General features: G+C 37.7%; 11 protein-coding genes and 1 long non-coding RNA gene across 16 annotated transcripts; 7 read left to right on the forward strand and 5 right to left on the reverse strand.

The window, feature by feature from the left end:
• The first annotated feature begins 26,191 nt into the window (after nucleotides 1-26,191).
• Nucleotides 26,192-27,235, forward strand: Pfdn2 (prefoldin 2). Its single transcript, XM_090155752.1, has 4 exons — nucleotides 26,192-26,343; nucleotides 26,491-26,541; nucleotides 26,669-26,792; nucleotides 26,857-27,235. Exons 1-4 carry the CDS (start codon nucleotides 26,240-26,242, stop codon nucleotides 27,043-27,045), a joined length of 468 nt encoding a protein of 155 aa, XP_090011878.1. The 5' UTR covers nucleotides 26,192-26,239; the 3' UTR covers nucleotides 27,046-27,235.
• A 3,224-nt stretch (nucleotides 27,236-30,459) lies between these two features.
• Nucleotides 30,460-35,874, forward strand: LOC149932452 (uncharacterized). Its single transcript, XM_090156005.1, has 3 exons — nucleotides 30,460-31,091; nucleotides 34,394-34,884; nucleotides 34,968-35,874. Exons 1-3 carry the CDS (start codon nucleotides 30,719-30,721, stop codon nucleotides 35,175-35,177), a joined length of 1,074 nt encoding a protein of 357 aa, XP_090012131.1. The 5' UTR covers nucleotides 30,460-30,718; the 3' UTR covers nucleotides 35,178-35,874.
• A 4,608-nt stretch (nucleotides 35,875-40,482) lies between these two features.
• Nucleotides 40,483-51,302, reverse strand: MFS16 (major facilitator superfamily transporter 16). 3 transcript variants are annotated; one of them, XM_090156047.1, is made up of 15 exons: nucleotides 51,126-51,302; nucleotides 50,959-51,040; nucleotides 50,365-50,461; nucleotides 49,712-49,790; nucleotides 44,272-44,484; nucleotides 44,035-44,201; nucleotides 43,918-43,964; nucleotides 43,532-43,741; nucleotides 43,305-43,409; nucleotides 43,149-43,239; nucleotides 42,426-42,577; nucleotides 42,314-42,362; nucleotides 42,103-42,255; nucleotides 41,291-41,388; nucleotides 40,483-41,206 (listed from the first exon to the last, which is right to left on the reverse strand). In XM_090156047.1, the coding sequence occupies exons 1-15, from the start codon at nucleotides 51,227-51,229 to the stop codon at nucleotides 41,135-41,137; spliced, it is 1,719 nt and encodes a 572-aa protein (XP_090012173.1). In that variant the 5' UTR covers nucleotides 51,230-51,302; the 3' UTR covers nucleotides 40,483-41,134. The 3 variants fall into 3 exon arrangements, with proteins under 3 accessions (XP_090012173.1, XP_090012174.1, XP_090012175.1); XM_090156048.1 differs by lacking the exon at nucleotides 43,532-43,741; XM_090156049.1 differs by lacking the exons at nucleotides 49,712-49,790; nucleotides 51,126-51,302 and having other exon boundaries at nucleotides 50,959-51,036.
• Nucleotides 51,303-72,268: 20,966 nt separating this feature from the next.
• IFT57 (intraflagellar transport 57) lies at nucleotides 72,269-74,679 on the forward strand. The gene is made up of 11 exons (XM_090155449.1): nucleotides 72,269-72,350; nucleotides 72,511-72,683; nucleotides 72,740-72,848; nucleotides 73,208-73,261; nucleotides 73,323-73,441; nucleotides 73,496-73,589; nucleotides 73,660-73,731; nucleotides 73,797-73,922; nucleotides 73,988-74,254; nucleotides 74,331-74,397; nucleotides 74,467-74,679. Exons 2-11 carry the CDS (start codon nucleotides 72,511-72,513, stop codon nucleotides 74,643-74,645), a joined length of 1,260 nt encoding a protein of 419 aa, XP_090011575.1. The 5' UTR covers nucleotides 72,269-72,350; the 3' UTR covers nucleotides 74,646-74,679.
• A 1,269-nt stretch (nucleotides 74,680-75,948) lies between these two features.
• On the reverse strand, nucleotides 75,949-78,965 carry dgt1 (KAT8 regulatory NSL complex subunit dim gamma-tubulin 1). The gene is made up of 9 exons (XM_090156685.1): nucleotides 78,698-78,965; nucleotides 78,322-78,587; nucleotides 78,068-78,261; nucleotides 77,891-78,005; nucleotides 77,422-77,582; nucleotides 77,104-77,343; nucleotides 76,466-76,602; nucleotides 76,080-76,211; nucleotides 75,949-76,009 (listed from the first exon to the last, which is right to left on the reverse strand). The coding sequence occupies exons 2-9, from the start codon at nucleotides 78,564-78,566 to the stop codon at nucleotides 75,968-75,970; spliced, it is 1,266 nt and encodes a 421-aa protein (XP_090012811.1). The 5' UTR covers nucleotides 78,567-78,587; nucleotides 78,698-78,965; the 3' UTR covers nucleotides 75,949-75,967.
• Nucleotides 78,966-79,902: 937 nt separating this feature from the next.
• Nucleotides 79,903-81,320, forward strand: LOC149932456 (uncharacterized). 2 transcript variants are annotated; one of them, XR_016472950.1, is made up of 4 exons: nucleotides 79,903-79,964; nucleotides 80,033-80,166; nucleotides 80,250-80,661; nucleotides 80,743-81,320. It is a non-coding gene; the product is annotated as an uncharacterized LOC149932456 (long non-coding RNA). The 2 variants fall into 2 exon arrangements; XR_016472949.1 differs by having other exon boundaries at nucleotides 79,911-79,972.
• A 28,094-nt stretch (nucleotides 81,321-109,414) lies between these two features.
• On the forward strand, nucleotides 109,415-112,236 carry LOC149932457 (uncharacterized). The gene is made up of 4 exons (XM_090155800.1): nucleotides 109,415-109,553; nucleotides 111,175-111,304; nucleotides 111,381-111,656; nucleotides 111,725-112,236. The coding sequence occupies exons 1-4, from the start codon at nucleotides 109,514-109,516 to the stop codon at nucleotides 111,966-111,968; spliced, it is 690 nt and encodes a 229-aa protein (XP_090011926.1). The 5' UTR covers nucleotides 109,415-109,513; the 3' UTR covers nucleotides 111,969-112,236.
• A 964-nt stretch (nucleotides 112,237-113,200) lies between these two features.
• On the reverse strand, nucleotides 113,201-114,787 carry LOC149932458 (rhomboid-related protein 4-like). The gene has a single exon (XM_090155610.1). It carries the CDS (start codon nucleotides 114,563-114,565, stop codon nucleotides 113,399-113,401), a length of 1,167 nt encoding a protein of 388 aa, XP_090011736.1. The 5' UTR covers nucleotides 114,566-114,787; the 3' UTR covers nucleotides 113,201-113,398.
• A 2,500-nt stretch (nucleotides 114,788-117,287) lies between these two features.
• Nucleotides 117,288-118,313, forward strand: Trs23 (trafficking protein particle complex subunit 4-like protein Trs23). The gene is made up of 5 exons (XM_090155500.1): nucleotides 117,288-117,495; nucleotides 117,560-117,734; nucleotides 117,803-117,906; nucleotides 117,973-118,099; nucleotides 118,155-118,313. The coding sequence occupies exons 1-5, from the start codon at nucleotides 117,312-117,314 to the stop codon at nucleotides 118,225-118,227; spliced, it is 663 nt and encodes a 220-aa protein (XP_090011626.1). The 5' UTR covers nucleotides 117,288-117,311; the 3' UTR covers nucleotides 118,228-118,313.
• Nucleotides 118,089-119,472, reverse strand: LOC149932460 (uncharacterized). Its single transcript, XM_090155501.1, has 6 exons — nucleotides 119,255-119,472; nucleotides 119,052-119,165; nucleotides 118,864-118,996; nucleotides 118,704-118,807; nucleotides 118,443-118,634; nucleotides 118,089-118,385 (listed from the first exon to the last, which is right to left on the reverse strand). Exons 1-6 carry the CDS (start codon nucleotides 119,294-119,296, stop codon nucleotides 118,335-118,337), a joined length of 636 nt encoding a protein of 211 aa, XP_090011627.1. The 5' UTR covers nucleotides 119,297-119,472; the 3' UTR covers nucleotides 118,089-118,334.
• Nucleotides 119,473-125,443: 5,971 nt separating this feature from the next.
• Nucleotides 125,444-128,124, reverse strand: LOC149932461 (solute carrier family 22 member 15-like). 2 transcript variants are annotated; one of them, XM_090155352.1, is made up of 7 exons: nucleotides 127,679-128,124; nucleotides 127,169-127,596; nucleotides 126,881-127,105; nucleotides 126,599-126,813; nucleotides 126,023-126,137; nucleotides 125,886-125,958; nucleotides 125,444-125,809 (listed from the first exon to the last, which is right to left on the reverse strand). In XM_090155352.1, exons 1-7 carry the CDS (start codon nucleotides 127,964-127,966, stop codon nucleotides 125,588-125,590), a joined length of 1,566 nt encoding a protein of 521 aa, XP_090011478.1. In that variant the 5' UTR covers nucleotides 127,967-128,124; the 3' UTR covers nucleotides 125,444-125,587. The 2 variants fall into 2 exon arrangements, with proteins under 2 accessions (XP_090011478.1, XP_090011477.1); XM_090155351.1 differs by having other exon boundaries at nucleotides 125,446-125,809; nucleotides 126,023-126,140; nucleotides 127,679-128,123.
• Nucleotides 128,125-131,278: 3,154 nt separating this feature from the next.
• LOC149932462 (uncharacterized) lies at nucleotides 131,279-137,802 on the forward strand. Its single transcript, XM_090156418.1, has 3 exons — nucleotides 131,279-131,920; nucleotides 134,166-135,304; nucleotides 136,305-137,802. Exons 2-3 carry the CDS (start codon nucleotides 134,284-134,286, stop codon nucleotides 136,853-136,855), a joined length of 1,572 nt encoding a protein of 523 aa, XP_090012544.1. The 5' UTR covers nucleotides 131,279-131,920; nucleotides 134,166-134,283; the 3' UTR covers nucleotides 136,856-137,802.
• The last annotated feature ends 1,223 nt before the right edge of the window (nucleotides 137,803-139,025 follow it).

Here is a 139,025-nt window from a genome sequence, read left to right on the forward strand (position 1 = left end):
TCGACATGGTAATGTCTATACCAAACACATCCCAGGGCATCTTATAAAGGAGTTCCCGCCCCATCTCCGCTGTACGTACTGTGGAAGAAGAGGGTCGAAGAGAAGCCGTCGACGGGAGGAGTGCTTAGCGTTCGATTTCATGGGATGCTGTCATTACCCTAAGCCTCCCAGAGACCGAACTGTAGTTCGTTTTATAAATAGATAAATAAATAAATAAAATTGCGAATAATTTACAAATAAATGTCTATTGACTTTTCTTCATCCTATAATATAAGTTTATTCCTAAATTTTTAAGCTTATTACAATAAGATTTCTTTAAGAGAGAGAGAGAGAAAAGAATTGCTTAAATTAGGAAGTAATAATGAATCTATTGAATCCAATGTAAAGAAAATGCATCAAGATATTAACTTGGAAAATCCAAAAGATGATTCACCAGTAAGCAGTATTCAGTTAATTAAAAATCATAAACAAAAACCGACTGATTACGGTGCATCAAGATATAATATTTGTATATCTTCGAAAAAAGGTGAATCATTAAACATCAACAATGCGGTAATTTACTTATAATATATTTTATATGAAAATAATTAAAGGTTTTATAAATGATAAATTATATTATAGATTATAGGTGGATCTAATAGCAAAATAGTATACGTCCAGGTAAAGTATTGTTTTATTTAGAAGTTTAAATATTAAGTTAATGGTTTATTTTAGAATAACTATATGTTAAATGATTTATTTTAGAATAGCGTTGATACATATGGTGGTAGGACAACATTAGAAAGTAGGTATATTGATTTAAAAAAACTATCGATTAATTAAACATTTTAATAATATTTTTACATAGCTTCGATAGTATCCAGAGATTGTACGATTGTTATTACAAAATGAAACTAATTTATTTTATAATAAATATAGGTAGTAAAATGCTGCAAAAACCTCTGACTCTACGTTCAATACGTTAAAATAGATTACAATACGTAAATATAGGTGAAAAAATACTAGAAAAACACGCATACTATTATTTTTTTTAATTTTTGGAAATACACAACATCCACCAGTTACTTCGCAATGACGAACTGGCTGCTCTCTTTGTCCCAGGAGACATGACCAATGAGTTGGCAAAGTACGGAAAAGACTCGTACATCCAAGAATTGGCAACAGGTGGCGCAAAAAATTACGCCTTGATTTATACGGAACACGTAATTTTTTGCGCCACCTGTTGCCAATTCTTGGATGTACGAGTCTTTTCCGTACTTTGCCAACTCATTGGTCATGTCTCCTGGGACAAAGAGAGCAGCCAGTTCGTCATTGCGAAGTAACTGGTGGATGTTGTGTATTTCCAAAAATTAAAAAAATAATAGTATGCGTGTTTTTCTAGTATTTTTTCACCTATATTTACGTATTGTAATCTATTTTAACGTATTGAACGTAGAGTCAGAGGTTTTTGCAGCATTTTACTACCTATATTTATTATAAAATAAATTAGTTTCATTTCGTAATAACAATCGTACAATCTCTGGATACTATCGAAGCTATGTAAAAATATTATTAAAATGTTTAATTAATCGATAGTTTTTTTAAATCAATATACCTACTTTCTAATGTTGTCCTACCACCATATGTATCAACGCTATTCTAAAATAAATCATTTAACATATAGTTATTCTAAAATAAACCATTAACTTAATATTTAAACTTCTAAATAAAACAATACTTTACCTGGACGTATACTATTTTGCTTTTAGATCCACCTATAATCTATAATATAATTTATCATTTATAAAACCTTTAATTATTTTCATATAAAATATATTATAAGTAAATTACCGCATTGTTGATGTTTAATGATTCACCTTTTTTCGAAGATATACAAATATTATATCTTGATGCACCGTAATCAGTCGGTTTTTGTTTATGATTTTTAATTAACTGAATACTGCTTACTGGTGAATCATCTTTTGGATTTTCCAAGTTAATATCTTGATGCATTTTCTTTACATTGGATTCAATAGATTCATTATTACTTCCTAATTTAAGCAATTCTTTTCTCTCTCTCTCTCTTAAAGAAATCTTATTGTAATAAGCTTAAAAATTTAGGAATAAACTTATATTATAGGATGAAGAAAAGTCAATAGACATTTATTTGTAAATTATTCGCAATTTTATTTATTTATTTATCTATTTATAAAACGAACTACAGTTCGGTCTCTGGGAGGCTTAGGGTAATGACAGCATCCCATGAAATCGAACGCTGAGCACTCCTCCCGTCGACGGCTTCTCTTCGACCCTCTTCTTCCACAGTACGTACAGCGGAGATGGGGCGGGAACTCCTTTATAAGATGCCCTGGGATGTGTTTGGTATAGACATTACCATGTCGAAAAATTACTCCCATTTGATAATGTGCGCACTCTCGACCCCAGCAAAAGAAGAGTCCTCCGCCTCTTACTGCCAATTCTTCCGTACATTCGCCGCAGTGAAAGCAAATCATAGATTCGGTTGTCGTACCGACGTACTCATTTCCCGAGGCCAAAGTTATGGAAATAGGATCCATTACTATAAAATTAGTAAGAATGAATGAATGAATATAATATATATACAAAGTTTAGAATTTACAATTGACGTATATCTACGTACTTAGTCCCTCGAGCCGATTCCGAAACAATTCGAATTGGCTGTTTTCTTAATACTATCTCTCAATTTTTCTGTTTACCCTTTTTATACTCGAAAAAAACAATTTACAACTGACATCATAATTATAAACTGGGGGCTGGGGGTAGAAGAGAAAACTTTTCGAAAACCAATCAAATTTAGTTATATCAAAATCAAAACAGTAGTCCTCCAAATTGGTAGTCAAACCAAAAAATAAGTAATTAAAAATTTAAACTATATTCAAATTTTCCTAATGAATCATTATCGAACATAGGGCTCTAGAAATCGTTATCATACTCGTATCTTATTAAACGGTACAGATGTTTGTGAAACAATTTTGGTCAGGGACACTTTACGTGTTTCACTTTATCGATTTAAAATCATAGTTTTAAGCAAAATCGTAAAACTAAGTACTTACTTTCTTAATTACAAGTACGCTAGGACGTCGCTCGTAAATTGCTTAGCTTAATCAACTTTTTTCCTGTAGCGGATTTCAGGAATGGAATGGTTTTATAGTACAAAAATGACCCTCTTTTATACGAGATGAGAAGTATGTGGGCACTTAAAAAATTAGATACCACTAATGATTATTTCGCTGTATACTTAAGTTATTTCTAAAAAAAATATTAAAATCAACTTAAGTACCCCTGTACTACCTTCTTTGTTTTCGAATTTCAGATAGCAAAACAACACTTAAGTTGAATTCCTTTTATTAAAATTGATACTTTAATATGGTTAGAAGTATATAAATTAAACAAGAAGTGTACCCACTTAGCTTAATTTGAGCCCTTCCAATGCATCCATAAAGTTTACGAAGCAGACGATGGTAAAAATAGAGGCCACCATTGAGAATAGAGGATTGAAAAAGTAGAGTGCTAAGCTCAGTAAACATGTATTTGGGTTTTGTCCTATATGAATTTTCACGTTTTCAGAGGGATTAAACATTTTATACTAATTTTAAAAGTCGCGTTACTTCATTTTCTTCGCGATTTATATTTTAAAGGTTATTTTTTATTGTCATGGTCTTTTATTTTGAATTGAATTTAACCCTGTATTTAGCGTTATTTCTATTCTAACACTCAAAACCTATAATCAAACTAACTTGCAAACCCTCAATTGGCAATATTTTATAAATTAGATTTATCTGTAAAAGTTTTATTTTAACATTTCTAATATCAAATGGTTGACAATATTTTATTAATTAGCTTTATCGGTTCGCTGTAGTCGCGTTACCATGTTATCTGCGTCCGTGCGAAACGGAAATCAAACGAAATTACCTGGCGAGCGAAAATAATAATTAGTGCACTTCTTGTATTATTTATATACTTTTGCTATGGTACATTTGATTATAAAAATTTATAAATTACCAAACCCCTCCTCCCACCTCTCACCGTTTTTTAAGTACCAAATGAAGTTATTATTTCAAGTGATTTCTGATTTGGCATAAATATAGGAGCGAGCATTCTACATTTTTACATTCTTCGTAATTACGAGCAAGTTTAAGGGCTAAATATTAGCTATGGAAAATAACGTGGATATGCGTGTAACTAAAGCAGTTCTTAGGTTTTCTTTTAAGCCTGATATGCCAAACGAAAAACAATTTTCGTTTAGAACGTTAGAAATAATGTTAAGAAAATATAAAAACTGGTATTTACGTGAATTGAACCTGCAAGAGGACGAAGGTTACATCGACGTCCATCTAGCTACCCATGTCGTCATTGAGAAGATTTTTCAAAGATTGGGCCCTCACTCAAGGGAATACATTAACGTAAGCTTGAAATTTGTTTTGATCTAATTATTATTATTATTATTATTATTCGATTCAAAACTTTGATTATACAACATAAAAACTTGCGGAGACTAAAGCGTTAGTAAGTTAGTGTATGAATGTATGTATGTACGATAGTGGATATATGAGACAGTGATAAATTGAACTAGTGAATAGAAGGTATGGATTATCTTTTAGCTTATTATTTTGATTTCTTTACTTTATAGATCGAGAGACGTATTGTAGGGGTCTCGGACGAGGACGAGGAAAAAGTTAATGCAATGCTAGATGTTTTTTACACGGCGATTTACCCAACGCTGAATAAAACGAAGCATCTTCATCTTCGGTGAAACGGGTACCGACTCCCAAAATTGAAATTAAGGCAAAAAAAATGAAAAAAAATCTGTATAAAAATAAAATAAATAAATTTATTTTGATCCGAATGTGGTTTTTGTTATGGAACCAATGACAATAAGCTTTAAACTTGGCTTACTTTGATAAAAAACGTCTCTTATTCCCCAAGAACATGTATATTTATCGAGAATGTACTAGCTCTATTAGATATTTTGGAGGAAGGGCGAACTAAAATTTATGCTTGTTTACGAAATTAATTAGCATATTTTTAAAAAAAAAACAAATGCATTCATGTTAGGATATGATTTACGGAAAATGTACTTTCATGGGCTAGGCTTAGAAATTTAGTCTTAACTATTTACACTTTACAGGTTTTTAGGTCTAGCTTTAATTTTTTACGTATTGGAAAATGTATTTCAGCATATTATTATAAGTAAACTTTTAGTGTTATCAATGTCCACCAGTTAGGAAATGGTTTATGGATAGGAAAATATTTATAAATACTAAAGACAGAGGCAGAAACTAGGAGATCAGAGGAAAAAGATTTTTGAGATGCCCCTGATGTGATAGCCTACATTGAAGATGTTGAAATTGTTTGGTGAGAAATCACAAAACCTTTAAAATAAAATAATTGATTTTCCGTATTTAATTTTTTTCTTAAAATCCTACTACTATGCCAAGAATGTATTTATTTATTTATTTATTTATTTATACTTAGGGAGAATGAATATGTCGATAATATTTTTAGCGTTTCTCCAATTCCACCCGTTGAGATCTTTTAATATCACTGCTTTGAGAACCATGGCGCCATCTAAACTTTGAAATAATCCTTAATTAAATATATTGATAAAAGAACTCTAGTGATGACACTTCCACTATTTTCAGTGACGTACCGATTCTCACGTGACTTTCATTTTCTGTGCGCGCGCACCCGATTAATAAGATAACTGAACTTTGAGCAATTGATTTTTTTTTCCACTGGTACTTAAGATATGCCGTCAGGGTAGTCATGGGAATCAATTCTTAGTTATCTCAATAAAGAGTCTTAGCATTGGGAATAGTCATTGAAGGTCACGCTGAAAAGTAAGTTATAATAATAATAATCAGCTAGGCTATTTTATTATATTTAAAATGAAATTTTTAGGCATTCTTTTATATATATATATTGGAAATGTATTAGACAGAAATTAGGTCTAGTAGGGGTAAGATTAGCGTAGAAATTAAGTTACTATCACGTGACTCGTTCATTTTTCTGTGCACGCGCACGTTTAATAAGATAACTGAACTTTGAGCACTGGATTTTTCCACCGGTACTTAAGATATGCCGTCAGTGTAGTCATAGGATTTTTCACTCTTAATAAATACTTTAAAATGTAAAAAATAAGACTCATTATTGAAAAAAACTTAACACATAGCCATTTTTTAGCAATCTTCTACGTAACTCAATTTTCCAAGAGGATTGTTTTCCGTAAACATTTTCAAGTGAGAGCTCGATTTTGATATCGTCAACGTGGTATTTCCAAAACTCTCCTTGAGTAGCAAAGGGTTTTTTCCAAATACTCAAGTGGGTTAATATGTGCCGTCAATCATTAGAGGTAGTTTAAACTGTCAGAGAGAGACAGCCAATAGAATTTGAGGGTTATTTGAAGTTTAGATCACGTGATGAATTATTCTCAACAAGATAGGAATAAATTAATCTTCCGTGCGTCATTTCTCTACGGCACATTGACGAGTAAAGACCTGCTGACGGTTCGCTCAGTCTTTTCTACAGCTTGACAAAGGATTTCTACCCATAAAGTAAGTAACTATTTTTTCTTGGTAATAGACTATATTTTTAGACATATTTAAAACAATTTGCATATTGAAAAAAGCATTTATATTGATAATTTTAGCGTAGAAATTTAACCATATTGATAAAATTAGGTTTAGTAGACTTAGGGGTAAATGTAGGCTTAGAGAATGTATCATTTGAAACTATAGAACGTATTTGGTCTAGATCAGCTATGGACATTGAAGTGTATCGACTAAGGAGCGAAGGCTGGATTCTACTATATTCAGCGGGGCGATGAAGTACGATGTTACAAATGCCATGGCGTATTAGAAGGATGGAAATCAGGAGACGTACCAGAACTTGAACATGCTAGATTCTTTCCAAACTGTCCGGCTAGGGATAATTCACCATCGGAAAAAAAGTACCTTTCGCTAGAATGGGACATTCCCCCGACGCCAAAAGCAACTACGGTCTCTGACAAAAGCTTCTCACCTGTACCAGAAGAAGACGTTTGTAACTGTCCCTCGGATGTCAGACGATACTGTTGCTAAACACTACAAATACGTGAGTTAGAACTTTTAATTAAATTAAGTTGCAGGAGATCGTTTCACCCCATTTAAATGCCTGTAAACTTAACTACTTTAATTTGTTTTAATTGTGTAATGTACAAGATAACCATCTAATGGAATATCTGATAGTACCTACTAACATGTAAAACAAAGTTCTAAAATAAAAAATTAAATGTAAATAACTTGTTTTTATTGCCTAGAGATTAGAAATTAAGGGGTTCGAAAGCGATAAGCAAACGGGTAAAAATCTAATCTCCAGATATCTGCGCGAGGAAAACTAATTTTGGAGAATGGGGATGGGGGAAAGCAGGGATGTACCCAAAAATGGACCAAAATGGACCAAATGTACCCCAAAAACGACCAAAGTCACCATTTTCGGCCCTATGTACCCCATTTCGGACCAAATGTACCCCAAACTGGACCTTTTAGCTTTATTGTAATGTTAAACTCCCATAGAGATTCCCCTAAAAAGAATAATAAACTGGCGGTCCAATTTTGGGTACATTAATTATTTCGGAGAGATAAAACTAATTCTGGCAAACTGCTGCGATTTATAGCGAATGGGGAAAAAGCCAATTTCTAGCGATTGGGATCGATAGTATGAGAGATAACAATTATGGTTGTTTTTATTGCCTAGAGATGGGGGAAAGCAACTGGTGATTAGAAGGGGTGAAAGCAATGGGGGAAAGGAGCTGGTGAACGAGAGATAAAGTATCCAGTGAATGGGGGTTGGGGGAAAGCAACTGGTGATTAGAAGGGGTGAAAGCAATGGGGGGAAAGGAGCTGGTGAACGAGAGATAAAGTATCCAGTGAATGGGGGTTGGGGGAAAGCAACCCGTGAACGGGAGAATCTGGTGAATAGAAATTCTGGTGATTAGAAATTCTGGTGATTGAGATGGGGGCGCGGGTGGGGGAGGAACGGGATAGGCGCGGGTGAACGGCTGGAGCCAAGCTCTTTGTGTCTATCCGGTGATTGAGAATGAAATTCTCAATCACCGGATAGACATCCCCCTCTCTGACGAAATCGCGAAATCTTTGATGAAATCGCGAAATCTTAGACGAAATTGCAAAATCTCTGACAAAGTCGCGAAATCTCTAATAAAATCGCGAAATCTCTAATAAAATCGCGAAATCTCTAATAAAATCGCGAAATCTCTGACGAAATCGCGAAATCTCTGACGAAGTCGCGAAATCTTATGAAATCGCGAAATCTCTGACGAAGTCGCGAAATCTTATGAAATCGCGAAATCTCTAATAAAATCGCGAAATCTCTGACGAAATCGCGAAATCTTTGATGGAATCGCGAAATCTTAGACGAAATTGCAAAATCTCTGACAAAGTCGCAAAATCTCTAATAAAATCGCGAAATCTCTGACGAAATCGCGAAATCTTTGATGAAATCGCGAAATCTTAGACGAAATTGCAAAATCTCTGACAAAGTCGCGAAATCTTATGAAATCGCAAAATCTCCGACGAAATCGCGAAATCGCGAAATCACAGAGATTTCGAAATCCCGTACGTTTTTTTGGGAATGTCCGACCCCTCGCCTTTATTAGCCTCCTGAAATTGCTTTAGCTTCGTCCTCGACCTTTTCGCGAGTTCCAGGCTTAGGCTTATTCAGTCTATTGGCTAATCCGCCTGTGACGTCCATCAGAAGTATATTATATATTTCTTACGAGTGAAGTATTCGGTAAACGGATATAAAACCCAAAAACAAAAAATCTAAGGATAAAAATACATCTTACCATACCTATTACATCGGGAAAATGAGGTTAAATATATTGTGCAGTGTATTTATTACATTTTATGTCTTAAGTAATAAACGTGGTATTAACGCTCATTGGAAATTGTCTCGAACACGCGAAGGTATACTTTTTCGTTAAAGATATATCATGAACTTCTGATACCATTGTTTATATCTTCGTCGTGTTTTCACGTTATTAAGGTGTCCATACTTAATAGCGTACTTTGAAGATTTCGCTTATTAATCATCACTTTGATAAGACGAAGACGATCTTCTTCGTTACGGTATAATTAGAAACAAATTTAGAACGTAAAATATTGAAATAAGGCCCTTACGGGCCTTTCGAGAAATAAGAGAACTTGACGACATTCCGACGTACGTGAGGCTTAAAACTTGTTCAAATGAATAATTATCGGAGTCGGGGCGTAATGTCGAACGTCCAAATATAAGTCGCTGTAGCGCGTTTTAATATTAAAATTAACGAGCTGAACTCGGAAAATTTCGATGAGTCGTCAATAATTCGACGCGAAGCCTTTAAAATCAGTTTGAATTAACCAACACGTCTCTCCTTATAATTTCATTAGCTTGAGAAGTTCTCTCATCGGAGCGGCAAAGACGAGAGATTATCTGATTGGCAACGACTGAAGGGAGTGGTGCCTTTCAAAAGGAGAATCGCTTCCTAAAGGTGCCGCGGGATGAAAGGGTTACCAGGGGGGCAAAGAGGGGGGCGCGAAGGAGGTCGCGTCGACGTTTGACTCCCGGAAGCCGACTCGCATTTGGCTCGATTAGTTTTCCCGCGAGAACGGGCCTAAAGAGAAGTCAACGATACCTGTTGGGCTAATAACCGTCCCGATGTCATGGCACGATGCCCCCGAGGGCCGTGTTTACAGCTACTTAAGCGTAGCGGGGAAAGTCGCAGTTGGCCCGGAAGGGAGAGTGTGGATACGTAGCGGCAGTTGAAATGGCAATGGGAATTCATTCGGCCGGAATCCGAAATTTAATAGGGAAGCCCGAATTCCGTCCGCCCTGTCCCTCTCGTTGGTCGCCGCGACCCCGTTTTGCCGTGTACGTACGTGGACAACACGCCCCGAATTACGAAGACAAAGTATTTAATTAACAAACTCGACAGGAAAGTGACGTGGCGAAAGGGCTTATTGCGAATAGACATTCCTTACTTACGAAGATGTTTGCTCCAAAATGATCTAGAATCCAAAAAAAAATTACTTTTAACAATAGAATCGATTTTGACGATAATCTATCTAAATATCGACGTTCGTAAGGATTTTCTGATCGATCGGGTTTGTTAGTTTCCCCACTCGCTTTAATTTCGACAGTGGCGCTCGAGGTTTTAATGAAACTATACAAACTGGCGAAATTGTCATCTCCCGTTCGTAAATACGCGAGAGGCTTAGATCTCGAGCTGCGTTTTGTTGATAGGCGGACCGGGCCGTACTCGGATAATGAGAAATTGAGTATCCTTCCCGCCTATAGTTTTGCCCCGGAGTATAAGCTTCCCCGTTATACCGTAATGTCGGAGTGAAAGCTTCGGATTGCTAGAGCGGTAGCGGCTCACCTCGATTGAATTCGGAAGGGGAGAACTAAAAGAGAAGACTCTTCTTTTTGTCATTAAAAGTGGGATCAAAGTTTCTCTGGGGAGCGTGAGTTTTCTATGTCGCCTTAATGAAAGAACCTTTTCACCCTGGAATCTAGGGCCAAGACGATCTTACTCTCACGAAATTAGAAGGGTATATACCACTCTCACTCTCTCTTAGTTATTTTTCTTATTTTTTATCCGTGTCGGCGCTAGTGTTGCTTTGAAAAGGCTCGTATCCAAAGATCTTCTTCGCTAGAAACTCATTAATTTGAAGCTTACCCTCTCAACGTATTTGCTTTTGATGGATAAATTTCGGGAATTACAAAATCTCAGTCATTGGACTATTGGTGGAGTCGAAAATTAATTATAATTTGGAAACTTAGTCCCGTCTATGTACTTTATACAGGGTGGCTTAGGTATTTGTGGCCAATAACTTCTATGGGAGAGTATTATTCTACTGAAAATATTTTTTTCCCTACTATCTATCTGGTTAAAGTATTAAAATGAAATGTTAAATGAAGAAAGATAAAAATTACTGGTTTGTGGGAGATATAAGGAGTTTAGCTTTCACCTTTGTAGACTTCTTCGAAAATGGACCAACAGAAAGGTCAATTCAAGGAGATTTTTTTAATTTTATTTGTCATGACTTATTTATCCTGCAAAACAGTAATTGTTATCTTTCTTAAAGGTACATTTTTTGTAAAGTCGAGTAGATGAATTTTTTACGGGCAATAGCTATGATTGTGCCTTGAAATAACAGATTATTTTACGATGAATATGTTCTATGGCATTTTTTTTTCATTTAGGCCACCGTTTCGAAGTTACAAAACAATTGATGTATGGACGACCCCTTCATTTAACATTTCATTTCAATACCTTAACCAGATAGTAGGGAAAAAACTATTTTCTGTGGAATAATACTATCCCATAGAAGTTATTGGCCACAAATATCTAAGCCACCCTGTATATTGGTCTTAGTGTAATTATACGATTGATACGCTTCGGTTTTAAGCCGAGATATCCAATCTGGGTGCTCGTAAAACGGGGCTGATTTTAACAATTAAATTTCGCGACAACCGGGTCGTTTCTGCACAAAGGGCTGCTTAACACCTATGGCCGCTTTTATCGGCTTGATATTTTAAATTGTAGAAATCCGGTTTATTATTATACTACGCTGCGTGAAATAGTAGGATCAGTTAGTACGGGGGTCCTAAGATCGTTTGGCGGTGAGCGTAACGGGCTGAGCGAAGAGCCCAAAAGTTCGACCAAGTGCCGTAAAATCTTAATATTGGCTGTTAAACCCCAGTCGGAAACGGGGCAAAATGGCTTTAAAGAACGAATTGGGAGCTTCCGTCGTTAAAACGTTTATCACGCAAACAAGGAAAGGTACCCACCTTGTATCCTTGGCTACCTTAGAAGCGATGTAATCTTGCGTATACACTTTTAATGTAATTTCGATTCGTATATTTTTGGCCGTCGCCTGACTTTGCTAATTGTTTTCGGGGCCTCTGGGAAATCAAGGAGCGCCCATTAATCTCGCTAATTTGACTCGAATAAAAATGGGAGACGAACTTTTATTAGCACTATGCTTTCCTAGAGGGATGCCCGACTCACCTTACAACGCCTTCTAACTTAGTCACCGTAAGAGTGGCCGCTAGTTTGTAGTGTCGGGTGGTAATTCATCCGTGGAAACAAATAAAAAGCGAAGATGACGGTTTTCAAAACAAGCCCCGAAACAATTTTCTACAAACATTTCACTGTTTTTTTGGTTAAAAGTGAGTTTCCAATTAAAAATATTTTTTTAATGTTGGTGAGCAACTCAAATGATTTTAGCAGTTATTGGCATTTATGTTAAGAAGCCCTTTTAGAGTGGCGAAATTGGCACTCCTCTCATTTTCCCTCTTTTTTATTGGTAAAATTGGCGCTAATCTCATTTTCACTCTTAACTGAGTATCGAAATTGGCACTCCTCTCATTTTCACTCTTTTTGATTGGTAAAATTGGCGCTAATCTCATTTTCACTCTTAACTGAGTATCGAAATTGCCACTCCTCTCATTTTCCCTCTTTTTTATTGGTAAAATTGGCGCTAATCTCATTTTCACTCTTAACTGAGTATCGAAATTGGCACTCCTCTCATTTTCACTCTTTTTGATTGGTAAAATTGGCGCTAATCTCATTTTCACTCTTAACTGAGTATCGAAATTGCCACTCCTCTCATTTTCGCTCTTTTTGATTGGTAAAATTGGCGCTAATCTCATTTTCACTCTTAACTGAGTATCGAAATTGGCACTCCTCTCATTTTCACTCTTTTTGATTGGTAAAATTGGCGCTAATCTCATTTTCACTCTTAACTGAGTATCGAAATTGCCACTCCTCTCATTTTCGCTCTTTTTGATTGGTAAAATTGGCGCTAATCTCATTTTCACTCTTAACTGAGTATCGAAATTGGCACTCCTCTCATTTTCACTCTTTTTGATTGGTAAAATTGGCGCTAATCTCATTTTCACTCTTAACTGAGTATCGAAATTGGCACTCCTCTCATTTTCGCTCTTTTTGATTGGTAAAATTGGCGCTAATCTCATTTTCACTCTTAACTGAGTATCGAAATTGGCACTCCTCTCATTTTTACTCTTAACTGAGTATCGAAATTGGCACTCCTCTCATTTTCACTCTTTTTGATTGGTAAAATTGGCGCTAATCTCATGTTCACTCTTTTTGATTGGTAAAATTGGCACTCCTCTCATTTTCACTCTTTTTGATTGGTAAAATTGGCGCTAATCTCATTTTCACTCTTAACTGAGTATCGAAATTGCCACTCCTCTCATTTTGACTCTTAACTGAGTATCGAAATTGGCACTCCTCTCATTTTCGCTCGTTTTGATTGGTAAAATTGGCGCTAATCTCATTTTCACTCTTAACTGAGTATCGAAATTGCCACTCCTCTCATTTTCGCTCTTTTTGATTGGTAAAATTGGCGCTAATCTCATTTTCATTCTTAACTGAGTATCGAAATTGGCACTCCTCTCATTTTTGCTCTTTTTGATTGGTAAAATTGGCTCTAATCTCATTTTCACTCTTAACTGAGTATCGAAATTGGCACTCCTCTCATTTTCACTCTTTTTGAATGGTAAAATTGGCGCTAATCTCATTTTCACTCTTAACTGAGTATCGAAATTGCCACTCCTCTCATTTTCACTCTTAACTGAGTATCGAAATTGGCACTCCTCTCGTTTTCGCTCTTTTTGATTGGTAAAATCGGCGCTAATCTCATTTTCGCTCTGTTTTGAGCGTCGAAATTGGCACTCCTCTCACTTTCGCTCTTTTTTAATGGCAAAATTGGCGCTAATCTCATTTTCACTCTTTTTTTCAGCGTCGAAATTGGCGCTCCTCTCATTTTTTGCTCTTTTTTGAGCGTCGAAATTGGTGCTCCTCTCATTTTTGCTCTTTTTTTAATGGAAAAATTGGCGCTAATCTCTTTTTCACTCTTTTTTTAATGGCAAAATTGGCGCTAATCTCATTTTCACTCTTTTTTCAGCTTCGAAATTGGCGCTCCTCTCATTTTCTCTCTTTTTTAATGGCAAAATTGGCGCTAATCTCATTTTCACTCTTTTTTCAGCGTCGAAATTGGCGCTCCTCTCATTTTCACTCTTTTTTTAATGGCAAAATTGGCGCTAATCTCATTTTCACTCTTTTTTCAGCGTCGAAATTGGCGCTCCTCTCATTTTTGCTCTTTTTTTTGGAGCGTCGAAATTGGCGCTCCTCTCATTTTTGCTCTTTTTTTGGATTGTCGAAATTGGTGCTCCTCTCATTTTTGCTCTTTTTTTGGATTGTCGAAATTGGTGCTCCTCTCATTTTTGCTCTTTTTGAGTGACAAAATTTCCACTTCTATCTTTTCACTGTTGTTTGAACGCCAAAATTTCCGTTCCTCTCATATTCTTTTCACTGTTGTTTGAACGCCAAAACTTCCGTTCCTCTCATATTCATTTCGCGTTATTTAAAACGATATTATACCGCCCAATTTCACTCAACACTAGTCTTCAGCGTCCCATTTCCCACCAGGTTTTTTAGAAGTTGTACATCTTGGTGTTAGCGATTCATTTTATTTCTTATGACGAGTGAACAAATTAATAACGCTTTTCTACAGGAAACATGCCAAATGTCATTGTTAAATCTAAAGTCTAGACTCATTTTTAACCACGTTAAAAGAAAATAATGTTTTGGGGATATTTTTGACGTTTAACTTATAACAGATAAAACAAATACATACTTGATATCTGAAAGCTTTGGTTTCGAAAAATACGGATTTTTCAATTTTACACTTAGACTTGGTTATGTACAAACTTCTTTTTAAATAATTATAGTTCCAGTATTTATCTTTCTATCTCTAACTTAACCCGCAAAGCAATCTATACTGAAGACCCCTTCATTTTTTTAAATTAGCTTGTACAGTGGCGCCAAAGATTTCTAAATCCAAAGGCAAGAGCGGCCATAGCCGCGAACGTTGGTGTTCCACACAAAATACCTGAGATTATATTCCCTTTAACACTGATTGTAGGTGATAGTAAAAATAAAAAAATAAAATAGAAATGGTTTGTTGGGAAGTGGATGAGATGAAAGATGAAATTGGAAAACTAATGTTTTTCGAGAAAGAACTCGAATTGGGAAATTTCAATTTAGCTAATTACTTTCTACGGTTTGGCCTCTTAAGACCTTAAGACTAGCGACGCTATTGGCCTTTAGGATAGACATTTGCCAGAAAAACACTGTTCCGTGATTGTTTTCTCGCTTTTACCACTCCCGCCTACGTCTAAACTCTTATTCTTGTTCTCAGCACTACGAACTCGAGACGGAATAGCGTTAGGGAATGGCGGCGAACGCGAAAGGTTTCCGTCTCCCGCGTTGATTCCGAGAGCCGTAAAATATTTTCTTTTTCCTAATCTCTTTGTCTTTTCTTTTCTGAAAACTATTGAGCGTCGGCCGGAGGGAGACGCCGCTTTCCGGCAGCTCCCAGAGGGACGCCGCCCACCCAGCCACCCTGCGAGACCTTCTTTCCATCGGGAAACAAGGAGGCCACGCTGTGTGACAAATAATAGCTATACACGAGCTTACCCGAAGTGTATAGTCTCATTTGACAATCGTTTATATCACAAACAGGCGTAGAAAAAAATTATTGCATTTTAAGTTTTTGCGCTGTTTTGTTGATTTAATCTTCCTAACGTTTGGGAACTTCTTCAAGATCCGAAGAGAACAATTTACAAATTTCCACCTTCACAAAACGTAGTGGGTTCTAGGGCTGTGCGAGTAGTGGTTTTAGGCAATCGAGTCGGGTACCGAGTATCTGCATTTTTTGGTCGAGTATCGAGTTGGGTAGTATTTTGTCTAGTCGGGTAATCGAGTACTCGATTAAGCCAAAAGAATTCTTTATTCGAATAGTCGAGTAGTTAAGAAAAACGGTATATTTGATAACTGTATTGAACTTAATACAAGATAATTCATAATGAATTAACGATTTAAAACTTAATACTTCATAGATAAATTGACTGATTAACTGTATTACACATTTAAACTACTAAATTTATACCTAAGTAAATTAAGCCTAACGGCGCCGTAACCGCCAAGCCACCAAAGTGTCAAAGTGACGCTCAAAACCAAAACTAAAACTTAACACTAGTCGAACCAGGAATTTCAAATCCGCACAACTGCTGAAATTCTTGTGGCGGAAACACAAAAATAGTAAAATACTCGTCGAATAGTTAAGTACCCGAACCAGATGGGGAAAATTATAACCCGACGAATTCAGCAAGGCAGCTTATTCGAGTATTCGAGTACTCGAGTATGTAAATTTTTATACTTGAGTATTGTATTTTTCTCAATCCAGTTACGAGTTCGGGTACCTGACCTAAAAAAATGTCGGGTACTCGATGATGATCGAGTACTCGCACAGCCTTAGTGGGTTGGGTTCCTCTTCAATATTTATCTGTACCCGCATTCTCTCACTCTCTCTTTATCTGAGTTCTGAAGCATGCCGTGATAGGTTTCTCAACTCCCGCTTTGGAACGGAACAAGCATCTACTCTTCTTCAAGTTCTGCCCAATGTCTCTGGCGGTAGGAGGTTTCCGACCATCGCACGGCGTTACTGGGATCTTAGCTACTGTCTCTGCGAACGGCGGCGACGGTGGCGGGACGTCAGCGACGCGACTTCAGGAGTCTTACACTAGCCTATGCTAGGCTGGCGTAAAACTAAAAAGGAGCGAAAAACGAAAAGAAAAGACGACGCAAAAAAGGAACTTCTAAAGGAATGGGAGGTTTACGTCTTGTTTCGACGCGAACGCGCGAGCCACCCCGGGTGGTAGCCAAGCCGCATGGCGGATCTCGCCAAAAAGAAAAGAGCGAAAAAAATATCTATCTTAAAGCCGAAACTAATCGTTTAGGACCCTTGGGCCCCCAATGGAAACCTTTCGTAATTGTGGGAGGGTCGAGAGAAAAAAGATTCATTGAAAAGTTTGTTGCAATTTGTCTTCGCAGTGAAAAGAAACGGTTCTTACTCCTTTAAAAATATCTGTGTGTGGAAAAAGAAATGACTGGACTCTTTTGAAATGACAATAAATTGAGACCCAAGCCAGTGGCGTATGAACTGGGAGGGGCAGCTAACGTAACTGCCCACTACAAATTTTTGGACGGTTTGAAACTTAAATTTGACTTATTAAAGGTATAAAAGGCTTAATGAAGCAAAAAATTAACCTCAGACTAGAACTAAACGTAAAGGTATTGAAGGCTTAATGAAGCCAAAATGGACCTCAGACTAGAACTAAACGCAAAGATATTGAAGGCTTATTGAATAAAAATTAACCTCAGACTAGAACTAAATGTTAAATGTATTGAAGGCTTAATGAATCCAAAATTATCATCAGACTATAACTAAATGTTAAAGATATTGAAGGCTTATTGAATGAAAAATTAACCTCAGACTAGAACTAAATGTAAAATGTATTGAAGGTTTAATGAAGCCAAAATTATCCTCAGACTAGAACTAAACGCAAAGATATTGAAGGCTTATTGAATAAAAATTAACCTCAGACTAGAACTAAATGTTAAATGTATTGAAGGCTTAATGAATCCAAAATTATCATCAGACTAGAACTAAATGTTAAAGATATTGAAGGCTTATTGAATAAAAAATTGACCTCAGACTAGAACTAAATGTTAAATGTATTGAAGGCTTAATGAAGCCAAAATTATCATCAGACTAGAACTAAATGTTAAAGATATTGAAGGCTTATTGAATGAAAAATTAACCTCAGACTAGAACTAAATGTAGAATGTATTGAAGGTTTAATGAAGCCAAAATTATCCTCAGACTAGAACTAAACGCAAAGATATTGAAGGCTTATTGAATAAAAAATTATCCTCAGACTAGAACTAAATGTTAAATGTATTGAAGGCTTAATGAAGCCAAAATTATCATCAGACTAGAACTAAACGCAAAGATATTCAAGGCTTATTGAATAAAAAATTACCCTCAGACTAGAACTAAATGTTAAATGTATTGAAGGCTTAATGAAGCAAAAATTAACCTCAGACTAGAACTAAATGTTAAAGATACTGAAGGCTTAAGAAGCAAAAATTAACCTTAGACTAGAACTAAATGTTAAAGGTATTGAACGTTTAATGAATTAAGATTAACCTCAAATTAGAGCTAAATGTTAAAGATATTGAAGGTTTAATGAAGCAAAATTTAACACCCCAAGATATATGTCCTTGACCTAAATTAAACTCTGAGACCCTAGATTCACATCTGTACGTATTTCAATTTTTATATTTACAAAAATGTTCCAACTCAAGTGTTTAACATTTCTGTGAGTAGCAGGACATGACGAAACTTACAAAATTATCCGCCGCATCTTAATTTTATAGTTGTTTGAAGTTTTGGGGTACCAAAACTATGATTGCGATTTACAAATATTAAGGTTACAATGTTGGATCTTATTCTGAAATGTACTTTTCGCTTCGGACCAATAGTTTGGAGCGTCAAGAATGTATTTATTAGGGAATAGGGATAATGACAATGAACGTATTCACTCTCCCGAACTAGAAATAAATTAATTCTTGGAACAGTTAGTTCTCCTAAATCTTAAGTGTTCTTTTAAATCCTTGGACCGTAACATTCTAACACTGGTACTCGCTCTAAAAGAGCAAATTCCAACCTACTGCCAAATTAATCGTATTTGCGCTTTGCGTAAATGTATTTACCTTCGTTAATAGGCCTTAAAACAATAGTTACAATTCCGAACGACTTTAGTAAACACTCATTACCAAAGTTATAACGGAAATTAGGCGTATTTGAGAGAAGGTCGCTGTCCACGACAAGAATGTCTCCAACGCCAACTTTTCATTGTTCTAATCGCATTGTTAAAAGTCTGAGTAGCTTATCAGCCTAAATTAGGATCTGAGAGCGACGCGCCGCCATAAATAAAGAGCTCATTTCGTAATCTTGGAAAGTAGGCCAGACGATGTCTCCCTCGTTGGTAGGCTAAGTCGCGTTCTCCGCCTGGTTCGAGTCCCGTCTGGAACAGAATGCAATATGACTCGTTTAATGACTTCGAACATTAGGCTATGGCGACGAGACTCAATCACCCGAAGGTATAAAGCCAGGACGATTTTGTAAGGAATAGTTCCACCGCAGTCCGCCTCATCGCCGAAACCTTATTTAGAAAAAAAAGAGAAACGTACGCGGTACGCCTCGATGTTTTCTGATCGAAGTTAATAAGTTTCCGGGTCTCCCCTCTTCTCTTATCAGTTTATTTTCCGGGCAGTCACGGAGCAAACCGAAGAAAGTTTGCGCGCTTTCTGGAACGGTATGGATGCCGTACAGCGAAGACGTCGATCGACACAATGGGTTCCGGAACTTTCTTGGCTTTTCTGTACGGGAAAAAAAACCCCCGAGAGAAAAACAACTTTCCACCACGGACAGAATGTGTGTACGGTGTTAAGGCACACGCGAAGAACTCGTTACCCAACAATCTTTTTAGCCTCCCGCTGTCGATGTGGCAGGAAACCAAAGGGTACACTTTGCCACGGTTTGTTTACGGTATTTACTCTTCCGATGGTAATTACGAAAATATTTTATTTCCATCGTTTCCTATCCGTTCATCATTGACTTTTGCCATGTCGTAGGCTATAAGTGACCGAAATGAGACTAGGTGGCGTAACGGCGCTAGCTTCTCCGAGGTAGCTCCTATGATAGCGTCTGCTACAGACAAATTAAAAAGTCGTAATAACGTTTTTTTTTTTCATAAATAAACTTATAAAAATATAAATGATGCCAAAATTATATTGAAATGCAAGTATCATTATTTATAAACTCAAATTTACGTATAACGATGAGAAAAAACTAATAGCGTCTGCTTGAGCCGCTATCTAGGTTTCAATGGCAAACCAAAGGGGGCGTAGCGATGGTTTTCGGTCTCGAATAAAAATAAATCAGAAGATATCTTCCACTAGATCTTACTATTAAATTAACCTACAGAAATAGTAAGGACGATCACTGATTGGCTAAAAGCAATTACAAAATTGATAAAGCGTAAAATCATAAGTAACATAATACACTGAACGATTTTAAGTTCTGATTCGATAATTCAACATTATTTACGGAAGTAGACGTTATTTTTACTTTTGAAAGCGTTTCAATTTTCGTTAGGCCTTGGTTTTTCCGTGAAGAAAGTTAGTTGGTAAAGATTTTCCGGGAATCATTACGTTGTCTTTGGCCATGCTTTGGCGAAACAGACTATCATTTCAAAAAATTGCGTTTGAATAATAGTACGTGTTATACTTATGGGTCATTAAGTTACTTAATGGTATTATTATTATAAATATACAAGCTATTGACCAACTAAACAGGTTTTTTGGAGTTGTTCAACTGTTGAGCTTGACCGCTAGGGTGTTTCTTATTTCGTTTATTTCCTAAGGAAATTACTAACGGTAATAGTTAGTGTAGGCAGCTGTTGGCTCGCGTGGCATGTAGGGCTTGCCACCACCCTTCTACACATTGTAACCCGGCCACCTGACTTAATGGCTTCAAACGTATGACTTAGGCCTAAGGTGGTGCCTTGGGTATTAGCCTAGCTGATTATTATTATTAGTATTAGTATTATTATTATTATTACTTTCGCGCTATTTCAAGCTGAACTCTTTTAATTTTGTATTTTAACTTAAATTAATATTTAAGTGTAGAACAGCCTCTTGTTTAGTGCTTAAAATAATTTTGACAATTTTAAATTTAAAAGTAATTAAGTTATTACGTTTTAATGTGGGCCCCCGGAGCGCCCAAACTACCCTTTAGTTAGGACCTTATATCTCGTTAATTATTAGAATTATCAAAATTATTTTAAGCACTAGAGGAAGGTTCAGCCTAATAAGAAAAATATAATTAAATTGTGTAATTGTTAAAACAGAAACGTTCAGCTTGAACGAAAAAGAGGCTTTTACTGTATTCTTCCCCCTTAACTGTTGCAGTTTTACCCTCTAAATTTGTTCCAATGTATGAAACAAAATTCATACAAAATTTGGGATAAATTGAGCAAAATTTAGAGGTAGCTCAATAACCTTGAAAATTCCCTATATCTTAGCATTAGAATAAACGGTGATTTTTTAATTTTTATCCATATTTTTTTAGTTTTTTACGAATTATGCTTACTCTATCTAAAAATCAACCACTCCGTGTTGTTTAATATGCCTTTATTTATCTGATTTCCAAATGCCTAACGTTATATTACCGAAAGTGGCAAGTTATTACCATACGTAAAGAAACCAGTTTGGAAATTCCCTTTATTTAGCAATCGAACAAACTTTAATTTTTAATATTTCGCGAGTTAGTTACGGGTTACGGCTACTTTATCTAAAACTGAAATATTCCAAGTAGTGTAAAATATAACAAATTTATCTGGTTTCAAACAACTTTGTTTACGCGTGGCAATGCATCCAATAGACTTGATATTTTCAGTAATAGTACACAAACTAGAAAAATATGGATAAAAATGAGAAATCATCATTTTTTCTATAACTTTTGTTCAATTTACCCCAAATTTCTTATGAATTATGTTTTCAAACATTGGAACAAATTTAGAGGGTAAGACTGCAACATTTAAAGGGGAACGGCCAAGCTTTTCCAATTATGGCCTTATTTCCGTATCAAAAGATTAACAAGACGTTCAATATACTTACACGTACCTTTTTTGTCTTGAAAAAATAGCTTTTGGCCAAAAAAGTTGAAACGAAAAGTAACGCCAGGTGTGTGGGTTTGAATTTTCGCCGCCATCTTAGGGGCTGCCGCCAGCGCCCCTAACCCCGTATGAGCGATTTGCGAACTACCCTAACTTTTAAAATCGTGCAATTTAGGCTTAGGTCTCTTATAACTGGAAATCTGGAATGCGCCGCGCGTGCAAAACAAATTTTTCGCGTCTTCAGCAGCGCGCGCTTTTACGTTGTTTTTCAGTCTCACCGACTTCTCACCAGGTGTCGCGGCGGACGCGCGCTTTTCGATTTCCCGAAATTTCTTTATTTTATTAAAAATTAACCACTCAATATTTTTTGATGCGGTTTTCGCCATAAATTTTAGTTTTTAATGGGCTATAGGGTTATCTAACTGGTTAAAGCTTGACCGTTCCCCTTTAAGAAATAAACGAAATAAGGACCACCCGACTGAGCGCGTTAAAAATAGTTACATTATTAAGTTTATCAACTGCGATTACGTCCATAAAGTATCGGTTGGGTATAGGAGAGCGTATTTTGAAAGAGATACTAGAACCGTGATCAATGGGAACTTCGCTCCAACCTATCCTCGAAGCTATAGCATCTTTATTTGAGAAAAAATGTCCTCGTCAAGTTCTTTATTTTAGCGGGAGCCAATAATGGCAGATAATGCGAGGTATCGATTCCTCATTCCTCCCTATTGCGCTCCTTCCAAATATTTTGTAGGGAGTATACTTAATCACCGTCTCTCAATTTTTGGGAGAGGGTCTCTTTCGCTTAAGAGGGGGGGCAGGGGGTACAAAGAAAGATGAGAATGGGTGGGCGTTGGCCCCCCTCTTTTACTCTAGCGCCTGTATTTGAAAGTCATTAATCACTTTTTTCCCCGACAAGAAACTTTGATCCTCGAAGGGGAGAGAAACAGCGTTAATTACTAACCAACAACACTGTTTTACAGCTTCTCTCCGACTTACACGTTTTTAGAAGCCCCCATTTTTCTCCCTGTAAAGAGCTTTTCACTACCTCTCTCCATTCTCTCAACACAACGCGTATATGAAGGCAAAAGATCCTCGTTAAATTTCCGATTTTAATCTGAACCTCTCCCCACTCTTACTCTTATAGTAAAGTGGATTAATCTTTAATATAACTCGCTTATTACATTCAGCTATTTTCAGCATCTATTCCCCTAGTCAATATTCGATAAAACTAGCGATATTCCGACATGTTGTCAGAATTTATAGCCCGGTGTACCGGTAAAGAGAACCACACCACCGGAGGCCTATCATCAGAATGCCCTACGCCAGCGTCCACAAGCCCGGACAGGTGACAAAACCAGCATGGGTAGCAGAACCCCACTACTGATGGTCGCACCCTCGACGCAAGCCGCTCAACCCAGCAGAAGGTGCAACAATGGGACGACCAGCCCGCCACTTCGCACACAGCAGTGGGATAGAGAACGGATGCTCTAGCAACTCCGGCCGACACCCCACCTACAAAGGCAGGGAGCCAAGCCCTTTGGAGAGAGCTCCTAAAGGGGAACGGCGGGCACACAGCAGCCCGCATAACCCGGCACAGCTGGCACCGGAGATCCCGGTGGGAGCCCAAAAGGCCGGGAGATGGGTCCGCCGTGCCCTCATACGGAGGCCCGCAGCCCCACAGCAGGCTACTCAATCCGCCGAGGCGGCCAGTTCGCCCGGCCCCTCTCCATTAGCCTGGGCCGAAGCCCAGTATCCAGCCCACACCTGACCGAAGTCGGAGGTCGGAGATAGGACCCTTTGGACGGAGCTAACATCTCCCAGTGCGCCACCGCCCTTACGGGTTACAAGAGCCGGACCCCGACGCCCCGGTAAAGCCACCAGTTATTGCACACTCCGACCCCTTGAGGGCCGCGATATTCCGACAAAGAAGCGCTCTCAATCGCATTTTTAGATACATTCAATCTTCCCGGTTTTATTAGTCGGTTTTGGCGTTTGCCATACACCCTAGCGCCATCTAGTTTAATTTGACGCATTTATCTGGCGTTTTTTAGAAATGACAGTGCCTTTTTTTGGAAGTAGTGAAATATGAAAACTATAGGTACATTCAATAACTCTCATCAAAAACATCGGTGAGTAATCGATGCGTTCATTTTCTTACTGTACGACTTATTGAGTTTCCGGTTGGGACGTTATGATACCCATCAGAAAAACCAGCTAGAAGATTATGAGTCCGTTCAGTTACTCTAAAATAAGGGATCGGAAAAAAAAAAGTTACTGTACATGTTTTGATATTTCCGGTTTTGTCGTCACGATGCCCATCGACGGGGCATCGGTGTTTTTGTTGTTTTTTCCAAGCACGCGGTCGCTTCAACAATGGAAATGAATAATGTTATTTTTTTTTCGGTGACTTTAACTCGCGAAAATTGAAGCTACATCTTTAAATCACCTGTAGAAGATTACCAGAAATTGATTAATTTAAAAAATTAATACTGACCTACTATTCGTAATGCCCATCGATGAGGGGAAAAAAGGGTACATTAATGTAAAATCTTTAGTACTGTCTGTCGCCCTTAGATGTCGCTACCTTTCATAAAATCCATCGATGGCATCGTTTAAGATAAATAGGGTACGTTCAACAACTCTCATCGGACTCACCGATTAGTAATCGGTGACATCGGTTTCCTACTGTACGCTTTTTCGCGTTTCCGGTTTTGACGTCACGATAGTCATCGGTTACTCACCGAAGTCATCGGCTGGAAGAGTCGGTTTTTCCGATGACTGACGTCATTACTGACGTAAAACTACTATAAATGCTACGCCATTTTGAAAAACACCGATGACTTAATAAAAGCGTTCAGTAACTTACGACGTCATTATGACGAAAAAGTTCATCGGTGGAAAATAATAAATCCATCGGTCAGCCATGACATTAAGACGCCCATGGCGGTCACGTGATTATTTCGTAGCATCGAGTGGCGTTTTGCCTTGTGATCTGTGACGTGAAATTAATGTGTCATGGCGGTCGTTTCAACGTGGGGCCTAGTTATGACGTATGCCTACGACGCTACAAGCAAGCACCCACAACAACCTGTGACACCACGACCTCATCAAACAAAAATCAAGCCAGCGCCGATTTCCAACTGATTTTCGTCACTAAACGTACCAGTACTGGTTAATTACTGATGAAACAATGTAAATTATATTAACTGTATGCAAATTTATTAATCAAATATAAAAGGTACATTTTCCATATTAAACATTTTTAATACATCTCCCTTTCTACAAGAACCTTTTTATTCTCGGAAGTTTATTAGCCCGAAACGTATATTTATAATGAAATTTCGGCTTGTCGAAAATCCCTCTTTAATAATGGCTTAACTGCCCCGAATATGGATGCGGTTTCTTCGCTAACGGGCAAAGGACCACCCTCTAGGATTCGAGGCCGAAATCTCTGGGGGAAAGATAAACCTCTCCTTTCTTGTTTCTTTCTCACTCTCTCTCTCTCCTCAGAGGAGCGCTTCTCGGTGGAGCCCTCGTGTTTTATTATTGAAGAAAGAATCAATCAATGTCAAAGAAAATTACGGACAGACTGCTGATTAAGAAAAATGCTTCGTAGAAAGAAAATTAATCCTTTGAACGCCCTTCCTGTTCCGATCACTAGCAATTATCTGTCATCAGCCAAGTTCCATTTAAGCCAAAATGTATTTTAGAAACAAAAGCAATTATGATTTGAATTATGCATTTGATCTGTATTAGTACGGCCAACTTTGATCTCTCGCGCTACAGCGACCATCTCATTCGTTGACGTTTCTGTGTTAACCTATGAGCAAAAGATGTGTATGACGTGAGCGCCCCTAGCGGATTATTATTTTTAGAATAGCTTTTACATTGAAGCCAATATAAAAACCGAGCGTGGCGCTGAACTCCTACACGTTATAGTACAGTTTATAGGGGGGAAATCCTTGCTCGCGGAATTTCGACGAATGTGTTGGCCGCTGTAGCGCGAACAGCGCGTGATCAAAGTTGGCCGTGGTATTAGCAAAGGTTAATAAGACTTCACACTTGAACTCCTGCGAACTGTTGAAACAGAACTGAAATGTCCTTACAATCGAAAAAAAAATAGTTTGGAGTTTGCTTGAATCTTTCGAATTTTTTTACCAGGTTAACAAAATTAATTGAGATTAAGGTTTTTAGTGTTAAAAATATTATGATTTTTATAAAGTATAATAAATTTCAAAACTATTTTTTAACATTATCTATAGAAATAGATAGTCAATAGAATATCGATTGAACGAGTCCCTTTTTGCCAAACGAAACGATCAATGAATGTTTTTTATATTTCTATAAAGCTTTACGTTAAATGTCCAAAAATAAATTTTGCAATTTTAAATTAAGCGCTGAAGTTTCAAACAACAATTATTTAGTAGCATGCATTTGCATACATTTTTTATAACGTTCAGGATAGATGGCGTTCTGATACATAATGGTGTGCCTAGTAGAACATAGATGTCGCCAATGCATCGTTGTTGGAAAAATAATCTTTTGATTGATACTTTTTCCTAATATGGCGTCTACCACGAATAAGCAAGATAAAGCAGAAAAAATGAAGTCTAAATTATCTAATGAACAAATTATCGTAGGTTTTAATCAATTAAGACAAGATCAAAGGTAATTACGAATAATGATTTATAATAGTGAATACAAATTGTTATAATAATCTTAACGAACCCTAGGCGTTAGACTAGCTTTCGCTAGTCTTCATAGGCTTAAATATTCGATAATACCACATGGACTTAATTATGTAATTATTATTAGGAATTTATTAACGAAGCTTTCCGAACTCGAAGATGAATTAGCGGAGCACAAGTAAATTTTATTTATTTCTGTTCTGATTTCAATTGTGTCTTGTTCACACGCTTGGGGCGTGCCTTAGTGGCCCTCACATGACTCGTGATGATTGATGTTTCAATTAATTTCATATGGTTATTTTTAGTTTGGTATCCGAAGCCCTAAAAGACGTAGATGGTGAGCGCAAATGCTACAGGATGGTAGGAGGTGTATTAGTAGAACGAACTGTGAAAGAAGTACTCCCAGCAGTTAATTCAAATAAAGAACAGGTAAAAACCGTTAAATCATTCCTTCTACAAACGTCTTTAAAACAATAATAATTATCTTTTGCAGTTGACGAAGGTGATAGATACTCTAAATAAACAAGTAGTTGCAAAAGGCAAGGAATTAAATGAATATCGAGAGAAACACAATATTCAAATTAGAGGAGAACAAGGACCTGGTAACGCTTCAAAGGATAACGAAGGTGATAGTACAACACCCTCTTCGGGTGGTATATTAGTTGAAGGCAACAAGAGTTAGTCCCCTTAATTGGACATGAAAGAATTCTTGTAAATATTAATTCTTGCAGCTTTTTGCTTTTGTAACAACCTTCTATATCTTTTAAGAGCGAGAGTTATAACTTTGACGCAGTTGTTTGCGTGCTGGTCTGATTGTATAATTTTCCATTTTTAATTTGCCAAAGTAAAGTTTCGCCCCTTTTTTACATGACTGATTTCGACAATCATTTATCAATATATACACATAGCACTTATGTTTTTTTTATTGACTTTTGGGTTTTTTATCATTATTATTTCTTATAAAAAATTGTTTTAGAAGGAACTTTATTATTTTCCAATAGAAACAGGGGCAATGAGGCTACAATAAATTTGCTAATGGACTACAAGACGTGTATAGTTATGATAGCATTATATACCCATTTCCACATCAAAGATATATATATTTTTTGGCGTTTAGATTCCAACAAAGGGATTAAACTCATGCGTTTTAATTTGTCTGTCTTTTCACATAGAAATATAAAACAAACATTCAAAAACATGGTTTCTAAGTGCAGTGGCGTCAGTACAAAGGCGGGGACCAGAAGCAGTCCAGACAATAAAATCAGAGGGAAAGATTTTCATAGGGACAAACGTTTTTCAAAGTACTCAACCACTATCATTTCTAAAGTCCCTTTAAAATATTTAAAACACAAGTAGGATCCAAAATACTTCTGACCACATAGGTAAAATGGAAACTACTTTCCTGTCCCGTTGCATTTTTAATTGGTTATGCCAATTTCAATCATTACTTTTGTTGAACAGTCCAAAGAATATAAAGCCCCAGGAATGGAAGGTGTAGCTCCGTCTAGTGGAGCTTTTGCGCCTCTGGTTTTTAAAGAAAGACCAAGTTGGGATCACCGTTTCCGGTTAGTCTGATTTGCTCTGCCGGAAGTTTCTAAAGCAACCAAAACACGCGGCCTTTAACATCAATCCTTCCATTCCTGGGGCTTTATATTCTTTGAACAGTCTACGGAAGAAGTTGGTAGTCTTTGGCCGTTTCAAACTTGCAAATAACATCCACCTAATCATAGATGGCTCCACCGCTGATTATGACGTAATTTAAGCGGGAATTTTGAATCGCTTTAAGAGTGCTAGCTGTTTTATATTCTATAACAACCTGGAAACATTTTGTTAAACTTGTTTTATATTGTATTTTTAGGCTTGAAAAAGGAGGTTGTAAATTAATAATCTACTCTTAAAAATATAATTTTAAAATTCAATTGTTTTAATATAAAAGGGGGCCTTTGGGTTTGAATCTTTTTATTTGGAACGACTTGTTTCGTAACAAGGTTTTCTCAATGGTTTAATGGCTAAGGAAGCTAATAAACCGAACAATTTGCTAATTCTCCGCTGACATCATTAAAGGCAATGGGATATTTTTTTGCCCTTTTCCGCCCTCCCTCCAATTCTTAGGCGCGCAGAGTGATTTTGGGGCCGCGTGTAGAAAAATAAGGGCCCAGTCATTATTGAAAAACCATATCGTTAAAGCACGGAGGTAAAGAAAGCCTTCCGAGAAACGATATTCTCCATAATACCGCAAAGCGACTTCCAATAAAAACGAATTTTGCGCCGAGCTACGATCCCATCGTACCCCCCTTTTTAATACACTGCGGCCCCTTTCCCTTTTTGGGGCGACGTTTTTATCTCCGCGCCCCCCTCCCCTTATTCTCTACATGTATGGTACGTAACCTCTCCAATTCCTTCTCGTAACGGGAGTTTTTGAACCATTTTTATAGATTTATAATTCCTTTCAGAAACGGGCTAAGGTACGCTTATATATAGAGCGCTTGTAAAGAGGGTGGTGGAGACTCTCGAATGGGTGGTTTGAATTTACGCGCCTCATTGTATTCCGGAAAGAAGAGTCGAGTTATCGCTCGTCTTTGTCCCTCTCCAAAAAGGATTCTTGATGAGGTCGACCAGGTCATTACTGTCTTCTTAGATGGCTTTCTCTCGCTCCCTCTCCAAGAAAGTCAAAACTTACCCTCCTTTTAAACGTCGCTAGAGAAGACGAAGAGGTGAACGGGACCGCCCCCCTCAATCGACCAAAAAAATGAACATCACGCGGTTAGGGATGACACCGAGGAAAGGGAGAAGCGGGTAGGACAGGGAAAAAAATCTACATTTTTTCTAACGCGGTTTCGCGGTTTGGTGCGATGGGTGGTGACTTTTCAATCGTGCTCAGCTTAGGACCGATAATGTAAATTATTGAACGAATAATTTGCTAAAGCGTTTACACCCCTCCATTCTCGTCTATCGCTTCCCCACCGTTCAGAAATGTAAATTTGGTAAAAGACTCCCTTCTATTCATCGTCGATCTTTCTGATGCCTGCCTTTTTTATTCGGTTTTTTTCCCCAACATAAAAAAGAGGGGGAGGGGATGCGTAAAGAGATATCCCCCCCAGCCGAGGGTAGTGAAAAAAATTCGATCCTTAATACAATTGTTACATCAAGTAGCTTTAAAAAGGAACCTTTTTTAAAAAAAAATAGATAGGAAAGAGTCGCCCCTCCCCCCCCCCGGGTGGTTTTTGGGTAAGGGTGGCGGAATAGGAACCCGGCAGAGGCACCCATTGATGAAGAATTGATAGTTAATCAATAGAGCCGATAAGTGCTCTAACGTGGCGTGCGGAAAAGATCTCGTAGGCTGCTTCCGTTCTCACTCTCTCTCCGGCTCCGCCAAAACGCAGTGTTTTTTAGGCGAGCAAAAGGGAAATCACGGTCTTAATCATTATTAAGGGTGGATGGTTGCCCAAGACTTATGACTATTGATCTATAAGGGCCCCTTTAAAAAACTTTTTCTCGCTTTTCGCGCGCGCCGCGGAGGGGGAGGGAGATGCTCCCGGTACTGGTGAGTCTCGTCCCATCCGAGAGCCCACATTTTGGGATGGGGAACCGATGCCTGGTGGAGGAGAGTGGGTGTTCCTCTTTCGGGTTTTTTAAAGGACACGGATTGAGAGAGAGAGAGAGAGAGATGCGGCGAGTCTGGCGGGGAAAACGCGCCTGATTACGCCTGCTCCCATTAAAGCGATAGCGGTTTTTTTTAATAGAGACTCGTCGGTTGTAGAAAGTTTACAATGGAGGAATCGGGGAGGGATAAAATCCACTGTAAAAAATAACAAGTCAAAGATGAGTCCGTGAAGGACCGCCTACTTTGGAATCGTTTTTTGCTCGCCCCTCCCCTTTTCATCCCCGTTTTCCCCAGGGGTTCCCAGTACCCACAGACAAGCGGCTACACTAATATTCACACCTTTCAGACTCGATATTACTATATCGTTTCCGGCCCCCCTGACCTAAGCCCCCGCGGGTCGTACTAGCCTTTTTTTATACCAGCGAGCGTTTTTTTTTTAGTTCGAGGAGGGTTTGCTGGAGTGAGGCAATTTAGGCGCTAAGCGAAGGAATGGGGATCCCCGGGGGTCATTGTCAGTTAAACGTTCAGACACGCTTGCCTTTTTAATCGGGCTCCTCCGGAAACCCGGACACAGCTTTGTCCCGTCTCCGTCCGCCCCTCTCCGTATACGCTACATCCGCAAAATGACCAGTGGTCATTCCGAATTAAGTTTCCAGCCCCGTCGTTATGTCGAACGTTACTCGTAGTGTCCAAGTCGTTGTAATTGTTTTTGTGAATCGTGACGCGCCGATTTCCGGCCCGGATCAGCGCGATGTTTCCGGGCGAAGCCGTTCGAACGAGCGACCGGAAGTCGAGTTTCCTAATCAGAGATATCCTTCCGGACAGCGAAAACGATAGAGGAGGAGACGTCGAAGAGTGCGCCTCGGCCGGGTTGAATAGTTCCGGTCGCCTGCTGGTGGCTTCCCCCCACCCCCCGCCGCGAGCCACTAGCTTGGAACTTCTGCACGCCGCCGCCGTCAGACCAACGGCCTGGGACGCTCGCTTCTTGACCGCTCTTAATGGAGCTGACCACTTAATGAGTCCCGGAAGACCTCTCGGTCAAATCGGAAGAGTCGTTTCTTCGTGCGGGTCTGTCTGCTGCGTCGTCTGCTCCACTGGCTGGCCCACTACCTCCCTCAATTCAGGTATTCTTATTAAGGTTGCTACTAGTTACATTTCAATTTACTAACTTGATAGGCTAAATTTAATAACGTAGTTGATATTTCTAAACCCAAATTTATAATAAAGTAATAACGTAAAGTTTGTAAACCCAGTATCGATGTTTCGAACACTTCTAAAGGCGCTTCGTAGAGAAAGCGTTAGTAGACCAAACCTCGGAAATGATCATCCGACCTATTTTTCCGAACCACGTGTAAAATACGTCGCTGATGTTTTTAAATAAATTGCGAAATAACCAAATGAAACGAGAGATAGCGTGCCAAAAATTAGTTCGTTGCAAACGTCCAGCAGCGATAACGGTTAAAAGGGGTATCGTTATAGCCTTTTTCGATAATTGACCATTTAGGGGAAGTACAAATGCATTTTCGGCACTCGCATTTCCATTTCTAAAAAACGTTGTCGTTTTAAACCTTAATAATATTGGAGTGCGATGGAGAGCTTTACCCGCGCGATGGTTATAAATTTTGAAGTCAAAAGGCCGTATCGAATTGCCATTAGAGGAAATTTCTCTTTTTCTCTTTGGGGTCGGGGCCGAACCCGATCAATATTCAAATGTCCCTGCATCTAATCTCGAGCTTCTCGGTAATTAATTACCATTTAATTACGGTTGGGGGGGTCACTCGCGTATCGGTTGGCTCGGCGCAACTTAATTCGCATATTCTGATTTCTGACCAGCCCCACCCGATTCTATCTTTTCGAAATTAATCGACTGTGCTTTGCCGCCTTTAATTACCGACATGATTTCCACTAATTAACATATTAAATGGTTTTAGTACTCGTTTTTTTATCTTTTTCAATTAAGTACAATCATGAATGTATTCATTTCAACCATGAATATCGAACTGCATTAGGTAGTCTAGCCTCAGTCGCTAGGATGGGAAAGGCAGGGCCGGATTAAGACTTTCTGGGGCCCTAGGCCCAAGTTAATTTTGGTGCCCCCTTTCAATAGCGAGCGAAGTGAGCTAGGCGCTTCCTCAATTAATAATTGAGAAATCTAGGAGGATAGCAGTATTATATTCCTAGGAGAAATGGAAGGAAAATTCATTTTGCTGCCAGATTTAGTATGTCGTCAGGGGGTAGACGGCAGTCCGTCAAAGAATGTGACAATCAAACGTTTTTGGTTCATAGGGGTGGACGCATTTACTAAAATTACTCCGAAAATATTTTGTGAAAATCAAATGATTAAAGTTTGTACTTTTATTTTTTTCAAACCCTCTTGGTGCCTATTGTAGGCTTGGTGCCCTAGGCCCAGGCCTATTCGACCTATTGGTTAATCCGGCCCTGGGGAAGGGCTTTGTTATTACGACGTTGGTCACGCGCCCCCACTCAAAAATTGTTTTGAAAGGCAACGTTTTGAAACTTGACTAGCTTTCAGAGACAAGGCTTAGCGTGGAATTTAAAAATATCTAAAATTTTAATTCACATCTTTTTGATTGAACGAAAATAGGTAAGAATATGATTAATACATTATTTTATTTATGGTTATCAAGTATTACCAGATACTTTTTAAAGTATAGGTATTTTTCTAAGAATCAAGAGTCATTTTCTTCGCCGGTTAAATCGCGCAATCCCGGGCTACGTTCAGCAGCGGTCAACGGAAAAAAACCCGATGGATTTGATATTTTCCACCGATGAGCTTTTTCGTCATAATGACGTCGTAAGTTGCTGAACGCTTTTATTCAGTCATCGGCGTTTTTTAAAATGTCGTAGCTTTTATAGTAGTTTTAAGTCAGAAATGACGTCAGTCATCGGAAAAACCGACTCCTCCAGCCGATGACTTCGGTGAGTAACCGATGACTATCGTGACGTCAAAACCGGAAACGCGACAAAGCGTACAGTCCGATGAGCTCTGCTGAACGTACCCCCGGAAACGTTTTGTGGAGGGAGTCACAATAAACGTTTGTCTCCTGATTGGCTCAAGTGATTACGTAAAGCAACACAAAGGCACCGCCCATCTTAGCCCCAGATGGTAGAAAGGGTAATGATATAGTTAGATATTCATGGTTGAAATGAATAAATTCGTGGTACATCCTATTTTTAGTCATATTTAGAAAATGCGTTAAAACCAGCAATTTTCTTTTCGTACATTAAGTTCTTAACATAAATTAGCGTCTTTTAAAATAAACTACAAGGCGGCGCCGTAATCTTTAAGCAATTTATTTAAAAGGAAAAGAAGGGGAACTGCGCGATTGCTGTAAATGGCATTTCCATTGTTGTTCTACTTGGGATGACTAGAATGTCACCAAAAAATGAAAACGCGAATATATTTTCGTACAACCATCTTCGAAAGGGAAATTACGAGCATTTAAAATGTAAAAAGAAGGGTTCCTTTGTGTTAACATTTCTCCCAGCCAGTCTCAGGCGTTTTTTTATCCGCGATTCCGGAGCATTTTTTCGCTCGGAGAGCCGGAACAAAGGATATATCTCGGCCTCCGTTCAGAAGCGCTCACCTCCGAGGGAGAGTGAAGGACGCAAAAAATGGAGCCGAAAAAGCCGCAAATGAATCAATTACCCGCGAAAATTCACTCATCCGCTTTATCGCTTCTCGAAAATTAGGCTCTTGGCGGCGAGTCTTTCGCGGTGCTGACGTTATCTAAGCTTCGTTGATGGGATTTTAATGGATACCTAATATAAGCAGGTTTAAAAACGGGCGGTAACCCGACCAACCCCTTCTCATTTCGCTCCGCAGATTGTCTTTCTTCGCGGGCTTATACTACCCCCCTCATGGTTATACCTTTGTTTTTTCCTAATAATTCCGTTGAACGGGACGCGAAAAAAAAAGCGAGGACGGGAGAAATCTTTTATATTGGTGGCGCGCCCTCGTTTATTTCGCTGGTCCTAAACGAGCGTGGCAGGTTCTGGGGCGGCCCGCGCCGTGAGTGGCCACCAATGAAAAGGCCCGAGTTAATGGCCGAGAAGAAAAGAGCAGATTATAGCGTCCTACTGAGTGTAACAAAGAGTTCTCCTCCCTAATCACCTTCCCGACACTCTTTTCTGGCAACAAAGCGCCCTTTTCTCTCGTACCGTTTTGCATAATTAAGGTAACGTCCACAAACTTTTTATTCATTCCTCGACGACCTTTCGAAAACTTATCTTCATTGCCCCCGGATGAGCCTTTTAATTGAATCTTTTTTTTGCTAACAAACTTTATTTCAACAGGGTTATTTCGTAGTACGATAGTTAATATAGGCGCGAATTAGTGGCGGGAATGTTGATGGTAATTTAAACCGGTATAACGGATGGCCAATTCTGTGATTTTTGCTTGTAGATATTCTAAGTCACTCCTGCGTCCTCAACGCTAACCGTGGAACGCCGCCCACTTTGGTAACTCCGGTCTCCATATCCTGGAACTGTCTCGGCTCCAATTCCATCCCCATCTTCAGCAACAGCGACCGCGGCCGAGAAGAACTTAGCGAATCGCCGTTGTCTTCCCAACTTTCTTTGAGTTCCGAAGGAAACGACAAAACCGTCGGTAACTCCGGTCATTCCAAAGCCCAGAGTCCCAGTACCGCCTCGTCATCGTTACCGAGTCACGTCCCGTCGTCGGCTAGCTCCGCGTCAGCGGGAGCCGTTACCAGGAAGGTTCGACGTAACCGAACCGTCTTCACGGAGCTTCAACTGATGGGACTCGAGAGAAGGTTCGATAGTCAAAAGTACTTATCAACACCCGACCGCGCCGAGTTAGCCAGAGCTCTGGGTCTAACGCAACTTCAAGTCAAAACCTGGTACCAGAACAGACGTATGAAATGGAAGAAACAGGTCCTAAATCGCATACGCATGATGCATGAGTTCCGATCCGATCCCGCGAGACGGTCGTTGACTCGCGTTTGTTTTATTTTCAGGTGATGCAAGGCGGCTGCACGGTTCCTCCGACGAAACCCAAAGGAAGACCCAAGAAGAACTCCATTCCCTCCATGTCCGAGTGCGACTTGAATAACCTCAACAAATCTTCGCCGTTCCTCCACGCGCTCGGAAACGGAGACAAGCCGGTTGATTTCTTACCAACGTCGGTTCCTCGTCCCTTTCCGGCCAATTTATCGGAGATTGTATAATGTAATTAAGCGTCTCAAGGGTGAAACGCGAAAGACAAACTGTACAAAATGTCATCAATTACGTACGCTACTATGTATCATCTTGACAGTTCCTAAAACCTGATTCCTCTGGTTAATTCGAAGTTCCTCCCAATATATTATATTGGTCATTCGGGGAGCTGATAACTTTCCCAACGAAAAGTTCCTGTACAAGATAAAATATAGGCCGAATCATATTTTTTAAATCGAGCCACGTGCAATATAGATCATTCAGTACTTTGGTTGAAGCCGGTCCAAATGAATTTCGATATTTGGAGTTTTCAAATTAGAAAATATCAATTTCAAATAAGTCTTAATCTAGTCAATTGTTTTTTTATGTGTCGGTATTTTAGTTCGACAAATTCAATCAATGGGCTTCGCAATAACGCGCCAAATATAGAGTTCCTCGAAGATGAAAATGAAACATGTTCCTATGAAATGGTTTTAGTTCACTATATTTAAACATATCCATTTGCCGAGGAAATATAATGGAAAACGCCACAAAAATTACCTCTTAAATGGACGAAACACTTCAGATTTAACCTTTCGCCAAAAATACAATTTTAACTGAAAAAAATCATAATTAGTTACGGTATAACTAAAGCGTCGAAGTTCCTAATAGTTTTATAAACTTGAAATCTTCTTTACCATTTTAAAATATATTAGTAAAGAAAGAAGAAAACGGTTGTTTTATTTACATAATAGTTGTTGGTGATTTTTTGAATTTTAGAGAGAGATAAAAGGTATCTTTTTACGAAAAAGAATTGTATTTATTTCAGTCAAGAAAGTGAGAATGACAATATTGAGATCATATTTAACCCGGCACGAGAGGGAGAAGAAAGCAGGTCACTCTCACCGCGTGATTTGGTTTAAGAGAAACGCTGAAAATCATATCCATATAGTCATTCTCCGAAGTATTAATAAATACATTATTGTTTCAGTAGGTGGTTTTTTTTCACCTGTTCTGGGTTTTTGAGCAGGTTAAAAAGTGTAGCCCTATGACGTCATTTTACTCCAATTCTGTCTTGACGAAAAAAACGAGTTGGAGTAAGAAGGGAGTAGGTAAAGGTTAAAGGTTTTTTATTTGCCGTAGCAGCCTTAGTTTTGTTTAAGATGACGACCGGTGGTGAGGTCATAAATATGTGACTTATTTTTCACATTTATTTAATGATAATAATAATAATCAGCTAGGCTAATACCCTAGGCACCACTTTAGGCTTAAATTATCAAGCGACATTTAAAGTCATTAAATAACATTTAACAATAGAGTACGAGCGATTGACGCGCAGCGCCTCTAGGGGCGAGCTAAAAATAAACTACTATTCCCGTTGACGCTAATGTAAATGTAGCGATGATTTAAAGTAAATTAACAAATCGTTTTTAGAAAAAATATTTGATTAACTTTTTTCCATAATAAATGAATTAAAAATAAACCCAAAAAAAGCCTTTAAGATATATTTTATCGTTTTATTTTCGAAATAGGCGGGCTCAAAGTTCATGCGTATTCCTAGGGAGAGGGCGGTAATTCCAGCGAATTTTAAAAACTTCTATTTTCTACAACCTAGAGTAGTATTTAATAGAAATTATATGACATTTAAAATTAAATTACTTACATTAATTGTTATATCGTAGACTTTTTTAGTCACCGACGTCTCGTATGCATTGCCCTTGAACTACTGAGCTGTGTTCGTTAACTGTTTCCCTAACGTTAAATATACCAAAAGAGCTTGACCTTTTCTATACGTAGATTCTCTAAAATATTTTCTAAGTCCATTTAACGCCAAAAATCCCACGTATTTCGTTATTTGTTTCGTATTACAATTAGCGTTCGCCATCAGTTAAAGATAGTAATCGGGTTTTTCCGTTTCAAAATACGCGGTAGATTAAACCGAGGCTTAAGACTGGGCAAGATTCACCGCCTTAAAATTTTCGTCTATTTTAAAGATACATTGTGAACGAACCAATGGATGAAAAGTTATGAAACTAGCTTTTAAATAAACCTTGAAACTTATTTCAAGTCATATTTATAATTCACAGATGACAAAATTCGCGAAAAGTATTAATATTGTTCCGAATTACAACCTACTTCCTAAAATATCATTTTGCTTTCTAATACGCGGGTTGACAATGCAAACTTTACCTAGACGAGTAGCTGTTCGATTATCTACATGACCCGTTAAAAATATTATTTTTGAATGTTATAAAGCGATCAACGATTATTTAAGACGATTTAATATTACATTTAAGTTCATATAAACGGGAAAAATTGACAGTGGAATATTTCTTATATCATTTGGTAGGTTAATTAACGTTTAATTATCGCCAACTTTACATTAATTTCAATGGGTGCGGGGAAAAACTTTTAAGCAAGTTACGCGTGATCTCGCCACGAGAGGCGCTGCGTGTCATTTTCGTTTGAAACCGACAGAGCCATAGATATAGGAAACGTATATAAAGGTCTAGATAAAATATTTCAAAGGGAGTGAATACGGAGGTGACAGCTAGCAGAAACGCCTAATTTCTGCAGGCTATCCTTATAAGGCGCTATCTATCGGTAAGAAAGCTCGTGCTATCGTCGCGAGAGCCATTGTCTGCTGCTTAAAAATTATACTAAAAGTCACCAACAGATGGTGTCTAAAGACTACGGCCTGCGGAAAGGTCAAGCACTTAGTACTAAAATGTTAAGAGAGCTCGCTCTCTTGGTCACGTGCCTTCCTCGGTGTCTGCTAGGTGTCAATTCCGTATTTTATGTTAGGCTTAGACGCCCCGAAATTTATCTAGACCTTTATATACATTTCTTAAATCTATGGACAGAGCCTATTCGTTATTAAAAGCTTGCCACATGTGAAGATGTTCAAAACCGGTCATGTTTTCGTGAAATGAAATATAAGCAGATGAATTTTCTATATAAGCAGACGAATTTTCTATATAAGCAGACGACAAAGCTATATTACTCCCTCTACACCTCCTTTCGAGGAGGGGTAAAAAAAGTAACCTTAGAGCTCTGGAACAAGCGAACAAAATTCGGGACAGGGTAAATCTTACCCCGAGAACAGGCGAATAAAACGTTTTAGGGTAAAAAGTTTACAAACGAAGAAAACCACCTAGTATAATACAAAAAATTTACTTTTGTAGAGAACCCAAGAGTCAATTTCAAAGCATTGTTTGAAACTTAAAAATCAACTCTTAAATCGAGACCTCCGGTTTTCCATGGATTAGAAATTCCGTATCGCGTAGCACGGAGAGTGATTTTTCGAACTTCCGCGAAGCATATTTTGAGCACCAGTCTTTACAAAACAATTTCAAATTTAAGAAATGTAGCGTGTCTCGTGGAGATTTCCCTTTAGAAATGGGAGAGGGTGGCAGGGCGCAAACGTTTATCAGATTGGGAATACAACTCAATTTCGGAGAATATTTGCCAGCGCGATAAAAGAGGGGGGCGCAAAGCTGGTAATTGTAAAATCTATAATTTCCAGTTGAGACTGGAAGGGATAAACCAGTTTCTCTCCTTCATTTATTTCCTATGTTTGGGCATCTTTCAAACGGATCATTTCCCTTTTTATCTTTTTAACGCTATAAATTTCTTTTTAAAAACTCGTTCAAAATTATCATTCATTAATACTCTATTTTCAGTGATATTGTATGAAACATACTAACCTTAATCAGAAGTCTATAATAACCCCTTTCTGAGGGAAGTATGACAGTTTAAGCCACGGTTACACTATGAAACATACTATCCATGATCATAAATTTATAATAACCCCTTTCGGAGTAAAGTATGACAGTTTAAGACACGGCTACACTATGAAATATACTCACCATGATCAGAAGTCTAAAATAACCCCTTTCTGAGTAAAGTATGACAGTTTAAGCCCCTGCTACACTATGAAATATACTCACCATGATCAGAAGTCTATAATAACCCCTTTCTGAGTAAAGTATGACAGTTTAAGCCCCTGCTACACTATGAAATATACTCACCATGATCAGAAGTCTATAATAACCCTTTCTGAGTAAAGTATGACAGTTTAAGCCCCTGCTACACTATGAAATATACTCACCATGATCAGAAGTCTATAATAACCCTTTCTGAGTAAAGTATGACAGTTTAAGCCCCTGCTACACTATGAAATATACTCACCATGATCAGAAGTCTATAATAACCCCTTTCTGAGTAAAGTATGACAGTTTAAGCCCCTGCTACACTATGAAATATACTCACCATGATCAGAAGTCTATAATAACCCTTTCTGAGTAAAGTATGACAGTTTAAGCCCCTGCTACACTATGAAATATACTCACCATGATCAGAAGTCTATAATAACCCCTTTCTGAGTAAAGTATGACAGTTTAAGCCCCTGCTACACTATGAAATATACTCACCATGATCAGAAGTCTATAATAACCCTTTCTGAGTAAAGTATGACAGTTTAAGCCCCTGCTACACTATGAAATATACTCACCATGATCAGAAGTCTATAATAACCCTTTCTGAGTAAAGTATGACAGTTTAAGCCCCTGCTACACTATGAAATATACTCACCATGATCAGAAGTCTATAATAACCCCTTTCTGAGTAAAGTATGACAGTTTAAGCCCCTGCTACACTATGAAATATACTCACCATGATCAGAAGTCTATAATAACCCTTTCTGAGTAAAGTATGACAGTTTAAGCCCCTGCTACACTATGAAATATACTCACCATGATCAGAAGTCTATAATAACCCCTTTCTGAGTAAAGTATGACAGTTTAAGCTACGGCCACACCATGAAACTATAATTTTCATGGCGAGTGTCTCTCAATTTCAATTGGTCAAAACTGCCATTAAAATCCGATTTAAACTGTGTTTAAAATTACCTCTAGATGCTACATAACGTTTGTTGACGGTAAGTTCCAGTGGCGGTGCCAGATGGTAGACCAGGTACGCTATGGCCTACCTTGAAAATTTAAAATTGCCTCCAGATGCTACGAAAAGGGGCCAAAATAAATTAAATATTTGCCAATCCATTAGGGGTTAATTTTTAAATTTCTTAAATTTTTACTGAATTTTATTTTAGGGAGCATAGATATTTGAAACTACCTAGCTTTAGAAAATGAAAAAAAAAGAACCAAAATCTTTCTAAAGGGCCCCAAAAACCAAATAGGGCACCCACTTAATTGAACGATTTTGCCTAAAACTTCTAGCGCCGCCACTGTTTCTGTCCATTGGACGGTCGTCAGTTCAAATGCAGGCTTTAACCACGTTGAAAATGTTTAATATATCTTAAAAACTGTGTTTTGCCTTTTAGCTTTCTCTAGTTACAATTTTTCTTTCCATAAAGAAAGAGTATCTCTCTCTGGGATTTGAATTTTGCGCCATTTCGTTTGACAAGAATGCACATAACGATTAAAATACGCAACTGGAGATGTCGCCACTGCTTCGAGAGAAAATCGCTACAATGAGCTCGAACGCCCATAGTTTATTCGAGGTATTGAATCTTTCATAATTTCCCTCAAATTGATCATCAAGGTCTTCCTAAATCTCCCAATATCCTTCTACCCATTTTGTTTTTCGAACGTCCAAATGTTTTATTAAAACGTAATTACACGCGGAGTGCTTCCATTTACAATTATCACATTTTTGAATTAATTTGTATTAAAACGAAAGTGGTTCTTTAAAAATGTTTTAAGCAATATTTAGAAAATCAATTTGTTTGAATTTTCTAAAAGCTTTTTCAGAAATTCGGGATCAAAATGGTTCGATGTCGAACCCGACGACTAGAAAGCGATTTTAACGATTACATTTTGCAGTATGGGTTAATTAGCATTATAAAAGCAAATAGCTTAGACAGATCTAGTTAAATAAATAAGGCCTCCGATAAAGAAGGCAATATACATTTACATATTACATCAACATATCATGATTATTATCCCGTATTCTTCCATTACACGTTTCGTCATACGCAACAAGTATAACCTCTTCTTCTGCATATTCTTCTGGCTTCTTTGATAGCGACTCGCGATATGGCCTGCGAAAATTGGTTCAAAAGGACGTTTAATAAATGATCTTTTAGGGAGTAGATTGTTGAAAGCGATTTTCGAGTATGGCTTACCAAAAGAGCTATTAGCGCCGAGGCCATGACCATGTAAAATACGTTCTCCCAACCCTTTTCCGACACCACTCCGGCCAAAAGAGGTCCCACAGCCGCTCCTGTCAAATATGAGCTATATCAGAAGCAAATAGGGGAAGTACGTATCTGTAGCTTAGAGCCGTAGAAGTCGTCGTGTGACCCACGAAAACGCCTTTTTACGCATAATAAACCAAACTGAAAAAGTAGTTCCACTTTTGTTTTGATTCAACACGGCTATAAACGACGAAAGCAAATACGCCTTAGCTCAATTTGCAGAGAATGAGAAGGACAATATGTTACAATTGTTCAATTTAAGAAAAATTGATTTTTTAAACGATGTATTCATCCGCGATTTCCCGCCAAACCGTTTGGGCGCGAAAATTCGTGAAAAGTGACGCCTTTCCAAAGCTGACTAGAAGCGTACTTCCCCCTATTTTCTTCTGGCTATATTATATACCTGGCCAGTTGGTTGGCATTCGTAGAGAGCCGCGCGGAACGGTTTTTCATAAAATCGCATATTTGGATGGAAAGGGTAGGTCACGAATTATTATAGGACTTTATTGACAACCGAAGTAAATTTTCGACTTTATAATGTCGCTTAACTGTGGATTTTTCGCAATCTTTATAATGAAGATCGGAATGATAAAACTCACGTCAAATTTGGAAACGGTGGATAATATTGGAACGGAAATGGAATAAAAATGTGAATTGTTTCAAAAGGAATGGGCGGTAATGGTAACGTTTTCGCCTCAAACGCAGCTCTCTAGTTGGTAACATAGATTGCGATGTCTTACCGATGGAGCCGGTACCGTCGATGATAGCGGTGACTGTAGCCAAAGCTTTGGAGTTTTCTCTGATGGTTTTGTGAGTACCCAGTTCGGCGGCTACCGCCGTAGTGATTAAAGCGTACGGACCATTGACCAAGGCCCCGCATATTACTTGCAAAGCTGTTACGAAATTGCGTTTTAGTTTTTTATGTATTTTGGTAGGCGAAATTTATCTTACCAATATTTCCGTACGTATTGAGGAATCCAAATAAATCGTAAATTAGTAACTGCAATGGGATCGAATGGTTATATAATTTTTATAAAATTATTTTGTTAACCTTAAATTTTACCGATGGGATGCTAAAGAAAAGGAAGACGGTGCAAGTAATGGCACTAGCGCCAGTTCGATCTGAGATTAATCCTGCTAAGATGCCACCAATTATTCCTCCAATGTCAAACGGAACCGACAGATAAGCTGAGTCTTCGGCGTTGCCAATTTCGGCTACAATAATAATATTGTTTAGATGATACCTATTCTACCGCATCGACAAGAGGTACAATCATAGGCCTAATCATACGAGCCAACATTTTGCCAATATTCGTGGTGAGCGTATCTTTCGACTCTTGTTCGTTGCGTTTTCGTTTACATTAAGAAAAGTTGTCAAGATTTCGCGCGTTAATCGAGGAAAGAGTTACTAGTTATTATTAACAAAAAACCTCCTTATCTACTATAAAATATGTGTATTTACATCAATAAAAATATTTTATAGTAATATTATCATTTTGTTTTGTGTAATCGAAAGGATGGGTAAGAAAAGTATTAGATTTAAACATTTGGAGCTAAGCCTCGGTCACAAAAACCTGCCGTTCTGTAAACTTAATTGACCAATAAATTAGTTTGTGTGGTTAAAGCGATGTGACAATCAATAGGTTATCCATTCATACTGAGCTACTCGATTTGTGACCCGTGTTGCCCAACAATGTTTTTCAAAAATGTTGAATCGCATGAATAGACTTAAGAAATGTTTCCTAATTTTTTTAGTCTTTATTGCAACATTCGTATGGAAACTCACTTTTTACGTCGATATATTTGGGTAGCCAAAACAAGAAAGTGTAACTGACTAACTTAGCGAAAAATAGGCATATTGAAAACTCGAAAACACCCTGTACGAGTAAATTTCCATTTAAAAACTGAATTCGTGGCAACACGGAAACTTATTGAAATTTACCGGAATCTTCAAAGCCCCTAGGAACGTAATGGCTCCTTTGCTGTTTTCTCCCAACGAAACGGTGCTCGGACTGCCCTTCATTAAAGGTACCGATTCGTTTCGTGGCTGGAATGTTTAAATGGTATCAACTTCAACGCTTAAGTAGTCAAACATTTCACGCTATAATTGTAAGAAGCGGGCATGCACGTCAAGCCGATTGATCGGGGTTAGGTTTTCATCGCTCTTACCTGCTGCACGATCGGTACTACATTATTTGATGGAGTTACTGTTTTTGGAACTTCGAGAGTAACCGGTTCTTCTACAGATTTAAGCTGAACGACATTGATTGTGCCAGCCTTCGTAGTACTCGTGTCTTGAGCAGGCGCGGATTCGGTTGAAGGGTTGGGAGTGGGAATAGGTAGTTGGACAAAAGAGACGACGATCGATTTGGTTTCGAGCTAGACAGTCGGGGATTACGATTGAAACAGAACGTTAGCACTTACTCCCTAGCTGTAACTTTCAAGTTACTAGTAATTAAATCTTTCTCTGATATACACTTTAAGACACATAAAGAGACAGATGAAGCATGCGTAGTTAACACTTTGAGTATCTCAACGCAGAACCAAATACTCACTGGTGGAGGATTATACATAGGTACGGAACAACCAACATCTTCAGGATCTGAATAAAATAGGGATCAATGATATTTTTCATCTTTTATATTTCAAGCTGGAGATGTTGGAATACTTACAAGGAACTAGGAAAAAGAAAACCAACACTCCGACGATGCCGACAATGAGACCAGGCACCAAGAACGAATAGCCCCAATTTTCTTCAACGAACACTCCGGCCACGTAGGCGCCTAGAATGTTGCCGACGTACAAGTGAGCGTTCCATACTCCGAATATTAATCCACGTCTGACAGAAATCACATTAAAATTTTCGTCCAATTTTAACCAAAATGGCTGGGGTGCCACGGTTTGCTCACCTCGATTGGCCGAACCAATTTCCCATGCAAGCGACGACGCTTGGGAAACCGGAACTTTGAACGGCTCCGCCCAAAAATTGAACAATGGCGTAGAAAGCGTAACTGTGAATATGGTAATTATAGCCTAATCCGAAGAGAATCGTGAAGATTCCGCTAAGAATCATCCCACAGGATAGAAAGAATCGCAAGTTCACGCGTTCAGCCACAATGCCACTATTAAATAGATATTATTATGAATGTCCTCTATATCTGAACAACAAATGTATTAGCTATAAGCGGAAGACAGAAAAACTGAAAATATGTTATACTTCAATCTATAAAATTGGTCCAAGATTTATCATTTTCCGATTACAGTTTCCTCTCTAGTCTATTAGACCTTGGACGAATAATTACTCGACCCGAAACCAAATGGCGCGTTTAGTGCTTTTATGGCAGCGCTGCTTGTAGCGCCGTAGTGTCCAATATTGGAAAGATTTCTATCTAAATACTAAACACGTGACGAATATTAGCGAATGGCGTTTTTAGCTCGTCACGGTCGTCAAAGCTTACACCTTTATTTGCATTTTGACTAGGCATTTTAAAATTTATAATATATTTAAACCTTCACACAAACTATATATGGAAAAACATTAAAGCGAACTTCCTATTTTAATTAATTAAATCGTTGCCCTTTCATTTTTATTCCAATACAATTATTACTCAATAATCTAAAGCCCATTAAAATAACCAAAGCCTTACTTCTATTTTAAACAGCAGAGCAGACGACGGAATGCAGGTCATCTGACATTTTTACGCACGTGTTTTGTATTTGGACAGAAATATTTCGCGATTCTCTCGGTAGGAGCGCTAACGGGCGATGCAAATTGTGGAAAAGGGTATTTTGCTTAGGTTTCGAGTCCAGTAATTATTCGTCCAAGATACGACGTTTCAAGCAGTAGCAGCGCCAGTTCCGAATTTACTGGGTCCCTAGGCACATTTTGGTGGGGGCCTATGTAAGGAAAAGATAAAAACGCAAAACTAGCATGTCCGGAAAAATTCAGTGCCTAGTAGGCCTAGTCCTTAATCCGCCAGTGAGCCGCGGTAGATTGTTTTCAAACTTACGCTTAAAATTTTGTGGCCCCTAAGGACGTTTATAACCTGATTCATTTCTGTTCGAAAAAAACTTTGAAGGCATAGAAAATCTTAATATTGATTTTTAAGCGTGCATTTACTGAATTTCACTGGTTTAACAATTGTTTCCGGAATACTAATATAATTTGCAAGAAAATGTGGCCCCCATTTTAACCAAACTGTGTCTCCTTACAACCATAGCGCCGCTACTGGATTGAAGTTTCAAACATAATATCATGGATGGAAACCAAAAATTAGTTGAGTAGCGCACTAGGTCTTAAGTCGCTAGATGACTTGGGGTTAAGGTGGTGCCTTGGGTATTAGCGTATGTAGCATAATTACTCATAAGTGTGCCAGAAATAACTTTTTCTCAATGATACCTTGTTGCAAGGATATGACGTAATTGACGTCACTTCCAAGTCGATAACGGTTTTATCGTCATCAAAACTAGTTTTGGTGGGGAGGGAAGGAAGTTAAAACCAGTTTTACGCGACGTTAGTCCGTATTTTCTTTGGTGGATCTGAAACAAGGTCTCATTTAAATTTTTAATACAGAGATTTTAAACAGAGGCACACTTATGAGTAATTATGTTACATATGGTATTAGCCTAGCTGATTATTATTATTATTATTAAAACTATTAATACTGAAATTTAAAAATTATAATAATAACGCATGTAACTAAATATAACTATAGTCAAATTCGAGGCAGTTTTTAATGGATGCCATTTTCCTGCCAAACCTTAGGGTATAGGAAGATGAATATTTATATACTAGGATATATTTTAATCTAATGCTAATATGTTAAATCTGATCTCTACCCCATCATTTTAGATACAATTAGCATTCGTTTGAAAATCCCAATGGTTGTCGGATTGGACAGCTCGTTCCATTCCCTATATAGTCTTACGAATCATTGAGCCTATTACGTATATCTATATCAGTGCCAAAAAGTAATATTGATGGTTGGTAATACAATCGTAATATATTCTAAATAAATTTATGTAAACGTATAACACAGTTTATTATAGTCAATATCCTACCACCTTCAATTGCGAATTATAATTCATCTTTCATTTTCGTTAAGGGCCACTGTAGATCTTCTCACCGTTTACGCGTTAAAGAGGTCATTTTTTAATTTAAAAGATACTCTGTTATATTTAGCAGATGTCGAGAGGCCGTTCACTAAATTATCTTTAGTCATTTCGACGATGTATAATCTATGAAACGCTCTTATATCGATAACAAGTAATACCGCTATAGAACCCCAATTTTTCCTACAATCCTTGTCAAGGTACTTGAAATTCTGAGGTTGTCTTTACGGTTTACCGAAGTGCTTTTGTCGGTTTACGATATAAGGTTTAAGTGAAAATATCCAATAAGGCATGTATAGAATCATAATAATTCTAATATATATATATATATATATATATATATATATATATATTTCCGAAAGTTTGGGTGTCTGTCTGTCCACACCCTTTGCATTAGAGCCCCCAATCTTTGCACAATTGATCTCCATATGTCCAAAGTAAGCGGGTCGCGCTCAGGCCCGGACTGACCCGGGTGGCTAACCGGTGATCGCCGGTCAGATCGGGGCCAACTCATATAGGGGGCCAAAGAGGAAAAGATTTGCATTAATGGTTAAATAGGCCCGACACGATTGCATAGCCGGTGGGGCCATCTACTAGCCAGTCCGGCCCTGGTCGCGCTATCTATGTCCACTCTACCAACTTGAGGGCCCCCATGGTTTGTTTCGTGGACCACCAAATTTTTCGTGAATAGTTAATAAAATTAAATGTGTGAAATTTTAACAATAGAGATCTATGTTGGTAGCCGTCAAAAGGAGATGTGCATTTAAGAATTTCCTTTATAACTATAATCTTAAACTTTCGGATTACGTCTTGCTCTATAGGAATTATACTATCAACTTAACTAGCTGGGGCCCTGGACGGAGGACAGGCTATAACATCCTATCATAGCAAGAATATATTTATATTTGTAGCTATAATATTTTAGTCCTGCATACCGCCAACAAATGAGAGTAACTTATTTTAAGGCTGTTATTGAGCCTCGCCAGTTCCATGGTTTCAAGTACTTGTATTATACAGGGTGTCTTCATTTGATCGGCCCAGGCATTTTTCTCAAAAACTATACTTTCTAGAAATGTGAAATTTTCAGTATGTACTCTCTCGGGGGAGATCGTTGTTATTTGTAAGTTTCTGAAAAATCGTGAAATTTTTCACGGTTTTAGAAGTGTTAGTTTTTGAACGCTACGTGGTAGACGAAAAGTTTCAATAAGCAAGTTTTAGAGCATACTTGAAAACCTTTAATGGAATTGGTATGGTTGAAATCAGACATTTCGTCATTGAAAACAAAAAATTTGAAACTTTTCGTCTACCACGTAGCGTTCAAAAACTAACACTTCTAAAACCGTGATAAATTTCACGATTTTTCAGAAATTTACAAATAACAACAATCTCCCCCGAGAGAGTACATACTGAAAATTTCACGTTTCTAGAAAGTATAGTTTTTGAGAAAAACGCCTGGGCCGATCAAATGAAGACACCCTGTATACATTTTCATCGTTGAAGGTTTCGCTAGCATTTTTACTTAAACCTTGATCTATTTTCGGTAGGCACTCTTGTTATTGTGAGCCTCTGAGAAAAGGGAAACGGTAAATTGAATGATGATCATTAATGGGATGTCCAAGGATGGATTCTTATGGCAGTTTATGGCCACAATCACGTGAGGCAAACGAACGAGAAACGTGTTGGCGTGTTTGTGTTCAGATTTCCCTTTCCAATTTTAGCGATAGAAATTCCAAGTTAGAGGTCAGTGACTCGAGTTATTTTTTAATTATATACTGTCTCTCTCCCAATATTATCTGCGAATCGACCATAAGCACGTTAATTAAATTTGTCACGTTTGAAACTTTTCCAAAGAATCGGAATATGAATGATATTCTTCGCGCTTTGATCTGGATTTCGCGGCATTTAAATATTGAAATACCAATGCCGATGACAAACAAGGTAAAAACCATTTCGAACGCCAAATGCCAATTCATTTCTCGTTTTCATTCTTTATCTACAGGTTTTAATGGCATGAAACGCGAGAATTCGCGAAACAAGGATTGTTTTTCACGCATTTTGTTTGAACTGACAGTACCATCTGCTATGACACACGCATCTCGTTCTTTTATACAAAGCATCATTTGTGTTTCAACATGTAGAACGCGCAAAGGCTATACTGTCTATATTCCCTTCACAAGATTCGACTCAACGTCAGAATTTAATTATCTAAACTCGCGCGTCAGATTCGGGTGTGTTTAATGAAGTCAGGCGATAAAGCTATAAATGTTTGATAAAATGACTTTTGAAGAGACGCGAATGGTTTTCGAACGTCACAGATTAAACGATGGTGGTCACAAGGTGGAACCGGCCGATGATTATAAATTCGAATACAATCGAAGACGCGCGCTATTTTTACTAATTAAACAATAACTTTCGATCGTGCCGCTAGATTTCGTAACCCTTGCCGAAGCACGTCAACGATCGCGATTAGATCTACCACGATCTATTTATCAGATTTATTTCCAAATTTATTAAATTTCCAGGGTTTCTATTTACGCAATGTTAACGTGTTTTTAAAAAGTTATTTCTTTTACAACACAGGTACAACAGGCACAAACTCGTACGCTTTCGCGTTCGAAGAACATTTCTGCGAACCGATATTTGAACATTTCAAAGTAAACTAAATATTGTAGCATATGTAACATAATAACTCATAAGTATGCCACTGTACCTTTATTCCATTAAAAAATCTTCACTAACGGTTTGTTTCACCCCGAACCAGTAAAAAGGTGGACTACGTTAGTTTTTAACCTTTTTATTCATCCTAGTAATTTTGGGAGTCACACTATTGGCTACTAACATATTTAATTAAGCCAATGGAAAGCCTCTAAATTGAGAAAGAATTTTTTGCGTCGGAATTTTAGTCAGCCCAATGTAGCTTTATATTAATCAAATTTATGAACTCGCTCGGTTTGTGCGGATGAAGTTAAATAATGAGTAGTTTAGAAAAAGAAAAGGTTGGGGGAAAATGAATAATACGTTTCGGTTCAGAGATCACTTTCCGAAAATGAAACAAGTAGTCGAAGTGGGATATTCCACCAGTGTTTTTAAAACCCATACCAAGCCTAGAAGAGTTAGGCCTAGGCTCAAAAGAATCTGCCTTGTAGATGCCCCAGAAAAGCTCAACCTGGCATACTTATGAGTAATTATGTTACATATGATTGTAGGTTTAAACGTTGCAAAAAAAAGAGAGTATACCTGATGAACATGAAAAAGGCGTATGAAAAGAGAAAACTCGAATCCAGAAATCCGAGCAACTGGTTGGCATTGTCGCCAGCTATTTTGAGGGAATACAAAAATATTCATCGCATTTATTAAGAATTTCTAGGTTCGGTGACTTCTGCTACGGATTTCCCGAATTTAATAAAGGCTGGTAAACAGTTACGTTACATTAAACATAAGTCTGTTTCAGACTTATAGACAGACAATTACAGTAACTTAATTTGAATATAGTTTTCCCAAGAGTATATTTAGTGAAGGAAAGCGACACTCCAACTGCCCCGGTTTTAAATTAAATGAAAATTAAATATTGCGTATAGATGCTTTTACGCGCGTATTTCATGGGAGTCGCCATTACCGTGCTACACGCGAGAGAACGGGTTTTGGGGGAAAGAACTTTCCACGGTAGAACTACGTGCAGTATGCGTCTATGGCAGCTGCCTGTGGAGCAAATCGTGGGAGGGTCCGTGATAGGGGGAAAGACGCGCAAAAGAGGGTATAGGTTGTTTCGCGAGTTGACATCTTTATCTACTGTTTCAAAGTATTTGTCATTTGTTTTCCCACGCGTAATTTTACTATTAGAAGGTTATCCGTAAGACTACTAATTTATTTATTAAGTAAGCGGTACTTACTGAATGGTTCCCAACTGCACCATGTTTCAGCTGTTTCATTGGTTAACACCAAACCTGGTGGAGGGATTTCTCTAGAGCAATCTCTGCTTAGTACATTCTGCGTAAGGAAACGTACGTGTAAGTGTTCGAAACCCACTGAGCTTGGTAACAATTTAGTGGTTATTATACTTGTTTCTCAAACTATGTGGACGCTTAAATTTAAGAATATGAGGGGGGTTTCGCGTACACCGCAGTTAGTAACGATATGCCTAGCTGTGGAAGCAAAGACGGATCTAGGAAAACGTCGCCAATGCTATTTTCCGATTGAGAAAAATTATACCCCCATATAATGGTGCCCATTATTAAAGCTACAGTCATGACGTCATCAATTTAAGACGGTATAGCCTCAATTAATTGAAAAACATTTTAAGCTTCTAGTGGGTTTAATCATTTAAATTAGTTCTAAAAGTTAAATTTAAAAAATTCTATATTCAGTTTTCCATGATAATGTCATGAATATAAAGCTTACAAAAAGGTTTTTCGAAAAGGTGGTACGACGCCTGTACATCTAGCTTATATACCGCGTTAAAGGTATAGAGAATTAAAAATAATTACCTTCACAATACTGAGAGGTCTTCTGGACAGATGTAACGAGCAGTAGGACAAAAACGTTAACAACAAAATAAAAGAACGATATCTGCGCGCGTAAAATATTATAACGATAATAACTAAATCGTAAAAATGAATTAAAATTAAGATGATTACAATTAATTACGACTTACCCGAATTCACGCTGCTCTCTCTTCAATTTAGAGCAAGGTAAACATTTTTCGACCGCCTTTATTCCCAAGGGAGCTTTAGCGGTACCATCGTTTTCAATTTCCATAAATAAAAGTGTCTAACCGTGAGACTGGGCGCTCCTGTGCATGCAGATAACGAGAGAAGCTGATATAGAGAGTGTTTTAGACGAATTGAGATGATCTCGGCCGCGCTACTTACTTTTATACGAGACTCGCTATTATACCTGTATCACAGTACAATTGGCGCTTCTCTATCTCCCCGTTTCATTCGCTTACGAATTCCTGATTGTAAAATGTACGTTGCGCTCTCGGAATTCGTGTACAAGCACATTTTATCTTTCAGATATTCGTGACATGTTGAAATGTTTACTTTTCCAGGTTAATACAAGGGCTGGTGAACAATTAATTTTGGAATAAACTAAAATGTTTTTTTTCGAAGGCTGCGCAGGGGTGTGCAAGGGGGGGAATGCCCCTCCCAAATATTTTTCTGGAGGGGGCATTTAATTTAATTTTGGTCGGTTAAAAACTACAAATTCACTAATTAAATATATTAGAGGCTAAATTGAGAGAATATTAACCTACGCTAATTACTTTTTAAGCAAACATCGGTTTTGTATCACAATATATATATAACCATGATCCTGAAAACCAAATTGATACTGTTAAATGAAAAATTTTAAAAACGTTTTTTACTTAATTTTAAGTAAATATTTTTTATTAAAAACGTTAAAACGGAATAATAATTTTACTTAAAATTAAGTAAAAAACGTTTTTAAAATTTTTTATTTAACAGTATCAATTTGGTTTTCAGGATTATGGTTACCTTCGTAACGTTGCACGGGTAAAAAATGACCGAATATTTTGAATGTTTGTTAGGATTTTGTTTATATCCCCTTAGGACCTCCATCATGACCCTGTCCCCACGGCTTCGCGATTTTTATTAGCATTTGTGACAAATTTGAGTCATTTTTCGAAACGGTCGTTCTCGTTAGATGGCGCCAGGTTAACGTTTTCTAAAACCATCGAAAAACAATACGACTTCTTCCAATTTTTTTCTCTGTAACAAGGATGGGCGCGCTCCGCTCGTTTTAGAGAACGTCGGAGCGATTGGAGTAAAATAAGCGGTAACTTTCAAATTATTGAGAGGAGAAGAGCTGCTTCTATATTTGGCTATTAATGACGGTCGATAACCTAAATTTCAGCTTGGTTAAATTAGCAGAAGACAGGAGACGATAAGCGGAACTTAAAGATGAGCGCTTCACTTTGTCATAGAAGAGAGAGGAGCGAAGCTGTCATTTTTACTCTTGGACTAGTTTTTTTTATGTTCGGTGAGCTCTTAGGTGAGACGAGCGGAATCTTTAATATTATGCACGTGAGAGCTTTAACTGCATTCATTTAAATTCTTAAAGGGTGAGAGAGCAGACACTTTGAAAAGAAACGAAATGAGTAAACAGGAAACTCGTTTTATCCGAGTGCCTTAGAGAGAGAGACATGATCTTAAGAAGAGCGCAATATCATAAGTAACATAATAACGATAAGTATGACAATTACAACCAAACTGATTTTCATAGTTATTGCGTAATCAAGATGTTTTCTCAGCACAGAGCCCTCTAGTGTCTAAAATATGCGCTAAGCTGAAATAGCCGGTTTACGATAGATAGGCGGAATATTAGGCTAAAATGATAAAAATTTAAAAAAAAATTATCGGCGCCCCGAGCTCATGTTTTTTTTATCACGCATGATTCGCACGCAGGCTTCAAAACAAAGCCAAAGCCCCTCGCAACTCCAGAACGTGCTCTCCGATACTAGGCTTAAATGCTTTTCAAAAAGTAGTCATCTAAAACGGTAAGTCGCTAGTATCAGTGCCGAAAAAAGGTTCGTTTATAAAATTAGCATTAAAGCAATAGGAAATGTCATACTTATTGTTATTATGTGACTTATGGCAGGTTACTGAGGCTCCGAGCTGAGATTATATTTAAAAAATGCCCACCACATCAGCAAAATAAAGTGCCGAATCTAAAGCTGCAAACGAATAAACGATTTCTATGACGTATCTATATTATAAAAACCACTTCGTCGTTGTCGTCGTCGTTCGAGCTTTTGGTTAGTCAGTAAGGAAGGCGAAGGCGGGCCGGCGAGGAAAAAGCGACCCGTGGAATAGAGGGAAAGCGAGACTGCCTTTGGCTTCGTTACTGAGGTGGTTCGACTATCTATTTTGAGCTTTTGGTTAGTCAGTAAGGAAGGCGAAGGTGGGCTGGCGATGAAAAAGCGACCCGCGGAACAGAGGGAAACCGAGATTGCCTTTGGCTTCGTTACTGACGTGGTTCGACTATCTTCTGTTTTCTCAAAATCTGTCGCCCCTGAGAGTTGGGCCGTTATTGTCCCAACCCGCAATACACCCGAAATTTTCTGTCTTTCCGCGGCGAATTTCGGAGGGGGTGGGGTAGTTTCAGAAGGCCTGTGAGTTTCGGAAACGGGGAGGGGCGGGGGGTTTCGGGGTGGTTCCGATTTCAGAGTCCCGTGGCGCTCTCGGCGTGCGTTAATCCCGTGGCCTTTATGCATTAGCCATTGGATACAGGGGGTTTAAAGGGGTACAGAGGGGTTTGATACGACTGCGATTTTGAGTTATTTTGGCGGGGAAAAGGGTACCACGGAAATTCTCGCATTGGAAAGGGGGAGGGGAGTACTACGGAAATTCTCGCATGGAGAAAAGGGGGAGAGGGTACCGCGGTAATTATCACATGGGCAAAAGGGGGAGGAAGGGACTTACTGGGGTGGCTCTACTATGGGGAAAATGGTACCACGGTAATTATCACATGTGGAAAAGGGGAAGGAAGGGCCTTACTGGGGTGGTTCTACTTTGGGGAAAAGGGTACCATGGAAATTATCGCATGGGAAAAGGGGGAGGGGGCCTTACGGGGGGAGGTCGACTATGGGGTTAAGGGTTCCATGGAAATTATCGCATGGAAAAAGGGAGGGGGCCTTACTGCGGTGGTTCGACTATGAGGAAGAGGGTGCCACGGAAATTCTTTCATGGGTAAAAGGGGGAGGGTGCCTTACTGCGATGGTTCGACTATGGGGAAAAGGGTGGCACGGAAATTATCCCATGGGAAAAAGGGGTTGGGGGGCGTACTGGGGCTAGTTTCAAATAAGAGCCTATACACTTGAAAAACATTGACTTTGAAAATGAAAAATGAAAGTTATTTAAAGTTTCGGAGAGACTAAAGCGTCATATATTTTATAGAAAACAAATTTATTAGGCAATACCAGTATCGATATACATGTATCTTAAGCTTGACACCAAAGGTCAATTATAATTAATTTTTATAATGTGTAATAAAGGGGGGGACTTTTATATATAAATGATCTTACGGGTCAACCAAAAACCAAAAACCATAAGCCTCCTAGCCACACAAATAATGAAATGACCGGGTACTCGCGTAACGCCTACGGTTGGGTTAGCGACGGTAATTTTCAGTGGCGTAGACAAGGGGGGGTGTCCGGGTACCTTTGACTGTACTAAATTTCCACCCCTTAACATTCACGTACTTCGACCCCCCCTTGACGAATTTCTGTCTACGCCACTGGTAAATTTAAATTAAATAAATGAATACTAAAGGTTTTGTATAGATTCTTTTATGCGCGTATTTCATGTGAGTTGCCATTACCGTACTGCAAGCCAGAGAACGGGTTTTGGGGGAAAGACATTTTTTACTGTAGAGCTACGTGCAGTACGTCTATGGCGACTGCCTGTGGAGGTAATCGTGGGAGGGATCCTTGATGGGGGAAAACGCGCGTAAAAGGGAACATTTTTCAAATAAACAAACTAGGCCAAGGAATTGGTGCTTCCATAAAATCCCCAACCAAGCCCCATATTGAGCATACATGTATAAAAAGTGTTATTTTTGGAGCGCGTGCTTCCTAATATTTCCGTGTAGAGGAACATAAATATGCGCGCGCTCTTTAACTTTAACTGCACGATGAATCTAACGTAATCACGTGACCTCTGGTATGTTATATTAAGAGCTATTAATATCATGACGGCCGTTTCAAGGCGGGGCTTAGTTATGACGTATGCCTACGACGCTATGAGCGACCACCCAATTAATAAAATAAAACCACCCCCATACAATTATCCAGGGTTCCGCGGAACACCTTTTGGGAACCGCTGCGGCTTACACTAACTATTACCGTTAACCTAAACAAGTTTTTTAACTAAAGGGTTAATAAAAAAATTGATCTGAACGAATTTGAGAATACAAATGAAGGTTAAATCTGTCCTTGAATCTTTACTTACTAGGAAGAAAGCGATTCCACAACCGATTCGAAGCGGAGTACTTGTGTATTTAATCGAAAGTATTCTTAAAAGGAGTATGAACTAACTTGGAAAATCATCTGGTAACACGCGCTACGACTGGTTTTTAAACGTAACTAACGAAAATTACCATTAGCTTCCGTTTAACTTGGTGTGAAATTCGTTGATTCTCCATAAATATGGAAGTTCATACTCCCTTTAAAGACATGCCATGGGTTTTCTTTTTAAATAAAAATTCAAAACGTTCGTTAGTTTATTCCAATCGATTTTATGTTTTCATACATTCCCATTAACTTACCACGGTAATCTTTGACCTCAAGATTTCAATTAACAGATAAAATTTAAAGATTTCGTTTCTTTCACCTTGTACATTTACAAAATCAGAAAATGCGTACTCTACCACCTTTTCCCTGTTAGGAAAGTCAGACATGGAGTGGACGCGCTCTATAGTGTGTTGTCGTCTGGTACGATTTTGAAAACTTGTAACGTCACAGCTGTAGTGTTAATAGTGGCCGCCATGACAGTTACCGTTTTTTATCAATAGGCAAATTACAATGGTGACGTCGCGGGGTTTCAGACGACAACACTCTATTGTATTTATAACGTGTGTTATTACACCAGTGTGTCAGAATTTATAGCCCGGTGCAGGGTGGGAAATAAGGATTTTTTTGAAAGTGGACAGGTGACCAGTGACCCCCTGGCCTAGAATAAATAAACTGGACCGTGACCAGTGTACATCGTCTGCTACATTAGAATAGCGTGTTTTAACTTTCAGCCGTTTTTAATAGGGTTAATTCTAGCTAGGAATGTGAATGACCTTTATCCCGGAATGGAAAACTGTATTACCCCAATACGGAATCCCCGTCGCACTTACGGTAACGTAGCTAGAGAAAAAAATAAATAACCTAAGCCTGTAGTGCCATCTTACGGCAGGCAGTGTTACTAGATTAACATATATGATAATATGAGTGTATATATAATTTCGTCCGCTAGACGTTCTAAATAAGAAGTAGTAACGGGTTTTTCTTTGGTTGAGTTGTAGTGGAAACTGATTAGTGGATGAAGCTGAATGTTTGGTTTTAGTAGCAAAATATTGTAATCTCTAATTACAACAATATATATTTACCATTATTTGTCTCTTTTTTACTTTTGGAGAAACAGTATAGTTGTGTTCTTGGAAAATTAAATTGAACGTTTTTCCTTGTTTCATTGTGAAAACTATAAAAACACGTGGCGTGCCTACAAATATTTTCTTAAGTTCAAACTATTTCCGCTAGATATCTATATTGTATTAAGTTCAATGGTTTAACGTTGCCAAGCTTGCCTACCCCCTCTACCCCTTAATTTCCTCTCCATAATTTACATCCTCCTAGATTCTAGGGCTGTGCAAGTACTCGAACATCATCGATTACTCGGCATTTTATCGAAGGAAATAATGGTCAGTATTTGACAGAGAGACTACTTGAAATCGCGAGGCGGTGACATGGTTACCAGGGAATAAAATTCAAAATTTTCATCTTGAGTGCGGACCGGAATACCACAAATGCACTACTTCGCATTATAAATATCACGTGATCACTAGCTCTTTAAAAAGGGTGTCAAGCATGGTGGAAGGTAAAATCTGAAGGCAGTGATAGACTTTCTCCCCCTATTTACTTTTGGAATAAGTAATTGGAAAACACTCGTCGATTATCGGGTACCAAAAAATCGAATAGTCGGGTACCTGATTACTCGAATAAGCTGCTGTAAGTTCCAAGACGGGTTTTTGCCACTTTTTGGGGTGGAAATAATAAACGGTACCTACAAGGCGTACAAACAACAAATGCTTTGAATGGCATAGTGCACCTGCGCGGTTTTTCTTAGAGTCTTAACTTCCTAAGCAATATACGGACAGATGGTACATTAATAATTAAAAAAATGTATATTGTATGGTTATTTTACTATTAATTACTATAAATAGGCTAGTAGCCTAGTATACTAGTCTTTTTATATCCCACTAGTCACTATAATGTTACTAAAGTTCTGGAAACTGTGGTTCATTTAAATTAATGGAATATTTTTCAGCATTGAAAGCTAGTTTATACTCATTTTAAATTTAATTTCCTAATTACTCGAATAAAACCAGCTCCTAACCAAGTATACTCGATAACCCTACTCGTTAAAAATATTACTCGGGGTTTTTTCTTAATTACTTGACTTGAATAAGAGAAAGTTTCCCCTTAATCAAATACTCGATTACTCGACTCGACTTCAATATTACTCGACTCGAATACTCGATGAAAAACATTTCGTACTCGATACCCGGCTCGATTGCCTAAACCAATACTCGCACAGTAAACAAACATTCCACAGCCGCCGTTACACAGACCTTCAAATCCAAAGACTTATAATATAACATTTAGACCTACCAACTGCAAAATATTCAAGCTGAATCATTTAAAAAATTAATACGCCTCGAATTAATAAAGTGGTCCAGTGGACCACTAACCCACCTCCGATTTAATTAATAAACTGGTCCGGGCAATTTTTAAACTGGTCATTTGCCCACTGCCACTGCCTTATTTCCCACGCTGGCCCGGTGTACCTAGTAACAAAGACCATACCACCGGAGGCCTATCATCATAGTGCCCTACGCCAGCGTCCCAATAGCCCGGACAGGTGACAAATCCAGCATGGGTAGCAGAACCCTACTACTGATGTTATTATTACACCAGGTGTTTTACTCACAATCCCCAAGGGATTTGGGTGTACTGTTTTCATTTGCTATGTAGCCGCCGTAGCCGCCACCGCCAACGTCGTTTGGGGCATAACTCTCGACAGGTTTTTAGTTAAATGGTTCATGTGACGTCAATTGATAGCCAATATCCAACCCTTAACCCTCAGTAGCCAAATTATGTTTATTTTAAATCAGAACTAAACTTTTTTGTCGATTTGAATTTCAAAATTGGGATTTCGTACCAAGATTCAGAATTCAAGCGGCTACGATGGATGCGCCCACTATCTTTAAATATTTGATTTTTTTCTGAGCCCCCCCCCTTTACAAACTGTGTCCATTGTTTACGCCCTGTAAATACTGGCTGCGTTCAGTAGCCTGCAACAAATGCAACATTTTCAAATCTATCAAGCGGTTTCTTACTGAATGATTTCCGGTAGGACTTTGCGCTGCTCGATGGATCGAAAGCATTTCCATTTGTAGCATGACGTTACAACGTTAAGGAAAGTAATGGCGTCGAACTGATTGATTAAATTGCTTGTTCACCGAATGCATGACAATTAGTGATTAGAATCGTTGTTATTCCACTAGTTTGTTGTTAAAAGGGCCGCTTTTGGTAAAAATTTCTTTTTAGGTAGTTAGTGCTGAACGCTTTTTTAGGTTGTTGAAATAGAGCCTATTCTCGAGCCTCCGTATGAGCAAAGGCTCAACTAAAATTCAAAGGTATACGAATATGTAGATAAAATGTGGAAAATTTTCTCAATAAGCGAAACTATAAAGTACTTTTGGTCTTGCCCAATCTTTTAAAATGGGAAAGAAAAACCACGTGGATGAGATCGCTAATCTACGCGCATTTTCGCACGTGTCCTGAAAGAAAAAATATGCGCGCGACGAAGCTAACATAATCACCGCATTTTATAGAAAGACCTATTCACGAGCTAACGACGTTAATTAGGCACATGAGTCCCATATTTTCATTACTAGGACTGTGCGATTAGTGGTTTTAGGAAATCGAGTCGGTTATCGAGTATCAAATTTTTTTCATCGAGTATTCGAGTCGAGTAATATTGAAGTCGAGTCGAGTAATCGCGTACTTGATTAAAGGAATCGATCACAGGGAACAGGGGTTGGAAAAAAACCGGGCCGTTTTTTTGTTTTTTATATTTCTCTTAAATTCCGCCGACGGAATGTGGCGCTGTAGAGTAAATATGTGGGAATAGCACCGCGCTCAAAAATACAACAAAAAGCAAAACAAAAAAATCTTTGACATAAAGCCTTTGTTTTGTTACAATGGCAAGTAATTTGTCAGCGTGCATAGAAATATCTTCAAGAATTCAAAATCTAAATAAAAGTAAAGAAAGTAGTAAGGTAAAGGCCTAGGATTTCTTCTGCCTGTTTTCATTTAAGTTTTCTTCCCGCCGCGCAAATATCCTGGTGGTAGGCCAACCGCAGAACACGTTGGCCTACCACCAGGATATTTGCGCAGCGGTAAGTAAACTTAAAGGAAAACAGGCAGAAGAAATCCTAGGCCTTTAAGAAAAAAATAATTCATTTATTAGATTTAATAGATAAATGGAAGAATTCCAAAAGGAATTGGTTTAAAGCCTTAGTTTGTAGTAATGCTAATGAAATAAACCCAAGGCCTATCGTCAGGCCCGGACTGGCTGCTTTGGGGCCCCTCGGCTAGAGGACCGGCCGATGTGGGGTATGGATAAAAATCTAAATGGTTATTTATAGGATAACAAATAACGTTTAAAGTGTACTAGATTCTACGTGCACATTAATTTGAAATGCGTTTAAAGGACCTTTGGGAAAAATTTATTATAAGCTATTTGGGGCCCCCTTGAGCCGGGGGCGCTCGGCGATCGCCGACCGGCCAACCTATCGTGTCGAATGAAGAATTAACGGCGCTAAATCTCGAATTTGTTATATTCACCAGTAGGCTTGGCGATCATTTTCGCGGATCAAAAGGTGTGGAAACTAATGTTTCAAAAGGAAACAGATTTTTTGCCAGTCATATACTTCATGTACATGATATGAATTGCAAAAATTGTTTTGAACCAAGTGATTTAGAAACCTATACAGTCATTCAAGGTATTCATAATATATTGCCATGTTGTCCTAGCATATTGAGAGAAAAACATTTGCAGCTGAACACCAGGTAAAATTTGAAAACGATGCCTTTATGAACATTATCTCATTCATAAAAAAAACTTGAGTAATATTTTTAACGAGTCGGGTTATTGAGTACTTTATTAGGAGCTGGTTTTATTCAAGAAATTATCAAATTAAATTTAAAGTAACTATCCCTTTAATTAAAATCGACCACAGTTTCTACAACTTTGCCCCCCCCCCCCCCAAAAAAAGTTGTAAAAACCCCTCTTTGAACTTTGAAGCAACGAGGACAGAAAGAAACAAATACTCGACGAGTTTAGAGAGCCGTTTATTCGAGTAATCGGGTACCCGAATTTGCAATTTTTTGGTACTCGTAATCGACGAGTATTCTCCATTTACTTATTCGAGGTCGAATTCGGGTACTCGATGATGTTCGAGTACTCGCACACCCCATCGCTTTATAGTTTCGCCTATTGGTTTTCTCGTAATTTCGTTACACTTTTTCACGTAAAACCATACAAATATTAAAGAATTAATGTTTTTAAAGCCTTTTAATTTATTGTTGGTGCAATTCTTCGCTTGGGGTGATGTCAATATACCGTTGAGCAACGATTACTTTGTTGGGCAACCGTTAGCCAAATGACCAACGATACGTTGAAACCGGAAACGCAAAAAAAGCGTACAGTAAGAAACCCGACTCAACTTTTACTCAACGGTGAATCCGCGTTGAGCGTTGCATCCTTCCCCGCCATTTCCGACATAAATGTTTAGTAATTTAGTTTCCCTTTAAACAATCCCGGCCATAGGCAGACCTTAGACTAATTAATACAGAGTCGTTTCGGCTTCCCTAAAACGCAAAAATACTTCTCATAATCTAAATTTTAATTATCGTCCCTCTCCCCACTAAAAAATGCGTAACTCACTCTGCGCATGTGCGAAGTTATCACAAGGAGCGGCCAGTTTTAAAACATCGTTTGCGTCTACAGATTTTTATACTTGGCTGCTCCTTAATTGCCGTACCTTCGCACTTGTGCTGTCACTGATACGCATATTTTCCAAATAGAAGGATAGGAAGAAGACGGTTTCGCACCTGCTAAAGAAATTCTGCGGCACCGAAAAGTCCCTATATTCATTCGTCCAAGGGCTTACTTGATATTCACCGGTTTTGTTTATTTTCACACTTCCGATAAGCGCTAGGCGCCCGCTAGCAGTTTGACGCGTTTCGGTGTGACAAAACGAATCGGCGTGTTTTTTCAAATTTACAAACTTTGCTCGTGTACGCTTTGAACATGCGCCGAGAGTCGGGGGGGGGGGGGAGGAGGGAAGTAACGCTGGTTCCATAGTTTTCGTGACAACTTGATCCTTCTGCAATTTTTGTCCTTGACGAAGGTCGAGTGTAACAGTAAAGGTAAGCTTACATTTATAATTAATCCAAGGGCAGATGCTGAGATGAACCGGAATGGTTTGTTACTCTTTTATATTTACGTCCAACAACTTTCTTATAAGTTATTTCATAAAATCCGGCTATGTTGTTTCCCCCCCCCCCCTCCGTCAAAAATTGCCCCCTCAGTCTTTGATGGCAGTTCAGTTCAGTACGTTCCAGTTCTAAAACCATCGGCGCGACTCGCATGAATGTACGTCAACCAGCTGGCAAACATGTTTCCCGAAAAATCAATAAAAACCAAAGACTACATACCGTTACATGTCCCTTCCTAGAGTATACCACCTCCTAAGCAGTTCTTTGATGGGGATTTTATGAAAACACCTACCAATTATGAGAGGGGGGAGGAAAAACGTTACCTAACCGGCGTCCGCTTCAATCGCCTCGGAACCAATGAGATATCGTACCGATTTGATTTTTTGGGCAAAAGGATCTTACTCTTTGAGCACGCGCTGGGATTGGAGACAACGTGTAACGTTAAATTTTCGATTATTTTAAATCTCAAGATAATTTTGATAATGAGAAAATACTTTTGCTATTTTATGACCTATTTGTTCCTACGCTCTCTCCCAAAGAGCTTTTAGCTAGGGGTCACTCGTGCGCTGGACGCCCGAGCTTTTAACCCCTCTTTTATGGCTCTAGTTTTACAAGCACACCAAGATGGTGCTTGATAACCAGAAAAGGGAATGGGGGTTGTAACTGGCCAGATCTCCTCCATTTCCACCGAGCCTTCCTTCATTTCATCTGTATGTCGTTGCCCAATTATCCAACTCGCTTTCCTTCTCTGTGGGACTGCAGAAGAAGCCCCTTTTAGTTTTATAACCCCTGTCGAATTGACAAAGAAAGTATTGAGGTTTGCCGACTTTGCCAACAGATGTTTATTTCTTATATTTATTTGTGTACGCGTTACCAATCTTGTTGTATTACTATTTTTGGATTTTACGCTCACCCGTAATGGGTGAAAAGTGTTTTATTTTATGGTGGTCACCCCGAATGGGTGGAAAGTGTTTCATTTTATGGTGGACAGCTGGCGTCTTTCGCCAAACCAACTTTGAAAGTGAACGATTGCGCGAAATGCGGGTGGTGGTGATTTATCCTTTTGAAGATGCCGGACCTTGGTGACGATCCCCAAAATAACTTCGTGGGTAGGGATTCGTCCCGGGATTCCCAGGGCACGGGTCTTGATTGGTCCAAAAAGGATGCAATTCCACGAGACCACGTGACCCCACTCATATTTAAACTGGACTCAAACTTTTTTAAAAGTGGTCTTACAAGTGCGACCGAGGAGAGTGGAGATAATAAAATAGAAGACGGGTGTTAAGACACCGCGGTTCGCGCGCAACTTGTCCCGAAGACGCGGAGTGCGTGCTTTTCCGAGAAGTTATCCCGAGAAAAGAAACGGCTTCGGATCCGTAGCCAACGTGGCCACGTATCCATTTCTCGCGCCACCGTCACGACACCAATCTCTGATGGAACTCAACGCCATCCTGATGAGCGCCACCAGGACTAACGTAATCTAGCTTTCATGTATGTAAACATGTAAATAAGACTAATGATGTTAATATTATTAAGTTCCCTATAAAGCTGCGCAGCTACTGCTCGCCCCCCCCCCCCCCCCACTTGTGTGCGTATGTGTTTCTAAAAGTGTTCAATTTGATTTAATCGATTATCAACTGTTTTACTTTATCTATGATTAATTGTTTATTAAACATTGTCATGGCAAACCTCAATCCGAGTCTTCACTAGTATCTATTAAGCTAATTTAATTTAAATGAAATCCCCTAGACATCAAACTGACCATATATTATAATTTCCTTATGTTAACTCGCCAACCCCAATAGTGAAAGTTGAGCGAGCACCCGGGCCATAATTTATTGATGTAGTCCTTACATGATTTGGCTCCTTCCTCCTTAAAGGAGCTTCCCGAGACCCGATACGTCCTACCGAGGCGTGCAAAGGCTACAAAAGCTAAACATCGTCTCAACATGGCCGTGCCCCAATGTAGAAAATCAATACATTCTGGGTGTCAGAGAAACCGTAACAGTTGTCAAACGATTTTGGCTTCGTCACCTTGTGACGTCACGATTGGTTTCAGTTTAATCTGTCCCTACCGTTAACCTCTACAAGTTTTTATGGAAGGGGAAACCGAAGAACTCGGGCTAAAACTCCTTAAACCAGTATACTCTAGAAAGGGACATGTAACAGTAGTCTGTAGTCTTGGGTTTTTATGGATTTTTCGGGAAACATGTTTGCCAGCTTGTTGACATACATTAATGAAAGTCACATCGATGGATTTAGAACTGGAATTTACTGAACTGAACTCCCATCAATGACTGAGGGGGCAATTTTTGTCGGGGGGGGGGGACAACATATCCTGGGCCGCGTTCAGTAACAGCAAACGGTTGGACCGTTGAATGCGCATTCGCTACTGTACGACTTTTTCCACTTCCGGGATTGACGTCACGTTTGCAAACGGAGAGTCAACGAAATAAGCGGCTGGAAGAGCCGCTTATTTTGTTGATAAACGCAATCGTGACGTCACAGCACGCGGGGAGGCTAGTTTCAGACGATATTTTATAAAATTTACGACAATCGTAAAGAAGCGTTTAACAGACGTGGCGTCACGATTGCAAACGGAGATCAACGGTTAATTAACAATTTCCCCTCACGAAAGACTGTGAGACGAGATATCACAATACGCTTAATTTTATTGAATAGAAGGCCGCTTGTGGTATTGGGGGAATTTTTTTTCAAAATTTACAGTTACATTTTCTTTAGAAAGGGAATAAAAATACTCTAGTAGGAGACGCTTAGTTATAATAAAAATCATGTTGCAAAAATCATGATATCTATGTTGAATTAGAAACCAGAAGTCATTGGGCGTATGCAGGTGGCCAGAAAGTTCCCTGACCCATGAAAGTGTCATTTCTATGATACCTTCAACAATGGGGCAAGTTAGGTACAGTACACTCTAAGAAATAGGGGTGTTTAGAAGGTGTTAAGAAAGTGTTATACCTCGTTCACACCGTTTTAACGCTTCCAAAACGGAGCAACGTTTTAAAGTTGTAAAAATAGTGTGACAACACTATACAAATGTTTAAATAAGATAAACATTCCAAGAAATTGGGATTCATTTCCCACCGTTCTAACACCATTTACACTCAATTTGATAAGTCCAACCCAGATTCAACACCTTAACCAAACAATTAAACCGGTTTTAAGCACTCTCCACAGTTCGTGAAACAATAAATCCAATAACATGTAAACGCAATTTTAATCAGTTATGACGCATCTTTTAAGCGTTAATACGCCCTTTATTTAGAGTGAAATCACACCTTTAAAAGTGTTAATACGCCCTTTTGTTAGAGTGAAATTACACCTTTAAAAGTGTTAATACGCCCTATTGTTAGAGTGAAATTACACCTTTAAAAGTGTTAATACGCCCTTATGTTAGAGTTAAATCACACCTTAATAGTTAATACGCACTTTTGTTAGAGTTAAATCACACCTTTAAAAGTGTTAATAAAACCTTTATTAAGAGTTAAATCACACCTTTAAAAGTGTTAATAAAACTTTTATTAAGAGTTAAATCACACCTTTAAAAGTGTTAATACGCCCTTTTGTTAGAGTTAAATCACACCTTAATAGTTAATACGCACTTTTGTTAGAGTTAAATCACACCTTAATAGTTAATACGCACTTTTGTTAGAGTTAAATCACACCTTTAAAAGTGTTAATAAACCCTTTATTAAGAGTTAAATCACACCTTTAAAAGTGTTAATACGCCCTTTTGTTAGAGTTAAATCACACCTTTAAAAGTGTTAATAAACCCTTTATTAAGAGTTAAATCACACCTTTAAAAGTGTTAATACGCCCTTTTGTTAGAGTTAAATCACACCTTTAAAAGTGTTAACAAGCCCTTTATTAAGAGTGAAATCACACCTTTAAAAATTTTAATAAGCCATTTTAAAGAGTTAAATCACACCTTTAAAAGTGTTAATACGCCATTTTTAATAGTTAAATAACAATATTAAATCTACAACGCCTGGGCCAATGAAACGATCCATAACCTCGAATTTCACCATCGCGCAAAGCGTATCAACATCCGTGAATTCTATACAACAGACCTGGACCGAGACGATCAGCCATTACGCCTTAAGTAATATTTTCATCGAGGGTGATCACTTAAGAAAAATGAGATGAAGGCATTTTTTGTTCTTAAGCTATCAATAATCAGTAGTTTTTTATGAATATTTTATCTCTCTGTCATTCTGTTTTTTAGCAGATACGAATACTTTTTGTCACGCTTGGGTTTCGGTGTAAAACACCCGGGCATTATTGCTCTTTGTCGCAGTAAAAATTACGTTGTAGGCAAAGCATGTTCGTTGGGGCGTTGCTTTAGTTATACTTAACGTTTTGTAAATTGTCTGCATAATTTTACCGCTGCGCCCGGTTTGTCGTGCTGTAAACTGCAACACTTTTTTCTATGGTTTTTTAACTAAGAAAAGGTTTTTAGAACACTACAAAAATGACCATTAAAATTGTTATTGAGCTCTTGTAGGTGGAATGTACCTTTCAAAAAGGCATTTTAACAACTTTATAGGTGTTATTTATCTTTTACACCTTTGAAAGTCTGATTTTACACCTTTAAAAGTCTGATTTTACACATTTAAAGGTCTGATTTTACACCTTTAAAGGTATGATTTTACACCTTTAAAAGTCTGATTTTACACCTTTAAAAGTCTGATTTTACACCTTTAAAAGTGTGATTTTACTCTTTATACGAACCTATTTACACCTCTTGAGGTGTGATTCAACTCTCATCAGGTACAATTTTTATCTTTTAAAGTGTGAATTTACACCTTTAATAGTGTGTTTTTATCCTTTAAAATGGCTTATTTACACCTCTAAAGGTTACTTTTAACTCCTTCACGGGTGTGATTTTACTCTTGAAATGGGTGTATTAACACCTTTAAAGGTGTGATTTAAAGCTTACAAGTTGCAAAATGACAATTTAAAGGAGTGTTATTACACGGTTATTGGAAATATTTTGTGTCACAAACAAAGAATGATAAAAAAAGTGTTTAAATAGTGTGGAAAAGGAATTTTAAATCTCATTTTTTACACCGTATTTTTAAGACAAAAATCTTGAAGGTGTTAATACGGGGTTTGATTTGTGTAATAAAACGCCCCTAGCAGTGTCAAATTTCGACTCATGAAAAAGTGTACAAATAGTGTTAAAACGGTTTGAATCAACACCCCAATTTCTTAGAGTGTACAAATGGCTGAAGTCACCGATGGCCGGGCAGAAATGGCACGACGGGGTGTCACAACCGTCCAGGAAGTGAAAGAGCCTAGATGGAGATGGAAGAGCCTCATGGAAAAGGCGCCACTGAATGGCGTTTTCCATGCCCGTTGTTAGACTGGAGACCCGCGAAACCATCCACGTTAGAGAGACTCTCCGACCGTAGAGGCCATTCGCGATATTTATAGGGGCAAAAGGTTTGGGAGGATTAAAGTCGTGGTGAACTAGGAGTTGATAAATAGTCCGGGTCAGTGTAAAATCCGTAAGCTTTAAAGATTTTATCCCGAAATAAGTAGAAGTCCTTTGGTTAAACTTCAAAATGGAGGATGGGTTGTTAGTGGCATGAATGCAGCCATTTGCGTTGAAGAGATTCGGGAAAGTCTTTACTTGGGCGTCAACTATCGCCTTATAGCCGTGAATGATAAAACGAGAAGGATGCGACATTGGAATGGCTTCTCCTAGGCGAAACCACGCGTTGGAAAGAGGATCTATGAGGTCTCGGACGCTACAGCGATCTGCGGAAACGAAACTAGAATGAAGGGCGGTGCTAAAAGGGTCACCGCCCTGGTCAAGGCAGATTTCCGACAGTATCGAAAGAGAGATCGTCAGTTTGCAACACGATCGGCGACTCGACCCACGTACGTAGAGACGAGGCGTAGACCATGCGGCCAAGACTACCCAGCGGTAAAATGGAAAGCACAAGGAGGCACTTGCCTACGTTGTAAAAGTGTCGGCCTATTTTTAAAAAGGTACCTATGATTGGGCTTCCAAAATCGAAATAAACTTTCAGTTCGTAAAATTTTACATTTGGGCCTTCTAAAAATGCTTATTTAGAAAGCAGCTTTCTTCTCCTATTTCAAGAGGGGTAGAAAGAATTCCCTTAATTCCAGATTTTCCCCTTAAAAAACGTGATCTTTTGAATCGACTGATAAGAGACGGTGACGCCAGGAAGGGGAAATACTTCACGCTAGGCAGAAAAGTGCACCTTACACCTGTTTGTTTGCCTTGGTGTCAGTGATAAGCTATAACACACTAGCCGTGTTCTAACTAGACACTTTGGAACCGTTTTAAAATGGTTTCGAAAGATAAAATTGAACATTTTCGGTGTCAAATGTATTAATAGCCATACGATAAACATTCGATAGCATAATTTTACAATAAATTTGATCCTTCGAAACCGTTTTAAAACGGTTCCAAAGTGGCTAGTGTGAACGCGGCTACTGTGTTACACCGAGGAGCAACAAATACAGCACCAAACACAAGAATAACGCAACCCGTCAAAAGTCACGCATTTCCTTTTTCAAGACTACTAAGCTATACTAGGACGTCACAAAACCCCAAAGGGTATTTTTGACACAGACTTGAGCGGAGCGAGCGAGACGTGAAATAAGAGCATACAAGAAATAGTTATTAAATTGAGCAAACATATTTTATACATCGCCAAATAATAATAATAATTCATTATTTCCAAAGGAGAAACCTTTTGGAAAACCCAGCGTTCGACAGCGACGATGAATTCAACGAAATGGCCAATTTCATTCCAGTTACTTTAATGTCTGGGGAAATAGTTGTAAAATTAGGCAGTAGAGTCATTGAAATTGAAGTTGTGGAAACCATGAATTTCATTTTGGACAGAATTAAATAAAAAAATGCATAAAAAACCGCCTTTAATTCTTCTCGTCTCCCTCCCTCCCGCAATGCATAAAAAGTCTTTCAATCCCCTCCCCTCTTACACACACTTTACGTGCACTGTCACCTTACACACATGCTATCTAGCGCTGCCAGGTTCCCTCTATACGCGCGCTATCTGGCTTCTCTCTCTCCCTACTCTCTCCCTTTATACACGCGGTCCCCTTTTGCGCGCGCTTCCAGGTTCACCGGGTGTTCACCGGGCGCCAGGCTTCGGGCGGTTTATACTCTATCGCCTTTTACGCGCGCTTCGCATAGGTTATTTTGACGGCTTCGGACAATCACAGGACCAGCATTTTTTCCCCATAGCAGTCGTTGCTAAGGGAGCTACGCTCGCTTCGCTCGCTCCGCTCAATTACAAACAATCTTTTTCAAGACTACTAAGCTATATTACAAACAATCTTTTTCAAGACTACTAAGCTATATTACAAACAATCTTATCAAGACTACTAAGCTATATTACAAACAATCTTTTTCAAGACTACTAAGCTATATTACAAACAATCTTTTTCAAGACTACTAAGCTATATTACAAACAATCTTTTTCAAGACTACTAAGCTATATTACAAACAATCTTATCAAGACTACTAAGCTATATTACAAACAATCTTTTTCAAGACTACTAAGCTATATTACAAACAATCTTTTTCAAGACTACTAAGCTATATTACAAACAATCTTTTTCAATACTACTAAGCTATATTACAAACAATCTTTTTCAAGACTACTAAGCTATATTACAAACAATCTTTTTCAAGACTACTAAGCTATATTACAAACAATCTTTTTCAAGACTACTAAGCTATATTACAAACAATCTTTTTCAAGACTACTAAGCTATATTACAAACAATCTTTTTCAAGACTACTAAGCTATATTACAAACAATCTTTTTCAAGACTACTAAGCTATATTACAAACAATCTTTTTCAAGACTACTAAGCTATATTACAAACAATCTTTTTCAAGACTACTAAGCTATATTACAAACAATCTTTTTCAAGACTACTAAGCTATATTACAAACAATCTTTTTCAAGACTACTAAGCTATATTACAAACAATCTTTTTCAAGACTACTAAGCTATATTACAAACAATCTTTTTCAAGACTACTAAGCTATATTACAAACAATCTTTTTCAAGACTACTAAGCTATATTACAAACAATCTTTTTCAAGACTACTAAGCTATATTACAAACAATCTTTTTCAAGACTACTAAGCTATATTACAAACAATCTTTTTCAAGACTACTAAGCTATATTACAAACAATCTTTTTCAAGACTACTAAGCTATATTACAAACAATCTTTTTCAAGACTACTAAGCTATATTACAAACAATCTTTTTCAAGACTACTAAGCTATATTACAAACAATCTTTTTCAAGACTACTAAGCTATATTACAAACAATCTTTTTCAAGACTACTAAGCTATATTACAAACAATCTTTTTCAATACTACTAAGCTATATTACAAACAATCTTTTTCAAGACTACTAAGCTATATTACAAACAATCTTTTTCAAGACTACTAAGCTATTGAAATATGAGCACCCGAAAGTTTTTACCTGGGGCCCAAAAACGCCCGAAGCGGAAGAGAGAAGATAGTTTTGTTAGTAGTCAGAACGTTTTTTGAAATCGTCAGGTAAGAGCCATAATGATATTTTTGAGGAAAGCTAAAATAACTTACTTTAAAAGAAAAAACCGCTGTTGCTTAGTGAAAAGGTTTTAACTAGTCGTATTGATATTTTTAAATACAAATATTTTAAACCTTTTCACTTTGCAACAGTGGTTTTTTCTTTTAATGTAAGCTCAGATTTAGAAGCGTGGAGTGAAGCAAATTGTTATCAAAATCCTGTGATAGTTATATTATGTTAGCTCTGATCCAATGGTCCTATCTCCACCTCCGACTTCGGTCAGGTTTGGGCTGGATACTGAGCTTCGGCTCAGGCTAACGGAGAGGGTCCGTGCAAACTGGCCGCCTCGGCGGATTGGGTAGCCTGCTGTGGGGCGGCGGGCCTCCGTATGAGGGCACGGCGGTCCAGGGGGCCTATTCTGTAATTATTTGAAATCCAATTTTCGATCAAAAACTACATTTCGAACTTCGAGATCTCGACGAATGGTATTCGGTAAAGATTTCGAATAAGCATAAATCAATGCAAATTGTCGAAGTCGATCTCGACATGGTATAGGGTATCGAGATCGAATTCCCATTCGATTTCTTACAGAATAGGCCCCTGTTTCCCGGCCTTTTATAGCCACACCGGGATCTCCGGTGCCAGCTGTGCCGGGTTACTTGGGCTGCTGTGTGCTCGTCGTTCCCCTTTAGGAGCTCTCTCCAAAGGGTTTGACTCTTTACCTACGTAGGTAGGGTGTCGGCTGGAGTTGATTCAGCATCCACTCTTAATCCCACTGCTGTGTGCGAAGTGAGAATTGGTCCACCCATTGCTGCACCTTCTGCTGGGTTGAGTGGCTTGCGTCAAAGGTGCGACTATCAGTAGTAGGCTACTACTACCCATGCTGGATTTGTCACCTGTCCGGGCTAGGTGGACGCTGGCGTAGGGCACTATATGATGATAGGCCTCCGGTTGTATGGTCTCTGTTACTAGGTGCACCGGACTATAAATTCTGACACACTGTATCCGCCACTGGCCAGAAGTGGGTAAGCGTTTCGTTAAAAAATCGTCAATCAGAAAGCTCTCAGAATTCAATTCTAGGATTTGGAGATCTACATTATCCTTGTTTCAGCTTTTAGGTTTCCTTGTTTGTGAAAAGTACGACCCTAAGAGTTATTTTGAAAGCCCATAGATGGCGGTGTGGTCAGCATTATTCAACTATTACGAGGTTGGATTACCAGTAACAGAAAGTGTCTAGCTATAAGGCTGACTTTCTTTCACCTCCTGGGTAAAAGAGGGGAATATTATGTTTATTTGTCAATAGCGCCCTCTATTGTAGAAGTTCTTTAAAAATATGTAAACAGTCATATGGTGGGGCCGATTTATAATAAAAATAATTGAACAAGAGCAAAAACGATATGTGACAGAAATTTGGAGAACGCCCTTCCAGAGCTGCAGTAATGCAACGTATAGAGTAGTATCACCTCGTAGCTTTGGCCATGGCCGCCATTTTAGGCGCATTTTTTTCATGGGTGACGTTGCGTGATGTAGCACTGACACTACTCTATATCACCCTTACTCGCTTAATATATTATATTAACAATCTACGCACTTGACATAGCTAAGTAATTTTCTAGTTCGATGCCTAGATCCATAAGTCTAAAGTACGTATTATTTAAAATTATACTATTTGAATAAAACTAATTTAAGTTACTTTTATAGGAAAACACTTTCTCCGTCAACCACGCTGTAGGTCTTTATGGTGTTCAGAAACTTTACAAATTTATTTTATGTGAAATCAGACGATTTAATAAAGGACCTAGAAAATGCAATTTCAAGGTTTTGCGCCTTTCGTTTTGATTGGTTCATTCATGTAGAAAATGGTCAACTGGCACCGTTGCTAGGCAATCTCGTTTGTTTTCATGGCAAAACAACACACATTTTTGAACGAAGAAAAGGACAATTTTTGGGATATCATGAGTTTGGAGATTTATTAAGAAAAATAAACAATGTAATTAATTTTTTTACATCGTTTATCTTAAAATAATTATATATTTGTAACACTCCAAGCACAGAGACAGTACATAACTTCAAATATTACTATGAATTTATTTGAAATAAATTAGTGATATTACATAATTACTTATTCTAATTTACTACATTTCATTCAGATGAGTGATGAGGCTCAAAATGTTAGAGGAAAGAGTGATGATGCAGCGGAAGATGGTGGACCAGGAGCTTCTTACGCCTCTTTTCTTATTATGGAGGAATTGTATGATAAATTTAAACTATTGAATTATGACCAAGAGTTTCGAAAAGAAGTAAAAATCAAGCCTATAAGCAGGTAAAAGTAAGTTTAAATGGAATTTAATATATACATACTAATAAAATCTATCACAGGCACTATTTTGTCTTACAAACAAACTCGGGAGAGCAGTTTTACATGTTTACAACTTTAGCTGCTTGGCTCATCAAAAAATGTTCAGTGAACTTTGAAACACCTCAAGAAGTTGGTTGAAATCCATAATCTTGAACTAATTAACCAGGATATTTCAGTTTTCATAAAAAGTTCCAGTCTCACTATCAGGAAAACCATGGTAATTATATCTGCGCATATGCAAAGGTATCACCTGTTAGTAGTTGTCTTTTATTGTTTATACATGGCTGTCCATTGTGACACCTTTGCACATGTGTAGGTGCTGCTGTTTTTCGCAATAGAGGGATGGGAGTAAGCGCTGGCGTTCTTGTGAAATTCAAAGGCACTGAAATGTCTCTATAGTTAATTAGCATAAGGTGTAATGCATGAAGAAGTATTTGAAAAAAAATAAACTTTTTCTTTTATGATATTTTTAATAATTTACAAAATAGTTTGATGATCCGAATTCAACGATTGCAAACATTTTGGATATTTTACGTTCCATGGTAAAATTTCAAATAAAACCTAAAATAATTTATCACTAAATTTACATTTTCTTAATTTCAGGGTGTTCAAATAGAATTTCCTCCTAGTAAACTCAAAGCAGGCTACGGAGAACATGTGATATTTGTTCTCGACCGTTTAGCTGATCAAGCATTGAAGCAAAATAATTTCCATTGGAAGAAGTAATTAAAAGACCAGTTTATTGTAAAAAGATGCGTCAATTAATGTCTCTATAGACCTATTTACATTGATGATGAAGAAGAAGAAGAAATTACCGTAGATGATAGTATGGAAATAACGCTGGAAAAAGTTGAAGAAGAACTTCTAGCGGTACACATTTTGAAGCAATTAACTTTAATGTAATATTATGTCATTCTTTAGTACTGTCTTTAAATTTAAGGAAGATGAGGATGAAGAAGAGGATGGGCCAACTTTATTAGATTTGGAAGAACTAAATATAAGCAGTACCAAGGTTCTAACAAATTTTATGGGTTGAGTAGTACAGTGCATACAAAAAGGTACCATTATATTTAATAGCTTCTTAATGTGGAATCAATGAAACCTGGAAAAATTCTAGAAGCAATGACTGATTTTAACGAGTGGCAGTTGGAAGTGGAGCGTGTTATGCCTCAGTTAAAAGTCACTATCAATTCTGACTCCAGGGTAACTTAATTTCACTATATGCTTTAGACCCTACAAAAACCAATAATTTTTGTTCATTTGAAAAGGATTGGCGTAATCATGTCGAACAAATGCTAAGGTATAGGAATGACATTGGAGAATCTCTTTCGGTGACCCGTGTTCAGTTGGATAAGCTTCATGAAGACGTGTCTCGAACTTTAGAAAAAATTTCAGCTCGAGAAAAATACCTTAACAACCAAGAAGATCAACTCCTCTCGGAATATCGATCAGTCCAAGATCAGTTGGCTCAAGCCAAAGAGCAATATCGGTCCGTTAGCGGTGGTGTAACTGAAAGATCGCAAACTCTCGCTCAGGTGTGGAATTGTGACTTTTACAGAGTGACATATCATACATCAGCTACTAATGTGCAAAATACCTTTAATAAATTAGATAACTGAAGAAATGGATCAAATTAAACAAGAAATGGATGAAAAAGGGTCAAGCATGACTGATGGAAGTAAGACTATAGTTCTGTAAAAGTGTGTTAAAAATTACTTAATTCATCTTTTTTTTTCCATATTCATAGCACCTTTGGTCAATATTAGAAAGGCATTGTCCAGACTGAAAACTGAAGTGGGGCAAATGGATGTGCGTATTGGAGTTGCATTACATACTTTGCTTCAAGCGAAATTGAAAGAGAAAGGCAATTTACAAAAAGCGTACAACATTCCTCCTACAACTAGCAGTATAGATTCAGTTTTTTAACTGAACTTGGTAAATAAAATTGTAGTTGATAATTGCTAGTTGTGCTTTTAAGAACAGTTATTTACAATACAAAACTTGATTTTGAACTTCTGCATACATATGTATACCCTTTGATAATAGTTCTAAAACTCTTATTAATCTGAGTTTTAAAATGAACCGCTTTCAGGGGGAGGGAAGTAGCTAGTTACCATAGACCAATTAAAGATTTCATCCTGGACGGATATGCACCCCAAAAATATATCTCAACATATAGTGCCATCATGGATTCACTAACTAGCTTTACTCTAAAGGATATACCTCAAAGCAAAGAAAATAAGGCTGGGCGAATAGCACTTTTAAACTATCGAGACTGATAACAAATACTGAGACGAAATTTAGTTTTCAAACCAAATACCGAATAGTTAGGCTTAATCCAAATTCTACATTGTCGAATAATGTGTCCAAATATTAGTCGAATAACATGTCTAATGTTCGAAATATTTTAATATCTAAACGGTAGAACTGAATTATTTAATAACGTCGTAGGTAAATGAAAAACAAACTATCTGCTGACAGTGCTGAAAGACAATTTACCAATGACATACATTCTTTTATAGAGATTTGCCCTATAGATTATTTTATTTGAATTTTACTGGGTGTCACTGTTCTAGCCTGTCAAGTGAGAGCTCTACCATAGAGATTTCTTCAACCCAAAACAGGTTTTGGCTTCACCCTCCCCATAGACAGCTATGCTGTGGCAAAGGCCAATTGGGGAGGCAGGAATAACAGTCTATATTTTCCAAATATTATACCAATATTTACCGAATAATAGAAATGCTATTCGATATTCAATCAAATACCAAAAGAGGCGTGAAACGAATATCGAGACAGTTATTCGTTAATTATTTGGATATTCGCTCAGCCTTAAAGAAAACGTTAGATATGTGTTACCAATCCTGCTTATCAGAAATAAGCTGTTCTATGGACCCAACAAAACCATAGAGAAAAGGTGTAACAAATAACCAATGTGAACTCATTTAGAAATCTACCAGAAGAAGAACTACCTTTAGAAAATGAATACCTTGAAATAAAATGTAACAAACATGGGAATATGCCAATTTGGAACCAGCCAGGAATTAAGGTACCAAATTTCCCACTGTATTTCCCCAGCCAAATTTATCAAAAGGAGAGACTTGAGTAATTTAATCATAAGCTTGTCGTATCATGGTCTTATATATTGAAGATGTCACGTGATGTTAAAATTAAATTAAAACTTTATAAAAGTTTCACAAATTATGATAGGTGCAATAAGAGTCTATAAAAGTAAAAAATAGGCACTTTATTTAACACAGATTTGAGTCAATAGATTCCCCAAGATCACCAAACTAAAAATTAAATTAACTTTAAATTTTCGATTGGACTTAAGAAGATATATTGCATGTAATTCTATCAAACCTGATTTAATCCAAAAAGTGATCCTGGTTGAACAACATCTAATCCTAATGCTGCAATATCATCCATACTTTGAAAAAGCTCTGGCTCATGATTTATATCTAAGCTCGATGTGTTTGCCACTCCAATTGAATTCTAAATGATAGATTAAGGTTTTGTACAACAGGTAGTTAAAAAAATGGGTACAAAGTTATTGAATTTTATTTTAAATTGGAGCATTAATCTTAGATTAAGAAAAAATAATATTTCCATAAAGTAAATCAAATTACTAATTTTGTGCTACATGACTAAAAAACTTTTGCAGGAATAAATTCACTTATAGTACCCGAGTTTATAAGAAAAATTCTATTATCATACTAGTGAATAAAGAGTTGTTGAATAGTGAATACCTTAACAGAGATTAATCCTTTTGGAGATGTGTGAACAAGACATCCAATATTATCTCCATAACGAACCACTGGTTTAGAGCACTCGTTCAATTCTTTGCACGATGTAAATAACACCTGTTGGCTATCAGTTAGAATATCTAGTTTATAATAAAAAGAATAAAATAATAGCTACAAGGTTTGTGCCCACTAATGTGGTACATCCTTAGTGGACTTGGGACTCCATTATTGGGGTGAATATCAACACATACTTTAGACGATACTGAACATTTCTGTGTCAAAATTATTTTAAGGAAATTAAAATTTGCAGTGATATTAATTTTTGAAAATTAACCAAAACTAACTTTTTCTAGCGTTACTTTTCCGTTTGTGGTATAGTAGGATACACGAAATTTCCCGTTTGTGGAATATTGGGTGGGGACCAAGTATATTCTATTTATTATTGATGCTAGACGGCTCATCGTGATTAGCAAGAATGGGGTAGCTGTGAGGCGCCAACACTTAGTTTATGATTATAAGGCATGTCAGATTTTTTTCTGCGCAAATTTAATGTTCCGCAAAATAATTTTGCCACAGAAAAAATCTGAAATGTGTTGGTGTGTTTGTATTTTGCCCATTATTGTAATACAAAAAAAAATTACGTTTTAAACAAAATTTTGAGAGTGGTATCACCGCTTCTCCACATTTTTTGCCACCTTCTTGTGAAGTGCATTTTGGTTCATTAGTGTGGCGAGAAGGTAAACCATCAGTTATAGCCCGCCTTCTTTCGTGAGATTTTTTTCGGAGAAGCGCTTCAGGTCCGTTAGCTCGACTGTAATGTTGCAAGGCTTCCAGTTTTCTCCTCAGCTTAGCAGTTTTACCATCTTCCTCCTCAGCGCAAACTAAGTAGAAAACAAGTATTGGTGAATTAAATTCCATAATAATGAAATATTTAATTTTAGTTAATAAATCTGTCTGACCAACACTTCCTTCGTTCTTTGAGGTTTGCAAATATATTCTCCTTCTCTCTGTAAAAACTTGTTGAAGCCTCTTAAATTGCCCAATATAAAGAGATTGCAAACGAATTAACTTGTCTCTGAGAATGAGAGCTACCTCTTCAGCTGAATATATACTAGCATGCCTGAATAAAACAAATAACTTAGACTATTATCCCAAGTGCCAATGTTGGGGAAAAAACGTGTTCACAAAAAGAAAATTTCATTCTATAGTAGCAAAAAAAAAACATTATACCCTGAAATTTTTGTGGCACAATTAAATAAATCTTCAATTCAAAAATATTCACCAACTGAATCAATTTTTTAAATTGTAAACTTGTGGTATTTAGTTATTATAGCATGTGATTTTATTTTACACTTCACCAATCCTACCCTGAGATTTTCCTAACACCATATGAACACCAAACAAAAACATCAAACTCAAAATACAAACTTTAATGGATCGTCAGCTTCACCATCAGTGGCTTCTATGTCACTCGTAGCATTACCTTTCCATGCGTTTTCCGCTACTGGTAAATCACGATCACTGTCACTTTCGCTACAGCTACCTAAAAAAGCAAAAACATTCAGAAAAAATACAATATGAAAATTTAATAAATATATATGTTACTGAAGGTCTCTAGCAGTCTGCCAGATCTCTCGTAAATGTCATCCTTGTTCCTCTTTTGCCCCTTCCGGTTATCTATGGCGCAGTGATCTTCTAAGGTGTCGATAAGGACGTGAGGAACTTCTGTTGGTTGCCTCTTACGTCTTGCCAGAATCTTATTTCTCTGGGTAATTTTGGAATGAAATGGGCACAAGAAACTGAAGATAAAATATAAAGTTAGAAAAATATAGTGGATTACACAATAATAAAATAAAGACCTGTCTTTCTTCTCATTACGAGGAGCTGCATTCATACACCGCTTCCTGCTCTGAGCGTGAATGAAAGAACACTGTCGAAATGGAGCATTTCTATCTTCTAGGATATGACGAATGCAATAGTTGTAGCCATCTAAACGGTTCTGAAGGCAAATTCTATGAATGTAGTTGCAATATTGTTTTTCTAATGGATTCATCCTCTTCTTCACATTATTAATCAATGATCTCCGAAGATGTGACTGTGACATTTTTATATTAATTTTTGGACTCTAGGGAAAGAAATTTAGGTCAAATATAAAACCTTTAGTTTTTTCCATTGAGTTGGGTATAACTGTTGCCAACTATGTTTTTTTTTCTTTTTCAATAATAAAATATTTACCGTAGAGGAAGCGTAAGCAGATTGTTGGATGTTTCTCTAAGCCTAACTCCAAGGCCTAACAGTAACAGCTCCTGGCCAGACATGGGTAAAATCACGAGTGATTGCTATGGATTCACTCTCACTCTTGAGTGAGAGTGGTGGGAAAAAATTATAGTCCGCTCAAGAGTAAGAGTGGCGAAAACAATTCAAATTCACTCCCGCTCTTGGCGAAATTATTCTAGTCCGGGAATAAGCGAGAGTGAGAAAAACATTTTCTGCTACTATCACTCTTTCCCCACCCTTAAATCTTGGAGGAATAAAACAAGTATACAGGAGTTGCGGAGAGCTGCGAAATCGGTTTCGTCAGTGACCGTGAACTCGCGCGAGACGGAGGGGTTCAAACGCGACTAGCGCCAACTGCATACGGAATTTTGAAACTATTCTCATTTTATAGCATTGTTTTCGCGTCGTCTGGTTTGTTTTATTCCTCCAAACAAATACGAGTCATTTTGGAAAAAGGCGCAAGGAATTTAGAAAGGTTTCAAAACAAACCAGACGACGCGAAAACAATGCTATAAAATGAGAATAGTTGCAAAATTCCGTATGCAGTTGGCGCTAGTCGCGTTTGAACCCCTCCGTCTCGCGCGAGTTCACGGTCACTGACGAAACCGATTTCGCAGCTCTCCGCAACTCCTGTATACTTGTTTTATTCCTCCAAGCTTAAATAGTTAACTCGGTCATGGCCAACTTCGCGCGCTCACTACGCTCGCACCAGGCGGCCTAACCAAAAGATCAAAAATAGCGAAATTCGTTCTTGGCCGCTACGGAGGCGCTGGAGCCACCTCCGGACCTAACTATTAGCATAGAATCGAATGGAACGATTATGGTTTTTCGTTCTTTTAAGTAATTTATTGAAAACTATTCGATATATTCGTCGATGTCAGAGGTAGAATAAACCTTTTTCCATGATTTACAACACTTTTCAAAATTTTCTAATTCATTTTTCCCGCCGAGATCGACTATTTCCAAAAGTGCCACCGCTCAGGCGCCAGTGAAAATCACATGTTTAGAATGGAATGTAAACTAACCGACATATGGAATTTTTCATCAAACTGCTATTTAAAGTGATGCAACTAAAATTTTAGTGAATGAGCATAAAAAATACTTTTAATATTTTTATGAAATAATTTGTTTGACGTAAAAGTTAATAATTGCATTTTTTCATTAAATTTTAGAGACATATAGTTGGAATAATAGTAATAATGAACGAAAACATGAATGAACATTGGTAAAAAAGTATGAATACTGGTAGATATGAATGAACGCTGGTAAATATGATTATATGAATACTCGTAGATATGAATGAACACTGGTAGATATGAAAGAATCCTGGAAAACTATGAAGTATCACTGGTGTATGGTGATCAAAATATGAAAATCCATAATGAAAATTAAAGACCTTTACATTTTCAGAAGTTTTCTCGATTGAGGTTTGTAAACTAGTTCCTTTACTTTCTCAAATCAAATTGTCCTAGTTATGTTATCAACTACGGGTGGTATTTTTTTGTCACAGATAAATTTGGCAGATATCGAGACATGAGGGAGATTAAAATTGCAATGCAAAATTGGACACCTGGTAAGTTTCGGCAACACGGAGATTCAATATTTTCGCTAATTTCTAGGTGATTCTCGAAAATAAGGAAGTGCTGCCTCAATGAAATATTACAAAATCCTTATTTGGGTAACTTATACCTCCTCTGTCGGATGTTTTAATGAAGTCTAAAAGTGTTGAATTTGAGAAGGGTCCTGAAATGCACTCGAGACACAAGCTACAAAATTCAGCTTGCTCCATTTTCTGTACCACAAAACCAGCTACGTAAGCCAAACTTGCCAATTTTAAAGTGGTTCGTTGCGTGTCAGGCTCTGTACTCAACACATTTGGTATCATATAAGTTGGATACTGTATAGCCACTCTACTCTAGAAGGTTGGGTAACGTGCCTTCGGAGGCCTTCGAGCGAACTATACAATAACTATCCTATTATAATAAGATACTAATATTTCTTAGATATTCCCACCAAGGGAAAAGAATGCAACCTGGCAGCCACTGGGGGAAAACTACAACTGACTAGCAGGCTAGCTGGGAGTTAACCACTCCCATAGTAGTTTCTGACTGCTACTAACCACTGACTCTACAGCTCTGCCTCTATGCTCTTAAAAGCCCTATCTCTCTCTCTGCTACCTCCTTTCATACCAACTCCCACACTGGTGCCACCACCCGCGCCCTTGGGAGTTAGGCCTAATAACATAAGGGTTTGCCTGTTTGGCCTACTAGCAATATGACTGCCACTGACCAGGTTGGCTACAACTGTGGGAATACCGTAGGTATTGCCGTTTTTCCAGCGTTTGTAATTTAAGACCTTTACAGTAATCTGTTTCACAAAAATGTAAACTACATACAACGCTCAATTCTGATCTGTCATTTATTTGAAAATTATCCCAAGAGATATTTTCTAGCCACATGCCTCTCAACGCCCCATCAGAAGGAAACTCGTGGAAAGAAACTCCAGGTGTTTTGCCTTTTACAGATAGGGAACGCAACTCAAAGGCATTTTTGGGCAATTTATACAAAAATTATTGATATGTAACAACTTTAAATAATAATTGAAAAATGAAATAAATATATTTTTACATAAATCTAATATCATTCAGCATTAAGTAATTATCAAGTATTCGAATTTCCCGCCGCGAAAATTGTTTTAAAAGACAACAAATCTAAAATCCAACAAGGCTTAACTATTCATACAAACTATTTAAAAATTACCTAAGTAATGAAGTATTTGAGGGGTTATTTATGGAAATTGAACTTTTAAGTTATAACCTAAGTATAAAATAAATACAATTTTCTGATATTTAAATAATTTCCAGTACTATGTATTCATTATGGTCAAGTTTCGCGCCATAGAAAACCATGTTATTTATATCGTAAAATTAGCCGACTTTAAGGTCCGGAAGTAGCGCTCCCGACGGCCGTCGAAGACACTAAAAACCAAACTTTTATTTCGCGCCAATACATGGATTTGAAATTCTTTGGGTAGGCCGCCTGGTGCGAGCGTAGTGAGCGCGCGAAGTTGGCCATGACTCGGTGAAAGAGTTAAATAAATCAAGGCCATCACTTCCACTCTTTTTCTGGGCGGGAAATTTGAATTTTCCGGCGCTTAATTCGAATTTTGTATAGAAACTTATACTTTTAAGGAAAGGCACTATGGTCTAGTTTTGGATTTAGTTACCTTTTTGGACATGGTGATACGATTTAGTAGACCAATTGTTTTAAGTCATGGCTTAAATGGGTATTTTAACGTTTGTTGGCTGATTTTCTCATTAATTGAGAAATTACTATTCGTAATTGAGCGTTATTGTTACACGATTGAAGTACTGGCTGACATTAATTTTACGTATGGAAAGCGGATGGTAATGCAGATGCTGCTTAACATATTTACCGTGAAAGGTATCCAAACAGTGTATACAGAACCCGCGAGCTTTCGTAAATGTTCATCGTCGATAACGTGAAACAGGCGCAACAGAGGTAAGATTTGGTCTAAACCCACTAGACCTTATTCCTGTGGGGATGGATGATAGATCTTGTCTACGTAACTCCACTCGAATCAGAGGTAGATTTATTGGCAAGAATGCAAGCCGCTGCGGAACACATTCGTACCACACCTAGAGTGTTCCAGGACGTATGTTCAACTCTTCTTTGCCGCTGCGGCCTTTGTCTAAGAGTTGGAGAATGACATTTTGAGCATTTGCTTTAAAGAGAAAAAATTGCGTTTCACACGCGAAAATGTTTAGCTTCTTTCTTTAGTAAAGTCCCATTTTCCTCCTAACTCTAAAATGGGCTTTCCTATCTGGGCTCTTGTTTTCTTGTGGCTGAGTACGTTTAGGCATCTTTAACCCAAACTTTAAAACTCTCTGACGTTCGTCCAATTCGTCACAGAGGATCGCGACGATGAAAATTATACATCTCTACTCACCCTTTATAACACCTTGAAGTTTCTGTACTGAATTTGCATACACCCTGTATACATATTTTTGACCACTGCCGGAGACCAACTCTTCCAACGGATACTGAAAATATTCATAACTAAGCTAATTAGCCTTCTTATTATTGAATGTGCGTAATAAAAATATTTTAACGTATAAGTGTATCATTAATTAAAATCTTGGCCAAAGCGGAAAATGTAGTCCTATATTTTAATATATGCATTGCATATAATTAAGTAGAATGTATCATAATGTATGTATATGTGTATACAGGGTGTTAACTAAAAAACGATAATAATAATAATAATAATCAGCACCACCTTAGGTCCAAGTCATCTAGCGCGACTTATAATGCCTCAAACAGGTGGCCGGGTTTCAATGCGTAGTAGGGTGGTGGCAACTATTAACTATTACAGTATTTTAGCAAGAAATTTGAAACTTTCAGAACACATAGAACGTGCAGAGGGTCACTTGACAACGGAAATTAACACGACCTTGGTAACGGTATTGGGTGCATGAGAAAACCAGCGTGGACTTGTAGCAACAGTCCATTATGTTTTGTGTAAATGTGCCAATGTGTATGTAATTGAAATTATATCAATTGAATAAGCTTTAAGGTATATCATTATCTTTATTTATTTAAGTATTTAAAAAAACCAAATATATACAGGGCCAATAACTGAAAATGTGTTTTAGCTAGGAATTTAAAACTTTCAGGACACATAGAAAATGTCCATGACCTTGAAACATATCTTCAAGGTCATTTAAAATTTATGGACATTTTCTATGTGTCCTGAAAGGTTTAAAATTCCTAGCTAAAACACATTTTGAGTTATGGGCCCTGTGTATATTTTGTTTTTGAAATACAATAGTTCTTTTTATAAAATAACCTTGGCCATCTTGTTGAAATGTTGCCTTCCCGCTTCAGCTCTGGATCCGTTTTCTCTCCCACTAAGGAGCTTATGAACTCCTTTTTAGGCATTGGCTGAACTATTCCAGGGCAACATTTCAACAAGTTGGGCAAGCGTAAAGACATTTTATAAAATCAACTATTACGTACACATTGGCACATTTACACAAAATATAATGGATTGTTGCTACAAGTCCACGCTGGTTTTCTCATGCACCCAATACCGTTAAAACATTATTATTTCGCAAATGTTGACACAGTTTCTTATCGCGAAAGTTATGATCGATAAAACGAGAGGATGATGTTTGACACGGTAAACGGTAACATAAACGCAGGGGCATCGGAACATTTTTGAAGCTAGCAAGGACGTGGAAATATTTATCTAAAGGCCTATAGGAGGAGTCACCGACCACTTTTTTCAAAATAAAAGCGAATGCCTGGTCTCCCGAAGGATAATGTCGCAATTTTAATCCGCTATGATTTCTACATTGGATTTGGTTTTCTATCCCCAACAGTTTCCTGCCTTATTGTCTACTATATGCACAATGAAAAGTTACGCTTGTCGACGTCAAACAACCTTTAAGACGTTTCGGCGGGTTATTCAACGGAAAATGCATGTTATTGCTATTCAAAATTTCTAACTCTACGCGAGTGTTTTGGAAACATATGTTTTCTTTAAACAGAACTTACCCGTTTTTTTTGGGCAAAACAAATTACCTATTTAATCACTTTTTAATGTTGATGGGGGTTTTGAAATATTTGTTAATATACACGCAAAATAGGAATTATAAACAAATTATGGCTTTATAAATAAATAAAAAAAATGAAAAGAAGTCCATTTTAAATATTTAATTCAAATTTCCCTCGAAAAATTAAAAATTTCCCGCCTTCTTTTAAGAGTCCCGAAAATCGAAAAAGAGTGAAAATGTTGACCTTGACTATTTCCACTCTTTTCCTGCGAGCGAGCTCGGCGAGTGACAAAAAGTGAAAAATCCCACTCTTACGAATGGAGCTGGTATTTAAAATGTTAACAAGTTGGCAAGCCAAAATATATCTCTCCTCGGAAGAGATTTTAATTTTCCGTGAAGCGTAATTGTATCCGTGGTTCTGCGGTATAACGCTCAGCTGTCATTCAAGAGGGCTCGGGATCGAATCCCGGCCGATTAAAAAATTATACTACACCCAATGACAAAAAGAGGGTGCTTTTGGAAAAACCTTTTCCCTGATTCTAAGAAACTGCGTACGCAGTGATTACCCTTTGCTTCGAAAATGCGAACGCGTTCGCAGGCCTGACAGACAGACCCACAGACAGACACGGTAGTTGTATAACCCCTCCTAGGGTACAAAGTCCCCTCGGAGAGGTAAAAACTACACTCTTACGAGAGGACCTGTTGTACAAAAAGTTACAAATCCCCACTCTCGCGAGTGGAGCTGTTCTACGTAAAGTTAAAAACAGCACCCCTCCGAGTGTTTTTTTTTACGGAGAGTGGAGTGGGAAAAAGTGGTGGGGCGAAACCACTCACGATATTTCACTCGGAGTTTTGCCCATGTCTGCTCCTGGCCATTTACCTCTAACGCTTTGTTTTAGATACACACACATCGGTGTCGACCCTAGGCCTTAGACACCAGCACACACACAATAACTGATTAATCAGGGTGAGATATGTGTAACGGCCACGCCAACGGGGGGATACGTGTGGACAGGGGTGGGGACACCCGTGGCGGAAGTATCCCGACCACCCGTTGGGGAATTGGTGCGGTGGTCGTCCTCACACGGCCTTCCACAGACGCTTGGGATTACAGGAGTGAGCCACTACTCCCGGCTTTACCGCTAACGCTAACATAGGTTTTATCATAGACAATAAACAATTGTCTATGGTTTTATTATTCAAGATTTCACGATTTTATTCAAGACTTGTATATAAAAATACAGCCTCTTTGTAACGAGGCGGCTCACCAGATGGGAGCACAGTCAATGAGAAAAAATATAGGAGAGGGAATTTCAAATGATACTGTACAAAAAAATAATAATAAAGGAACTGACTAGCAAACAAACACTGTAAATGACCTAGAGTATAATAGAATTAATTTTTGTTTTAAAATATAATTGGAATAGTTTTTGTTTAAATTTTCATATTTCAGAAATGTCCCTTAAGCCTTATTCTGGAGTCGCCAGGCGTTCTTTGCTGCTTTCCAAGATACTAGGATGTATTTAACCATATTTAAATCGTTCTCATCAACCTCTTGGAACCCTAAGAGTGATTCAACACTTCTGGAGTGGTTTCGGTCACTCCATAGCTGGGTGTCTTGATGCATGGATTAAATAACCTTAAGGTTATTAATCCATGCTTAATGAGTAGCTAGCACTGGGCAAATGATAAGGATGTGATAATCATAAATGTCTTCGGTCGGGGCCTTACATAGGCCGCAATTAGGGGGTGGGCCTTGGAGCTAAAATTGGCGAGCCCCTGCATAGAGTTTCTATGGCCCCTGTCAATAATGCTTCTGATCTTGCATCAAATAATAGGCCACTGTCCCAAGAACCATCGTAGAAAATAGATGGCGCTTTAGTACCATAAGAGGTGCAAGTGCAGTGGCAGCTGCTGCTACGCGATTACAAAAGACAGATTAAATTAAAAATTGAATTTTTATGCATTTTACTATTTAGAAATGAATAACCGGAAAAAAATTCAAAATAAAAAATAAAACGTACTAAAATTTCCTTAAGGAAAAACACGTGTTTGGTACTGATGACTAACTCTAGATGGAACTATACCTCCCCCAACTCCGCACTTGAAAACTATGTCTCTTGCATAAGGTGGTTTCTTTTCGCTTGTTCCGGGATTTCGGAGTAGGGTAAGAAGAGAAGGCTATAACGTCATTTTACTCCGATTCTGTAGTGGCAAATAGTTTGAGTCGGAGTAAAAACGTTTTTCCAAAATGGCTGCCGGCGGCCTTTTCAGCAGATAAATTCTGGCTAGCAGACGACCAAATCCGATTTACTCTATTTACACCTCCTTTTCAGAAAGAGTAAAAAGAGTAGCCCTAATACTCCGGAACAAGCGAATAGTTTATGGAGCGGAGTATTTCTCATCCCCGGAACAGGCGAATAAAACGTTTTAGGGTAAAAAGAGTACACTTTTAGTCCGAGAACAAGCGAAAAGAAACCAAATTATGTTAGTGGTTTGATCTATGATGATCTCTTAAATAATTCATATCTCTATCGTAAAAACAGTAAATTAAAATAAAATGATTGGAACAAGTTTAGAAATGTTGAAAGCGTTATGGTGATTTAGTTAAGGGTATAAATTGATAATGTAAATTTATCTTGTTCTTAGTCTAAAATATATTGAACAAAATAATTAAAACTCCAAGCTTCTATCACAAAATTGTTCGTAAAATGAACAAATATGAGAATTTCTAGAATGTTGAGATGTTAAAATGTATTTCTGCGTTCAAACAAAGAAAACATTAAATCTTAATCCAACGCCAACAAAATCAGGAAGTAAAATGGGATTACAAAATATCAGAAAAAAATACAATCGTAGCACATAACCCTCTAGTATCTAAGTATGTCCATGGCGAAACATACTACTACCAAGGACTATAATATACTAGTCATAATAATAATAATCAGCTAGGTTAAATACCCAAGGCACCACCTTAGGCCCAAGTCATCTAGCGACTTTTTTTAATGCCTTAAACAGGTGGCCGGGTTACAATGCATAGGAGGGTGGTGGAAAGTCCTTCATGCCACGCGAGCCAACAGTTCCCTACACTAACTATTACCGATAACCACTACAAGTTGCAAGTCCAATTCGGAGCTGGGCGAGATTTTCAGTGTTGAAAAAAGGTTCGGTGATAAAATTTGCAGTATAATAATAAAAAGTGTCAAATGATACCATATTTTTTAGGAGTAACTTTATTTCTTCCGAAACGGATTTTAAAAAATCCGCGGGAACGGCGCATGTACGATCTGTCTCCTATACATGATCAGTAAATAGTAAGAAAAGTACCTCTCTCTAAGTGAAAGCCTATATACTTCTGGTCGAAATTATTATCCAATTAGAGGATGCAAAAAAACGGCTAGCGTTTGGCCTACACAGTGACTTAACCTTAATCTTATAGTCGATCGGATATACAAAGAATAAACATATATTTGTTGGGCGTTATAGGTAAAAAGATTGGTTATAATGATTAAATAACGTAGGCAATGGTTAGAAACATTATCAAAAACCAGTACCAAAAGCGAAATTTATAGGTAGCCAAATTAACTTTAAGATAAACAATTTTGGCTAGGCCTACTGATTTAGAACGACCTAAATGTTTAGGATTTAGCTATATTATCCCTTTTAATTATGGACTAATCTACTTTTTCGCGTATTTTATCATCCTTCTCACAGTCCATAGGTGGTTTCTTCTAACTTAACTTATCGTATATTCTATTCTCCACCACACTCCCCCCTTTTCGGCTTTCCGTTGCTATATGCAACGCGTTTTGAAATTTTAAATGTTTAGGCTTAGTTTCTCCTCTAGATTTGACAGTCGCCAGCCAGATTTCCCGCACGGTACTGATGAGTTCCAAATAGAACGAAACCGGTCTACCGTTGGAATTTCTGGCTATTTTATTTAATTTTAATTTAGTTTATTACTCGAAGATCTATTTGATCCAAGTTTCGCGTTTTTTGCTCGAAGACCTATTGGGTACGAGTTAGTAGTAAGTTTTTTAATTTCTTCAAATTTGTTTAGGATTTAGCTATATTATCCCTTTTAATTATGGACTAATCTACTTTTTCGCGTATTTTATCATCCTTCTCACAGTCCATAGGTGGTTTCTTCTAACTGAACTTATCGTATATCCTAAAATAGACCCGGTTATGAAGTTGGATCTTACTCAATTGAAATATGCTTTTGGTCCATACAAAACTTATTCGCTCTGCTTAATAAATGCATGGTATACTCAGGCTGCGTTCAGTTACGCTCAACGTTCAGTCCGGTTTTTCCCGTTTCCGGTTTTGATGTCCTGTACGATTGCTTAAAGAAATCCTCGGCAAAAATTCAGCTTTTTATAAGTTGCTCAAGAGAACAGCGAGCACACAATAGCGAAGAATGGAGCGAACATTAGATTAAGTCTTAAAACAATCGATCGATTGATAATTCCATCTGGTTTTGAATATAAAAATGCAAAGTAACCGTTGCACACCTGAAGTAATCTCAGGTAGGTGGCATTTCACGAAATTGGAAATGGCTGAAAAAGCTTTCAGCAAGATACTACGTCACGAAAATATTTTTTTCAGAAAACGGTTTCTTCTCCGTTGAGTAAATAACCTCAGTCATAAATATCAATAGAAGGTGCTTCGGGCTGCGTATTTTACAGGATGCAACCGTTGGCATGCGCTAATCTACGTTGAATCAGCAGTTGTATACTTTTAGATTGGCCTTTATTTTATTCTCCCCATGCATAGGTTTCGACCACGAATTGCCTAATTTTCTTATTATCAAATCATCAAACGAAAAATAAAGGTTTTTATCGAAATTCGTTTTTAAAACGTGATAAAAGTTGTTCGGCGACAATTCGGCTGACCTATATGCAGCTTAGCTAGAAATGAAATTTAAATGAATGTAAAAGCTCGCATGTATGTCTAGTACTTGCAATTAACGCTTACTTCGAACATAGAATATAGTATTTGAATTTATTTAACGAACTTAAAACTTTGTTTACATGAAGGAAACTACTACTGTCAACTAATGAGTATTTTCAGGAAACGTTATACGTATACAGTTGAAATGGCTAATGGTAAATGGTCACCGTGCTGCGAATGCGTCTGGTGAAACGGACGAGGCTTCAGCTACGTCGAATGTAAGACGTTGCTCTTATTTTAAAAAACATTGGCTAGCCGAAGTTTGTAAGTTCTCCCCCGAGCTCTACGGTTTCGCCTTTCCATGAAAATTAGCTGAGATTAACCATGAATTAAATAACCTTAAGTAAGGTAATAGTAAGTGTAGAGAGCTGTTGGCTCGCGTGACATGAAGGGCTTGCCTCCACCCTACTAAGCAATTTAACCCGGTCACCGGTAATTGGTTTCACAAGTCACTAATTGACTTAGATCTATGTGGTTCCTTGGGCTAATTATTTATTTATATTTAGTTTCCTGGTATTTTGTATCTTATTTTGGACTGAATTACCCAAATTTCAAAATAATTAACATCAGAAAAGATGTATAATAGTGCTTTGTCTATAGAAACATATACAAACCAGAAGTACCATGTGTAAATTTATAGCTTTATAACCATCCTTTTCTATATTTTACATGGAGTTAGTTTTAGAATATATATAGAACTTATCCATGAAGTAGCAGTCTTTTTATTATAACTTTTCAACCAATTTACGCAGTACCATGGATCAGAACTTTAATATTCGAGATATAGAACTTATGCTTCTAAGCCCCATAAGTAATTCTAAGCTTGAAAATATATTCGCGGAATGCATTACCGGGAGCAAAACATTACGTAACTCAATTTTTAAAGAGCTCTAACAAGAGATTCTGCAACTATAAGCGTAGCGATTTTCCATTTGGTTGACCATCAGGCCGTTGGAGTTTTGAAGGGTAAAGGAGAAAGGAAAAACGTATTTAAGTCCCTAAGAACATTGAACCATGCCAATATACCGATCATGTTAGGTTAGGTTAAAGGGTCACAGAGTCGTTCGATTTTTGGAAATAGGCCTTGAAAATGGCAATTATGTAATCATAATTATAATCTAATCATAAGGTACGGAAGGGGAAGAGCCCGTTAAGGAAGGTTAGGTTTTGAATACGCTGTTAGCCTGGTCACAAATAAAAGCCAACTATTGCTTTAAAACCTACGCTAGTTTCTTTGAAGAGTGGAAACTAAAGTACTCGTAGGGAAATCTCCTTTCACAGACGGGGAAAAAATTCAAAAATTAATGCTCATAAAATGTACGTGTATTTATTTCTATTTAAAGTGCTAAACTAAAGTTTCCTATTATTTAAAAAAATCCATATTTTTTATTTAACTATAGCTTTTTGGTTTTAAACTCATTTTACGCCGCTAGGTACCACGACAAAAAATAAAAATGGCCATGTGAATATGGAAAAATATTACAAGGGGATATTACATAATAACAGGTCCCTCTTGAAGCAGTTTTTCCATGATCGCGTATATAAAATACCATTATATGAAATAATTCAAAATGTGGAAATTAAGGAGAAGAAAATATTTAAATAAACGAGTTTCAATATTCGCTTTAAATAACCGGCTTTAAAAATAACTATTAGCATAAATTAAAAAAATACCAATAAGGATAATAATTAGAAAAATCTTATCACCGAACCTATTTTCATAGTATGTGTGTAAATATAAATACTACTACTATCAAGGACGATAATATACTACTATCAAGGACGATAATATACTATCGATTTTGGCATTTTCTTCTGATTTTGGTGGCAAGTCCAAATCTTAGCTGGGCGAGAGTTTCAGTGTCGAAAAAAGTTTCGTTACGGAAATTTGTAGTAAAACCATAGAAAGTGTCATACATCTATAATGTTACTTACGTTATAAGGGTAGGACATTTAACAAGAAAAGGGAAGACGTAGTCCTAAGCAGCTGTCGTCATAGGTCACTGAATTCTATCATAGTTATGACGTCAAACGTAACCATCCTCGTTCGCTTTTTGGCAAAACTGCGCATGCATCGCATATCATAAGCCTATCAACCCTAAGTTTGAAACGCACATAGCGCCCTTTGTACCACCACTGGACGGGCGAACAAGAAGAAATCAGGCGATAGTATCGGCACCTGGTAGAGATAAATTGAAGCTTCTTCCTTCCTCCTTTCTCTCTCTACGCACCTCTCTCTTACCAGAGCAGCTGGCAGCATGCATTGCGGGACGCGTTACGTTTCTCTTTTCCGCCACCGGGTGGATTTAGCGCTGTACTTTCGCCAGTCGTTTGCTTGAACCAACAGCCTTTCGATTCAAACTTAGGGTTGATAGGCTTATGATCGCATATTATTGAAACTCGCTTATTGAAGTCTTTATAAAGTATTTCATTAAAACTTCCATTATTTTCGTGACATTTTAGATGAAAAGATTTTCGTACTTGAAATATTTAAATTACATCTACGGGGAATGCTACACAGTAACGGGCATATTATTTAATTATTTTTTCATTTTGATGTAGCGAGCCCCGCTTCACTTACGAACAAAAGTTTCACCCTAGTATTCGGGTATTTCCGAATGTTTATAGGAATAACAATTTGAATGTATTTATATCGAGATATTCTTTTGAGGCATCTTTGTTCTCGTGCATTTAAATGGAAACAAAACAACGATTCACTTCCGCGACTAAAAACAATCGCACTTTTTCTAGTTCGTTTTTCGGGGCCTCTCATCGGCTTTTCGCATTCCGTATATGGGACAGTTCCGCGGATTCCAGTCGCCCGCAGCCCTCGCCGAGAAATACTTAGTCTTCACGTTCGAGATACGAATAAGGTGGGGATGCGTAAAAATATTACAAAGTTTCACCCACTTTCAATTTCCATTTCAAAAAGTGGAAAAATCGCTACGTCATAGTCGTAGCTTGAAAAGTGGACGCCATGACGAGTAACAATAATGATGCCACGTACCATAAGTTCTATAATAGTGTTCGATAATTAAGTATCTTTGGAAAATATTTTACTGAGAGCCAGAGGTCGTCGTTTTACTAATTTTTATCCATGGATAAAATAAGTTCGGCGATATTTAAATAACCAATATTTGAATAATAATTGTAAAATGTTTAAATAATCGAAAGTGGATAAGCCTATTATTTAAACAAAACAAACAATTATTTAAATAAATACCATTTTAAATCAAATAAATGCTTGGTTGCGTAAAAAACATTATTAAATAAGTTAAAATTATATTCTTTTTACCAACTTTTGTTAAATAAATCGGAAATTTTGTGGATAATGAATAAACAATTCCGAACACTACTGAGAGAGAAGGACCGTCAAAGGCTCTTAAAGGGAATAGAACCTCCAACGCGTTCTTTATGGAAGACCCCATCAATTTCCATTATTCCCTTCACAATCAGCGATTATCAGCGCCGCAGGTGTGAAAAGCCATGGGAGGCAGCGGACAATATTGGAACCCTCGGAGGGCGACAGAAATACCAGAGGTTATATTCCCTTTAAGTTATTCGCGTAAAACGCTATTTTCGCCAGCTCCAATTGCTCTCTCAAAATAATTTTCTGATAAAAAGTAGTTCGGGGCAAAATAACGTATAATCAGTGGCGGATTAACAACCACCCGTGGCCCCTAGGCTTGAGTTTTGTTGGGGCCCCTCTAACACGGCGCTTGGCTCTTCTTGGCAGGTCGGAGTTAGGGGTAGGCAAGACAGGCTATAGCCTACGTTTGTTTTCACCTAGGGGCCCACAAATCGACTTGAGGGGGCCTCCTCAAGTCGATTTACAAACACAGGTGTTGTCCCCTAGTAGAAAATTTAGGAGAGGACTTTGTTCCCTTGTCCCCCTATGGTTGCTACGCCGCTGATAACTAGCGCCAATCACCTCAAATTCGTTGGTGAAAGTATGGAAGTTCACACTCCCTTTAAGACGAAATCCTCTATAGAGTCTGTGTTGTGTGAAGAATAGAAAGTGTCATACTTACGGCCTATATTATAGAAATACATTGATTTCTCAGCAAAAGAGGAAAAATAATACTTGGCTTATTGTCCCGATTTGAATTATTATTTTCGACTTCATTATTAGAGAATAGAAAATATTATCCTGAGGCCGCGTGCGTGAGAAATATATGTCCCACTACTTAAAAATAAATTTCATTCCAGACTTTGTTTTCTAGAAATCTTATCCCTTCGCCAGTGCCCAGGAGGTATGTTGTTTTCGGGGTGAATGTTTATTTTGAGTTGCCGATCCAAAAATATAATATAGTCCTTTACTACTAATTTTACTTTTATTATTAGAGACCCCAATAAAATACCCTAGGCACGAATATCGCCAAAGAACATTGGAATAATTAGCTTGGATCGAGATGACGGTATAAGGCAACATTCGTCTGACATTGGTTTACGAGTGGAGGGGGCTGTTGAGTAAGAAAACACTCGGCGATGGCATGTTGCTTCAAGGGGAAAACCATTTCATCGGGAAAATGCTAAAATTAGCTATTGAGGCCAAGATGATATCTTTGATTATATACGAACAGACCATAAACGTCCCTTGTAAAAAAACAGGTCTAGGTCTTTGGCTAGAGTATATTAGACCTTCGTTCCAATGTTTATAAGATATTCGGCAATATTTTGAGCTGATATAAGCCTTATGTCGACCGAATGATTTTCCATAACGAAAAAAAAAAACATTAAGACAGATAATGTAGCTTTTAAAAGATCGTAAGTCGAAACAGCGACTGGGTGCCCCGGGCTCCCCAAAAACTTTCTTCTTTAAGAATGTTATGAATAAACATGATTTAACTCGCGTTGGTTTATAGTTTTACGAATACTTTATTCGCTGTGTATAGAGTTTTGACGAGAGTACACGTACCTTTCGATAAGGTAGTCGAACAGCTCGCGGAAAAATTGTTTTAATTTTAACAGCGTTAAAGGGGCAAACTAAAATTGCCTCGAAGATGGAATGCTACTATTTGCGTACGTACGTTTCCCTTTATGACGACTGAGATAAAAAAAAATATTGGCGCGTTTTCTTAATACAGGCATCGAGACGGAAAAAGAAGTCACCTAATAAGCGATTGTATCACTTACGATGCCCGCGGGATCTACAGGGTTAAAAATCATAAGGACAAAGTTATTGGTTCGCCACTACAACTACCCTATCGCGCGCCAAAATGCTAATGACGCGGGACAGTTTATTAAAAGTATAATTTTGCCATATAATAATAATAATAATTAAAATATGAAAAACATTCCTATCAACTTCCCTATCGACATTTTTAATTGGCGTTACCGGCCCGCTGTCGTCAAAAAATAATTTACGAAATTTCATTCCTTTTCCAACCGTACTTTTAATGGTAATATACTAATATTAGGTGATTGAACATGTAGAAGTTAAATAAAAATTTAATATCTTGAAATTAATTACATACAAAATATCATCCTTGGGAATATGCGTTGTGCGCAAAAAGGAAAATGAAATATCAGATTTGGAGGATCGAGGAAGTTTTCAATTAATGCGAAATTTTTACACCCAATATTACTACAGCTAATATTGTAAAATGTAAAAAATAACATTTCGAAGGGGTATTTACCTATTTATAAATTACATTTCCCCCTCTATAATACTTTTTGAAATTAACTACATTGTGTATTTCACCCCGCACTATTTTTTTTTTGATTTTTTTAAATGTACATTCTCAGGCTCTCGCTGATTTTTCAAAATACGTTTCGTAGAAAACTACATCATATAATGACTTTCTAATATTATTAAAGCGGGAAAATATTATCTATAAATCGGTGCATATAAGCATGAATATAACTTGGCTGTTTTTAGGCGGAAAAACTCCGCATGGAAATCGGCGATAATTTCTTTTTTTTTCAGTTAGGCAATTCTGCTGACTGTATTGAAATTGGAAAGCACATATGTATTAATTGAAATCAAATTATATTGTTTAAAGGGATTGGACGAATTTATTAATAATTGTATTTGAATAACTTGTTTCTTTTTAATTCAATTAATCACCTTTTGGATAACTTTAATTTTTCGACCCATTTATTCCAGTAATTTTAACTAATGTTTTTATGTCTAATAACAAACTAGGCTTAAATTAATTAATGATATCATCATTATGGAACAGAATTTCAAATTCTTACTTTAACTTTAATTTTGGAGAGTAATAATAATAAAGTAATTGCATGAATTAGTTTAGCCAAATTACAAATTTCAATTAATGGTATCGCAACTTTACTGTTAATATAATTGTACTTGTTATCCCGCTTTTCAGCTTACTGAATTTTAGATGACGTATAATTATATTTAAATTCATTATACTGAGAGACAAAGAATCCAGGAGCCTCTTAAGAACGGAAACGGATGGTTGTCATACTTCCGCCACGGGTATCTGGTCCCTATCCCTTAGCGTAGCCTTTAGGCATACCTAGCAGGGACGCAGGGACTGAATTGTCCCATCCATGAAAATTACGAGTGAATGATGTGTAAAGGTCATTACTAAAAACTTATAAATGTTGATAAAGGTAGTTTAAATTGTATTTATGTTATAAATAACCTTCAATTATTGAAATTTGCAAGACACTGAACTGAATCGAAATGCAAAATAATTTTTACGTAAAAATTTACGGCTCGAGATCAATTTCCATTAGTTTAATAATTGAAATCAGATATAAATTCAATACTAAAAATTCACTATTAGTAAAATCGTCCTATCGTCATTCGTTCAACATAGACCGTAAACGAAAAACTGCTCAAAGTCGTCCGCCCAGAAACCACCTAGTAAGATTACAAAGCAATTTTTAAATATTAGTTGGAAACTTATTTATTCCATTTTTATGGACTAGAAGCCTTCAGTTTCACTTGAATGCTCGAGGAAAAAAATTCTGGGCGTTCACTTTGAAACGCTGCTCAACATTTTTGCCCACCTCTGCTAGAAGGATACCTTTATCGTAAGTTACTTCTGGTTTTACGTAGTACCACACTTGGGCCTCAAGCCGTTTGGGACTTTTCAATATTTAACTGAACGAGCCAAAGTAAACGATGGTAAGGGCCTGAGCTCCTTTCAAAATGGAAAATATTTGTTCATAACATGACTAAATTTCAGCACATAAATACAGTAGTGGCTCTAACTTGTAAGTGTAGGCTAAAGAAGGCCATAACTTACCTTCAATTTCCTAAAAAGTCACACATTTGATGAAAGGGAGGTCGTATATTTTGGAAATTTGCATATGCACAACGAAACTAATTAAAAAAGGGTACAAGCAGTGATTGTACTGTAAGAAAATTAACTTTAAAAGTTAATTTATAAATCTTTAAGTTAAAACTCTTAGTATAAAAACAAATAGATTATAAAAGACTTTAAAAAGCAACAAAATTGGTAACCTACTTTCTAAAATTCCACACACAAGGCGTCAGGTAGACCAAGTAAGTAGGGACACCTATTTTTTAGACTCCTTAAAAGGAATATAACCTGCAAAGCAATCTTTATCGAAGATCCTTTCAATTTTTTAAATTTCCCTGTACCAAACATTTTTAAAGCCAAAGGCAAGAGCGGTCAGAGCTGAAAACGTTGGTGTTCCACACCAGATACCTGAGATTATATTCCCTTTAAGCGTGGTTTTGGGGCCCTTTTAATATGATGACAATAATTCCAGTATAATATTAAAGGGAATATAACCTCTGGTATTTCTGTCGCCCTCCGAGGGTTCTAATATAGAGTAGTAGCACTCTGTAGCTTTGGCCATGGCCACCATTAAGGGCGCGAATTTTTTATGAATAGGAAAAAGCCTGGGTGACGTAGTGTGACGTAGCACTGCCATTACTCTATTCTCCGATGCCTCCCATGGCTTTTCACACCTGCGGCGCTGATAATCGCTGATTGTGAAGGGAATAAAGGAAAATGATGGGGTCTTCCATAAAGAACGCGTTGGCGGTTCTATTCCCTTTAGGGAATTTAAAAGTTAACTGTTTAAAGTTTAAGCTTATTTTTATTATTTGGCGCCCCGTGGCAGGATGTATATAATTGCAAGGTAGGCCAAAGCCTAGCCTCTGGCACCGCCACTACATATAGGACATCCCTAATGGCCACGCCAACGGGCGTATACTAAGGGATAAGGACAGGACACCCGTGGCGGAAGTATGTTAACCACCCTAGGGGGATAGGTGGTCGGCCGAAAGAGGACCTTCAGCATTATTTGCTTCGCGGACAAATCCGGAATTACGGGAATTCGGCACATTCCCAGCTTCATAATGGGATAGAATAGTAATGAATGTTTTTCATCATTAGCCTTAACATTAGGGGCACGTACTATAGTAGGGACATACGGAAATTCAGTATATTGTTAATACGCGTGATCTAACATTTGTTTTACCTTTTTTCCCGCTGTACAAGATTTGTTGGAGAAATTTCAAACCTGATTATGAACTTGGCGCTGCGTGTAACTTCCATGTTACGCGGGTTATTCATTAATTTTTGCTCGAGACCAAGGCAAACGTTTTAATCGGAGCGTAACATTGACTATTGTAAAAATTTGCTTGGTTCCGAAAGTACTTATTTTGAATTTTGAAACCAAAAATGCGTTTTCAGTAGTATTAAACGCAATCATCGTAATCTGGTAGTCATTCAACCTACAAAAAAACAGATAAACTACTAGCTGAAGTACAGTGTTTATATTTTAAAGTTACAGTGGCTATGTAGCAACGGAAGATTTTATCTCGCCTATTCTACTAACTTGGAACTCTTGTGTAAAGGTCCCACGTTTTCAAATATGTCTATTTAAGAACTAGCTACGTGGAATAATTATCTTGAAAATAAGCGAAAATTGAGCGAGCTCCAAAATCAAACTAATTAGAGGCGAGTTATAGAATTCGCGCATTTGTCACCGTGTCAAACAGCGCGACAACTTTCCGTGTGTAAACGTCAATTGATAATCACATTTCGAATGGGGTGTGTTAGTTAACATGCACGCGAAGTACGCATTAAAAAAGAAAGACGAAAAAATACCTGTGAAAAAAGTGGGAGTAGAAATTTGAAAATGGGAATTAAAAATGACGAACATACTCCGCAAATCCGTGCCGGGAACCAAAACTGACTTTTATATAAATTATAATTAAAGTCGATACTAGGCAGATTTTGGAAAATTTATTTTGCGAGGACGTAATAGCCGGCTATCGGACGGGGCATCAGAATGCCAAGAGGAAAATTTGACTTCCAAGGTCAAGACATCGAAAGGGTGGGGGGGGGGGGGCTACGCTAGACCGGTTAGCTAATAATCGGGTAAAGGAACATCGAGCTACTTTGAATTTTGCGAGTATAAATTTTTACATCAAAAATGTATATACGTATATTATTTAACTGTCAAGATTTCAACGTGAAACATACATTTTAGACGCATCGAATGTCATCAAGGATCGAACCATGTCGTTTTATTTGTACAGGTAGAGCAGATTTGCGCGTACACAATGAAAAAGAAGGGAAACTGGCTTCTTTGGGCAAACGGTTTTCGCGAAGCTACCCGTTTTCAAAAGATTATCGCGAATATAATTTGCTTTCTGTAGACGTTTTGGAATCTTTACGAACATTTTTCCTCATTTTCAAGATAATAAATTTACCCCCTTCTCTGTTTCACAAACTATCTTTCGTACCGGTACCCATTTGCAAGAATTAGCCGCTGGTACGCGGAAGATAAGCGCATTTCTTCAAAGGACAATTCTGCCATCTGAGTTTAAATTTGTTTTTAAATCATTAGCAGGTATTATCACCGGTTCGAAAAGTTACAATATTTAACTAATAAAACTTCGGACAATATGAAAATACCAAACGAAAGCGAGATCTACGTTTCGAACTAGCCAGGGTTGACGAAGCCGGAGACAAAGAAAATTGTGAATAAATAATTGAGATAATAATTGGTCTTTTTTTGGGTTAGACTAACAATCTTCGCTTATTTCGTAATATATGTAGGTATAAATTTAAATACAATTCAATATAATAATAAGGATTTTTCGTTCATTCACCGCCAGAAGCTGTTGAACCTTTGTAAACCTTTTCTAAGCCATACGGAAATGGATTATAGCCACATTTCATTGCGTTAAATTTATATATATCCGCGAACAATATGACTTTTTCATTGTTCGAAAATAACTGAGTAAACAAATTAACCGCGCAATTCCAAACGACTACATTTTTTTTAAAGGTATAAAAAATATTTTTGTGAAATTGAATATAAACGAAAGAGAAATTAACAATAATTTTTTCATTAAGGACAAAACATTGCGCATAAATTAATCGGAATTTCATCTTTTTAAGCCTTTTCTACTTAACGAGTTTACGTGAATTCTCGAGAAGCCAGAGTGAATTTTGATTAAGTGAATACGCGGAAATTTGTTCGATTCAATACTGGTAAAAGCGATTAAAAAAGGAACGAATCTATTGACGTCAACGGGTTGATTATTAATGCTACGCAAAGACCAGAATGTTATTCATTAAAAACGATTTAGCAAAAATAAGACTGCCCATTTGTAGTGAAATTGAAAGGGATAAAGAGTTATGAGTCATCTCGATTTGGCGATTGGGTAAAACCCACTTGGAAAATACGTTGAAGGACCATCCAGCCTTTTCTCTCGAGTGTCTTTTCCCGGAATAATTCCCGGCAGAAGGGCCATATAATTATATTTACATATCCCTTTTAAGTGTTCAAAGAAAGGGTATGGACGGTGTCTGCCATTAAAACATACGCCCATTACTAGCAACTTTATATTTCGTAACTCCCGTTCACCACTGGTTATTCTTTCCCGTACGTAATTGCGAGGATCTTCGCTATCTTTCTTGGAAATTGAAAGTCGAGAGGTATACCAGAGAAATAAACTACTACTGCCGTATTTCAAAACGAGAGAAGTGTCAACCTAGGAAATTAAAATGGAGTACGTATCTTCGCAGATGGACACATCATTCCGGCACAAAATGTACCACGTGTAGTACTCCGCCTGGCGACGTATAATGTAAAAATTTATCCCCGTAAGCATATGTAACATAATTACTCATAAGTATGCCACTGTACCTTTATTAGGGCTGTGCGAGTACTCGATCATCATCGAGTACCCGACATATTTTTAGGTCGGGTACCCGAACTCGTAACTCGATTAAGAAAAATGCAATACTCGTCGATTATCGAGTATCGAAAATTTACATATTCGGGTACTCGAATACTCGAATAAGCCGCCTTGCTGAATTCGTTCGGTTATTATTTTTCCAATCATGTTCGGGTACTCGACTATTCGACGAGTATTTGACTAATTTTTTTGTTTCCGCCGCAATCATTTCAACGCGACGCTCTGATATTACCGAGGGGCTAACCACTCTTAGAAAGTCTGTACACCGGATTACGCTTAGATTAGCACTACCAAAGGCAGGGACTTCAAAGATTACGCGTAATCCCATTAGTACAGTCAAAGGTACGGCTCTGTACACTGATTACACGGAGTGATCAGCCCCTCGGATATTACTATATGGCTTTTCTTCTCCTTGAGTTCGGATGGCGCTTTGGTGGTTACGGCACCGTTAGGCTTAGCTTACTTAGGTATCAATTTAGTAGTTTAAATGTTTAATAATACAGTTAATCAGTCAACTCATCTACGAATTGTTAAGTTTTAAATGTTAATTCATTATGAATTATCATATATCAAGTTTAATACAGCTATGAATAATCACGAATACCGTTATGAATAATGAAAGACAATTACCCGAAAAAAAACTTGATCGAATACCCGAACGTTTTTCTTAACTACTCGACTACTCGAATAAAGAATTTTTGGGCTTAATCGAGTACTCGACAATAATACTATCCGACTCGATACTCAACGAAATAATTTTCAGATACTCGGTACGCGACTCGATTGCCTAAAACCACTACTCGCACAGCCCTAACCTTTATTATATTCAAAAATCTTCACTAACGGTTTGTTTCACCACGAACCAGTAAAAAGGTGGACTACGTTAGATTTTAACCTTTTTATTAATCCTAGTAATTTTGGGAGTCACACTATTGGCTACTAACATATTTACCAATGGAAAACCTCTAAAATGAGAAGAAATTTTTTGCGTCGGAATTTTAGTCAGCCCAATGTAGCTTTATTGAAATTTATAAACTCGCACGGTTTGTGCGAATGAAGTTAAATAATGAGTAATTTAGAAAAATTAAAGGTTGGGGAAAATGATCAATAAGTGATCGCTTTCCGAAAATGGAAAAAGTCGTTGAAGTGGAATATTCCACCAGCTTTATTAAAACCCATACCAAGCCTAGAAAAGTTAGGCCTAGGCTCAAAAGAATCTGCAGAGACTCCAACCACTTTGAATTCAAAGTCCGTGCTCCAACCTTGTAGATGCGCCAGAAAAACTAAACCTGAATTTCCACTATTTTTTCTAATAAACCTGCAAATTAATTACAGTAACAGAACTTGACACTATATTGTAGTTCATTTTAGCTCCTAAGCCTTGGTTGTTCAAACCGGTTTGTTTACTAAAATAATGGCCGTCAGTTTATCAGACGTAGAGCTAATTGGGCGACGGCATTATCGGCATTTGAGATTCGATGACGTCAAATATGACATCAAATATGACGTCAAATATTACGTAGGGTACGGATGACGCAATGTCTGTGAAACAAACCGTTAGTGAAGAAATAGAGCTAGTGGCATACTTATGAGTAATTATGTTACATATGCCGTAAGGATACATGTATTTTCTTATGTATATATTCCCTGATGAAATTCATTATACATTTAAGTAAGCAGGGGCGGCGCCAGTAGATTTTTCTCAACTGACTTTGCAAAGTTTTAAGTATAAATCGACTTGAGGAGGCCCCCTCAAGTCGATTTGTGGGCCCCTAGGTGAAAACAAACGTAGGATATAGCCGGTCTTGCCTACCCCTAACTCCGACCTGCCAAGAAGAGCCAAGCGCCGGGTTAGAGGGCCCCCAACAAAGCTCAAGCCTAGGGGCCACGGGTGGTTGTTAATCCACCACTGATTATACGTCATTTTGCCCCGAACTACTTTTTATCAGAAAAGTATGTTGAAAAAACGAAGATAGCGTTTTGCGCGAAAAACTTAAGCCGTTACAAGAATGCCACGTAAAGCTCGTAATCAAAACCACGCCATCTGCCTATCCTCGCGTAATCTTTGCCTCCTTACTTCGGAAAAGGGAAAGTCACTCGGGTACGATCGTATAGGCTCTGTCTCTAAGTAGGCGGAGACTATCTTCCGTGAATCATGAATACAGAGGCTATAGTTGCGGCAACATATTCTCTGTTCACTGGAATAATTTTTCCCCGTAAAGAGACATAGAAATTTATCTCTAAGAGAGATTTTATATACTTCAGGTGGTGCAGAGTTGTTGGCGACGAATATCAATTTTCAAAGTGCTTGGTATGTTATCGCTACAATGATTTATCACAGTCACGTTTCGGTTGACGATTAAAACCACAAAGATATCACGGAACTAAAACATATTCTGCCCAATCGCAAAGCGCCTTAGCATTCATTCTCTCATTGAAAGAACAGGTCGTGGATTTAACAGGGAAAAGAAATCAGTTGCCAGGCTGAATCAAAATATTTTTGAAGTTAGTTTTTATCCGTCTCTGCGAATTGAAAATCAAACCACACCTAATTTATTCCCGAATACAACTTGAAAAGACTAACTTAAAGTTAATAAAACCGACGGGCAGCTCACTCCAATGATTATTAGGACACCCTGGTATGATTAAATCATGATTACATTAGATTAAAACTTAATCTGTAGCTTTAGCTGTACAAAGATTATAAATTATTTAATCATGATTATTAGGACACCCTGTAACAAAGTGATCTGTCCCTCGATAAAAAACCTATGGACTATAATGCAGTTAAGATACGCGAAAAAGTAGTAAAGTCCATAATAAAAAGGGGACCAAAAAGCTAAACCATAACAAATTTAAAGTAATGATAAAACTTACGAAATAAAATGAAAACGCGAAACTCAGACCAAATAGATCTTCCATATTTCTGCTGGATCAATGAATTTCACATGGTGGTTGGCGCTAGTTAAGGGGGAAGTCTGAGGTAAATACAAGTCGTACCGCGTGTTTTATTATTATTACTATTATTTTATTGTGCAATAATTTTAGTTTTACAACAAACAGTAGACAAAAACTGAGCACAGCATATTCCCCCTACCTAAGCAGTTCTTGTATTTAGGGGGAATTTGTGGATCACAAAGTTATATTTTTGGATTTCTTTTTACTCCCTTGAAGCAGCGTTGTAGTAATGTGTACGCCAAAACGCGTTACTGGAATTCGTTACTTTCAAAATGCGTTTGAATGCTGGGCGGAATACATTACATTATATTGCGATTTTCTTAAACTTTTACACGGGAAGAATATCGTTTATAAATAAGTATCCCTATGAAGTGTACATTTTACATCGTTAGTCGCAGCGATACCGATGGTAAATGTCAAGTAGGTTTGCGATATAGAGTGTTGTCGTCTGAAACCCTGCGACGTCATCATTGTAATTTGCCTATTGATAAAAAACGGTAACTGTCATGGCGGCCACTATTAACACTACAGCTGTGACGTTACAAGTTTTCAAAATCGTATCAGACGACAACACTCTATACTCATCCGTTGCTTAGCAGGAAAATCGCTGATGGAGAAAAGGCACTGAGACGTCATTAATGACTTTTGCTATAGATAAAACATTTGCGTCCTTGGGTAAAGCTACGCAGTGCGGCAGTGCAATAGACTCGAACCTACTAAGTTACATGTTTCGTTTTTATACCCTATTTGGAAGCTTCTATAGTAAGATATATTATATTTTTCACTTTCGACGTATCCCCGAAGGATAGTCATTCCAATATTACACGCATTTCGAAATTTAAAATGTTTACTATACCAGAAAAATATTTCAAATCTTATAATAAAGAAATACACGCCGCCATTAAAATTTAAGGTCACAAACAGGGACTAAATCTAAATTTGTATTACCAATATATGGGTTTTTTATAACTTTCGAAATCTTTTTTAATTCGATTAGTGATTTCCCGGACATTAAATTTAACGTGACACTGAAAGCAATTTGAATCAATTATCAAAGCTCATAAAAACATAAACGAATAGAGAGCTTTTAAGGTCAAACTTTCCGTTTCAGAACTGGGACGCGAACAAGTTAAAATATACATACGAGCCATTATTTCTTATATAGATAGAAATAGTTTACGAAATATCGCACTCGAAGCGTTATGGAGGTGTAGAATTAAAAGTTGAAATAGTTCAATTAAATAATTTCGAAATTATAGTTTTAATTAATTTAAGATATACGCGCGTGAAAAATTATAAGCCAATTAGCTCTCCCCGAAAGCCAGAAAAATTAAAAAACCAGTGGCTTTTTCGCTAAAACCCACTTTTCGTTTTAACAAAAAAAATCAAAAGAGCGCCAAAGAATTGAGCCTGGGGGGTTTTTGGAACGTCTCTTCTACCAACGAATTTCATTAAATGGTTCGCATGCAAAACCAGCGTGAAGAATTTTCTTCTCTCGTTATAATAAAAAGAAATTAAGCCGTCGCGTACGTGTACCTGGAATGAAAACTGGGCCCCTTTCGCGCCTAGCCGAGAGTCCCGCTACGTGGCCCCATTTTCCGTCTATCATACCGGTATATAAATAAACAGCGGTATTTATTTTACGATTACGCTCTGGTCGTTGGAAATCGATAGGTTTAAACTAAACAATAAAACACAACAAACCGTAAATGACGGAATAATAAATATTGATCGGTTCTCTAAAATGGATGGTCGAATCGAAATTCGCCATCTTACCAACGCCAGATAGCCCCTTTCACTCCCTCCGGGGGAGGGTGGCGGATGGGATGAAAAGGGGGATTTTTGTTGCCCGCAAAAATAGCCCGATCACTCTTCCGATATTTGGTAAAGGGGCCTTCCCTTGGTAATGTTTCTTAAGAACAATTTTCGATTGGAAGTATTTTTTAGTTGGCCTTGGATCCGATACGCATTCTCGATTCCCGATAAAAAAGTGTCACGCAGGTTTGACTTTCCGTGCGACTCTAAATTTCTCTTATTCTTATTTTTACGCAGACGCAAATCCGTTTTCGGACTATTTTTTCCCTTCTCCTCATTGTTTTTAATATCTACGGCGTATTCAAAACTAATGGAAATGCTTTTTTTCCGGGAGAATAAAGAATGGGAAGGGGCCCTCGTCAGAATGAATGGCGACGGATAAGAAGTCGTCGTAAGAATATACATTAAGCGCCGACGTTCGAGTTTCCCAGAAGCCGCGATTCGTCAGATATATACATCTCTCTATTTTAACTTACGACACTATCTCTACCTCTCCGAAACCAGAGTGCTTTAATTAAACATCAAAATGCATAAAAAAACAGTTACGAAAGACTCTGGAAGACGGAAAAAGAAAGTGGAAAAATAAAGTCGAAAAATTTACAATATGACTAACGCTCCGTTTGGATGAAAACAACAACAGACGTTCACGACTAAATCACGGACGTGTTATGATTTTAAATTTATATTAGTGGTTAAGCAAGCTTTAATTTTAATTTAAATTTCAAATTGTTTCGTTATATATGTCAAAATGGATTTATACCGATATATTTTCTATTTTGATTAAAAAATATATGAAACTTGAAACCTTTTAAGCTTCTATATTTAATATGTATTGAAACTACGTCAAATAAATGATATTATACGGCACTTAATATCGCAAATATATATTGGAACTACGTCAAATAAATGATATTATATGGCACTTAATATCGCAAATATATATTGGAACTACGTCAAATAAATGATATTATACGGTACTTAATATCGCAAATATATATTGGAACTACGTCAAATAAATGATATAATACGGCACTTAATATTGCAAATATATATTGGAACTACGTCAAATAAATGATATAATACGGCACTTAATATCGCAAATATATATTGAAACTACGTCAAATAAATGATATTATACGGCACTTAATATCGCAAATATATATTGGAACTACGTCAAATAAATGATATAATACGGCACTTAATAGCACAAATATATATTGGAACTACATCAAATGAATGAAACTAAAATATTATACTGCACTTAATAGCGCAATTATATATTGGAACTACGTTAAATTAAGGAAATTAAAATATTATACGACACTTGATAGCACAAATGTATTGGAACTACGTTAAATGAATGAAACTAAAATATTATACTGACTTAATGGCACAAATATATATTGGAACTACATCAAATGAATGAATCTAAAATATTATACGGCACTTAATAGTGCAAATATATTGGAACTACATCAAATGAATGAATCTAAAATATTATACGGCACTTAATAGTGCAAATATATTGGAACTACATCAAATGAATGAATCTAAAATATTATACGGCACTTAATAGTGCAAATATATTGGAACTACATCAAATGAATGAAACCTAGAAATATTATACGGCACTTAATATCACAAATATATTGGAACTACATCAAATGAATGAAACTAAAATATTATACGGCATTTAATAGCGCAAATATATATTTGAACTACGTTAAATGGATGAAACTAAAATATTATACTGCACTTAATGGCGCAAATATATTTTGGAACTACGTTAAATGAATTAAACTAAGATACTATACTGCACTTAATAGCGCAAACATCTATTGGAACTACGTTAAATGAATTAAACTAAGATACTATACTGCCCTCAATAGCGTAAATATTATACGGCATTTAATAGCGCAAATATATATTGGAACCGCGTCTAAAATATTATACTGCACTTAATAGCGCCAGTATATATTGGAACTACGTTAAATGAATGAAACTAAAATATTATACTGCACTTAATAGCGCTAAATATATATTGGAACTATGTTAAATGAATGCAACTAAAATATTATACTGCACTTAATAGCGCAAATATATATTGGAACTACGTTAAATGAATGAAACTAAAATATCATACTGCACTTAATAGGGCTAAATATATATTGGAACTACGTTAAATGAATGAAACTAAAATATTATACTGCACTTAATAGCGCAAATATATATTGGAACTACGTTAAATGAATGAAACTAAAATATTATACTGCACTTAATAGGCCTAAATATATATTGGAACTACGTTAAATGAATGAAACTAAAATATTATACTGCACTTAATAGCGCCAGTATCTATTGGAACTACGTTAAACGAATGAAACTAAAATATTATACTGCACTTAATAGCGCCAGTATATATTGGAACTACGTTAAATGAATGAAACTAAAATACTATACTGCCCTTAATAGCGCAAATATATATTGGAACTACGTTAAAGAATGAAACTAAAATATAATATACACTTAATAGCGCAAATATATATTCTAACTATGTCAAATGAATAAAACTAAAAATATTATACAGCTTGTAATAGAGATAATATATATTGGAACTACGTCAAATTTATGAATGAAACAAAAAACAATTAAATGGCACTTAATAGCGCAAATACATATCGGAACTACGTCAAATGAATGAAACTAAAATATTACCGGCAGTTAATAGCGCAGTCCCCTTAAACGCGAGAAAATTCCAAACAAATACGACTATATTTACACCTTTTATTATTAGATTTCTGTTGTCGCAAATAACCTTTAAGAAAGGACAACGTTTGGAAAACTTATTTATACGATCAAACCTTGAGAGATTTCATCGTATTAGAAAGTTACCTCGATCTTAACACCGAACCGAAAACCCAATTTCCGACGAAATTCTGGATCAATTGAAAGGGTAAATTTGTCGCACATGGCTACATTCAAGTGTTTTTTCTCGATAATTTAGCCAGTTTCTAATAATGACTTCCATAGCCCAAGGCGCGTATACCTAGTAGCAGCCAGACGCCGGATTTTTTTTAAGATAAAGTGAATACCGGGAATTTGGCAAGAGAATTGACCGTGGAACTTCTCCGTTCGTCCCTTCATCGGAACCTTGAAACACATTTTCATTAATACTAGAGTATTAAAAGTTTGTAATTATTCAATAATGGGGTTTATAACGACGCTGCTGGGTTGAAATTAACTTTGGTAACAACTATGGCGCGTTACTCATTGGTCGAATTGCCGTAATCTGTTTGTACGGTCTACTTTTCTAAAGAGTTAAAATAAATCTTCGTAAACGCCACAAATTTGAATGACTTAAGAAACCACCCGGCGAAAAAACTGGGCATCCTAGACCTATAAGTATACGCGGTCGAAAAAATTTAAAAGTGTTACGAAGCGTCGTTTGGTAACGCTAATAATTCAAACTAGAAGGGGTTAGAAACGAAAATAAGAAATTATAAAAGTAAAATTTAGAAAATGCGGAGGCTTATAGAAACACGAAATGTAAAATGTAATATTTGCATACACTGTTCAAAAACCTTCAATTAACAGGCGAAATAAAAAATTATAAATTGGACAAACATTTCAAAATAACTGATAACGAAAAAGATCGGGAAATTTCTATTAAGGAGGGGATTACGTCGAACTCAATTAAAGGTATATAGGACCAACAATTTGTTAGAAATTTAATGAAAACAAAATGGAGTTTTCGTCCCTGGCCTAAGCTAAAGACGTGTGACGATTATATCTAAAAACCGTTTTATGGAAAATAAACGTGAAGGGGGGTATCCAAGGGGTATTCAACTAAGCCATAGAGGTGGGGGGGAGCCACCAATGAAAGTTTCCAGAAGGGTTAGTAGTTAGTCAATATGACGTAATGGCTGACGATTTTCAATTCGCCGAAATTTATAAGAACCAACTTGGCGCGCGGGGCTCACCTTCTCCTGGCAGCGACAAGGATTCCTTAATACGATCTCCTCCCCCTGCCCCCCCCCCCCTTCGAATAATTTTAAAATTTTCCCTCCTCCTCCTGACGGGCCGCAGCCAGCCGACTATTGCGACTCGCAACCCTCCCTCAGTTCGACCCCTCTTATCAATACTGGATAGGCTCCTTTCGCCGAAGCTAATTACGCCAGGTTACGGAGACCCATATAAAGAAGGGACAAGTTCCCTTCAGGCATCACAACTCACTCGAACCACCAAACGGAGAAAGTCTTTCGATAACCAAAAAGTCTCTTGAAAAACTTCACATTTTCCAACCATGAAGGTTGTCTACCTCCTAGCAGCCGTATGCTGTCTCGGTAAGTACTTTGCTAGCCACCCCAGCGGCGGCTATGTGTTAAGTCCTCGGATTACTAGATTTTAACTGGGCAGATGAGCGTTCTCTATTGGATTAAATCGGATTTCGTCTATTTTTGGAATGACCCAGTCAAACAACGCGAAAAATCTACGAAAGACGCGTTCGAAGATTCCCTAGTGCCCACTCTCTCAATTTCGCGAACAAAATCATCGGTTACTTTATTTCCATTTAGCCCTCCTTATCTTTACTAAAGGAAAATTCGATTATTTTTTTAAATTATCCGCAAGAGGAAAACGGGTAGTCATTTTCTAAAGTTACAATTACTGTCGGGAGTACTAGTAGATTAAATTTTCAGTTTCCCATTTCCTTTACTGGTAGATAATTAACGCAGGACCGAAAACCAAACAAACGCGTGCGGCTTAATGAGACTCTCGATTATTAGCGGATCTCCTAATACTTTTTTCAAGGTCTTACCTTTCCCTGTTTTTCCATAATAATTATACTAGTAATTTGACGTTGCTTTCTGTCGAGACAGCACTTAAATGTATTCTGGTAATCGAGATGACGTCAGTGGAAGAACCAGTTGTAGAACGACTAGAATTAAGAAATATATCGGATCGCTTAGGGCTGTATAATTTATTTAACGACTTTTAATCCTTAAGATTTTTAAATCCCAGCGCTGTTTTTCGCGAGTTGCGAGCAACTCGTTTTACTAGGTTAAGGGAACGCACTATCAATGGTATAAACAACCTATTGAGATATGGGTAAACCAAAAAAAAAACCACAACAATGACAATAGATCGCTTCTAGGTCTACGTAAACAAACGGTGCGGAGAGGTTCCATTTCAGTGCCCAGTATTATTAGTACTAGTCCATCATTTACCTACGGTAATAGAGAACGAGACGCTATTTAGGGGAACGGGGAATCGATACCAGAGAGAATAGTAAGGAATTTCGCGGAATAACGCGTTCCCAATCTTTGATGGCATAAGTAGAACGAGCCCGTTGATGTTGCTGAAGATGGAAAGAATGGCGCGTTCTCTCAATGGGCGGTAGCTGCTAGTCAATTATAGTTTTAAAAATAGCGAAAAAATGCGCGTTTAAAGATATTGACGATGGAATAGTTTTCGCAGAAGGAACCAAAATACACTTAAAAGGAGAAGTAGTGATTTTTTCCGAGACCCGGTTTGTCCTAAAGCTTATACGTAAGGTTAATGTCTTCCAAAAATTTTCCTTTTAAATAAAAAACGCGTAAAAAAGCCTGGAGAAATGGGCCTTTCTTCTGGAGGGTTCAGGAAACCCTCCTGGATTAAAAAGTGGCACAAATTCCGATTTTGGAAAGTGGAACCGCGTTAAACACACTTCGCCCCAGAGAATATTTAGATTTTTTTCCATAACCCGCGGATTTCGGTCAAACCGACAGTGGCACGATAAATATAACGACCAGTAGAAACGCGAAAAAAGCCTTTTAGCGAAAGAAAAGCCAAATAATTGAGGACATGAAACAAACAGTTTCGACGCCTAGGGTGGGAGGAGCCGATCCCCAGTCACTAAAGCTGAAATATTTCGCTGTTCTAAATGCAAATCACTTGTAACTTAATTCGTCTTTATTTTTTGTATAGCTGTCCAAAGAGTCGCCGCTCAAAGTTGCCATCTCCGTGAGTTGGACTTGTGCGCCGCCACACTCTTACTTTTCAACCAAGGACCAGGAAGTATCGCTGTGAATGACGATGAACTCAACCGTCAATGCGGGTTAGTATACCCTCAGATAAAGATAACTTAGGGCGAACACGAAATAAGACGACTAATAAACAATTATCAATGGCAGATACATTAAGGAAGCCTACTCGTGCTTGCGTAACTACACCACCAAGTGCATGACTCCTCTCCAAAGAGAGCTCTTGAACTTCGTTACCGAAGGAGCCGACGATCATCTTAACGACTTCTGCTCGGAAGGAGGAGAACTCAGGACCAACTTCTTGAAACAAGCTCCGTGCTTGCGTGATGCCTACGGAGACGGACGTCAATGCTTGACCGGTCTTCAGACTTCCCTCGAATTCATCGTCACCGTTGACCGCAAGAAGCGTATCCCAGCAGCTTGTTGGTAATTAAAATTAGGAACGATCAAACATCCCGAATATCCTTCTTTAACGTTTTTATCTTCTCAATCAGTACCTACCAAAAATTGAGAACCTGTATCGAAGACACCGTCAGGACCAAGTGCGGTGAAGAAGCCATCAAGTTCATGAACGACGTCATCAATCTAATCGCCGCCAGCCTTCCAGACGCCATCTGCTCCGACTTCACGCCATCATCTCCCAAGTGCGAAGGTCTCCTCCCAGAACCCGGCAGTGCACCAGCAACCCGTTCCAACTCCGTCTTGTCCCGTCTTTTCTCCGCTTACCTCGGCAGTTAAGCGCTATTCCTTAGTAAAGAAATTTTCATCCACCCACAAGGACAATTACCTTTCTCGGGTGGGTAGGAAAGATGGAGATGTAAATACAAGAGGCTGTGCCTATTATCTAAACTACGATAATATCTCCATCGTGTGAATAAGTTGTTATAAGATCTTTGTTGTATAGTAGTCAAATACATTATTTTTGTTAATTTAGTTCCATCTTTTCTGTCGCTGATATGTAACAGAAAAAAATACCAATAAACGTAGTTGCTTGTTGTTAGATAAATATTTGTGTCTTAATTCCTATATCGGGAAGCTAGGTCACTTTTGTGCGTTGGGGGAAAAGTAAATCAAAACGCGACGATCTACGTTTCAACCATGGTTAATGGTCACTTTTCAAAAATTAACGACGAAATCCCCAATACATTTAGAGAGTTATTTCTTAGGATAACTTGTGCAAGATCCCCAAAGAATTTTAATCCGTTGATAAAGATTTTGATGACCCATTTAAAAAATCACTCTTAAGTTGGCGAAATCAAGGGTTCTCCTCTTGCATTAAACTTTTTCGTAACGTCCCTGAATGGGTTCGCCCTTGAAAATGCAGTTAGTTTCGAGAACCAAGAGACCCTTATTGGTTGTTACAAACCTTCGATTAATCGTTTTAAAACGAAATTTAATTAACTTTAGTGACATTTAAGGTACGAACTAAAACCATATTCAAAGTAGTCATAGACCAAAGGCATTATATTACTATTATCAATAAAAGAAATTCTATGCAGCTATAATTAACTTGTTTTAAAGGAAGGTAATACGCAATCAGAAAAGGAAGCTAAGCCCAATAAAATATAAATTACGGGGCTAGATTCTTAGAACGTTGGCCTCCCCGAGGCTTTATTTTTACACCCCCCACCCCCCCGTAACAATGACGAATAGGAATCGTTTTTCACTAGCAAACAATTACTTTTAAATGGAAATACATAAATTATTAACTTGTGGCTTAATTCTGCTTTATTTAATAATACGGGGAAAAAACTGTGTCAAACACAGATTAGGTTTTTCGCCCCGCGGTTTCACGTAAAAAACGCAGGTACTCAAATGGCTATGAACTTACTCAGATGATATATAGCCTTCTGCATCTGTCAATTTGTTAAGCACAATCTCAAAATATAATAGGGAAATTAAATATAAGATATAAAGGTTATATAGAGATTTATTGAAAATATTAGCAGCATTCCCATTTTATGTTATGAAAAGTGGATAAAACTTGCAAGACGTTTTATCCACTTTGGTTGAAATAAATGTTGTAGTATTTAATTTACAATAAAAAAACCCTGATTATAGTAAGTAATGCAAAAAAATGACATAGGGCTTATGTCACTTTTAGTAATGCCGTACGATTTATACATGAAAACAGTGTAAATAAATTACAGTTATATAAATAAAAGATATCACTGAAATCTGTTTAATCTCCTTCTACGAACTTCATCAATGTCAAGATCAGGATATAACCTATTAGTATCTGAAGTTGAAGGATAGGTTGCCGTTGTCTCTGGGTAGGGTAAATTGGATGTAGGGGGTACTGGAAATGGTGCGCTTGGGGCAGCTTCATTCCACTCTGCATTTTCATATTGCTCAGCATACTCAAAGTTCGTTTCCCTGAGACTTTCCTCAATTGCTCTCTGAAGCATGGCATCTTCTTCCAAAGCAGCTGAGGAATACGACTGCCTATCTGTGGTTGGATTATATGGTGAGCTGGGGTTTGGTGGGTAAGGAAGATCATTGTCATTTCCCCATTGATATTCATTTCCATAGGGAGAGAAATGCCTCCTCCAGTTGTTGGTTCCAAAACGATCATAATCTTGATAGTTATTGAAGTAATTATTTGACGGGTAAGGTCGAAATGGTTGGGGGGTAGCGAACAAAATCGATGCCATAGTTCTCCATATCCTGCTCATTACCGACTTCAGAGGGGTGTGAACGTAAGCTACACCAACCAATACACCAGCTAAATGACCCAAAAATGAGACATTTGGCACAAGTAACTGTATTAGTATTAGTTCAGCCCATACAATGTACTTGGCTGGCACAGCCAAAGGTACCCCCATAATGACTCCATCATTTTGTGGCCAGTAATGAGTTGTTAATACTTTGAGGGCAAATATAACACCAGAAAAACCAACTGCACATTGATAATAGAAATGGTGATCAAAGAATTCTGCAGCAAGTTTTGACAAGGCCACTAATGTCAAGTTACACAGACAAGTGAAAACTGAGACAATGAAGAAAAATCTTCCACTACCAAACAATCTCTCCAGAGTTATTCCTTTCCAGATGAAAGAAATCATATTGTAATACAGGTGATAGTCATCAGCGTGTTCAAATGCTCCAATTAAGAGTCTTCTGTACTGTTTCTTATCCCAAACTTTATCAACACTAATACAGACATCTTCCAAACCGTGCCATGGAACTCTAATTACCCTCATATAAAGGAGAACCTGAAGAGCAGTTATAATAAGTGTCGCTGGAGGTATGCGGTCTATTCCAATATTACCAAATATTTGGTAAAATAAGAGAAGGAGGCCAAAACCCCCACGACGTCGGTCACTACTGGGCATTATTGTTAATGGCGAACAAAGGTTTTATCATAGTAACCAATGTGTGAAGACTGAAGAGATAATGATAATATGACTACAACTTCAAGACTTAAGAGATATTTATTTATGGAAGATATATAACTTACTATGATGCACTTATAAGAGCGACAAGCTATTATTATGCTAATTCAAATATCGAATCTATAAATTTGTTGTAGGATTCTTAATCATCATTTCGTATCAAAATGTAAACAAAGATAAAACATACGTCTATTCCATCATTGAACTAATCAATGATTCCATAGCCTTCCAAAAATAGTGGAAAATGTAGAATACTACGACAGCCGACAGGCACAAATTTTTGAAGCGACTAAACTTAGCAACGGTTCCCAACATAGAGATAGAAAATAAATAGAGGGAAGATTACCGCGTTAAGGCACCCCTTTTTCTGACCGGGAAAATTCATCCCCCCCCCGCATGTATGAAAGCGGAGATGGGCAGAATTTGCAGCGCCATCTATCCTTTCTTTGTTTGCATCAAATGACAGATTGCACTTGACAATATGGTGGAGTATTGTAGCGAATGGGGCCTCACTTTTCAACCGTCTAAGTGCAAATACATGGTCTTCTCCCGCAAACGAAGCGCGGCCTTTTACGATGATACCTACTTTTCACTCGGGACCTCACCGTTGGCGAGGGTGGAACAATTTGTCTACCTCGGTGTTACCCTCGATCATAAACTGACCTGGCGCGCCCACATTGATGCCTTATATCGATCGTCCATGCAACGGCTAAATTTGTTGCGCGCGGTTTCTGGCAATAGTGCCGCTTGTAAGAACCTTGGGTTTCTGGTACATACTGGGGAGCCTCTCGCCGCGCCCTCAAGGTGTTGTATTTGCAGTTTATTCGCTCCCGGATCGATTATTCTAGCATCGTCTATAACTCCGCGGCTGTCACCCACTTACGGCGCTTGGACCGTCTCCAAAATGCTGCGCTTCGTGTCATCTTGGGTGTTCCCAAGTCGACGAGTATTCAGTTAATGGAAGCTGAAGCGGCGATCATGCCGCTTTCCCACCGTAGAGATCTGCTGGGTATGCAGTTTGTCAACCTGGCCGCCACCGCCGATGCTCCCGACTACTACAGGTGCTACATAACTGGCTCGGTGGCCACTCTCAGTCACTTTGAACACATCTGGACCAGCCTTGGAAATAACGGTGGTCAGGTGGTCAGTGACCAGTTAATTAATTGCTCAGACCAGTTTATTAATTCAAAATTTGGGGGGTCACTGGTCACCGTGTCCAGTTTATTAATTCGAAATAATAACAAAAAAACAGAAGGTGACCAGTTAAATAATTCCAAATAATAGGAGATGACCTATTAATCCTAGGTTCATATCAATTTTGATTTCCCTATTAACTGGATTTCTATGTACAGCGAATCCGCTTACTACCGCCACGGCCGCACGTCGAGGTTTTATGTAGAGTCCCTTCGCTCACATCCCTCGAACGAGTCGAACTGTATAACCCCCCTCTGGCCTCAAACCCTCAATTCTCTAGTCTCGCTTTCCCCCGAGTACGGCAGGCTACCTGGCTCCGCGGTAACGGACCGGGGACTCTGGAATTATGGGGCCTAGAGAAAGAGAGATAATACGGTAAATTTACTAATTTACGAGGGTCTTCTAGGCTATGGTAGTAGTCTTAGGTGAGATAGTACTATATTGTACTATTCTTGTCGTACTCATAATATAAAGTTAACTATTTTGAATACGTGTAAAGTTAAAGTTACCAACATAATCTAACTTCTCAACATGTAGTATAGGTTTTTTTAGGCTTGTAAATGACATTAGAACATTTTATATAAGACCAGTTTAATAATTCATAAGCTAGGGGGTCACTGGTCATAAGGACCACTTTAATAATTCATATGCTAGGGGGTCACTGGTCATAAGGACCAGTTTAAAAAAAACCTTATTTCCAAGGCTGATCTGGACGATACATAATACTCCAACGATCCTCAAATACTGGCGTCAACTTGTCACTCTTAATCTTGACTGGCTTCATAAATTGGTTCCTTCTCCCAGCCTGATTTCCCCTCCTTCTTGGACCCCTGTCCAGGCGGACAACAACTGTCGCTGGCTGAGCTCCTCAAAGTCCGAGTTCTCGGATGTCGAGTTGCGCCAGCTCTTCTTTTTCGAACTCCATGCAATGGCCGGCGATTCCGTGGTCATATATACCGACGGCTCCCTCCAGGACGTCTCCAGCTGTACCGGCGCCAGCTTCTGCATTTCTGATCGCGATGTCACTCGTCCGTTCGTTGTGGATCCGGGCCACCCGATTAACACGGTGGAGCTCTTTGCCATTAATCAAGCGGTGGCTTTCGCTCGCAGTGAAAAACGGGAAAATTGTCGTATGCTCCGACTCACAATCGGCCTTGGCTATGATTTTGGGGGACGGCCCTGACCCTCAAGTGCTATATGTATAAATGTACTTAGTTGGCTATGATTCTGGCTTGATGACGTCCGACCAAAAAGGGCATGATGGGAATTTTACAAAGCCGCAGGTGGCGCCCGATTGTTCCACTCCAGAATACTTCTCTTCTCCAAGATCCGGGAACCGCTGCTACGTTAAGTCACACAGGCTAGACATTGTAAAAACTACCAAAGATAGTAGTATTAATACTAATCTCGAGTGATTTAGCGCGTATAGTCTGTTGATTGGCTGACTTGGCATGTGCCACTTGGTATTCGTCTGCTAGAAATTACTAGAAAAATGACGACCAACCGCCCGTTAAGTGTTTATATCGTCAGTAAAGCAGGTGGATTAATTTATCAACACGATTACAATCCGCCGAAATTAGAAATAGAAAAAACTTTCAGCTATCCATTGGATATTGTTTTAGAAATACAGAATAAAAAGGTCACTGTAGTTTTTGGTCAGAGAGATGAAATCAAGGGTAAGTAAGCCTTGTCTAATTCCAAAGGGCAAAAATTAAACATTTATAAAAATATACATTTTAGTTGGACACACGGTTTTAAGTATAAATGGGATTCCTGTCAATGGACGACAACTAGAGGATGGTAGAGATGTCTTTGAGACTCTAAATAATGAAGAAAACTACCCCATCAACATAAAATTTGGGAGAACAAAACTAAGCACTAACGAGAAAATTGTATTGGCCAGCACATTCCATTCGTAAAAATTTTTAAATTCGATTTTTTAGTTGTCATTACTATGAAGTTTTAAAACTTATCTTATCTTAGACTATTTGCAATTGCAACGCAATTATCTCCCGAACCAAAATCATCTGGCATAAAAGTTTTAGAAGCAGATACATTTAAACTATATTGCTTTCAAACAATAACAGGTTATTTTTGTTTATGCTTTTAATTCTTATCAAGTATATGAATTTTCTTAATCATATCTTTTCTAGGTGTAAAATTTATAATAGTCGCACAACCAAAACATATTGGAATAGAATCTCTACTCCAAAAGATTTATGAATTATACACTGATTACGCCTTAAAGAACCCATTTTATTCCTTGGAAATGCCCATCAGGTAATGTAATTTTTAAAATAGCATATTCTGCTAAAATTAATGTTTATTTATGTAGGTGCGAGTTGTTTGATAATAATTTGCAACCGTTGCTAGAACAAGCAGATAGAACAGGATTTACCAATATGTGAATCGTTTTATTTTTCTAAACCCCAAAAAAATTTAATTTGATTTGTAAAATAAAGTGTGTATATTATTTATTAAAATACAGTTTTGGAAAAATATCCACCACGTATCATTAATATTTTACAGGCATAGCAGGGCTGGAAGCTTGTGACACCGGGGAATACTAAATATAATATAAAATTAAGGACAGTTAGATAATTTATAGAAGTTTTTGACTTACAATAGTCCTAATTCCAAATTGAGATTCATTTTCCATGGGGCTAGTAACCAATGCCGATTTAAGCATGCCAGTTGGTAGTATGGCTAAGAATCGACCCTTATCTGCATCAGATTCGAACATAAAGAACTGGCCTCCTATTACGGGTTCCCTTACTTTTAAACGGCACTTAGGTGTACTGATACCACTCGGACCCTTTTAATAAGCAATTTAACAGTTTTTAACACAAATTTAAAAGATTTAATGTATTATGGCAATGCATACCGCAGAATAAAGTTGGGTCATTCCATCAACAATAGCAATGTAGTTGAAATTGTTGTGTAAATAGACAGCGTGGCTATTTGGCTCGCAAATAACCGTGAAATGTGCTAGAAAAACAAACATTAGGAACAACTGAGCTGATACACATATGAAACAATATTACCATTAAAATATTCTGGTCCCTCCGAACCTAAACCATCTAAGACCAAACGACCATCTGCAGTTTGTAAAATTTGCAAACACCTTCCAGTGGTTCTAGACACCAGCTGAACAACAGTACCACTTTTCATCCATGCCTAAAACAACTTTAAGTTAGATGACAGAAACCAGAGATAAAATGCTAGGTGTTACTTTTGGAGTTTGATCGAGAGCCTTATTTAATGCATTTACACCCGCTTTCGATATATCAACCACAGCCGCGCCGACTCCCTTGCCTAATGTAGTTAATTTACTCATCCAGTCACCCTGTTTTACCATAAAAAGAGATTCAATGGGGACTGCATAGATTTAATAGTTTTAAAGACGAGCAAGCAAGCCAAGGCCCAACAACTTACTCCACGTCCTGGGTTACCGCCTCCAGGAGGAAAGGCAGACATGATTAATTTTAACAATTAAGATACTTAGTTTTTAATGAAAACTATAAGATATTGTTAAACTAATTGAATTTCGGTAAACTGAATTAGGAGATGGAAACGAAAACAGCACTGAAATGTCGTCACCTTCACGCAACCCAAACCACGTGAGAGTGATGTCACTACTGAAACTAAAAGAAAACACCCAAAGACTATATAAGCCATAGAAATAGAAATTAGACTAGAAGCACTGCCCTTTCCGCCAATGCCAAGGGAAACAGGCGAGCTCGAAGGCTGACATTAGGGTGGAATCGCGATGTACGCGCCATCTGACAAACGCATTAAACATTGTCGCCATGGCTACGACGCGAATTTCGAAGAGCAAAAAAAAAGGCGATCCACTACGCATCACGTCGTGCGCAGCGGCTGTCTTTTCGTGTTTAAATTTTTGCGTCTATAAAGCATAATCCGTAAATATGGTTACAAACTGCGCTTTTTCACATTGTAAAGAGAGATCTGGGAAAGAAATAAAATTCTCATTTCATAAGTATGTAATATTATAGTAAATATTTTATAATAATCTCGGAATAAGAGATTTTTTTACACTAAGATTTCCTCTGAGAAATGCTGAATTACTAGGAAAATAGGTTTTAGCGGTAAATTGCGAAAATTGGACTACATCTTCAATTACTTCATATGACTTTGTGTGTAGTAAACATTTTCTGCCGGATGAAATTTACTTTCAAAATAAAAGGCACCATTTGAAAGCAAATGCTGTACCTACACAAGTAAAAATTACCCTATACATTCTGAAATAAAAAACTAACTGAAATATGAATAATTTCTTTATTAAAACAAGAATTTGAAAGAGCTCCCAAAAAATCTATTCCAGAACAAAGCATATTTACATCTTCTAGAGTATGCCAATTTATTGATTTTAGTAATTGTTATTTAGTTTCCCTATTTATCAGAGGTTATTTCAGAAAACTTACGGAAAAAGTGAACTACCGGAAACCACTCAATTTGACTTGACTAAAGCCCCATTTTCATGCTCGCTGGTAGCGGATAAAAATCGTAAAAATTCGCTTCCGCCACTCGCAAGCGTGAAAATAAAGCTAAAATATCTGTTTGAAACAGATCGACGCGGAAAGTGAAAAAGTGTATAGCTGAAGCGGATTTTGACGATTTTTACCCACTACCAGCGAGCATGAAAATGGGGCTTTATACTGATGATAGTTTAAAAGACACTGAAACCAAGATTTTGGAATCTCATGTAGGCATATTTTAAACCACACTGAAATAATTAAAATTTAGTTGAACTGTGATGATTTGTGGTATTTCAAACTTACAATGATTGCGCAAAGTTAACGTGTGACTTTAAGCGTTAAGCTTGTTTTCCACTAGCGCGCGTCATAATGTTATTTTCTTTACGCGCGTAAAAACGTTTGAACGTTTCAAAGCTGAGAAACGCGTCGTTGCGCGCACCAGTGGAAAACAAGGTTTAAGCTTGTTTTCCACTAGCGCGCGTCATAATGTTATTTTCTTTACGCGCGTAAAAACGTTTGAACGTTTCAAAGCTGAGAAACGCATCGTTGCGCGCGCCAGTGGAAAACAAGCTTTACACGGTAGATATAGTAGATTCTTGAGATTTTTATGATTTTACTAAAGCTGTTTAAAGGGCAACGCAAGTGAGCTGGCAAAATGTGTGTAAAGTCAGTAAAGTGCGAAATTTACGGTTGACTCTGCCCGCCTCTGCCAAGGCAGAGTGAGGGGTTGGGGGGGGGGGATGAAAAGCAAGCTGCTTTTTCTTTTTTTGCCAGCTCACTTGCGTTACCCTTTAAATAACTTAATATAATGTCAGATAAACAAAAAAAAGTTTTTAATACGTCGCCTACGATCTGTTTTATGTTATTCCACGTGACCATATTTACTTATTTAGTTTAAATTGTTTCTATGAAATGGCGTGACTATCGCGATTCCACTCTGATGGCAGCCTTCTAGCTGGTACGTCCCCGCCCAATCCAATCGTGCTTCTAGTCTAATTTCTATTTCTATGATATAAGCTTAAGAATTTATATAGTCTTTGGAACCACCATTCATTTGGCTAGACCATTGAGTTGGGAATATGTAACTAGAGATACAATTACGGCTTCAGAAATCGGGGCTTCGTGGGAAAATTCTTTGCTGATTGTAAACTTTATCATTCGGCGGTGGCGCCTTCTATCTTTTTCAAAAAATTATATTTTTGCAAATATCGTTTGCTTATATACTTTTTTGTACGTGTTCACGTGTATGTTAGTGGTAATTTGAATTTAGATATTTAAATTACTGGGAAGAAACTCAAAATAACGTTTAATATTCTGATTATAACAAAAAGTAAATATTGTATTATTCTAACATAACTCCAAACATAACTTTTGGCCTTTGAACAATATCAATTTAGTATTTTCCTAATGCAATCCCTTTTCACCTTCTCATTAATATTCTTCACTATTTTACTGAGTCTTAAGTCGGTTCTGTTTAAAAGTTAATTACGTTAGGGACGGGGAAATTTAAATGATATAGTTCAAATCCACCTCTTGGTCAAACATGTGAACTTTCAAATCTGAGAGAAGTGTTTAATCACGGTCAAATATGATCATGGTTAAAGGGCAGCGCAAGTGAGCTGGCAAAAAAAGAAAAAGCAGCTTGCTTTTCATCCCCCCCAACCCCTCACTCGGCCTTGGCAGAGGCGGGCAGAGTCAACCGTAAATTTCGCACTTTACTGACTTTACACACATTTTGCCAGCTCACTTGCGTTGCCCTTTAAGGCACCTTCGAACCAGCATTTCAATTTTTAAGGTAAGGCGTTTATTTGAGGCCCCTTGATTTTCCAGATTAATGCTTCTTATGCATTTTTCCTTTATTTGAAGAATATTAACAACACTCTCAGATGGATAAATTAACCCTACATGATTCCATAGGATTATAAAGCGTTTCGATGTTAAGCAATAATCATGCTGGCGATATTTATCCTTTCTTCCTGCACCAGCTCAAGCAACATTACCTTAAATATACGCTTAATTTAGAAACTTTCCATTTAATTTTATTTTAATTTTTCCCAGGTTTTTTAATTAGGTTTATATTTCAATTGGACTTTTTGTGTATTCCTTTGCCCCATGCTTTACTATTTTTCAAAAATCTATATTGCACTTTTTGTTGTAATTTTCAAACAACATTATGAAAATATATTTTTGGTATGTTTGTACACAAGCCGGGAACGTCTTAATATTAAATAAATAAAATTTCAAAGTTGGAATTGCATTTTACCTGAGAGTACTCTTATTTTTGCGTTATCACGATAAACAGACTGATCAAAATGAACCCCACAAATCGCGTCTTCCTGTTGTGGACCAGGTGTCGCATCAAGTTGCCTTATAGCCTCAAGCCATTTCTTTACTAAAGTCGGTCTTTTAATTGGGAATCTAAATATTAAATCATTGCTTCTGATAAATCCCTTCTATTCCTTATTTCTTATTATACACTTACTTATGCATTGAACATTTTGGTTTCTACCGGTATTAACACAAACTTTTAACTAAAACATTTCGACCCATTATGGTCCTACGCATTGTAACCTAGGAATATAATACTGCGTATTTCCATCCTCCTAGTTGTAGCCCGGCCACCTGAATTAAAGGGCAACGCAAGTGAGCTGGCAAAAAAAGAAAAAGCAGCTTGCTTTTCATCCCCCCCCCCAACCCCTCACTCAGCCTTGGCAGAGGCGGGCAGAGTCAACCGTAAATTTCGCACTTTACTGACTTTACACACATTTTGACAGCTCACTTGCGTTGCCCTTTAAAGGGGCTCCAAAACAGCCTTGGAAATAACGGTGGTCAGGTGGTCAAAGACCAGTTAATTAATTGCTCAGACCAGTTTATTTATTAAAAATTTGAGGGGTCACTGGTCACCGTGTCCAGTTTATTAATTCGAAATAATAACAAAAAAACAGAAGGTGACCAGTTTAATAATTCCAAATAATAGTAGATGACCTATTAATTTAAGGTTTATATCAATTTTGATTTCCCTATTCACTGGATTTATATGTACAGCGACTCCGCTTACTACCGCCGCGAGCGCACGTCGAGGTTTTATGTAGAGTCCCTTCGCTCGCATCTCTCGAACGAGTCGAACTGTCTAACCCCCCTCTGGCCTCAAACCCTCAATCCTCTAGTCTCGCTTTCCCTGGAGTACGGTAGGCTACCTGGCTACCCGGTAACGGACCGGAGACTCTGGAGTTACGGGGCCTAGAGAAAGAGAGATAATACGGTAAATTACGAGGGTCTTCTAGGCTATGGTAGTAGTCTTAGATGAGATAGTACTATATTGTACTATTCTTGTGGTACTCATAAAATACAGTTAGCTATTTTGAATACATGTAAAGTTAATTTTACCAACATAATCTAACTTCTAAACATGTAGTATAGGTTTTTTTAGGCTTATAAATGACATTAGAACATTTTATATAAGACCAGTTTAATAATTCATAAGCTAGGGGTCACTGGTCATAAGGACCAGTTTAATAATTCATATGCTAGGGGGTCACTGTTCATAAGGACCAGTTTAAAAAAAAACCTTATTTCCAAGGGTGCTACAAAGTTCGGTGGCCAAATGTTTGTAAAGTCAGTAAAGTGTGAAATTTACGGTTGACTCTGCCCGCCTCTGCCAAGGCCGAGTGAGGGGTTGGGGGAAAAGCATGCTCAATTTTTTTTTTGCTACCGATTTTTGGAGCCCCTTTAATGGCTTCAAAAGTCGCTTGATGACTTAGGCCTAAGGTGGTGCCTTGGGTATTAGCCTAGCTGATTATTATTAAACAATTACAATAGCCTATTAAAAATAATATTTTTACATTAATTTACTTTTGTCTAATAAATCACTGTAACTTCGAGAAGCGTTTAGTTTGCTAAGCCTAATTCTCAGTTTAAAATTTTGCGTCAATTTCGCGCGAAACAACGTCAGATGAAAGTAAAATCCACGTAACTAAATACACAAATCAGAATGATATACGTGGATTTTGCTTTCAGGTTTTAATGATTCCCATAGCTAGAGATAGATGGCAACATCGTCGAGCATAGAAATCTCATAGGTAACTAGAATACTGCCGCCTACGGCCGAGCTTGACGCCAGTTCGCCTTGAACCTTCAGCCAATGAGAGGCCGTAGAGTGGTTCCGCCAAGGAGGATAATAATCCTCCTTGGATCCGCTACTATAGCGGGAGATAGGTGACGTCATTCTCTCTGGTGACAATAAATTCTTGGCAGAACCACTCTTTGAGCTCTGATTGGCTGAGATCTGGCTATCGTCTGCCACGGCGTTTGGCCCATTTGCCCGTTACACGGCAGCATTCTAGTTACCTATGAGATTTCTATGTCGTCGAGTGATAACGTTTCAGATTTGAAGCTAAATTTTTGTCCCGCGACATGTAGGAACTAGGATCCTATGATTCACTGCAAGGGAACGACTCATAATTTCGAAAACCACAACCAAGAATACAATTCCCATATCTTCTAATTCCCATTACGTAGAATTCTCATATCTTCGAACCACAACCTCGAATACAAAATTCCCAAATCTCCGAATTGTAGTTTTTTGGGTACGGAAATGCTAATTAATATTCTTAACTCAATGGTGAGGTTGGTTTTCGTTGTAAAGCTCTCTTGCGTAAGTGAATAGGAGAAAGCGTGTTGATTTCAAATAAATGATGAAAAAAGGACTATACAGCCGGCTATGTCTCCCATGGGGTAATCAGGTATTTTAAATTTTTCATACTTTTTGACATAAATTCACTGCCGAAATCCGATTTTAGAACCATAGTACCGCTAGAATGACATAGGCGCGTTCGGGAATCGTGGAATTTCAAGTCAGCACACTCAGCGTCAACTCAATCATTATACGGGTGGTGCCATCTATCACTTTAAAATTGCATTAGTACTATTAATTCAGTTGTATAGGATATAGCTCTCGCCACCAACAAATTAGAGTTCTCACTTTCGAAAAATTTGTTTCGCGGAAGGCAGATTGAAATGGTCATTCCAGCGGTACTATTCCCAATTCAATGTTTAGATTTTAAAACTGCCAAAACTGTATTAGTAAACCACAAAATTCTAAAAATTATGATATAACTTTTAATAAAATAATTTCAGTTTGTATAACAGTTAGGATCTTTTTAAGCTCAAGTCTGTAAAACAAAAAAAAATATAAATAGGCAAAATATTACTATACAACTCTTAAAAAATATGTACAAAACTAAAACATTTTTTTCGTATAAAATCTTAATTATAGCACAAATTGCTCCATTTCTTCATCATTATTCTTTAAATTTTGTCTATAAGTTTGGAATGATTTACTCTTTTTGGACATTAAAGCCAAAGATTCAACATCATCAATGGATTCTAGTAATGGAATGGCGCTTGTTTCTGGAAGTCTTGAATTAAATAAGCCAGAGCTCAAAGATAATACTCCTAATGTTAAATACTGCAAACCAGGAAATACGTCATCCTTAATTTGAATCCAAATAAAATCATATTAAAATTTAAATAACTTTATGGCAATGATTTATTTTTTTAAGTTTTACCAAAATGACAGTAAATGGTGCAAACATTCCTCCTATTCGGGCAGCCATTGCAACTATGCCCATGCCAACATTTCTTTAACATAAAAGGTATTTAAGTCTCAAGTTTATTACGAATACGCTAATATAAATTTTCATACCTAACAGAAGTTGGAAATAATTCAGCTGAATAAATGTATATCACAGCAAAAGATGCAGAAATAAACATCTTTCCAATCAAAGCAAATGCACTTCTTGGACTTAAGAAAACACTGCCTTCTAAATAGAAACAAACATTAATTAAAGACAAGTCACATTAATTTAAAAATTACCTTTTATCCATTGAATTGGGAATAGTACCACTAGAATTACATAGGTGCGTTCGGGAGTCGTAGTTTCGCGAAACAAATTCGGTAATTTCGAGTCACTCATGCATCAGCTCTATCATTATACGGGGGCGCCATCTATTACTTTAAAGGTAAAATATTGGAAATACTCATTTTCATAGGATTTAGTTCCCGACGCTAACAGCGGATGGCACCACCGACAAATGACAGAGTTCTCAATTTTTAAAATGTTTCGCGGAAGGCAGATTGAAACCAGTGGCGTAGCTGAGAGGCCTCCCCCTCCGCCAAAATTTCAATGCCCCCCCCCAAATTTTTTATGGTGAGCAGGTTTGTGTCACTGATTGAAACTGTATTTCAAAGGGGTACTATTCCCAATTCAATGCCTTTTACCATTTGGCAGAAATATTACAGCTAAGCAAGGAAGTGCTGATGCCACCATGAAACTAGTCAAAGTCAAGCGCCTTCCTAATTTCTCCAAAATTAATACGGTTAGGATATAACCTGGAATCTCAATCAAACCAGACATGGCTGTACTTAAATATATATTTCCGCCCAATTTGTTGGATGCAAGAGTCATACCATAGTAGACCAAACTATTGACAAACCTAAATACAATTTTAATTCTTTTAGTTGTATATAAAATAATAATGGTAAGAAAAACTGTAAAAGTACCATGAAAATATCTGAATTATACTCCATTTCCGTAGGATATTATGTTGAAATATGGAATATACATCACTATTAGATTTGTTGGCATGAACTTTTGGCTCTTTCAGTCTCCATTCTTTAGGAAGAAGATTAAAATTACCATTTCTTGATGAAATGTTAACTAGGATACTTTGAGCTTCATTATGGCGGCCTTGCGAAATAAGCCATCTAGGACTCTCAGGTAGCCATCTATTGAAACAAATTTTGATATACCAGTCAGCTTTTTGTGTGATAAACAAAAGTTATACATACATGAATAAGACGAGGTATATTAAGCCAAAGGAAGACGCTAATAGAGAGAAATATCTCCAATTTGGTTGCATAAATGCTATAAATGCGTGAAATGCAATTCCAACTGCAAAAAACACTTGCATGAACACTCCGCATTTGGAACGTTTGGAAGCCCCGACCATTTCGGTACACCACACAAAAGAAACCAAACCAACTCCTGCAGAAGTGAATCCTGAGAGAAATCTGCATAACGTAAATGCTTCAAAAGTGGTTGTAAATGAGCAGTAAGCACTGATAATGAGCAATGCAAGAAGAGTTGAAAACAATATCTTTATCCTTCCAAACAAGTCAGATAAGTATCCAAATATAATTGAGCCAATCAACATTCCAGCCATAAAAAAGGATTGAGTCATGCTCACTTTGAAAGAGTCTGAACAAACTAGATCCCACTAAAAGGTAGAAAAAATATTTGTACGTGAATAAACTGAAAGTAAATATGTTGAGTAAAGTAATATTTAAAATTTTTTTAACCTCAGAGGCAATTGAACTGAAAGACGATTGGTAATATAGTTTTTCACAAGCGCTTACATTTCCAGATGGACAGGAATTAATGAGATAATTTGTATTAGAGGAGTCAAGATGACATTTAAAAAAAGGCTGTATGCCGGTGAATGATATTTGGAGCATTTGTCCACTTAAATAAACTCCACCAACCAAGCCAGCAAATATGAAATATAGTATTTGCTGTATGCCGAATTCACCAATGATTTTGAAAACTTCGTCCACATCAAAAGTAGCGCATTTTTCGAAGTGAATCATCTTGTTGAATGATATCAGATCGTATAGTAGTTGGTACTCAATTAACAGTGCCAAAAGCTGGAAGCCTTGGCTGTTGAAGTGGAATAAAGTAGTACGAATGAATCAAACTCAAGAGTGAAGTGTCGTTTCAAACAAAATTCCATGAGTTTCAATGTGCGAGATAAACTTAAAACCTTAAACTTAAAATAAAATTCAACTATCATTAAAACATATGGAAACAAATGAGCACGTAAATATTGCTTAAAACATATCAGAAAAAGCAGAAAGCATAGCAGACGAAATTAAAAAAAAACTTATCGAAAGCAACGACTGGGCTGAACAAATGACATGTAAGATTGTAAGAGACTAAGAGCAAGTTTTCCAAAATAACAAACAATTCGCGACCGAAAACTATCGATACGCCTTTGGTTCACCATTGAAACCTAGATAGATGGCGGCTAAAGCAGACGCTATTAGTTTTTCCACATTATTATTCATAAATTTGACGTTATAAATAATGATACCTGCATTTTAATATAATTTAAGCATCGCTTTCTTATATTTTGATAAATGTATTTAAGAAAAAAACGTTCTTATGACTTTTTAATTTCTCCACCCTAGCGCAATGTAGTCTATTCAACTCTATGGTGAGACTAGCTCTTAGTACATATTTTAAAGGGCACAAAGGTAGAGTTGACACACTTTTGGGTCTTGTGTCACTTTGGTTAAACAGGTGGCCGGGTCGCACGCGAGCCAACAGCTCCCTACACTCACTATTACAGTTAACCTCTACAAGTCTTAAACCTTGTCTCAAGTGAATTGCTTAAACCTCATTAATTAGTTTTATGAACTAAATACGTCAATTTTAATTTATCCAACTAATTCAGTGAGAAAACGTAAGGGGATTTCTTAACAGCCGTTCTAAAGCTAGATTAATTAATAAACTCTTTGGGTAATGTAACTATGATATTCCATTTGAATATTCACAGGTTAAATAGATTTATTATTGTATGAATAACTTTATTGTAATATAAATTACATTATAAGCGTCGTGAGTAGTATTTAAACTTTGGTTAGAAGTATCGCCGCCTACCGACTGGGATTTAAATCGATTGTGCAAAATTCTCTCGATATAAAAGCTGAACATTTCAGTCAAAGAACTTCCATATTCAAAAGTCGTCTGCTATTTCCTCACACATTTAGTTGACAGGTATTAAAGTAGATGGCGCTCTCTTTTCTAAGTTCGAAGCCTACAGGCCCCTCATTTACGATCTTAAAAAACCTTGGTCCCCGCCCCAGTATAGAAAATACAATGCCATACACATTTATAAAATCTAACTAAAGGCTTTGAATTTACCTGCTTGTCTGATTTTTCAGTTGCCAGAGTGGTTTTGGAATGAGTAGAGCGATAGCTACTTTTTACATTTTCGGCGGCGTATATCACTATCGTAAGCAAAACTTTACGCAGGGGGTCCATAGTGCAAAGAAATACACCCAGAAATATAAATTACAATTTTTTTTATATAACTTCGATTACTCTAAAATTATTAAAAAGGAGTTTGATCTAAATAAAAATTCGTCTGCTGATTTCTATGCTAGGCAGCTAGTCTAGTGTGTCGGAACTTTAGTTCAGCCTTGTGTTAAAAGCTTTTTAAATAGACATTTTTCCTACAGCACCTTATAAAATTCAAAGGCAGGGAATATAGAGATCTAATCAAATCTGCTCCCCGCGAAACAAGTTTTTGAAAATTACGAATGTGCCGTCTCTAAAATGACGAGAAAACGTTATCATATGACCCGTGGCGCCATCCAGTATTTTTGAAAAAAAAATATTTTTGCCGGAAAACGCGTCTTATTTGAACGAACCATTGAGAGATAGACGGCGTCACGGGTAGAATGATAAAGTTTTCTCGTCATTTGGGAGCAGACGGCCATAGATATAGGAAACGTATATAAAGGTCTAGATAAAATATTTCAAAGGGAGTGAATACGGAGGTGACAGCTAGCAGAAACGCGTAATTTCTGCAGGCTATCCTTATAGGGTGCTATCTATCGGTAAGAAAGCTCGTGCTATCGTCGCGAGAGCCATTGTCTCCTGCTTAAAAATTATACTAAAGGTCACCAACAGATGGTGTCTGAAGACTACGGCCTGCGGAAAGGTCAAGCACTTAGTACTAAAATGCTAAGAGAGCTCGCGCTCTTGGTCACGTGCCTTCCTCGGCGTCTGCTAGGTATCAATTCCGTATTTTATGTTAGGCTTAGACGCCCCGAAATTTATCTAGACCTTTATATACATTTCTTATATCTATGGCAGACGGCAGTATTCTTATTTTTTAAAAACTTGTTTCGCTAAATACTGAAATCCGACGTATTGATTGGACCTCTAGATTAATATTCCCAACTCAATGCGCGTGATAGAGAATATCGGTTGTTCGTTATTATTTCAGTGTTAATTTTCTACGTTAAATTTGGCAATCTGTATAAACTTTTGGTTGTTCGTTATTATTTCAGTGTTAATTTTCTACGTTAAATTTGGCAATCTGTATAAACTTTATAAAAATACCTAGTTTTAATTTCTATAGGAGATGTTATAGTCTTTTTTTACTTAGGGTATATTGGGTAAGTCGTGAATATTACAGTGATATTCTTTAGGAAAGTGAAAATTTTACAAGCCAATATTCCTTAAGTTGCGTTGGGTAAAGATAACGTGTGATACAGTACCGGTTGGTCTTACGTTAATATTTCAGTAATAAGTGTTTGAATTGTTTATGTTATATTTGGGTATGAATAATTCCAGTTATTCAAAGCAGTTCAGTTAAACAACAACTAGTATTCGTCAGGATGAAATGTATCTATTTTATACTACAGCGGGATACACGACGAGAAAATAGTAAGCGGGTTTGATGGGATTTTTAAATTGCTGTAGCATCGTTCAATCTCTTTTTTCTTCTTCGTGTATCTCGCTTTATATCTAAAGAGAGTACGCAAATGCTTCACTCACTATAACTAGACGAAGAACCGTTTTCGCCATTGAATTGGAATTTGGGAATAGTACCGCTAGAATGACATAGGCGCGTTCGGTAGTCGTGGTTTCGCGAAATATAATATATAATAATTTTAATAAAACATTTAAATTGGAATCTACCGTAATAATCCAAACTTAGACGACTTGGTAAATTTCATTTACCTCCCCCCCCAAACGTACTCTCTTCGGTACGCCCCTGAAACCTGGTGGCAGAAGTGAGAAATTCGTTGACATGGAAATTCATACTCCCTTTAAATAAGAACCATAAAACAAAACGTAGCATACCGGTACACTCTTAATGACAATAGCAATTGAAAACTAACTCCCTCTAGGGTGTAATCATATATATTTAACGAAATTAGGGCAAAGCCAACGGAAGGGAAAAAAACGTGGTAGTGAGAGTCTTCCGAAAGAAAAGTCGATGCCGGATCATTATATTAGTTTTTCCTTAAAGGCCAGTGCTCTAACGAATCAGTGTTCTTTCGAAGGAGCAGCGCTTCGTAATTTGTAGTGGGAGAAGGGTTAAATAGCGCCAATGAGGTTCAACCTCCTCCACGGTCGAAAGTCCCGTTATCCATAAACGATTCGGAGGAGAAGAGGAGACAGTGTTGCTCGGTACGCGGCGGCGACAACGAGAAGGAAACATCATTGACAGTCACCGGGTATTGTGAGGGAAGACAAGAGACAGTTACTCTCGAGTCTCAAATCTCGCCTCGCCCTCGAGCCTCTAAACCCACGGAACGAGCGAGGCGCTGCTTCGCTTATTTTAGTCCGAGGAGGGGGAGGTAAGAAAGAGGGATGCTGGATGAGATATAGGAAAAACTTGGCTCCAACCGATGTGTTTCGAAGACCCTGAGAGAGAACGAGCAAAGTCTGCCTACTACTACCGCATTTAGAATAATATAGGCGTTTTTCGACAACGCAAAAGACGAAAACTACGCTTTAAACAGGTACGAATTGAAATTTCTAGTCCTAAAGTATTCTAAATTACGATTAAAGTTGGCATTTTTGAAATAAACGAACTACGCGTTAGTTATCAATCCACTTTGAGATTAGGACTTTCCACGTTACAGGTGTTTCTCCCCGAGGCACGAAAGCGTTGCCGAAAAAGTTTTATTCCCCCATCTTTTTTATGGCGGGGTTGAGGCCCTAGTTTTATATCTAACTATAGAACTACAACACAATACGTAATAGTATAGGACACTGTGACGCGAAAGCGCCCGAAGCGAAAATATGGCAAAGTAACGACCGACAATTATAACACGTCGAAGTTTGAAAATAAGCCTTGGTGTAAATTTAGTTAGGTCTCGATTAAAACTTTCCTCTTTGGAAGTTAGCAATACGTGTATTTCCAGTTTTATTTTTTGGCAAGACGTAAAATTTTGTCTCTCTTTTCTACACATACGCGCTAAACCTTATTCGGATATGGTAAACAACTTGATTCGCGCGTGAACAGGACAGGGCGGGGGGAGAAGAGTGATCGGCGTTTTAAAAGGCCCCCCAATCTTTTTAACAATACACGTCTCGTCTGATCGGCATACCGCGTTGAAACCGTATAAAATAAAACTACAACAGACGAGATGCGGAGGGAAAATAGGTCCTATTCCGTAAGACCCAGACTGAGAAAGGTCAAATACGGGGAGGGCGATTGTGTTAAAGAAGGGGATTATTGAACTGCTCCAAAAAATCACCGATCCCGACGCGAGATTGAGTAGATAAGTTTTTCGTTGTTTACTTTCTACGTTTAATACGCGAATACATATTTTTCAAATATTTTTGCGGTTACCAGCGAGAGGCCCGTGGACTTATCTGATGTACCTTAGAACATGGCACGCGTGAATGTGGGAAATGTAAAAAAATAATAATGAAAACCATTACGGTAGTCGGTAGCTGGGGGCTTAACGGTTTTTTCTTTACGCCTAATTTGTAGGTAGGACGTGCTTTTTGAAAGGTTTTTCTTTCGCCAGCATTGGTGGTCGGGTAATGACGGCTTCTTAAAACCATGAGGTGATACTGTAAGAAAAACTATTACATCATTCTAAATCATTTTGTTTCGGAGCGCAAAAAATATATGACGCTTTTGAAAAGGCATCAGTTTTCCGTTCGTAATGTATAATATTATCAGTCGCATCACGACGAAATATTGTCTCTCGTTTCGGCAAAAGACATTTTAATACACAATACTTGTCACGTAACACGATAATTATTAGTTAGCGAGGTATAAGGAGATGAATTGTATGGTTTCTATAAAGTTCGCTTCCTGGGTGTTATCCTTTTTTTAAAAAAATGTAAGGGTATAATAAGAAAGGGGCTTAGGTAACTCGAAAGCGCGTCCAAACATATTTTATACTATCTCAAATTTCTTTTCCTCCATTGTTTCATATTGGCCCAACTCGTTTCCTCGCCCTCCCTCGGAGAGAGAAAGAGGGTTTTGGAGTGGCATATTATTTAGCCGTTTTAGAAAAGCCATTTCTTCATTTTGTTAGTTTTATTGATATTTTTATTTCAACTTATGGAGAATTAATATGTTGACGAGATTTATAGCGTTGTTCCCAATACTCCTCCTGCCCGATGAGTTAACTCTCTCCCCCCCCCCAAACATTGTTTCCCCCAGTACTGACAAGGATACATCCCGAGGTGTTTATCCTCAATTTTTTTCAAACTCTGGGGTTAAGTAGACCCTTACGATTTTACCGAAATATTATCAATTTTACCCAATTGTTTGGCCAAAATTTTAATTTCTTAATTTTTTGAAACCGTGATTTTCCCATGCTATTTTACGTAGATAAAGTTTAAACTTGAGTTGTGAAAAACATTTTTTGTTGCCATGGCAAAACGAATGGCCATTGAAACGTTTTAATTTAGGAGCTTTCGAGGTACATGAAGGTCTACTTAATCTCCGAGCTTGAAACACCTCGGGATGTCGTTTTTCCTTCCCCCTCTAATTATAAATAAATATATTCTTGGTTCTACCCGTATCTGTTATTTATGGTTTTTTATTTGCAAATGTACGTCGATTTTCCATACATTTTATACCCTTAGCCGTAATATTTAGCCCAGATAAAGCGATACTATAACAGGTTAACGATACGGTGGTTTGTAGATAGTTAAAGTGTGTTTGAGAACAAAGTTCGACGAGGGATTTGGAGAGATATTCTTTCGGAATATAGTAATCATTTTAATTTACACTTTCAGATCGCACGAGGGACCTGTTTGCTTCGATACGAAATCGAATCCATCAACAATGTAAATGCGAAGGCCAAGAACGTATACACTTCCGCATCTTAGGAAGTAGAGTTAATTATAAAAGATAATGTCGCGATTACAGTTCGGAGCTTTCACGTTCCGTTTACCAATGTTTTTGTTACTGGCGTTGGTCGCGAGTAACGCGAGACTATCGTATTCCATAGGTGAAAGGGTGGAAACGAACGCGTGCGTTTTGGGGGAGGCGCCCATGTACTGCACTTGCGACAGCCACCTTCCTAACGAAGCCCACATCGTTTCCTGCGTGTTCATGTCCCGAACAACCCCGGGTGACCCGGTGTGGGTCAGTTTCGAGAATCAAAAAGGGATCGTCGACTTGACCTTGACCGCCCTGTTAGACGCCAGATTGACTTTTTTGCCATCGAACGCTCTCAGACAAATGGCCAACCTGACGGTTCTGACGGTCAAGGAATTTAACATCGACAATCTTTGGCCTTATTCGTTCGAAAACATGACCTCCCTAAGAAACATTTCGATGGACGACTGCGGGATAAACGCCTTGGAACGTTACGCCATAGCGTTTCTACCGAAATTGACGATGATTTCTCTAGCTAACAATAAATTAACCAGAATACCCGTCGACTCTTTATACCGACTACCGAAACTGAAAAATCTTCATCTGGAACGTAACGAGATTATAACGATAGACGAATTAGTATTCGTGGACATGCCGATGCTAGAGGAGCTGACATTATACGACAACTGGATCGACCGAATCACGCCCAAGACGTTCGTCGGACTAACTAGTCTCCAAAGGCTCTACCTATACAGCAATAAACTCTATCGACTGGTCGATGGAGTTTTCAGCGGGGCACCTCAATTGAAAGAACTTGATCTTAGAAATAACCTTATCGAAATGGTCAATCCTCACGCCTTCGACGGATTGAATAACTTGACCAGTCTGTTGCTGAATAACAATCGAATTAGGACCCTGCCGAAGCACGTGTTCAAAGGCGCTCCCAACCTGAGGGTCGTAGATTTGACGAACAATGACCTTATCGTGTTACAACAAGCGCTTCTGCGGCCACTTAGACAAAGTTACTCCGACCATTTCGTAATATTTGTCAAAGGTAAGATGCTTTATTAGTAGATTGAACCCTCCTCTTCCCTAACTTTGAAACCTAACGTCAACGAATCATTTTTTATATATCATAGAGAGCTAGAATAGTTAAAGGGAAAAACGTATTATACAATTAGAGTTTTAATTATCCCCTATATTTTGATTAAGGTAATTAGTGGCGGACGGAAAAAGGCAGCGGCAGAGACGAGTCTATTTCGACCGAGACTCTTTAATTGACAGCGTTTCCACGAGGATCACTGACATTTCTATTTCGCAGAGGGAAAGCAAAACGGGGAGCGACGTGTTTTCAAAAGGAAATACCCCGCGTGATGGATGGTCGCTAGCACTAGCTAGAAGTGTGTGTGCGAGAGAGAGAAAGCGCTTGGGGGAAATGGCCGTAGCGTTGTTTTGACTACGCGCAAAACACTCCAACAATTCCTCATCCTTCTCTTTCTCCATTACGCACCTCGGGTGAATAGTTAAACGCGGAAGTCGTGCTGGTTTCGAGTAGTGATTTTTCCCCAAACCTCCCCAAATATAGAGATCTATAGGGGTGGAGCTCTAATTTGATTTATCGAGTTCCGCTCGTTTAATAATACCATAAATTGCCTAAATTGGTCTCCGTCGGTTATGGGACAGATTTAACCACTTTCGGAACTGTAATAATAGTACGTGCCTTTCCGCCGAGAGCCTGCCCACGGAAAGTAGGAGTCAATTTATCACAAAGGAAAACTTTTTCCGAATAAAATAATGTCGCCGTTCCGAAAATTAGTCATATCTGCGTGGGCGTTTTACGATGGCAGATACTTTACCACCCACCCACCGACAAAAATTTATTACGTGGCGCCTAGCTATAATGAAATTAAAGAAAAGATACCGGTAGTGTTGCGTTTTGACATCTTGAATATGAGTTATACCCGTACCTCCTACTATGACATAATATTGTAGGCGGTGAAATAACAAAGGAGGAAGAAAAAAAACTAAAACACTTTCTTTTGGTTTTTTACTAGATAACCCGTTGGTCTGCACTTGCGACCTTCTGTGGATCAACGAATACGTCACAACCGTCAAGAGTTTCCTCTTCCGAAAGGAGCTCAACCATTTGAAATGCCATTTAAATAATTCCACCCAGAAGATTGTGAAAACAACGCCGATCGACTTGTCGTGTTCGGAGACGGCCCTAACGACTAAAGTCACTTCCAAAAATAAGAAATCCAAGCAAAAATTACTACCTAGCACCAATTCGTATCTCGTAACAACAACGGCATTTTCGGAAGACAACCCGGAAGAAGCACCCCACCACGAAATTGTCTGGCCATCGCCGGATCCCGACCCCAAAATCAATAACAAACAAGAGGACGGGGACGAAATAGAACCGGTTCAAACGGAAGTTTACAAATCCCCCGAATCGAAAGTGACAGAAAATCCAAATTTCGCCGAAGCTAAAGCCAAAGATTTGGATGACAACGGCGGCCAAATGATAAACGTTAACGTATTATTGACCTTCCAATGCGTTGGGATAATCTACCTATTCCATAAGACGCTTTTCACTAGCGTTTAGATAATAATATTTGTAAAAAACTCAAACTGTAACTGCTGGTAGCTCTAAGTATAAACTATTTGAGGGAGTTCAAATTCTCGATTATACGGGCGGACACGGGGTCGATTCCTTTATCACCCTCCAAAACCATGTTGAGCGTTGGAGACAACGTTATCTTATTATTGTTTAAAATTATAATCTTAGAACCTAACGTGTTTTAAGTTCCTGCTATAGTTCCACGATGTTTATCTTATTTTTTTCTTCTTCGAGATAAACGAGAGACTAAATCAACATCCGTTTTTGAAACGAACGTTTTGGTTGGGCAAAAGGTGATGCGAGGATCATTCTTATCCAAGGACGAAGTACTTGTTAAATTTAACAATGAGTGATTTCGTGGGAGTCGTATTATACGTTCGTACGAGTGTGCCAAAGATATTATACGGTTTTCTTTAAGAAAGAACCGAGAACTTTTGAGGATAAATATTTTGAACTTTTACGTTTTTTACGTACTTGACTGTAGCGAGGAAGAGTGACTTTCTGAAGTGGGGCCAAAGTATTAAGATTAGAAGAATGTACGGGAATATCACTGATTTTCTAAAGACTAAATCGCCTTAAAGACTCGATTATACTTTAAGAATTGTATAAATTATGTTAAAATATCAACTTGTTACGAATCTTTCATCATTATCTCACTTATGACAATACTTACGCTGTCTACGAGAGTTTAGAAGTTAATTTTCGGGTTAAAACCCGAGATAACTCGCAGAAACTCTCCTAACGGGAACACTCATCCTCTCTCGTTTTGCATTAAATTAACTCTATCAGACTTTCAACATTAAACTATAATTAAAATTACGTTTTCCGCGAAAATTCCGGTACTAACGATATTGTTGTAATTATTATCGCATTTTGTTGCGAGAGTATTTTGACGTGTTGAATAAATCATTAAAACTATTCCGATTGCAAAATGGCCTATCGTCATTTTAACACTTTCATTATGACACTTAATAAAGTCATTCCAAGTACGTATAAATATTGCGAGATAATTCGGTCTTTATCCCATATGGTATATCAAAAGGGGGGAAATCTTAGATCTTGGCGTTGTACGTATAATACATGTAGGTCGTTAATAATTCGAAACAGCTGTACACTTAAACAAACAGACTCGCGAACTCTCTCGAATTTAATATTATATAACTACAAACGCCTTCGAGTTGCGCAAAATAGTCGCTAGTCCTTTCTGCCGAATACTAATCTAGCCCGCTAAGACGCCTTAGGCTCTTCCTATTAATTACCACCCTTTATACACTCAAAGTATAGAGGGATAGTAATCAGACTCGGTATAATACAAACGAGTATATAGATCGCGAACTTAATTAAGCGGCTACACGCTGATCCATTTCGTTTTGACGAATGAAAAACTCTTCATCAGCGAAGGAATTTCAATTAAACTAACTCAGTTGGCGTTATCTTCGTCGCGATTCCTCTAACTTTTACGCGATGACAAAACGAACGCGTTTGAAGAAAATATTCGAACAATTCGGAACTTCGAAAGTACCACGCCGGAAAGGCGTTTAAATAAACGACAAACATTTTCGCGAGGTGTCAGCGAGACATTTTCTCCAAGTTTTCACCGAATCATACCTGTACGAACGCTTTAGGAGCTAATGACCTATTTCCTATAGTACTCGTAAGACGCACCCCTCCATCCGGAGTCGCTGGGTATAAAAATAGAAGACTTTCGTCCCCATCCATCCCCGAAGGTTCTCTCCGCGGTTGAATTATCGGATGACTTCGAACCGTGCTGAATGTAACCTTAAGGGCTCCCACCGAGTAACAGCCGTGTCTTCAAATGACAAGTTTTTAAGTACCCAGCGCCAAACGAACGCACGCGGAAGCCCTCGCTTTCTTTTTCACGTGACCCTAGAATTACGGAAGCACGCAACCACTGAAAAGAATGGATAGGGTATTTAAATTGGAGCGGCAAACTAACGTGGCAAATAGTAGAAGAAACACTCGGCTAATGTGTAAGACCACAAGCAATTAATACCGAGCCAAGAATGGATGTTGGTACGGTGTCAACAAAAATGTTTGGTTTCCGTACTCTAGTATGGAATGTCCTTTGACCAAGATTTTTTTCTACAGGGTAGCTAAGATGGTCGGCACTAAGCCAAAGACAAAAAAAAAACCC

Source organism: Leiobunum rupestre, chromosome 8 (assembly GCF_980474605.1).
Source record: "Leiobunum rupestre chromosome 8, qqLeiRupe1.1.hap1, whole genome shotgun sequence".
In the NCBI taxonomy this organism is placed as follows: Eukaryota; Metazoa; Arthropoda; class Arachnida; order Opiliones; family Sclerosomatidae; genus Leiobunum; species Leiobunum rupestre.

Coding starts and splice junctions, on each gene's coding strand:
- IFT57 (XM_090155449.1), top strand. CDS start 72,511: ATGAGTGATGAGGCTCAAAATGTTAGAGGAAAGAGTGATGATGCAGCG. Junction 73,262..73,322: donor TGGATATTTTACGTTCCATG/GTAAAATTTCAA, acceptor TCTTAATTTCAG/GGTGTTCAAATAGAATTTCC. Junction 74,255..74,330: donor GATCGCAAACTCTCGCTCAG/GTGTGGAATTGT, acceptor TTAATAAATTAG/ATAACTGAAGAAATGGATCA.
- LOC149932461 (XM_090155351.1), bottom strand. CDS start 127,966: ATGATTCACTTCGAAAAATGCGCTACTTTTGATGTGGACGAAGTTTTC. Junction 127,597..127,678: donor TCAGTTCAATTGCCTCTGAG/GTTAAAAAAATT, acceptor TCTACCTTTTAG/TGGGATCTAGTTTGTTCAGA. Junction 125,959..126,022: donor TTATTTCCAACTTCTGTTAG/GTATGAAAATTT, acceptor TTTATGTTAAAG/AAATGTTGGCATGGGCATAG.
- LOC149932457 (XM_090155800.1), top strand. CDS start 109,514: ATGAAGGTTGTCTACCTCCTAGCAGCCGTATGCTGTCTCG. Junction 109,554..111,174: donor AGCAGCCGTATGCTGTCTCG/GTAAGTACTTTG, acceptor TTTTTTGTATAG/CTGTCCAAAGAGTCGCCGCT. Junction 111,657..111,724: donor CGTATCCCAGCAGCTTGTTG/GTAATTAAAATT, acceptor CTTCTCAATCAG/TACCTACCAAAAATTGAGAA.
- MFS16 (XM_090156047.1), bottom strand. CDS start 51,229: ATGGAAATTGAAAACGATGGTACCGCTAAAGCTCCCTTGGGAATAAAG. Junction 42,363..42,425: donor TTTTCTTTAGCATCCCATCG/GTAAAATTTAAG, acceptor ATCCCATTGCAG/TTACTAATTTACGATTTATT. Junction 41,389..42,102: donor CGACGGTACCGGCTCCATCG/GTAAGACATCGC, acceptor CATATTTGACAG/GAGCGGCTGTGGGACCTCTT.
- LOC149932458 (XM_090155610.1), bottom strand. CDS start 114,565: ATGCCCAGTAGTGACCGACGTCGTGGGGGTTTTGGCCTCCTTCTCTTA.
- LOC149932460 (XM_090155501.1), bottom strand. CDS start 119,296: ATGTCTGCCTTTCCTCCTGGAGGCGGTAACCCAGGACGTGGA. Junction 118,635..118,703: donor TGACCCAACTTTATTCTGCG/GTATGCATTGCC, acceptor GCTTATTAAAAG/GGTCCGAGTGGTATCAGTAC. Junction 118,386..118,442: donor AATTTGGAATTAGGACTATT/GTAAGTCAAAAA, acceptor TATTATATTTAG/TATTCCCCGGTGTCACAAGC.
- Trs23 (XM_090155500.1), top strand. CDS start 117,312: ATGACGACCAACCGCCCGTTAAGTGTTTATATCGTCAGTAAAGCAGGT. Junction 117,735..117,802: donor TTGGCCAGCACATTCCATTC/GTAAAAATTTTT, acceptor ATCTTATCTTAG/ACTATTTGCAATTGCAACGC. Junction 117,907..117,972: donor TTGCTTTCAAACAATAACAG/GTTATTTTTGTT, acceptor TATCTTTTCTAG/GTGTAAAATTTATAATAGTC.
- dgt1 (XM_090156685.1), bottom strand. CDS start 78,566: ATGTCACAGTCACATCTTCGGAGATCATTGATTAATAATGTGAAGAAG. Junction 78,006..78,067: donor CAGACTGCTAGAGACCTTCA/GTAACATATATA, acceptor TTGCTTTTTTAG/GTAGCTGTAGCGAAAGTGAC. Junction 76,603..77,103: donor CTCAAAATTTTGTTTAAAAC/GTAATTTTTTTT, acceptor ATTATAAACTAG/ATATTCTAACTGATAGCCAA.
- Pfdn2 (XM_090155752.1), top strand. CDS start 26,240: ATGGCGTCTACCACGAATAAGCAAGATAAAGCAGAAAAAATGAAGTCT. Junction 26,344..26,490: donor CAATTAAGACAAGATCAAAG/GTAATTACGAAT, acceptor AATTATTATTAG/GAATTTATTAACGAAGCTTT. Junction 26,793..26,856: donor TTAATTCAAATAAAGAACAG/GTAAAAACCGTT, acceptor TATCTTTTGCAG/TTGACGAAGGTGATAGATAC.
- LOC149932462 (XM_090156418.1), top strand. CDS start 134,284: ATGTCGCGATTACAGTTCGGAGCTTTCACGTTCCGTTTACCAATGTTT. Junction 135,305..136,304: donor TTTCGTAATATTTGTCAAAG/GTAAGATGCTTT, acceptor GTTTTTTACTAG/ATAACCCGTTGGTCTGCACT.
- LOC149932452 (XM_090156005.1), top strand. CDS start 30,719: ATGTTTCCGGGCGAAGCCGTTCGAACGAGCGACCGGAAGTCGAGTTTC. Junction 31,092..34,393: donor CACTACCTCCCTCAATTCAG/GTATTCTTATTA, acceptor TTTTGCTTGTAG/ATATTCTAAGTCACTCCTGC. Junction 34,885..34,967: donor GTATGAAATGGAAGAAACAG/GTCCTAAATCGC, acceptor TTTTATTTTCAG/GTGATGCAAGGCGGCTGCAC.